This window comes from Schistosoma haematobium, chromosome 3 (genome assembly GCF_000699445.3).
Source record: "Schistosoma haematobium chromosome 3, whole genome shotgun sequence".
Classification (NCBI taxonomy): Eukaryota; Metazoa; Platyhelminthes; class Trematoda; order Strigeidida; family Schistosomatidae; genus Schistosoma; species Schistosoma haematobium.
In genome coordinates, this window is record NC_067198.1 from 21,522,848 (window position 1) to 21,667,026 (window position 144,179).

At 35.6% G+C, this 144,179-nt stretch overlaps 3 protein-coding genes across 3 annotated transcripts; 2 read left to right on the plus strand and 1 right to left on the minus strand.

Moving 5' to 3' along the window:
- Nucleotides 1-8,067: 8,067 nt before the first annotated feature.
- On the plus strand, nt 8,068-68,447 carry CDH2_4 (Chromodomain-helicase DNA-binding protein; the record flags this gene model as incomplete). The annotated part of the gene is made up of 5 exons (XM_012937283.3): nt 8,068-10,521; nt 48,601-49,924; nt 52,719-52,891; nt 61,796-61,934; nt 67,691-68,447. 5 exons carry the CDS (start codon nt 8,068-8,070, stop codon nt 68,395-68,397), a joined length of 4,797 nt encoding a protein of 1,598 aa, XP_012792737.2. The 3' UTR covers nt 68,398-68,447.
- A 3,721-nt stretch (nt 68,448-72,168) lies between these two features.
- MS3_00005243 (uncharacterized protein) lies at nt 72,169-74,964 on the minus strand (the record flags this gene model as incomplete). The annotated part of the gene is made up of 1 exon (XM_012937298.2): nt 72,169-74,964. Exon 1 carries the CDS (start codon nt 74,104-74,106, stop codon nt 72,169-72,171), a length of 1,938 nt encoding a protein of 645 aa, XP_012792752.1. The 5' UTR covers nt 74,107-74,964.
- Nucleotides 74,965-132,781: 57,817 nt separating this feature from the next.
- MS3_00005244 (uncharacterized protein) lies at nt 132,782-135,203 on the plus strand. Its single transcript, XM_051213269.1, has one exon. The coding sequence runs from the start codon at nt 133,769-133,771 to the stop codon at nt 134,828-134,830; it is 1,062 nt and encodes a 353-aa protein (XP_051069232.1). The 5' UTR covers nt 132,782-133,768; the 3' UTR covers nt 134,831-135,203.
- Nucleotides 135,204-144,179: the final 8,976 nt, after the last annotated feature.

The following is a 144,179-nucleotide window of genomic DNA, read 5'->3' on the forward strand; positions in this document are numbered from 1 at the left end:
CTTTCCAGTCTCTTGGTACTTGTTCCTCATCCCAAATCTTATTGAAGAGAATGTGGAGTATCTTTGCAGTTGCCTCTACGTCTGCTTTCAGTGCCTCTGCTGGAATGTTGTCTGGTCCTGCTGCTTTGCCACTCTTGATTTGTCTAATGGCCATGCTGATTTCTTCAAATGTTGGTGGGCCAACATTGATTGGGAAGTCCGTGTGTGCTGCTTCGATGTTGGGTGGATTCAGTGGGGCTGGTCGATTCAAGAGTTCTTCGAAGTGTTCTACCCACCTGTTTCGTTGTTCTTCAGTGTTGATGATTACATTGCCTTCCTTGCTTTTCACTGGTCGTTCTGGTTTACGGTGATTTCCAGACAGTTTCTTTGTTGTGTCATACAGTTCTCTCATGTTTCCTTCTCTTACAGCCTTTTGTGCCGTCATTGCTGAGTCTCCCACATATTTACGTTTGTCAGTTCTGATGCTCCTCTTCACTTGTTTGTTTACTGCTGTGTATTCAGCTTGTGCCTTGACTTTCTCTGCTCTTGTTCGGCTGGTATTGATTGCTGTCTGCTTCTTCCTCCTTTCTTGAATTTTATCCAGTGTATCAAGAGTGATCCATTCCTTGTGATGGTGCTTCTTGTGGTCCAGAACCTCATGGCATGTTGAAGTGATTGCTTCTTTGATCCATTTCCAGTTGCTCTCCATAGTAGTTTCTTCTCCATTGAGTAGATGATGAAAGGCCTTGAACTTATTGATGAGGACTATCTTGAATTTGTTGAGTTTGTCAGTATCCCGAAGAAAGGATGTATTGAACTTTTGTGATATTTTCCGCCCTGTTGTCCAGTGCTTCTTGAGTTTCAATTTCATCTTGTCGAGTAGCAAGTGATGATCTGATGTAAACGGCATAGATCCAGAAACCAACATACTGGGATTGATTTACAAATATTTCACAAATGTATTTTGTGTTATTACTGGTTACCTTAAGTTTTTTCTTGATTTTTGTTGTTGCAGTGGAGAGATTTTTGTAAAATTCAGCCTACTTTCTGTTCTATGACTAAGAAGATTCAGAAGAGAAAAAGAAAACTAGTATAAGGAGAAAAATTCTATCAACGCTAGGAGGTTAAATGATCTGATAAGTCAACTAAACAAACTCACGAAATCGATGTATACTTAAAAACTTATATTTCAACAACTGTTCATCTATGTAAGATTTATTTTAAAAGCTTAAATGTAAGAACTGGACTGATGACTTAACTCAAATTTTGTTAATTAAACAAGTCTTTTCTATTTCAAGAAGTTGATATCATCTTCTATATTTCTCCAAGGTAAATGAAATTCGTCTCAAGTTTTACTGAAACTAATGTTTTAAAATGTCTAAAGGAACTCTTTACAATGTTTAGGACTTGAGGTCAACAATGAGAGCTGAATAACTAACTGAATGTGTTTTTGTTTCTCTGAAGGAAAACTGTTGTAATTATAGTCATGCTTCTAATGCTTAAGAGTAGTAACCAATGAAATTTATACAGCCTAAGTCAAAAACAGAGAACACCAGTGAAGATAAAGATTTTATTAATCTTGTAAAACGTCGTCCTGAATTTAAAATACACTTCCATATACTGATTTTTACACACACTCAGCACCATCATATTTAAGAAAAATCCCAGGAGTTACTGCAAAGACGTATGAGGAATATAGTTCACACTATATTGATACAGTAAATGGAAATATGACACCGGAAGAATTTCACACTGAATTGATCTAAGAATACATATTGATCTGATATAATGTCATCTTTTTATCATGTCGTATTAAGAACAGTATACTGTTTATGGAAGTAAGTACTCAACTTCCCTTTTAATCAAAGCCGATGCATCACAAAGAGCTAGTTTCTCCTCTTTCCTTTTCTGCTTTTTCTCCTATGATCTGAGACTATAATTTATGGACGACCTTTGAGTGACGCTAAAGTAACCCTCAGAATGTCAACCTACTGACTAGGGCTAAATGAGAGTTTTAAACTTATGTGAAGGAGAAGGATTGTGACTTATAGTTGATGGTTAGGGATAGAGATTAAATTTAGAGTTTTCATCATGAACTGATATCAGCTAAAATGCCAAGACGCTATTTAGCCAAATGAATGAGTCTCGCGCCAAAATCCAAGACTTGTTATCGTAAATCTGACTGGTTTGTCCATAAATTGTAGTCTCGTCGAAAAAACATACTTATTAAGTATGAATATAATTTAGCTGCATGTATCCCACCACTCGTTTAATGATATTCTATTCTTAATGACCTTACACTTCATCCAGAATATCATACTGTTAACTTAGTTTCAAGTGAATGCGAATCAAACTATTATTAAAAAAACACTATCATCTTCAAAATAGTCCCTATTTTTGTATACAGATTTTATTTTTCCAGTTTCAGCCTATTTTATTTTGTTTATATGATATGACGAGATTCCATTTCATTTCAGATTACGTGTTAGCTATTGAATACATAGAATCCGTATTATAAAATCGATCAAGAATAGTTTTTAATTTATTGCGTAGATTCAATAAAAGTGTGGGTTGAAACACGCAAGAAATACATCAGATCAGATCTACTGGTTCGAATGTAGAGAACTAATATGTGTGTTAAGTAAATTTAGGAGAATTTAACTTTCCAGTCATTAAAAATTCTGTTCATTTTTTGAAGGTATCTCACGTCAAGCAACTAAACTACCAGAGACAATTAATCTTTTGTTCATTAAAGAAAGCGATCTAATTTAAGACAAAAACTATTCACAAATATTCACTATTTGATATTAACATTAATATATCAAACAAGGCTGCCTGCTTGAATATCTGGGCTAACTGTTCCTGCCATCTGGATGTTTCAACAAGTTATCTGTTTTCTTGTTTGTATTAACACATCATTAGGCTTATTAGTCTCATAACTTATTCAGGTGCGTTTGAGAAACGCTTATAACATTTCTCTATACAAGTCACAAAAGAGTCCAATCAGAGACCTCGTGGTCGCTGGTAATATGCATCGAAAAGAATATACATTAATCAGATGTCGAATCCTGACCTGTCAACATCTAACTGGAAGTCACTCAATATTTATTGCAAGGATCAATCAAGAAATAAGAAAAGGAAACTTGTTGAAATACTTTGTGCTGAGAATTCTATATTGTACCAAAAATATAATATTGAATAAAGTCAATAATAATAATAGTAATAAATATTCTTACACACTAAATACCTGTGTAGTGAACAAGAACAAGAGCGGAAACAATCGAGTGTATTTAACACAAAATTACAGGACTTGTTAATAAAATATAGCAATCATAAAGTAAATGCTTAATTTGCAAAATGTCCACCAATTGTATCAAAATGACTCAGACTTCATTGTTCTTGCATTTTCATACAAATTGCATCCTGTTTCCATTCTTTACTGTTTAATCCTCTTGTCTCTCTGCTGCCAGACCTACTGTTCACGACTAACATCATCTAGTACTTATGTCAATATAAGTAGCACACACCACACTTGTATTCAATTAAAGGTCTCTTATAGAAAACATGTCATTATTGTATGTCGTTCTTTCAATTCACGATTGATTTTGCATCCACTTATAAGTGAATGAATTTAAAATTTTGATTTTTTATCATGTATAGTAACAGTAATAGCTACATATCTCTTAAAGTACAAATTATCCAAGTAAATAGAATAACTGAAGCGTAGTTAGTAGCTCTTGGTATTATCACTAATACATCGATCACTGATATCTTAAAAGAAAAAAACTAATTCTGATAGGACAGAACTAACAGTAAATTTGATATACAAAATCAACAAATCCTACCACAACAAAACATAAACTTTGGTAAATATCGATAAAGATAAGATATATGTAGCAAACTTCATAAAATGTCAGATGTTTGCAAACTCTCTTTCAAGTAAATTAAAAATAAGAAAATAAAAAAGGGAATACAATTGAATTGATAGTGTTCATGTCAGTAAGATATTGTGATAAATGTCAACATGAAAATCACAATTTAGATTAAGGGGTCATCACCACTTCATTTTTACATCAGTGTGATACATTCGCATTCAACATTACATTTACAGTTTTAATGTATTCTGTAGATTCACATTCAGTATTACAAACAATGTAGCAGCATTTTCAAACAAATTTAATCTCTCCCCTTTATTCATAATATCTATCAAAATTATTCGGTTTGTTTTGTCACTTACACACATCCAGATTGTTGACCAATTATGAGACAAAAGAACAAAAGCAGAACAGATTACTAACTGTAAAGAATGGTGATGTGATGTGGTGAATCTTTCGAAATACAATGTGTATAACTAAATTTTGACAAACACAAAACTCTCAAAGTGAAGTATGATTTGTTTCAAGTACACTTTGACTAATATTCTACAATCATTTTCTTTATATACTTACTGTTAACATGTGAAGTGGTGTAGTTGATGTGATATTTGATGGAACTATCAAAGTGAATGTTTGTATGTTGTTAGAAAAATAATGTATACGTTATGAAGATGGGGTGGATGATTCCTTAGACCGTAGATTCCGTTAGTCAGATAAATTAGTCGTAAACTCTAGTTGTCGTTCAGGGTGATTTCAGCAGCAGCTTCTCGATAAATTTGTCCAGAAATATCATGAAAGATTCCCGAATAAGTCATATAAGTCAGAGCTCACTAAATCCACACAAGTCAGATGAACATTGATGAGTTATGAACCGAAAAATAGATTATCATTATTCATGAAGCATTCCTACATTTCCACACAGGTAGAGTCCAAACACAATATAACAAGTCCACATGTTATTAAGTATTCAGAATAGTTTCAAACATACTTTCTGCATTAGCAAATCTCACATCACGAACACTATCAATCTAGCATATCTACATTCAGACACATTTGGTTAAGAAGTGACAATGGTTTAATTGTGAAGCAGTCAGTTAGAGATATTTAAAAGTGCTTGTTGAAAAAACACTCTCGATTTACCATTCACCTAAAGGCAGACATCCGTTTTGATGTTTAGATAATATTTTTTTCTACTGGAAGTTACTCAACATCTTACAATTTTCTTCTCAGTATTTTCTGTTGTTCTTCAGAGTGTTGTTAATCATTGTGATATCTGTAATTTAGTGAGTTCGGCTATTATCACGTTTGTATACAGTGAGTATACCAAATGTGTTCTTCCTAATTTGATCATTAGTAACTTCGGCTACTAAAATTGGCGAAAATGAATAAACTTCAATAGAAGCGAATTAGAGAATAATCATTAATCTACAGTCGTTCACATCTACACACATATTGACGTTTAATAACTAGTAGCACGACATCATGTTAACTCATAAAACAAACAACACGGATGCACAATGATTCTCTCCTACACTAATATGTCATACTTAGCAAACTGTCCTAACATCAACTCTAAACCAACTCAATGTTATTTTAGTTATCTCGTTACAATAATTAGTATATGATTAGTAACATTGAGAATGGAGATAATAATCAACCTGTTTCTTTGTTTCATGTTAACATTTCATATTCACTTAGCAATCATCAATGACCTCAGTGTGTTCATCACAGTATGATGTGTTTTCAGGTCATACATACGCAACATCTTCACCATCATTATTTGTATATTTCTACTGACAACGAAGACTCCCATTTCGTTGTTTTGTTTGTGTGTATAATTAAATAATTAGATGTAGGAAAAAGAGAACGTGACGAAAGTAATAACAACAATGGAAACAATGAGGATAGACTGTTATTGTCTTTGTTATTTTCCAACTGAGAAAGTGAACTATTCAACAGGATGAGTTAGTTCAAATGAAATGATCTTAAAATGACCTGATCATCATATTGTATATTTTAATCATTTACAGTTGTCTAAATTGAACATCATGTTTTTTTTGTTGCAGTTGGACTGGTGCTTCGTGAACAAATCTCATCAATGAATGACTACAATTAACTTAAAGTGGTCTGTCAGTTATTATTATTATTCAGTAAACCAAAAAATCTTTAATTCATAGTTTAACTGGTTCTATGATTTGAATATCATGGTTGCCATTCAAAATAAAGATGATTTAGGTGTTCTTTTTGATACAAAAATTTACCTACGCGATCAAATTGATTATACGTCTTATACGTAACAACACTTTAACGATGTAAAATCCTTACAAGTTGAATTAATGAAGGTCAAAATGTTAATGTGAGTTTAAGTTACAGGCGAATTCGTTTAAGTAAGAAAATATCAATCCACATAATTTTGTACTAAATAAAGAACATACTAAGAACAAATTTAAAATATGTGATATTGCCACATTGCATAGATCACATTGTCTTGTTTTGAACACTCATTCTTTCTTTTACTTATTTTTGAACACATAAGGAATCGCTATGTTATTTAAGAGAGAAAGATCAACTTTTTTTCTTTGACGTGATACACATAATGACTTATGACTTAATCTCTAGTAAAAAAAATGATATTTTTCAGGACATAGTGTGGTGTGTGCTACTTATATTGACATAAGTACTAGATGATGTTAGTCGTGAACAGTAGGTCTGGCAGCAGAGAGACAAGAGGATTAAACAGTAAAGAATGGAAACAGGATGCAATTTGTATGAAAATGCAAGAACAATGAAGTCTGAGTCATTTTGATACAATTGGTGGACATTTTGCAAATTAAGCATTTACTTTATGATTGCTATATTTTATTAACAAGTCCTGTAATTTTGTGTTAAATACATTTGATTGTCCCCACTCGTGTTCTGTTCACTACAATAGCCTTTTAGATAACATTCATGATGTGATCAAGGATCAAATATTTTAATCCATTGACCGTTCTCTAATGATACTATTTTTTATGTAGATCTTATCTCATTTACTGTTCATGCTCCTAAATATTGATAGCTATTTAGCTTAACATTCTTCAACCAAGCTCTAGCTGACAAGCAAACTATATCCAGAATTTCAATAATACTTATATTACTAAAAACTTCAGTGTCCCAGTAGTTTTTCGTTTTTCATTTCTAGTTAATATTTTCATTCACTTTTATTGTATATCTTTTTAGAAATTCATACCAAAAAGGTAAGAAGATAGGAGTCTATTACATTTCAATAAATTTTATGAACTTGACACTATATCATAAATCAATTGTCTTTAGTGATCCATTCAACTTGATATAAAAATATTCTAAATACCGACATCATCAAATATTCTTTAATTATCATATTGAATGAATCTATCTATACAAATTATATGTTATAATAATTAAGTTTATTACTCAGTGATATTTAGGATAATTTTTCTCTCAACTACAACTAAAATTTCTTTCTTAATTCCTTATTCATTTATGTCCTACGCTACAATATTCGTAGAGTGTGTGACAGACAAACAGTTGAAATATGATTGGATAATCCATAGGATAATTAAAGTGTGCATTAACATAATCTATTCACTGTGTAGAACACATTTTATTCATCAATCGGATTAAATAACAGAAATACAAAATTAAACTCATTGAAACTAATCACTATTTCTAAACTTATTGAATGAATGAATAACCGATGGTTAATTGACGTATCTCATATTTGGGCTAGTACATATATATATATTGCTTCATTTTATCCTGATGTAATAAATTAATGATAATTATGAAAGAAAAACGAATATTGTGTTATGGACATAAACTTGTCAACACATTAACAATGATTGTCTATTGTCAAAATCATCATATTACATATATTGAATAGATAAGTATTTTTTGTTTAAATTTACAAACGTAATAATAAAAATAGTAATAACATACTCTTATCTCAAATAGTGTATTGAGAAATATATGCGAATTAATATAGTTTGAATAGTCAACTTACCCACAGACACGTAGAGTATTCATAATGAAATATGGATTATTTCAAATTAAGAATAATTATGAATTAACAGTGAAAGTTATATATCAACTACTCTAACCATTACTGTAAATATTATTCTTCTATTTGGCTTTTTTTCTTTCTTTGTATGATCATTATTGATATCAGTAAAACAAAAAGATCATAAGAAAAAAAATGGATTTTCATTGTTATATGTTATATACTACCATTGTCTTTCAATTTCTTACATTAAATCATTCTAACTATGTGAATGGACAATATACTATGGAATATTTTATTACTGAAGAATGTCCACCAAATACATTAGTTGGAAATTTAAATAATATACCATATAATTCAATGAGTCAATCATATTCATTTAGTACTTTTCAACTTTTATCAAATAATGTAAATTTTTATTTGAATGAATCTACTGGATTATTGTATACACGTGGTCGAATCGATCGTGAAACTATTTGTTCTGATAATAATATACACAATAGTAATACAATGAATAATCTTCTTCCACATTCATCAAATGACTTTAGAATTAAAGAAGTTGATCAACTTGTAATAAACGAACCGAATTCTCTAAATACAGGATATATTACTAAATCAAGTTGTGAAATATTACTACAAGCCTTACAATTTATTCATGGTTCTCATTCACGTGAAAATAATGAACAACAACATAGAGTGATATTAATAAAAATATATATATTTGATATAAACGATAATACACCATCATGGCAAGAGAATATTATACAAATCAGTGTACCAGAACATACTTCAATCGGTACTAGAATACCCTTACCAACAGCTAATGATCCAGATTGTGGACCTATTAATACAACTGTAAATTATTCACTACTTGATGAGAATGTAAAATTTCAGTCTTCCGTTATAAATTCAGAAAAAACATCTTCAATGCAAAATGTTTTCCATTTAGATGCAGAGCTTATATCAAATCCAGATATGAATTTAAACACTGTGTGGAATTATCAAGCAATTACTTGTAAACCACGGATTTTTCGTTTATGGCTTCGTATTACACAAGATTTAGATTGTGATGATGATGATAATACCGATGAAACTGATACTTTGACTTCATCAAAACTATATCACCCTGAAAGTGTGAAAGTAAAACAAGCAAAGTTGACTTTAATTGCAGTGGATGGTGGTCAACCGGTTAGTTTGACAGGCACTGTAACAATAAATATAACAGTTACAGATATTAATGATCATGCTCCCGAGTTTATCGACTCTGGTCGATATCACTCTAAAACTACAAGCGAATCATCTTTAGTTCACTTATCACCTGTTTACTCAGAAAATGGAGAATTATACATACAGCTTCCTGAAAATACTCCAGCTGGACGAGTTATATATAAAGCACAAGCGGTTGATCGTGATGAATCAGATAAGAAAAAGCTTAAATACACACTAGGAACATCAGCCGGTCTAGATGTTAGGGACACATTTAGAATAGACCCGAAATCAGGTGAAGTAATTCTTTTACGTTCACCGGATTATGAGCAACACAGAATACACATTTTACCAATCACAGTAACTGATGGTAAACACTTGATAACGCAAAAGTTGACTGTACGAATTCAAAACATAAATGATCACCCTCCTATGATTTCAGTTCGTCCAGTTATTAAACAGAAATCGAGTAATTTTTCTTCAAGTTCATCGATACGTCCCGGAGTTCGAAACTTTATTAGTGGTCGAACGATTCTACTATATGTAACTGAACATGAACCACCAGGCCAGTTAATAGGAACTGTAACAGTAACTGATTCTGATGAAATTTCTGACCCGATTCTTGCTAAATCAGACAATTTGATTGAGAATAATGCCCCAACTATGAATTATCAATATCAAACAATTGATTCAGATACATATCTAAGCATTAACTGTCAGTTAAATCATAATGGGTTAGTGTTGGAACCTTTGTTCAAAGGTGCTAAAAATCAATTTAAACTTCTTACTTATGCTAGTTTCGACAGAGAACAACAAACAGATCAGTTTGCTACACTAACATGCTATGATTATGGCCAACCACCATTATCTTCACAAGTTGGTTTACATCTTATTATTGAAGATATCAATGATCATGGTCCTCAGTTTAAACAAAGTAAAATGATTGCTCATATAAAAGAAAATAGTCCATCTGGAACAAAAATTTACAAAATTGATGCACATGATCCAGACATTGGTCCAAATGCTTTATTAGGTTATCGTTTAGATGGACAACACATGGATAATTTTATGATTGATGAAAAAACGGGTACAGTAACTAGTTTACGACCATTTGACAGAGAACAGATAGATCATTTTAATCTATCTGTAATTGTTTATGACCAGTCTGAATGGGTTACACTAAATAATTATAATAATGATAATATTACATCTCTAACAGATATAACTATAAAAACAAATACAATTGAACTGTTTAATCGTAAAGCACCAAAACAGCATATTGTACATGGAACTCTTCATGTTTTCATTGACGATGTAAATGACTGTGTACCAACATTTGATAATTCATTATATCAATTAACTGTATCCGAAGATGCTAAAATTAATCATTTAATTGGACAAATTGAAGCAAATGACAGTGATGCAACCGAAATTAATAATCAAGTAATTTAATCTTTCATAATAATGATGATAATAATAATAATAATAAGCGCCTACTTAAGTTCTTGTCAAGACAAAGTCGAATATCATTTCAGGGTAAAGTAGTTTATTAATATCTAGAGAAGATTACGTAATGCTATTATTTCCAACAGCAAAATGTCATGTATTTGTTTTATTCATTCACTCACATAAAACATACCAACTAGTAATTTAAAACTCTGGATGTATGTGACCAATAAGAGAAGAGAAGTTATGACATCAGTTGATAATATAAAATGATGAATATCCTTTGTGACTAGAATAGTATACTGTAAGGATGTTTTACTAAGAAAATTTTAGTATTCTAACTATTGAATGATGCATTACTCCATTATAATATTGATAAGTTGGGAATTACTTTACTTATGTAATCTATTGTTTTATATTCAAGAAGTTTATTCTATAGAAATTGTGTGCTGAAATTATTTTGTAACAGTCTAATTATATCAACTAGTTACTATGTTATTATTGGTAAAGCTGTACTATGCTTCCAAACCAATGATGACCATGTAACTGTAATAAATAGTTATGTTATGTTTAAAAGAAATGAAACTATTTGAATTATTATTTGACCCAAATAGTATAAAACAAATCGAAAACGTTTCTTATTTGATTCCATAAGAATTGGTTTCATGGAATTGTTTCATACTGTTAAACAAATATGTATTGATATTTTGTATACTTTTAGCTAATTATTCTATGGTATATACTGTAGGGAAGAAAGTGAACTGATAATTTTAATTTTCCATTGGTCAACATTATAAGTTAGAACCTCCAAACTCTCTATAGTTTTGAAAAACACAATATTCACCTTGATCTTGTTGTAAGAGGATCATTGAACAGGTTTATAACTGATATTCATGCTTATAGAACTGATTAATAAAAAAAATAACCTCAATATCAATCAATGTATAGTTTCTTTGAATATGTAATCTTAGCGTGCTAACGAAATATTTGGCGGGAAAACATTCAAATTTTTAATAAGGAGACCGGTTTCCCAAAACATTAAGTCTAACTATTCATTCCTACTTGTCTGAACTACTCAAAAATATAAACTAAAATAAACAGAACCCTCAGTTCAATGAATTACTAAATAATATGTCTAAAGAATAAGAGCTCAATCAAAGTTAATGATGAACATATGAGAGCATAACATCACTGTATACAGAAATTAGTTGATTGTGGAAGTGAGTAACAAAATGTTAATCATTTTTCTGTGGCTCTCAGTGTAGTAGGTATTAATAGTTAGAAACTATATACTAAATGATTAATTATAAAAATGTAAATAATTTTATTTGTTATATTTTAACTAATAAAAATTTAGGTAATTCTTGTTCATTTTTACTTTGAGACATTCGTACTACATCACTGATTCAATACCCCTCCATTTTCGTCAATCTTCTAATGCCGCAATTTAGCAAAATAAATAAATACGAGGGATTTGTGCAGACTAAATAATTTCTATAGTTTAAATCACGAACTAGTCGTAGCTAAACCACCTTTCAAAACCTGGGAGCACTGGACGGCCGTTTCGTTTTTATATGAGACTCCTCAAGATTGCGTGTTCGCGACGCCACAGGCTGACTTTGACCACCCTAAATTCTAATGAAAAGCCATGACCATCGAAGTTTAATCAGTGTCAGATGTGAGACAGTTATCCACCTGAGGCAATGAGTGAGGGTTGCACATTACCGCGCCACTGGATGTCTTTCCAGTTATCTGAAGGTTAAGGGTTCGCGGTCGAGTCCGGATGTCCTGATTTCAGTTCCTGTGGCGGGGTCATTCTATATCATAAATTCTGTTTGGTCTTTTATAAAACAGGTTGATTGTAGTAAGTCATGAAATCTAGAACTAGCGTTTCGTCCACTTTGGAAGTCATTGACATAACTTACTTGTATCCGAATGAAGTTGTTCACATTGAAATGCGAACACAGAACTTCTCGCTTAAAATTAACCATCATCTAGACTATTGAGTTCAGACATTCTCTAGACTTCTCAATGGGTATGTTGTTTATAGTGTTATCTCATTATTAGTAAATGACACTGACTGTAAATTGTATTTGTGCATCCTACTTAGAGTTCTTCGGTATATGGATAACTTAGTCCTTCTGTTTTTAAAGCAAACAATAATAATTTTAGTTTCGTATATATTATGTAGGATAAAAAAGAAATGCTGTTATCTGTTGTATTTCTAATCATTTTTGTCCAGTCATCATACAACACCTTTAAAAAGATAAATTAACAAATATGAGAACGATCCTCTGCATCATAAAATAAAGCATAAATAAATGAATTATGTGCAAGAAATTCTTCCACCTAAAATTTAATTTGCACACATTCGTTTCTCTAAACCAGTTGACAATATGCATATCAACAGGTGTTTTCTGAGATTCCTGTATGCTCAGTGAATATCAATAAAACTTTACAAAGTATTATGACTGATCGTCATTTGTTATAAATGCGTCGCCAATTGTTACGTCTGGTCGTCGCTACTTGTTATGTCGAAATCGCTCATTACTTATACTTGTAAGACGAGGAACCACTGCAGTTCCTACGACGTAAAAGTAAAAACACAAAGACTGTTACAATTGAGAGTTTATTAATCCCAAAAACACGACGAAGACCCTATTGAAAAATGCACTCACAACATATATATTGATTAGTACACCCATTTCGATTATTAAGTAGGATGAAATCGCATGCATGAAAAATACCCAGAGTTATAGCAAGCCATGCACTGCGTGTCATGCTGAGCATGGTTTATGTCAATTTGACACGAAATATCGTGCCTTTAACAAACACCACACTCAAATAAACTAATGGTATACCAAATAAAACACCACAATGGGAAACAAAACAAACGCTACACTGAGTAATTATTGTAATGAATGAAAACGAAAGTAATGTTGGACAGAAATCATAATGAGTAAAAGAATGTAATTTTACTTTTTAATCTCATCATATCACAAAGTTTAGATTTTTCTTTCCAGTCATTAAGTATCAAACAATACAGAACAAGCTATATTTCAATTGAGCAAGTCAACTGAAGTTATTTTTATAATTAAATTGTTACTGTTTACTTATCAGCTCATCTAAAACACTACAATATATTTGTTATATTGTCTTTTTATCAGTGAATGTTTCAATTATCCACTTTCTATCCTCCCTTTATTCTTCAACCTCTATTTAAGTATTTTAATAATTTCATTCTAATCCGAGTAATGAATTGGAAATAGGAAAAAAATGTTGGCAACTAAAAAATGAACAGCTTTTTATTCAGTAAATATTTAATTTACTTCACGTTTATACTTATGGTTAAAGTATAGTTAATCTATCAACTAAGTTATTTGATACTATATATATCAAAGTTATTTTGTTTTAATCTCCAACCCATTAATATTTATTGTCACATGTGTGGAAAACTGAATGTTCAATATATGTACAGAAAAACCATTTACAGATGTCAAATAGTTACTGACATAATTGAATACGTATGAGAATACAAGTTCGATAGTAGTGTTCTGTCGATAGAAACTAAATAGTAAAATATAGTCATTATTCCCTTTTAGTTAAAAAAAATCAATTATTAGCTTCATTCAATTAAAGTTTTTAAAGAATAACTACATTATGTTTATTCTATGATTTTCCCTTAGTTACTCACAATTTATGTGAATTCATTAAATTCTCGATAATTGTTAAATAATCCATCTTATAAATTTTCTAATTTTAAACCATTAATTCTTCAGGCTTATATGTTTCAGACATGCATTCTTTAGTGAATTTACTCGTGCTTACTCATAATTCAGCTAACTGTCTTCATTCCAGTTTTTTCATTCATCAATATCCACTATTTCAATATACTTGATTATAAAGAGCAGACGAGAATCCTTGAAGTTAAACAAATTAACACTATTCTACCTAGTGTTTTGGCTTTATTTAAATTCATAAAGTGACCTAATTGTGTGAAATTATGTTGTTGATTATCAGATGCAATCAGTTACGATAATTATTATATAAATAATCTATCCCAGATGGTGTGACATCACTAGTATGGATTTGCTTGGTAGAAGTTTACACTTTATATTACCTATCTTCATATTCGATAATGTCCAGTTCATTATGTACAGTCATAAAGTGACCGGTTCAATTTATGTGTATGTTTATTTACAGTTTTTATTTCAATCTGTGAATTTACTAAAGAATACTGAAAATACTACTAATTCATTTTGGGTTAAACCCCTCAAATTTTGATCAATAATACTCAATATTAAATGTTATACGAGATGATGTACAATTTCTATCATTAATATCTGGGTATTTTTCTGAGCTTAAAATAGAATCATTTATAATTTTTTCTTCACAGTTGTACAGGAAATAAGAAATCGGTAGAACATCATTTACTTTTCGTAGTTCTACACTATGATAATATTATAAATTACATTCATACATTATGTTATTGTATATTTTCATAGTATAGATCAATTGTTAGCTCACTGAATAACTTTCTCTTCAACTGATGAATATATATTAGAGAATCATAGGAATTTTAATTGAGTTAATATAATCTTTAAAATTAAATGTAGTATAGAGTACAGAAGCCAAAAAACTATTGAGTTTTACATGAATGTGTAACTTAATATTCTTTGAAATACTTGATAGAAATCAACATATGGTCATTAGTGACTGGCTTTAAGAGGTATTTCCTGGAGTTCTAGTGAGAAGCCATGACCAGTGCAGTTCATCCGGTTCAATTGTGAGATAGTAACTCACAGAAGGCAATGGTGGACGTATGACTCAATTTCCAGGATTAGTTGAAGTTAGACATTAACACTGTTGGATGACAGCCGACTCAGTGGTCTAGTGGTTATGCGCTCGCACGTGAGACTGGTAGGACCTAGGTTCGAATTTCGGGAGGTGGGATCGTGGATGCGCACCGCTGAGGAATCCCGTGGTGGGACGAAACGGCCGTTCAGTGCTTCTTGGTTTTTCATGATGGTTTAACTTCAATTGACTCATGATTTCAACCACTGAAATTACTATAATATCCATAAAAACCCTTCTGATAATAAAATTTTTTTAAATTTTGATCTTTTAATGGATAACTTCACTTTACATAGAGTAATAGTGAAGTTATTCAATGAATTTTACTTAAATTTCCTCCGAAATGTAAATACAATCGTCAATATTTGAAATGAATCACAATTTTTTGCAGTAACCATAACCATGAATGATCTAATTGTGTAGGAGTTATTTTAGATATGTTAAGTGTCAGCTTTTTCGGACGATCGAAGGCAATTGCAAAGAATACCTTGTCAAATGGTTCGACCGTTTTAATGTATACTAATGAGATTTATATGTAAAATTAAGAATGTTAGTTCTACGCCATTCGTTAATCTTAATATCTGTAAGTTAGTTTAAACTTCACTACATCAATCAGTAACCACTTCTATATTTCTTATCTATGTAGTAGATGCTTGGTGTTAATTTTACCAGCCTTGGCAATTGTACTTACATACTATAATGATAATCACAAATGATTGACTAGTCGATATAATTTGACAACTAATCAAACTGACAATAATTCAGTAAAACTAAGTGTTTTTAAGGTAATTCTACAAGTACTATGATGGCTCTATCTACAATATTCTTATTGATCCTAATAAATAAAACGAAACCACTAACTTAAATGTTCCATATATATCTCTACTATTAACTAAACTAACATAAAGTATATCACACTATACTACTAATGGTCTTTTGAATTGACCATAATAAACTTTCCTATACATCATTAGTTATTCTCTAATTATATTTTAAGAAATATAAATGAATTATTTAAAATAAACTTTGCTTATAATTAAATTCTAACTAGTCAATATGTAATTGCCCTGATAAGGAATTATTTAATATTCTATATGTAATGATCATTAATTCATTACATCAATAGTACGTAATTAATTCATTAATTCGGAATAATTATTTCATTAAAGCTAAGAAATATTCATAACTAAAATACCATTTTATATTTGTATAGACATAATATTTCGAAATATTAAAGAAATTAAATGAATTCAAATGAATTATTTATATATTTTTAATAGTAAAAATCATATTTACTATCTACTTATTAATCATAAAGTAAGTAGTATATTTAACTAATTTTAGTTTTTATTACTTTAAACATGATTATAATTTGTAATAGAGAATTTATAAATAATGCATTATAATAAATAAGTTGCCTATATTAAAAAACATGATGGAAAATAATAATAAAATAATTTCGTTTTTTTAAAAAAGAAAAAAATTCACAGTGACTATATGTTTCTAAAAAATTAACCTGGTAACTAGATATTAAAAAAAAATATTTTTTTCTCCTAAATTATTTGTTGCTGTTTCTCTTTAATAAAAAACTTAACGATAGTATTATTCCCTTGAGAATGAAATCCATTTTATTCAATCTGACTATGTTGTTCAAGTTTATCCTCCGTCATGTTTGTATAGGTACTTGTAGTAGTCTTCTGAGTCTAATAATTCTTCTTTATATAGGAAAAGAACTAATAATTACATATGTTATTTGTAAATAATTTAAATATTTATAACTTTAATTTATGGGAATTCATTTTATATTATTTTTGGGAGGTAGGGGAAATGGCTATCTAGTAAATCTAACTAAATTACTTACTGGACACCTTGAAGTGTTGTCGAAATGTTGTCATCTATAAAAAACATACGTGACTGTACAATTAGGTTGTCTCATCATCCTAGATACGCAATAATAATTTTAACTTACCATTAATTAGTTACCTAGTGTAAACAATCCCTGTTATTAGATTTAGACGTATTGATTAAACGGTTGCTATCATATAATATAGTTTCAGTACTTAATTATAACAGAGACTGTATGTTCTTGAAAAAAAAAGTTTCGCCAAATGAATTTTCATCTGTTCTTAGAAAGTTGTAGTTTATCAAATTTATTCTCTCACTCATTTATACTTATTGTAATTTATCTATTTTCAAACACTATTAATATTAAGTTTAAAGATCAATACTATCCAATCAAGATCGAGGTCGATAGGATAAGATGTGAGTCATATATAGAGAAATTTGAATACTTTACTTCTATCTGATGTTGATGTTATTGTTCAGAAGAACAATGAAAGCTTCACGACCAAACCATACAGCTCAGAGAACAAAACTTTACCAAAACCTTTAATGTACAGTTAAATGCTTCTCTATTTTGGGAATTATTCTGTCTCAGCTTGAATTATTATGAACATTAATACTACTATTAAAATAACAATTAGTCATCGAAAGGTAAACACTAGTGATGTTTACTGAGAATATAAGTGAGACAAATAAAGATAAAATACGTGATTAGTAGGGAAGTTATTTTTGGAATGTGCGGAACATTTTGAAAAACTCATCACTGAACTAATTGTCAATCGAATCGGTCCCAATTTTCGCTGATTATTTTTAAATATTTTTCATTAATTTGGTTTCCATGTATCATACTTTCACAGAAGTCAAATCATTAAAAAAAGACTGAAATACTAGATATTATTATGAAAGCGCTTGTAACAACCATTTGTAAAAAATTAAAATAGTTTGCTTATTATTATTGCTATAGAGGATTTAGGAAGGTTATTAAATCTCGCGGTTTATTAAAAGGACTGAGCGAGGGAGTACTGGAAAGCTGTGTTTTTCAAGAAGGGGAATACTCAGGAGTCCACACTCGTGACTTTACTGGGGTTCGTACCGATGACTTTAAGGTGAATAGGAAGTTCTAAACCTCTAGATCACTAAGCCGGCGTCCGTGGACGTGTGTGAACAATTTCAATCAACTAGTGATATTACACGACCACCTACTACTACCAATGAGATACAGCCTTCTTCATACTCGATTGGTCACGGTTCCTCACTAGAGCCCTAAGAATCGCATCGAAATTTCGAAATTTCGTCATTATTAAACATATGATTTTTAACTACCACTGTCTATTAAGATTCGGAAATGTTAGTTTCATGATGAATAATATTAAACTTAAAATCGAATAATGATAAAATTCACAGAAATCAATATAACATATAAAAACCTGTTTAGCCTGGTTTGTCAAAACCCTGATTCAATAATGATCAAACAATAACAGATATGAGATCTGTTTCATTTCAGGATAATCTTTGTAAAAGACTAATTGTATATTTGATAAACAAAATATATTTCCCTCGTAATAACTAGTCATAATTTTGTGACATCAAGACATCGATTAAAATAGCATAATTATTAAACTTTGAATCACAATGTCAAATAGATACAAACCAAAACAAAAATATATATATAAAAGTTTTCTTCCCATCGTGAACATTTTATTCAGTTGGCTATTTGAAATGAATGAATATTTTGATGGAGTTTTGTTCTATGAGCTAGATAGTTGGTTTGGTCATAGAACTTTCATCGTTCTTCTAAACGATATCATCAGCACAAACTTTAGATAGAAGCGAAGTGTTCAAATTTCTCCACATATGGTTCACAGCTTATCCTGTAGATCTCGATGTTGATTGGTTCTTGCTGGCTTTAAATCTGTCATTCAAACACATCATTTCTACCTGAAGTTTGTGCAGATGATGCCGTTCAGAAGAACAATGAAAGCTCCACGATCAAACCATCCATCCAGCTCAGGGAACAAAATTCCATCAAAATCATCCACCTGAGCTAAAAATCTTCTCCACCGTGTAAATTTTTCTCTTAAATGTTACTTTGATAACTCATAATAGTTCCTTTCATTTGTTTCGTTCTATTATTTTTTGTTTTGTTATCTTACTCATAAGAATATTTTTTCACTTGCTTACTCATTTACTTACGCTTGTTACTCCCAGTGGAGCATAGGCCACCGACCAGCATTCTCCAACTCATTCTGTCCTGGGCCTTCCTTTCTAGTTCTATCCAATTAATGTTCATTCTTCTCATGTCTGTCTCTATTGGTCGGTGTAATGTGTTCTTTGGTCTTCTTCATCGCAGAAGAGCCCCTCTGGGGCTACTGCAGGTCTCAAGCCCGGATAAAGGAGGGTGGGGCATGGGGTTAGAGACCTCATCCCTTAGGAAACTAACTCGTTTAAAAAAACGCTAACTTTTTTCTTCATTTCTCACTAAATCATTATTTATTGTGTATACTTTATACGTAATTCAATAGTTGTATGCATTCAATCAAATGAAAATAAACCTAATTATATTGATGACATAGAGATAACTATCATAAAACTATATATAAACTTAGATAATTTATTGTATAGAAATTGACATTTATTGTTATTTTATTTTATTAGAAATAAAATTTAATTATAAAGAAAATACATGTCTGAAATAGTATTTTTAATCGCTTTTCTGTAACTATGACTTAAGTTCTACAAAGATTAATTATATGAAGTGGATTATTCGACTTAAGATATCCAGTTTATTATATTTTTCATGTTATGAAAATCATATTGGTGATATTAAATAATTGATAATCAATATAACTTAATCCTTTAATGAAGTTAAACAAAGTATGAATAAGATTTATAGAATAGAATCATTTCATCTTATTTGATAAATAAATAATTGATAGATGTGGCAACTGTAGGTTATTGACTATGAGGGTTTATTCTTGTATCGTCATATTAATCGGATACTTGTTTCGCTCTAATGTAGGGGCTCACTGACAGATGCATTCGAAGTAAAGATCGGTGCCAGATAAGGTTATCTACTCTCCCCCATCCTCTTTCTTCTGATGGTTGACTAGATTATGAAGACCTCGACAAATAAGGGAAAGCACGGAATACAATGGATAGCTCAAAACCAATTAATCGATTTGGACTTCGCAGATGACCTTACCCTCCTATCTCATACACACGAACAAATGCAGATGAAGACAACTAGTGTAGCAGCAGCCTCTGTATCAGTAGGTCTCAATATGCACAAGAGAGAAATCAAGATCCTCAATTACAACACAAAGAACATCAAACTAGTCACACTTGATGGAGAAGCTCTGTAAGATGTGGGATCTTTCACGTACCTGAAAAACATCATCTATGAACAAGGAGGATCGGATGCAGACGTATGCAGAAGTATTTAAAAATAGTTGTCTACGCAAGATACCACTAGCAACAACCTACTGTGGAAGAGAACAAACCAGCTTTCAGCTGAAGAAAAAATTAGGAAAAGACGATGGAAATGGATAGGACATACATTACTCAAGACATCAAAGTGCATCGCGAGGCAAACCCCAATTTGGAATCCTGAAAGGAAGAAGAAAAGAGGAAGGCCAAAGAACACATTATGTCGGGAAATAGAAGCAGATATGGAAAGGATGAATAACAACTGGAAATGGTTATTCAGGACAGGATTGGATGGAGAACGCTGGGGGGTGGCTTATGCTCCTCCATGAGGAGTAAGAGGCGTAAGTAAAGTAAGTAAGGTGGGGCTTATCAATAACATAGACGAAAAGCCTTAGATTCAATCTTTTGGAGTATCATGTACTTTAAAGAAATCCTATGTTAGTTGGATTATTAATATTGTTCATTGTGATCAGAAATCAACCAAATGGTTCTAAATTAATATTATTAGAAGGAAGAAAATGAAATCATTAAGACAAATATAGTAAATAGGTGCTTTTAATCCAAAAATTAAAATAAAAGTCTTCTAATGTGGAAGATAATCAAAAATTCCACAAAAACCTATTGCAATAAAAATGAAAACGTATTAAAAAAATAGGAATAACTAGATATTTTAATTTTAAAATCATGCTAAAGGAAGGGATTCGACAAGACGTGTTTATATATATATATATATAATTCAGGTTTCAAAATGTGATTGTGCTAAAGCTTTTGTACTGTAAAGTTGACTAGAGTAAGGACCTCTAGAAATCTTTGACTAGATCTTGTAGTGGATGACATGAGATGCACCTGAAAATGAATGTCATAAATGTAATACATGCAATACGTATGTCAATTAATTTATGAACCGAACATATATCAGTGACTCATATTTCAAATAGTTCTCTATAAACAATTTCCATACATATGACCAAGAATGTCTTCTTTATTAAATCAGAATTCATGTATAAAATATTCTTTTGGATTGTATGTGTATTATGGTATTTTTGATTCATATTCTTGATATTTTGTAAGTTTTGGAGATTGATGGTAATTGTCAAACGATCTGAAAATATCTTGGATATCAGACATTCATTACATATTAGGAATGTGTTAAAGACAGACGCGAACTGTGAAAACAGTTTCCAATTTAAGTATTATAGAACCCGTTGTTTTAAGTTTATCAGATTGCTTAGTTTTTATTGTAGGGTCATTTTCTCATTATGTTTATCTCTGAACTGTCTTTCAATTATATCTGGGTTTTTTTACCATACTTTAAAAATTTACGAAATGTGAATTTAAAAAATTCCCCATTTTATCTATGCTGTCTGTCAGACTTGACAATACTATACCTTTTCTTCTATCTGAACGAATTAACAAAATGCTTTTTTGGGTTTTATTTGACAGATTTTGCATGACTTCAATCCTTGTAACCATTTTACTACATTTATTCTAATAAAAGTCAACTTGAATAGACCCTTATCTTCACTACTTATTTTTATTTGTAGTATATTAGTACAAACATATTGTCGTTTTTTGTTTACTAGAAAATGCCAAACACATTACACAACTTTATAATTAAAACGGAGATAAAATTAGGACCAGACGGTTGAGTTAAACTTTGAATTATGAGTTGGGCATATGACTTTACTTATAATGACTCAAAAAGATCTCAGATTTAAGTAAGATTTTATGGTAACACCTGCTCCATACATCTTACAATAGTTATCAGAAATTTGGAGGATATCTGATGCCTGAAGTAAAACCAGATACCTAATCTCTCCCAGTTTGAAACGTAATGATAACACTGAATCTTAAAAATGCATATATATGTATATTTCAAACGGAGACAGTCAGATGGAAGCTTGAATATTTGTCAACAAGGTACATTTTAAAATTATTATCCAACCTTTCCTCAAGGTATCTTAGAGATTGAATCTAATCAAGTAACTTCAAAAAGAATCTATCCTGAAATTAAATCACCTAAACCTGTGTTCATGTTACAATACTACCGGCATAATTTGATCACCACATACAGCAAGACTGCATGACACTGATTAATACTTACCGATCGATTACTTTATACGAATAATGCAATGATGGTTATGAAGACTGAAATTAAAACAGTTTAAAAATCTAGAAAAGAAATTAATTCCATTTTAAGAATATAAAATTACAAAACAAAAAAGATTTCAGGCAATTTCTTTCAATCACTTGGTACCATAATGTTTACACGTCTTACATTTTGGTCATTATTCCCTACATACATTAACGCATTCTGATCTGTATGTATAGTTCATGAATCCCTTCGTTTTTCTATTCCAGTTATTTTTCTCACTTCAGTAGAATCTATAGACACCAGATGTGTAAAATAAGAGTAGTCAGTAGTTACCCATATGTTAAATAATAACATAATATTCTATCTTGTATGCAACATACCCACACATATATCTTCAGTAACAAAAAGTGAAATAACGGTTCTCTACAAGATGAACAGTAGTTTTATGTGCCTATATATATATTTGTATGTATTACGGTGTATTCAAGATACTTTAACGTATACATGTCTTGTATAACAATTAAGCCATGGAATTACTTTAATATATCCTATTCTTATGTGTATAATTATTGTTTATAACCATAAAAATCAACAAATTTTTCACGCTGTTCCAATTTACACTTAAAACGTTTTCAATAAATCTAATAATGAATTAACTTGATTATAAAATATTCTATGATAACTTATTATTTCATTCATAAACTTATAATAGACATACATAATAATCTGTTATTATGATTATTACAATCAAATATACAAAAAGTTATTTCAGTATAAGTTGACTGTACTATTTTCCTCGTTTATCATTTTTCATACTTTATCAATTATGACATTGTTTTGTTTGTGTTTTTCTCTTTTTTTTGCATCTGGTTTTGTTTAACCGATAAACACTAATACTAATCAACACATTCCCCACCCCACACAACCATATATATATATATATATATATATATATATATATAGAGAGAGAGAGAGAGAGGTACAATCCAACATAAATATTTAACAGACGAATGAACAATCATAAAACATGGTTGTTTGCATTTTTGAAAAATTAGAAACTTGAAATTACACTTCTCGCTTCGGATTTAACTTTTGTCCTTGTTTTTTTCTGTTCAATGTTTCTTTTGTATCTCTATGGTGTATTGTTTGTTTGTTTTTGTATAAATAAATGTATATATTAATGTTATGCATCAATTAATTTTTAACAATTATATCAAGCTAATAAACTAGCCGTAAAATAACAGTAATAATTATGATAAAAGTATTATTCTTATTAATACTACTATTATTAGTAGTAATTATTTATAAAACTCCTGAGTTAATGTTTTATATGTGAGTAGAATAAGGTATTTTATTATTATTTGTATTATTGGATTGTTTAATTAAATATGTTGCATAAATATTTAGAAGAATGTCGGTTTATATTGTGCTTACTTGTATCAAAGTTATACCTACCTCTGATTAGTTGATTATGCTAATTATTATTATTAAATATATAATGAAATTATTTGTATTAATGAACCATCTAATCTGTAAAATATCAGTAAAGTTATTATTCACTGAATAATTGTTATGTTACCAGATGACTGTTCTGAACCATTGGTTTCTTTCAAGATTTTTCATACAGATATTACATGTTGTATTACTTGGAATTAGGTGGCGTAAATTTAAACATTATTAAATTTTCAAACTAATATTAAACATATCAAGTTAGTTGCTATTGTTTCATTTTTCCGAATGAGCAATTTCACTTGCTCGTATTTTATCTAATCTGAACTTATTACATTGTTTCCAAAGAGTAGGGACATATGTATTTTAGATAGGTAGTTAATTAGTGAAATAAATAATTCATTTTAATCATGGCTGAATATTTTATTATGTAGTTAGTATTGAAACATGTTCTAGTCCCTACTCATCAGCGAAACATACCTGTAATCTTTCAAGGGATTTGTACTCTGCATATTATTAGAACTAACGTCACTCAGCTTCACAATTTGAGACAAAACCATTGAGCTGTTTGATCAGAGACATAGTTAATAATGTCATGTTTGTCTCATCTTTTTAGCGCTTATAAAATTATATCGATTAAGTTTTAGTATGACCATTATTCTACTTTTAATTACCTAACACTACAACATGATGATTGCAGAGTGTCGAGCCAATTAGACTAGTGATTGCATTACAAGTTGACTGATACAGTTTGATCAGAGTTACATTAATAGACAAACGTAACATCACTAACAAGTAACCAATTAATTACAATACTCTATAAGTTGTGGAAATTAAATAATCTCCTCTTTTTTTAATGGATTAGTGACTCATTTCAATAAAACTTTATTAATTATTAAGAATTAGAAGATGAGAAAGTATTCATATGTACACTTGTAATAATAATGATCATTTACAAATAAGGAAATAATTATGAAAATATATATGGCACGGGTAAGCTAGTTTCTAATGTACTACTCAATATATATTATTGTTTACAAAGTTAGAAATAATGAATCCTGTCAAAACATTACCGAATTGTACTTCTTTATTCATAGCTAATTCTTTTTATATAAATATACTTTCTGTATAAAAATTTGTTTCATAGACCAGATTTTATAATAATTTTAATTTTACTTGGGATAACAAGTATCTGAACCCACTCTCTATCCAACCTCGTTATTTCACGTGCATTGCTATTCTGAATGAAAGTAATGTGAGTTATTTTAGCATTACAATCGTGTATTTCATAATTCTCATGTTGTATGCACCTTAATGATTCAGTAACAATTTTTTTAACATTCAACTTGAACTTTTATTTTTCCTTCATATAAAAACAAAATTTAACACCTAATTTCAACTATTAATAACTCAATCTTACACATACATACATACTCACACTATCCTATTTACTAAAATCAACGTTCAAAGATGACTGGATTAGCACAGTGTAGATTTGATCTGATTTGATTGTTTAACGCTATAAATTTTTATTTGATGATTTTGATCATTACCCTGAAGAAGTTTGTTGGACGAAATGTTGGAATTATTTTAAATTTCAATCGCTGAAATTATTTCAAATATAATTTTCACATATAATGACTTCTCTATACTCGGTGCCTAATTTTTGTCAAACTATTCGTTCTAATATTGATGAATATTCGTAAAAATTATTTGGGATATATTGTAAGCAATGATGGATAGTGGCTAGCAGTGGAATCCAGGACGCGCATTTCGTCCTATTTGGGACTCATCAGCTGGGTGTACCTGTATCTCACAGTTGATGTTCACTCTGAGACTCGCGCCCAGTACCATTCGCTTCAAACGCCATCTCGTTATCCACTTAGCTACTGAGTCAATTGCAATCTTAAACCTCAATGGGAAGATACAAGTCAAACAATACCAAGTGTATTCGGGATGTAGTTTGTAAAGAGAAAAAAAGAAACTTTTCGTATATACATTGAAAAGAAACTATACTGAAGATAAAAATAAATCAATAGCGTCTTTAAAACCAAAAAAAGAGAACAACGTATTCATAATGTTCAATCATTTATTTTGTAATTTCTTTAATACCATATGTTCATTTACTTATCAATGGAGATTCCTTATTGAATCATTACATAACAATTGAAAAAGTTTATCGTGAACTAAATAGATAATGAATTGTAATTTCTTTTTAATGACATATGTTTTCTATTTATATTATCTAAAAAGAATTAGATCTCATTTTCCATTCATAAAGCCTCTCATTCTAATAATATTAGAAGTAAACCCAATAATTAATCTTATAAATTTCCGTTACATTTTTTTCTAAAAAACGTAACTGAATAACTGCTATCTGTATACTTGTTAACGATTGTTCTTTTTATCGAATATATATTTCCGTATTTTCAGGTCAACTGTCATAATCAATAATAATGATAATACTAATAGTTTTAAAACAAATAATTAAAATCAAAGAGGGGTTTTGTGGATATTACAGTAAATTTATTGGTTGAGTTCATGAGTCAGTTGAAGCTAAACCATCATGGAAAACCTAGAAGCATTGGACCGCCGTCTTTTCCTAGTATAGGACTCTTCGGCAGTATGCATCCACGATTCCGCACGCAAGACTCGAACGTAGGGCCTACACAAATGATACCTATTAGTACGGTTAGCTTGTTAAATCTTTTGTAAATAAACGAGCAGACCTTTTTTTTAATGACACGTTTCATTGGCCATTTATTTTATCTTTAGATCTCTAATGATTAAGGCTGTAAACAATCATTACTCAGGAAGTTTAGCTGTACTATTATCTCTTCAGATGATATGTATTTTCCGGCTGTTGAGTGAGTAAAACTTCGCGTTATTTGAGGAAGCCTATGTATTCCGACATAGTCTTTACTATGATGCCTGGCACGTTTCTTTTATAATGAGGTTATATAAATAGTGTTTAGAAAGTCATAAAACTTCAAATGTTCAGCAATTTTTCTTTTCACAGACCGACAGCATTATGATACCCTTGAAAAACACTTTCATGAAATTAGTGATTTATATTGAAAATTCCATAGTTCTTAGATCAATTATATTAACATGGATTATACAAATTCAAGGAAGCCTTTAAGAAAGCAAAAAAAATTTTTTCATCAATTAATATGTAGTTTGCTTAAACAAAAAACGTAGATCAGATTTTGTATTTTTTGCAATAGAAAAGGAGATCAAAGAACCAGTGTGGATAGGAACATTTTAAAATAGACAAATAACTTCATGTTTATAAATATCTCTTCGATTTATGGTCACACTATTAAAGAAGTGTTGAACTTTGAGTATTTTTGATTCTATGCTTTAAAATGTTTCTTCATTTATCTTCGTAATATTGGAATGATATATAGTGAATAACAAAAGGTATTCTAGCTGTGGCAACCGTTTGGGTGATGTTATGTAAATCTTCAGTAGGACCTATCTTTAACTACTCAATCTGGACAGAATTCTTACTGCGTTATATGTTAAAACTTGTAGTGCGGACAACAAAATGTATTTGTACTCAAAATTACAGAACGTCTCACTAAAATCTGAGAACCATACAATAAATGCTTCATTTGCATAATATCAATCCATTGTCTCAAACTTGATTGTTTCATTTGCAAATATCAGTCCATCGTCTCAGATTTTATTGTCCATGCACTTTCATATTAATTGCGTTCCGTTTCCGTTCTTTCCTTCTCGATCTTCTACTGAAATGCATTCTATATCTGGTCATCGTTATATACTACTTATGTAGATATAAGTAGCTCACACCAGACTCTGAATTCTCTTATATTGTGTTATTGGTAACCTAATTAAAAACTAGATCATTATCTGATCAACAAAAACGTTACTAGGTCAACTTTAATGATTAAAGATCTCAAATGATGTATTCACACCTACATAAACTATAATATAATCAAACAAATACCTATTTCGACTATCAAGTTTTCCAACTAATTAATAGATATTTATCACATAAACCAGATTAGAAAAAATACAGTACAAATTTACTTTCAGTTAAGATAATATTTATCAGTAATAATCATAAAAAGAAAATAGAATTATTTCAACTTTTTTTGGTGAGTGCATGTGTATATGTGTGTGTGTATTTTGTATCATTTATTATTACTCAATAAGAATGCGATTATAATCTCTAAATGAACTTACACATGAGTAGGTTTTTGTTTGTTTTTCATTTTCTTATTTTTTTTGTTATTTCACCAATGTTAATCATTACAATGCTAATCACTATGATGATAATCACAAGAAAGGCTTTGAAAGAAAAAAAAGATTTAAAAGAAATCTTTAAAAAAAAGACGAAGAAATTAATTGAAATTTTATGAACTGGAAAACTTCTAGAAGAAAACATCAAATGAATGTAAGGTACATTAGTCAAGTAATAATGAATGAAACTTCAGAGGAATTAAATCAAATATTCATTAAAATGATCAAGAATGGACTAGATGCCACAATATTTTAATCTGAAATATATTTTTTTCTGATTTCCTTTTTGAAAATATTTCCTTTAAATGTGTTAAAATAAAGAAATATTCTATGAGAAGGGGTTTGTAGAGATTTTAGAAATTTTCACAGGTTGAAATCATGAGTCAGTTGAAGCCAGACCACCATTGAAAACCTGGAAGCCAGTAGGTCCTGGGTTCGAGTCCCGCGGGGTGCGGGATCGTGGACGCGCACTGCTGAGGAGTCCCATACTAGGACGAAACGGCCGTCCAGTGCTTCCAGGTTTTCCATGGTGGTCTAGCTTCAACCGATTCATGATTTCAATCTGTGAAAATATTCTGTGTTTGTGTGTCTTTGAATTGAATAGATGATATATCAGTTGTCTCGATATGAATAATATGGTAAAGTGATTATCATCGATAAAAAAAAGAAATAACAGTTAAACACAAAGATATGTGAATGAAGAATGTTTATTTTACTGAATTCATATCAGGTCCCATAATTATAAGTTAAAACAAATGATTAAAAGAAATAGCTAAGTCTTAGTAAAATTATATCTTTTAAGATTACAAAATAGAAGGTATCAATGTGAATCTCTTAATGTATGAATATCAAAAGGTAGAATCAGTGACTAATTGATTAATGATGTTATAGAAAATACCAATCATCTACGGCAAAAACTTTATTAGTTGCTAACTTTTCAATGATTTATTTTCATTTTAAAGATAATATTCTTGTAATATTCGTTTAATATGAAATGACTATTATTGGACACAAAACAACATCTCAGTTACAATGATGTCTGGATATTAGTTTTTATCCACAATTGATTGATCACTGGGTGGTGGTGGACCGAATCCATCAGGAAGCACCAGTTCCCTCAAGATTACAGGCACACCTTGATGACGAGTGCCGAGTAGCACAAAACCCTGGTCTAGGGTTTCCTGTCGACTACCTCCAACCACTATCTAACTAGTTTTTATTATTATTATTCATTATACTATTTAAAAAGTAACTAAACCATAAGTGTTCTCATGGGTTCATTTTTGTTAAATTTTTATAAGAGTTAACTCTTAAGTGAATAGCATCTTTGAAAACAATTTTTTAGATGTTTATTTCTAAAATGTTGACAAAAATAAAGTATAAATCTTCTTAATCTAATCTATTATAATCGTTGAAAAGTTCCCATTATATTAAAACACAACTATATGAACGAAGAATATTCTTTTCAATGAATTTCTCATCAGGTCCTACAATTATAAATCCAAATTAATAATCCATAAAATTGGCCAGATTTAAGGCAAAATACATCATTTGGAAATTGTAATATGTGAATCAAGAATTGTTTGTTATATAAATAAAATCGTTAATGTTGGGATGATCAATATGACGTGGTAACTAGAATAAGTTTATAAGTGAAATGAAATTGTGAGATAAATTATCAGAATAAATATGGTCAACATAGGGTAATAGAGAGGGATTAATGTAATTCTAAATCAGAAATTACGTAATATGTAGAATAATATGAATTAGGTCAGATATAAAAGATAGGGGTGAATGGTAAATAAATTTCTCAAAAATGTTAGCAAGTGTAATAATAATAATCACAATGGTAAGATGTATGAATAAGATAAGTTATGGATATAAAAATGAACACTAACCAAATTACATCATCATATTATAGAATTGACTATTAACTAGTTGACCCCGAAGTTGACCAGGGTAAAAGGAGAGGCTGAACATATTTCTTGTGGGTTTTTGATCCGAATAGTAATGCTTCAGCCGTCTACAGGATTCTCAGTCTGACGGAATTAGGTAGACTGCTGTTAACACGATAAATTATTGTGAAAGTTTGCTCCATTTTGGCTGTATGTCCTGTCTGATTTAATTGGACTAAAATGGAGCTGTTAACCGTTTTAACTACACCTTTGCTTAACCATACTGGGAGGTTCTATTATAAACAATTGATTACTCTGTAAAAGTATTATAGTTTCTTGATAATAAAATAACAATATTCCAATTATTACAAGCAAAGATATCGAGGCAATACGCACAGTATGCACATACGCCAGTAAGAGACTGATCAGTTACACTCCTAAATAATAATGGGAAGATTCAAGTAAACAATATTAAGTTAATATTTCAATTAGTTAACAGAAGTTGAACATTGAAAAAAGGTTACTTGAATTCTTTAATTTATTTAATCTGGTTGGCATTTTTTTAGTATGATTTTTTCTACGGGATGAGGTTGCCGACCCTATGCCCGATCCTCTTCCAGGCTTGGGACCGACAGTAACTCCAGAAGAACCCTAGGCGGACTTGAAAGTTGCTTTGTTTAAATTAAAGAACAGTAAACATATTATTACATACAGTGAGAATATAATTTATGGACAAACCAATCAAATGTATGGTAACATGTCTCGGATTTTGGTGCGAAATTCACTCATTCATTTAGCTAAATAAAGTTCTGGCATAATAGCTGATGTCAGTTTGTGATGAAAAAACCGTAAATCTAATTCATAACCTTAACCATCAACTGTAAATCATAATTCTAATTATTAGGTGAACACTCTCCAAGTCAGTCTAGCGTTGCTCAAAGGTTATTCATAAATTATAATCTCACCATTTTTCCCACTTTTATGATTTTGTTTTTTACAGATAATGCCTAAGAATCTATAATAATAATAAAAAGATTATTGTACTTAAAATTATATTATAAAATTAAACGTAATCAAGAAAATCTATCTATTCAATATAACACAATTATATTTATAATACAGATTTGTTTTCAGTAATGAAATACAAAATATATAATAATGTTTACACTAAACGATCTCTATTACATATCACCTGGTGTAGATTGGTGAAGATTAACATTTAAAAGAACAAAAACAAGAGCAAAGAATAGACATGAAGCTTACTGTCAATATGCCGCTATCATTTAACATTATATATATATATATATATATGTACTGTCGGTTCAATGTTGCATAGTTCTAATTATGTCAGTTTAATCAGTTAGATATAATTCTTTAGATAATAAAGCTTAAATAGAGAATGAACAATAATTTAACATTAAATTTTAAAGAACCAACTGCACAACAATTTTAAATTATTCTCAAATGTGAAAGTTTTTGAATATTTGTTTTTTTTTGCATTAAAATACAATTCAGTTATACTACTTATAGAAAGAGGATATTCTTTTAAATTATATTGAATTTAAGTAACTGTAATAAATATTCGTAAGAAAACATTCTCTAGTGTGTTCTATATTACTGATATGAATGAAAAGTATTATCAATGATCGATAATATAATCTAAAAGTAGTTGAGTTCAATTGATTAAATAATAAATGAATATTAGCATGTCAAATTATATTGTATTTCTAAACAATTGGTATATATTGTTGTCTTAAGCACTCCATTTAAAATTAATGCATACATACCAATCTAAATGTAGTTGAAGGAAGCAAATAGTTAAATAGATAATGTGATGAAGTTTGAAGTGAACGGTGCTGGGTTCGAGTCCTAGAGTGAATATCAATACTGAGATACAGTTGTATTCAACTGATGAGTCCCAAGTAGGATTCCACTGCTAGGTACTATCCATTTTTGCAAATAGAACACTGTTTGTGCACTTTAACAAACACAACGCATAATAGAAAGAAAAAAATCTCCAGACTAACTAAAAATTTCAAAGATCACTGTGTCTACATAGAATCAATGGGACGTTTAAAAGTTTAGAACACTTAAACCCTTTCATAAATTTTTATATTTCTGTGCTAAGACAAGATTTATTGGAATTATGTGATATATATTTGAATAAACTGAATAGGCACTAACGTTTTAAGATATTACTGTAGAAAATTAATTTGAAGCCAAATAAATCGGAACATAGATCAGTATCTCAACTGAGCATTTGTGAAGTATGAAAAGTTGTTTAGGATGAGTAGTTACGTTTATTGAAAATTTCGCTATATGAAAACTCATATTTTCCTTCATTATTCAAGAATCAACTTATGCTTATAATAAACCTAATATAGTAGTGTGGTTCATATTGTTTTTGTCTAGTATCCTTATTTTAGTTGGGTTTCTACTTGTTTAGCATGATTTTAATTTTAAGTATGTTAGAATCAATAACGTTGATATATCAAATAATAAATGAATTATATCAATTTATATATATAGGACGAATCGTCAAATATCTTTTTGAGTCACGTATAAACATCAACTTCCAGTCTTTCGTATTCATGATTTAATGAAGGCAATTCAATTTTGATCTTCCTTAATAACTAACTACATAAGTATAATAATTATTTTTAAAAAAAGCATTTTGCAGATAAAAGAACTTCCGAAATTCTAAAACTATCCCTTAATTATAGCAAATTTATTTACATACAACATATTAATTATCTTCCCAAACAGCTGGTCTTACATCATTTAGATAGGTTGATAAAGTAAAACTCTAGTTACTTTTAAATCCTATGGGCTTAAATTAAGCTGTAAAGTATCTCATAAACTCAAGTAAACTAAATATGTCGCGAAATGTTTTGTCGTAAATTTAAGATTTATAAAAAATGAATAACTTGAAAAAAGAAACGATGTAAGTTAAGGTTTAAGTAGGAATAGGTACGTTTTGATACAATTAGTCCCTTTGATAAATTTCGATAGTGTAATAATGAAAAGATTATCAGAAGTATGTGATATATTGGTGTTATACATTTCGAACATTCTGATGACAATAATGTACTTGTTAAGAACATTTATACATAAAAGTAAAAGATCAACTAGACTAGAAATGGAAGGTAAGAGGTGACAATGATAATAAAGAAATAATGTGTCCTGTTTCAGTCATGTGTTTGGCAATAGAGGATGATGGATGTCATAGGATTGATCTTAACTCGACTTTTGTGATGTTGTACGAAAAGTGTAAAAGAGAGTATACTAAGGTTTATTGTAGCCTTAGCCATACGAAAATTCCAACCCCCTTTGTGCATTCAAAAACAGTCTATTCCCACCTTAAACCTACCCTGGTAATATCAGCTTATTATCCAGTGATGAGGTTTCAAATTGTTTTCATATTACTTCTTTATCATACTAGTCTCTTCTTACCCTCCATTTCTAGTCTAGTTGACCTTTTATTTTTATAGATAAATGTTTTTAACAAGTATATGTGTGGTCAGATTGTTCAAAATGTATTACACTAATACATCGCATAGTTCTGATAATCTTCGTCATCTTATTACACTATCGAGATAACTTTCGGTTTATTTGTCCATTGAATCATAAAAATTGAAATATTTTCAAACTAATAGTTGATGCTTCATCTATTCAAAGAATATTGTTGAAATTCTCGAAAACTTTACAAATAAGACAAAGAAAAATTAATACAACGGCCTGTTTTATTTCGTATAAAATACAAGAACAAAAATAAAATTGACATGTTGACTGAAATGTGTAAATGTCTCTCAATGATTCTCTAATAGAAAATATTATTTACTAACGTAATAAAATTGTTTAATGGGTTTAAAAGAGGTTACATTGGTCACAATAATGTGTGTTCAGAATAACAATCAATTCTAATCGATTTATTGAAGTACAATAAACGATACGTAGATTATTTATATAAATAATTACAAATACAAGAATAATTAGAGAAGGAACAATTTTTTCTTTCTTCCGTACAAGAATTTCCACTATTAAACAAATTCTGTTTACATATTCATTATGATAATTTCATTGGAAATTACATCAACTCAACTACAGAATCATTCACCCCATCAGTACAATGTATGGATTATTCTTCTAATAATATACAAACACACTGATAGTTCCATCAAATATCACATCAGCTATACTACTTCACATGTTAACAGTAAGTATATAAAGAAAATGATTGTAGAATATTAGTCAAAGTGTACTTGAAACAATTCATACTTCACTTTGAGAGTTTTGTGTTTGTCAAAATTTAGTTATACACATTGTATTTCGAAAGATTCACCACATCACATCACCATTCTTTACAGTTAGTAATCTGTTCTGCTTTTGTTCTTTTGTCTCATAATTGGTCAACAATCTGGATGTGTGTAAGTGACAAAACAAACCGAATAATTTTGATAGATATTATGAATAAAGGGGAGAGATTAAATTTGTTTGAAAATGCTGCTACATTGTTTGTAATACTGAATGTGAATCTACAGAATACATTAAAACTGTAAATGTAATGTTGAGTGCGAATGTGTCACACTGATGTAAGTATGAATTGATATTGAGCATTATCTGAAATTTCCCTTCACATCTTAATGAAAGCATTTATGCTAATATATCATCATGATATCATGCCTGGACACATACTATCAATTTTTTTCGGTTACACCTATTCATCTATGTAAATGAATTGTATTTATTTATTTTTCATGCAAACGAGGTCAGTGTGAGTAAACAAAAGTATCATGATAGCATCATTTATCAAGTATCTTTTTTTATAAACGTTCTCACATAGTATGAACTACTTTTCTAAATTAAATAATCTGTCAATCTGACTCCATTTACAATTAAAAATATTATGTCTGATATGGTCAGAATAAATATGTTTTAAGGTCATTAGAGTAACTGTAAACATTAGGTGAAAAGTATCAGTTAAACGCTAAGGTCGAGTCAACGGAATATATATTTCCACTAAGCATAAAATTAATCATTACCGTGTTTAAAGTGTTCGGATATTATAAGAAGATTTAAAAATTATCTTACAGGTAATCACTGTTTATCAATCATACAAGAACTGTATATATTTATCCGAGTAATATTAGGATACTTAACAAACAAAACGTAACTTCTTGACTATCTCTTTATTAGTTATTTTATTGCTCTTTGATGCCTAGTATATAATTTAAAATAGGCAATTACTAGAGCAATAAAGTAATGGGATGCATCATTAAGTAATGATGATTAATAAATCTAAAAATGTAACACAAATCAATCAATCAAATCTGTGACAGAAGATTTACTCTTTGTACTGACAATCTAATTAAGTATAACACTTGCTTGTTGGTTCATTTACACTAAACAAAATTGTTTTCAATCTCCAGTAGTAATTAACATTCGTTAACTTTGCCGTAAAAACGACTCCTTTTCTAGATTTATAAATTTATCACAATTTTCGTTTGTTAATTTAATACTTTTCTCTGTTTGATATTTGATTAACACAATGTTACTTCATAATCCGTGTTGCTGAAGTAAAGTACCAATAAAATACTTGACTGTAGAAATAGGATGTACAAATGATTTTTAGACGTTTTATAAATTGGAATGTTAAGTAAACATCCACTTTATGATGTAAACAATATTTTGAAACAATCGAGAAGCAAGAGAAGTTTGTTTCATTCTTCTGCTGCTTGGCAAACTGGAGACTTCATTGTATATCTTCTAATTTCACTAGGCCACAAAAACATTAGACAGATTCATTGTCTTTATCATACAAATCATTTTACTTAGACTATTGTTTACATCATTAGAAATGATATCCAGTACACTAATCACCACGCTTTGGTTACACGACTGCTTTGCAAAATGTTCATGGGTACTAAACTATTCATTCAATAGTTTAATGGCATTCACTGTTTCTGAGGCTACTATCGTATCCCATGAACACAAAATCGCCATTTTAAGACCCCATACGATACAACTTAGGAATTTGACTTAAGAACCTTAGACCTTTTTACAGACATATGACAATGAAATTGTTAAGATGAAAGTCTACAAGTTATATAGTTTTAAATTTTAGAAAATCGATTATGAATTAGTTATTCCTAAGCAATATCGGCTATTGAGAATCTTTATTTTAGATGAACATTGTCATCTAAGATATTGATATGTTTGATATAATATAAATCATCGTCTTTTTATTGAAATGTAAACAAATACTTAATCAGGGCGTAATGATGCACTCGATAAGTAAATTTCTTGAGCTGTTCAGAGTTTTAAAGTTTTCATCCCATGCAGGTTAGTATATATGTAGTTGATTAACACTGAGAACTTTCATTTATTATGGTAATCACTGTGGTATTTTTGTATTAACTGAAGACCTTTCAAATCATTCTAATAACGGAAAATACTTTAGTTTTGATAGTGTAAAATATTTTTGAATTTGTAGATAAATATTTCTTATAACTGTTGATCATCACGAAATTTAGGTTGACACTTACTGTTAGAATTAGTTACAACAACCTAAAAATGAAGTTTTCGTGTCTATGGATGGTAAATGTAAAGTAATTTAAACTTCTTCACAAATTATAAATGAAGAGTAACTAATCATTTCGTTATAAGTAGGTAGAAATCGAGTAGATAAGGTATATAATATTAAATCTGCATTTGTTCTGACTTAAGAAAACTTGGACAAATAGCAACAAAGTGCTTTAATTTGTATATATTTTACATTTTGCACTATAACTGTGACTCATAACGCTATAATGCAACTGAGATTTCTATTCCTACCTAGTAATAACAATGACTCACTGGCAACGATAACAAAAACTATAGTCATTCATTGATGAGATTTGTTCACGAAGCACCAGTCCAACTGCAACAAAAAAAACATGATGTTCAATTTAGACAACTGTAAATGATTAAAATATACAATATGATGATCAGGTCATTTTAAGATCATTTCATTTGAACTAACTCATCCTGTTGAATAGTTCACTTTCTCAGTTGGAAAATAACAAAGACAATAACAGTCTATCCTCATTGTTTCCATTGTTGTTATTACTTTCGTCACGTTCTCTTTTTCCTACATCTAATTATTTAATTATACACACAAACAAAACAACGAAATGGGAGTCTTCGTTGTCAGTAGAAATATACAAATAATGATGGTGAAGATGTTGCGTATGTATGACCTGAAAACACATCATACTGTGATGAACACACTGAGGTCATTGATGATTGCTAAGTGAATATGAAATGTTAACATGAAACAAAGAAACAGGTTGATTATTATCTCCATTCTCAATATTACTAATCATATACTAATTATTGTAACGAGATAACTAAAATAACATTGAGTTGGTTTAGAGTTGATGTTAGGACAGTTTGCTAAGTATGACATATTAGTGTAGGAGAGAATCGTTGTGCATCCGTGTTGTTTGTTTTATGAGTTGAGTTAACATGATGTCGTGCTACTAGTTATTAAACGTCAATATGTGTGTAGATGTGAACGATTGAACGCTGATGTTTTTCCTTAGTTGGCTTCCATTGAATAGCTTGATTACTGCTTTGATAATCAAAGATGGGATATCGTACAATATCTGAATAACTATCACGTGACCAACTAATGTAGATTTGAGTAACTTTGACCAAAATACAATGAACTACAGAGACAGAGGGCAGAGTTAACTAGATTTTGTAGATTATATTTCATAATTTTTACTGAGTTATTTAAAAATTATAACTTATCATTAATTTATATTCAGGTTTCAGTTTATTTCAATGTAAATACTTTTTTTAACATTAGCTAGAATCAAAAATTTTGTATAAGGGACTTTCCGGTAATCAAAAATATTCGTAGATCAGGATGACGATATTGGAGGTGTTATGTTATGTGATCTGAATAATTTGTGTTTATCTTATTGAAAATAAGATTAGCTAACTGTATATACAGAACATACTGACTTGGACATTCAAAGAGAAAATATAATCGTTCTTCTGTGGAAGCTTGCTTCTTGATAAAATTCTCTCATTTGTGAACACTTTGAATTAAATCATCCAGGTCAGAAAACACAACACCTCTAAAATGACCGTTGCTTTTTATAATAACTTATTAAAATAAATGATTTATCAGTTAATAGTTGTGGATATTACTGAGCTTAGATTAGTATCATTAATGGGTCAATATTAACCAAAAATTAAGAACCTGGAAGCACTGGTCAGCTGTTCTGTCCTAGTATGGGATTCCCCAGCAGTGAGCATCTGCGACCCTTCACCAAAAGACTCGAACCCAGGACCCTCAGCCTCTCGCGTGAACGCCTAACCTCTAGAACACTGAGCCGGTATGAGATGGTGTTAATGTCTGACTTTAACCAATCCATGATATTGCGCGATCGTCATCCATCGTCGTTAGTGAATTCCACTGGTCACGGCTTCTTACCAGAACTCCAGGAAATCCATCTTTATGCCAATCACTAGTGAGCAAGATAATTATCAGTATACGGTTATGAAGATTGTTGAGTTTTGATTAAGATCATGAATGGACTAATGTTAGACTACCATTGAAAACCTCAAAATGTAACCTTTTTCAAAGTCCGGTCACCTCTTTTTCCACCTACAGTTATCATCATTAAAATGTCGTTTACTAGATATTTTATATCCATTTACAGTAGAGCTAACTTCTATCTTACAAACCCTGACCAACACAATCATAATATCTGATCCTCAAAAATACCTATATTCATGTTACTTTTGAGCATCATATTAACCATCAGAAGATTCAAAAGAAACTAAGTATTTGGAGGACTGACCAAAATGATAAAAAGTAACATGATTATCATAACTTAATGAACATAAAATTGAGTTTCTGACGTTTCAACAGTTGTAAGTCGCTTCTTCAGAAGAGGAAACATTTAAGAGCTCGACTAAATATCCAATTAATAAATATGAGTTCGATTACCAAGATAAGCCTCAATTCCTTATCATATCACTAAGTTCTTGAAATTTGATACACATAGAACAAGATCAGTCTATATACAGAGTAACACCTTTACGGTTGATTGAAAGCTTTTTTTAAGAATTGTATATAAAAGTGTCAGCTCAATATGGGAAATGAGACAGTTAAACAGTAAAAGAGCTAGTGCTGTATAATAGAACAAAGAATGGTAATACGTTTTAAATGTAAACCTAATATTAACTAATATTATTGCAGATAAATATATTTGTTCAAGCATAATGATTATCAAAGTGATCATTACATAGTAGGTTGTTTTAGTAGTACCTATTACATAATACAAAGTGATTTGATTCAGAAAAGACAGTTGAGATTTTTGTAATACTAAGTAGACAAAATGTTTCCCAGTTTTTTTTTAATATGAATATTTAAACACTATTTTCTACATTCTGTCTCATAACGGCTTTCATTTTGATATAATAGCTAATCAGTTGAAACATTCTGTAATATGTCGACAAACCTCTTAACTTGTTATTATTGAGAAGTACCAAATATCCTATATACCTTTGTCTTAATAAAGAAAGCATCACAAAGACTAACTAAAAGACTGCATTACCATACAATTAGACCATAGCCACAACTTGTATTCATTTACCAAGTGTTAAAATACGACTGAAGAGAAATATATAATTTTAATTCATCCTGAGAAAATACTCACATACTGTCACAATCTAATTTTATCAAAATCCCTAAACTAACCATCTTCAAAACAGAATATGAATATATATATATATATATATATATATATATATATATATATATATATATATATATAAACTTAAAAATATAGAGAGAGGACAAATTTTATGTACACGCCAAAAAGCCATAAAATTTGTCTGATTCTTTAATCATGATGACATTCGGAGTTCATTAATCTTCTTCGATAGAATCAATTTGTGCATATAGACCAAAAATTCAAACTGTCTTTATATATCCTCCTTTAAAAAATAAAAAAATAAAAAACATTTTTCACTGAACCCTAAAATATTCCCTTCCCTTCTTCTTCTTCTTCTTCTTCTTCTTCCACTTCTTCCCTTTATTCTGTTATATATTCTTTGTCCCTTATTGGTTTTCTCTTCAACTCTATATTTTTAATCTTTTCTCAATTCTGTCATCATTTAGTGTGATGTTGACTACAATTCGTAACGACCAAAACATCACACTATAAACTTGAACAAGAAAAAAATAAATAAATAAATTCATTTTCATAAAATTCAATGAAACAGAACAAAATTTTCGATAGACTTATGAGAAGTGAATTAAAAGAAACTTTTTTATTCTGATATGTTTATTATTACTATTCTTATTCTCATATCTTTTGGAACTTGTTATTCACATTAACTAAAATAATTCATCATAATCTAATGAGTAAAAATTTCCATTATTTTTGTATCTAAGCCAATACATTCGCGTTTTTTTTTCTTTGTGGATGTCTGAATATGTACTTAAGTAGATGAACACATGTGTGTCTATTGGTTTGGTTATGAAAATATATAAAAATAATAAATGTATAGACACGTAAATAAATCAACATACAAATGAATATAATAGAAATATATATGACAAATAAGAAAAATTCTATCATTTATCTTAACTACTGATAAATGTTTAAGTAGATGAAATACTAAAGATTATCTAGTATAATGATATCATCATTAACGAATTTTAAAACATTTATATAGGCTAAGTGGGATAAAAGTAACAACAGTGACTATGACTGAGATCAGAAACATTTTTACTACATTAAACTATGGACACAAAAAGTCAAATGAACTTTTGATTTGTTGAAGCTAGACATTAACACCTTTGGATACCAATTCAGTGATCTAAAGGGTAAACGTTCGCGTGTGAGACCAATGGGTCTTGGGTTTGAATCTCGCGACGCGAGATCGTAGATGCGCACTCCTAAGAAGTGGCATACCAGGAAGAAACAGCCGTCCAGTGCTTACAGGTTTTCTATGGTAGTCTAGCTTTAATTGACTCATGAATTCAACTATTAAACTTTGGAAATGTTTAAAAATCTCGATATTTCAATGGTAAATTAAAAGATTCTAATGAAATGAATGAAAATTTAAATTAACTCATCCACTGTATTAATGGCTAACTCACTTTAACGCTCATCTTATTGACTTTAAATATTAATAAAAACAGATTAAACTTAATGAATGATTCAAATGAATACTAACAGAATCACATCGTAATTTCTTTAACAGTGTTCATCTATAGACTGATTTCACAAGGTAGGTCTAGCGTTAAAACTACTAAAAATTTAAATTTGCTGAGAAGAATAGTGAAATAATCATTAAATATAATTGAATTTGTTAGTGAATTTGATTTCAATCATAATGTGTTATGAAGACTATGCTTTTACTAGGATGTTATCACAGAAAAGTAAAAAGATAATTTTGATCCATTTTCCTTCTTTATGACTTACACATTAATTGAATTTCTTCACTATACTCGTGAAGTAATAAACCTCATTATAAGTTCTATGGCTTGGACAATTAAAAACTGGCCATAACTACAATGAATACGTTTCGATATTTCATTGACTCTCAAGTCAATTAAATACATAATAATTTTTAATGTTAAAATAATACAGAATGTTTGGAATAACAAATTCTAAGCTAAATTGCATTTACAAATGATTGTATTATCTATCTTAATTTTTGAATTTTTGAATTTTTTGAGGTGAAGTAATGGTAATATTTTATTAAGTGGATCTATATTTTAACTTGAATATATAGTTAATAGTGAATAAGTTCTACATGAATAATCTTCATCTCATAGGACTAAATACGATTTAATTCACAAACAAAATAATAAAAGATAAAGAGAATACCTTGTTCCTAATTCATCTGTTAAATAAACTCAAATATGTTCTAATTAGTCAGTATTAAGATTGACTTTAGAAAATATTACAGAAGAGAATATTTATTTTATCCTAGCAATAACCTTAGGATTAGACAGCTGTCACTGAAAGTACTGTAGTGACTCATATGGGTAACCATTAATTTCCTCATAAGATAGTTCTTTAGAACACAGGTGAAAGGAAATAACAAGGAAGGTACACCGGTCAATTGCTTTTAACCACATAGTTTCAAACAAATCGTACAGCAATGTTTGGTAATATCGTCTAGCAATCAATTTAGAAATATCACGAAAGAATTTAATCACCATCAATAATTAGGTAATACATTATTTGCCACTAAGTTTTCAATCAGCGCAAATGATAATATCATTAATCAGCAGTGGAAATTAAGATCACAAGCCAATCAAAGATTTCTCACTCCTTCCTTATTAAGTTAAATATACACTAGTGAAGTGCTCCAATCACAACGATGTAATTTAAATACTGAATAAATGATCATTTATTTGATTCTTATATGATCAATAGCGGACGTTAACGTCTCTAACATGAAATCATAAATTACTTAAGGTGTTTGGATTTAGTCAACTGAAAGTTTAGTCGACTAAGAGATTATTACATTTGAACAGTGAATAATTGGTTAGATCTGTAATGATTGTAGAGTAATTCCTCACTTAGTAAGTAGTACCATTTCGGCATAACCTTAACATTCCATAGGTTTGTCTCCACTTTACCATCTTTCCATGAAAAATTCTTAATTGTTCATCAATCTTTAGCCCACATGATATAATCATTTCAAAAATCATGACATAAAATTCCACGTACTTGTATTTTAGTCCAATAAGTTAACGATTCTGAATGTGACTTATAAATCACCAATATTGGTGATCTATATGGATGGTCTCGGTCTACTCGAGTTGGACAAAAATTGTGTGACCTTTTAAATTACATAAAGGTCATACCTCTTGGTTAATACCGTACGTGGATTACCCTTTCGTGGTATTCAGATACTTTGACTACATTGATGACGATAGGACAAACATGACGTTATCAAAGAAATATATTGGTAAGAATAAGCTGAAGAAAGAGTGCGACCATCGGCCAGTCCATGGTGTGTAATTGATTAGTCGCCGCTAGTCATCTTTGATGATATTCGATAATCTGTCTAACGATCGTTGATCTTTCATTTAACACATAAGTGGTTCAACTTGATGGTTGATTTGTCTGGGGCTGAGAAACGTTTTATTGCCCCTGCAGACTCAACGCTGAAATTTTTTATCACTCAATCTTATGCGATCGTTTAACTTTGTGATTAGCCAAGACACAATTAAGATAAACCTCTGTTTTCTATGAATCTCACTGACAAACTAAGTTAAAACTTCTATGTACGCGGCTTATACTGAATAATCCAGTACAATTTTAGCTATCTAGACCTGTTTTGTTAAAGATAATTATTCATAAAAAATATGACTTAGGCGAGGAGGAACTTCATTTCATTTTACTCCGTATCTCGTCTCAGTATTATTATTGTACAATTTTGCATTCCGACCTCGTTTCATAGTATAAAAACTAGGTGACTGTTTGGCTCACAGAGTTAATGTTATCCCCTCAAAAAATCTGTCTCAGAGGAGCTTAGGATCATCTGTAAGCTACTAAGCAAAAAAGCGTTCCAAACAGACCATATGTCTAGAGCGGAAACCAAAACAAGGTTGCCAATAACACCAAAAAACGTATGGTCATTATATTGCAATTCAAAGATGACGTTCAATCAGTCTGTCACTTGTTGTGTAAGTAGATCCCTGAGTAGAGCTAGATTAATTTGTTTTTTATTGGACCAACTAATATTTATCTTCTGAAACAACAATAAACTTATATATACCTCCACCTTAATGTGTATTTATCAGTTTCGCTTCTCAAGTAAAGCCAGTTACACTGAGAGCACTATGAGACAAGTCCACCACCGTACTTCAGAATATTAGACTTCATGGCTGAACTAAGTACAAAGAAGAATAGTAAAAAGCTCTACCCTTGCAATTTCAGTCGATTCGACCCGTCAAGTCAATTCAAATGTACCATTCAAAATTACAATATAAAATAACATTCAGTTTACCTAATGCTTCCAGAAGTCACCTCTTACACATAGCCGAACCTATAGAAATTCGTTTAAATAAACCTGACCTCTGTAATCGGAAGAAATTATGTACAAACATTTCCTTTATCTTGACCATAAAATTTACTTCAAATGTACCCTCTTTTATATTTCTAACAATTACCACATTTTTGATTCCTTACTGACACTTAAACTCTTTTTTTTTAATCTTTACTCACAGACAATCAATTCGAGTATCTAATCAATTTGTCAATGTAATTTTACGTTTTTTATTTAGTCATTAAGAATAGTTAAATGATGGTATTTAAAATATTTAAAAAAACTTACACTAACGTTATCAATTAGTAAATAAATTTACATAAATTACAGACCATATGTATTTATTTATTTTAACACATAGATATCGGTACAAGGAGGCACCAAATACATAGGCGCCACACAAATCTCATTTGAAATGTGTGAGGGCTGTGATACTGCCCGGGTGCCCAAACCGAAGCATGTGGTTTTCTTAGGGGGCCACACTCGGAGTCTTCAACCTGAAGGTCTGGTCCACAAGACAGTGGAGCAACGTAAGGAGATGCAGTCACATGGTAGCCGGCGACCGACGATTGGTTCATACGCCATTTGTTCCTTCAAAATACTGGAGCCCATGTGCACTGTTGGTTTAGAATCAGGGTTTTCCAACTCCCCTATGTGGACTCTCCATGTCCACCAACCCGGTTAAAGTGCCAGACATTCGCTTTTCGTCCTCTCAATTTCGTAAACAACACCCCCTTCGCGAGACGGCAGTGAGTAGGACTTCCCTGGCAGAGGCTACATACGCGTGGCCATGTGAGAGCATTTGGAGAGGGAGAGCGGACTCTCCCCACCCTCGGCCGTACCAGGGCATTTTGGGGGCATATATTAATAAAGAATAGGCCTACGAATATTTAAATGATACACTTTTCTTATAACTTGAAAAGCAGAATGAACTTATCACGCACTAAAAATTACAACTTGTATAGTTTAAAGAACTGAATAAATGTTTTTTTTGTAGTTTGTTTAAATTACTCTGAATTCATTCATTTTTATTGCATTATTTATCTCTATTTTTTTAAACATCCGAATGTTCTCATTGATAACACTCAGTCTATACTCGCTAGCAAATACACTAGAGCAGTCAAGAATGTTCAGTTCTCTTTTAAAATAAAATTAAAAAATAAAAAGTGATATCCAATATGTTACCCTATTTTCAATAATCGTTCAATAACTATTGATTGGAATCGCTTCTAAAAAACTTTTCGTTTGTATATCATAAATGAATTATTTAGATACACACTCACATCAATTGAAAAAGAAATTTTTAGTTGTTATGGAAAATTTCTAATTCACATTATTAGTTTTATCGCAAAATGAAAACTCGTAAACTTTCAGTATATGAACAAGGGATTTTGTGGATATAATGTGGTGTAAGTTACTTATATGGACATAAGTAGTATATGATGAGTGTCAGGAATATAATGTCTAGTCGGAGAACATTGAGATCAAGAAGGGAAGAACTAGAACGGAAAGCAATTGATATGTAAATGCAAGAACAATAAAATCTGAGACGATGGACCGATATTTGCAAAAGAAAAAGTCAAGTGTAAGATAATGGATTGATATTATGTAAATTAAGTATTTACTGTATGGTTCTCAGATTTTAGTGAGATATTCTGTAATTTCGTGTTTAAATACATTCGGTTGTCCCCACTCATGTTCTTATTCACTACAATTATAGTAATTCAGTAGTTAAGAGTCAATTGAAATTCATTTGGAAACAATGGACGATCGTGGATGCACACTGTTGAAGAATCTCACAATAGAACGAAATGGCTGTCTAATGCTTCTAGGCTTTTCGTGGTAATCTAACTTCAATTGACTCATGATCTTAACTATTAAATAAAATTTCAGCATATATTTTTCTTTATTTTACTAAGAAATATGTAATTTCACTGATTGAAATCATGAGTCAATTGAAGCTAGAGCACCATGGAAAACCTGGGAGCACTGGACGACCGTTTCGCCCCAGTATATGACTCCTCAGCAGCGCGCATCCACGATCGCGCACACCGCGGAACTCGAACCTAGGACCTCCCAGTTTCGCGCCAGGCGCTTAACCAACTAGACCACCGAGCCGGCATCCAATGGTGTTAAAGTCTAACTTCAACCAATCCAGGAAGTTGCGCCACCGTACACCATTGTCTTCAGTGAGTCGATATTTCACAACAGACCTGGTTGAACTCCACTGGTAACGGCTTCTCACTAGAACTCCAGGAGTATCTCTTGAAGTCAATCAGTGAAATTTCGAAAATCTCCACAAAACCCCTCCTGAAAATATATAATTTGAAGAAATTCATATCTTCATTATCACATACAAAAAAAGTTCCAAAAAAAAGATAAAAAAGGATTTATCTTTCACATTCTTGATTCGAATGATTTTATTTGTTTAATCAACTATTTAATTAGACAGTTTTATCCTATAAAAAACCATTGAAAAACTGATATTTTGTTCATTTGTTTATCTAGTTAGATACATACATTAATGATTGATTTACCACACAAAAAAGAATAACGAAGTCTAGTTTTATAGATTTTTTTTCGATTGAATTATTTTTCAGTTATGAATAATAAAATTTATAAAAGGGAGAAACGATAATTTATGTTTTCACAAATTGTTTCACTGTGAATTTTATACTATCAATGCTTAAACCAGTAATGATGTTTTAATTGAAGCCTTTTACAGAATGTCTAAGAAAAAAGAGAACAGAAAACATTCTTAGAAAATGAAACAATTAAGCAATTACAAGTAGAAATATACGAAAAGTTAATTTTTATTAGTTAATGACAAAAATTGTTCGATTATACCAAAATAGTAATTGATATCATTGTTAGAAACACGAAGCTCGACGGAGGGATCACTTTTCAACGAATTTATTATCAAACTATACAATCGTATATATATATATATATATATATATATATATATATATATATATGAAAATTTTTGTTAAAGTACTAATTCCGTGAAGAAATGTAAACACGAATAACCAAGATGACGCAATAGAAAGATTATATTACTAGATTACGTAATACGAAGAAATTTATTTATTTATATATATACGATTGTGCAGCTTGGTAATAAATTCGTTGAAAAGAGATCCATTCGCTGAACTTCATGTTTTATAACTTTTAATTATGAATCAGTGTTACTTACTGCATGACATGCGTTTAAAATGAATAATCCAGTAGACATCTTTATGTAATATTATTTAAATGTTTAATTCTTTTTCCTAATACTGCATTCAAAATGATATTTCTATCAAAATATAGAAACATTTAGCTAAAACACAGATTGTTTAATTCAGTTTTTACTTTATCCATTCTTTGGTACATACTTAAATACTTGGACAATGATTCAAATTAAGCTATAATATGAATTTTGATTAAGAAACACAACAAAACTGTTTATATCTGACAATTAATAGAGTTCGACACAATATACCCCCCCTATCATTTTTTATAAAATGCATTGGTTACAAAGTGAATTTTTAACATGTTTTAAACAACTATAGTGACTTGAAATTTTCAGTTTAATCTATCTTGTTCTCATCATAGCATGAATGCAGCTTAAGTAAAACTGATAGCACTGGAAACATATAGTTACTTAATAATTTTTTCTCTTTTAATTTTATTTAATAAATAATCTCATTTTCGAATATACCTTAAGCTATCGTACATTATGGACTAGTCTTTTGTAAGAAAATGAATTAGTAATTATTAGGCAGGTATAACGGTCTTGACTTGACGATATTTAGTATTGAGAAAATAGAAGTTCGTTTATTCTTTACATTAACCAGGTTGTTTGTAGTATTTGATTAGACCTCTTGATTTTAGGCATAGAATTAGTACACTGAAGAAATTTGATATGTATAAAAATAGATTTCTGTACAAACCTGTAATAACATTAAAATGTACAGCTTATAGTTACCTCTATATTGAACCTAGAATCTTGATGGGTTATAGTATGGTAGAGACAAAAGTCTTAATTTTTAATACTTCTTAAGCTAATATCCACTTTCTGTTAAAACAATCCTTAAAAAACAATTTAGTATCATTTAACTTCGTTTACATTCAAATACTCAATAAATATATGGAATAATTTTTATTTCTTCTTCACCTTTCCCACAGATACATTACGTCATTAAACCACAAATAGAAGGTCAAGTAATTCATGAATTTCGTGTATCAACTAAGGGTTATATTTATGTGGCACGTGGTAATTTGGATAGAGAAAAAATACCAGCTTATAATTTCTACTTAGTTGCTATGGATTCTGGACTCCCTACATTATCATCTTCGACACAGGTTCATATACATTTGATCGATGTTAATGATAATTCACCACAATGGATATTTCCAGCGCATAATCATCAGATTATAAATTTAACCATTAATGAACCAGTCGGTTATCGTGTAGCTCAATTAATTGCTGAGGATCTAGATGAAAATGAGAATGGTGAAGTTATTTATCGACTTGTTCAAACTAGTTTTATGTCCAATATGCCTAATATAGTAGATAGGACAATAATGACCAGCCCATCAACACGTCTAGATAATACTATTAATAGTAATGTACAAATTGTCCCAAAAACAGACATGAGATATGTCCCATCACATAATGTTGGTAACTTGTTTGAACTGGATTCCATAAGTGGTGCAATTTATGTTGGTCGATCAATGAACATAGATGATGTTGGATCGATTAAATTAGTATTAGAAGCAAGTGATCGTGGTCATCCAGCTAAAGTTAATCATAGGGTTTTACAAATTGATATTTTTCGTTATTTATCACAAGCAAGCGCCTATTTATTGAGTGAAAATGACGGTGACAATGTTGGAGTTAGTGAACATGATAGACAGAAGAACACAGTTGTTGGACATGGAACTTATTTAGAAAATGATCTAATTGTAATTGTAATTATGGTCGCTGTAACACTGGTAATATCGTTAATACTCATATTAGCTATTTTATTTCTACGCTGTGGTGCATGTACTCAACGAAATACAACACAATGTGAACAAAATAATCCAAGATTTTATAGACAGAGCCTCAATCATACACATCATCTTGAAGAAGTCTTTAGAGATTCTGGAATGCTTGAAGTTGATGGTTTGCTTTCACCAGGAGCTGAACATTTATTGGGTGAAGGCGGTTTAAATACTTTTCCTTCACCAAATCATCTTCATCACCCACCTCAATCTACAGATTCGGATAAAATGATAAGAAGCTTTTTATCAAATGCAGAGAAAAATCAGTGGATGATGGCTGCAGTGGATCCGAAAAAACCTGATACATTACGATCCCATAAACTGTTCAACTCAACACATCCATTTCATCCTTCACCTACAAAATTAAATGACTTATCTACTTTGAAACGAGCCAGTCAGACGGGAACAATCTGTCGTTTAAAACCTGTTGAAGAACGCTTTCTTGATACTGGATCGACTAAAAGTAAGTTATTATCACCAGTTTTATTAGGGAATTTTATTGATATTTAATTACCGTAAAATATTCATATACTTCTTGAAGGTACTTCTTCAAATGAAATTTTTGATATCATTCGTTGAAATAATTATGATTTTCATAATGTTCAATCGTTACACTGACAATCTAAAACAGAACTCTTTTGTGATATTAATGTTTTTTTTTCTTTCTAGTCTATCATCACTCATATCTTATCAACTATATATCCAATAATCATAAGAATAAGTCTATTTTACATTAATTTGATTCTTACTAAAATAATTACTAAAACTCATTAACATAAATGGAAATAATATACATTTTTAAAACAAACCATTAAATAATAGACCATTCATTTGCAATAGTATCGTAATAATCCGTGTTTTATGATAGCTATTAAATAATTTAAAAGTTAAAGGAATAGTGACGCCAATTTCATCAATGTCCCTTTCAAAACAAAACAAAAAAGGTAGTGAGAATACTCTCTAGTCTATGTGATTGAATTGGTATACTTTCATTTTTTACTGTTAGGTTAGTTTTCAATCGGTAAAATTATTATTATTTATCACTTTTTATTATTTCAGTAAGTTCGTAACTATCCTAAAGGTTGATATTAAAAAGATGTTGTTTATTTATGTATATAAAGATAGCTGGTTAGTTGATTGATTGTTTAGATTTAGCTAACTAGTGGATGGTATGTGTAAAGAACAACTTAACACGATAATTTTGATGGTAATAATAACAACAATAGTAGATTTTTAATCTTATTAATGAGACGACTAGTTTTTGTCCAGATTCACCATTAAAATTTATTTTTAAAAGAAATCTTGAAGTTTACACAAATTTCAAAGTAAATAAGTAAACAATATGAATCAAGATCTGTAAGAAGATGCTTTGGTTAGTAGATGAATGAAGGTTAACTTTGCCTCTGAAAGCTTAGACTGATCAATTTAACATGCTGCTTAGATTTTTTAACTCTTTTAGTTTACTACTACTCAAGACAACTTACATTTATTATACTACTAATTATAATAATATTAATACCATTAGTTTTAATAATATCAGTTGAAGCAGTTGTAACGCAGTGAACACTACTTATGTTTGCAGATATAAGTGGTATGTAATACCAGTCGGAAGTAAAATGTCTAGAAGTAGAAGATTAAGAAGATTGAAAAGAAGAGAAGAGAGAAGAAAACTGAAAGCAATCAAGAAAGCAACAGGAATGAAGGAACAACGAAGCATTTAAGAGACAACCTTAAGGAAGATGTGCAAATGATGTATTTAATGTAGAATTTTCAACTTTTACTAAACCATTGTTTAATTGGGCATTCAACAATAAATTGGTCTTTCTCACCTGATTTTCCCCTGATTTTAGTTTCAACCTCACTTACTTGAACTGCTGCATACACCTAGTACCTTTACCTATAAACATATTGAATTTTTCTATAACTTCTCTGGCATGACATTAATCACTAAGATTATTTTAACATCAACAATCCTAGTAAGCAGTTTTAAGATGATATTTGCTTGAATAACAACTATAAATGAACATATGTTTGTCAGATTTTACAGATTAATTAATTAAGTCTCATAACTTATAGGCATATTTGTAACAATTTACTTTTCAAACTTATAAATACGATGTGATTTGTATTACGCAAAAGGAAGTTAATCGACAAAAGGCGAAAAGGCATTATGATACATACATAAATGTCTCATTTATTTATGTATTCATACTTCTTCGTATGAGCGAGAGAAAAGAATAGGATTATATAATACGAATCATATACCCTATCCTTCATTCCATCAGAGAGTGAGACTAATATTTATATAGAAGATGCATAAAGTAGAGAAAACGTCGTGGTCATACTATATACTGATATTGATTATCTATATTTTTCAAACTTTTCTAAGATATATATATATCAGAAGAGACTATCAATCAATCTTTAAGCATACATTATTACACCTAATTATAAGGTTATTAACGAAATCAAGTAACTGTATATACAAACAAACGTTATGTAATAGTAGTCGTTATTGTTGATTATGCTTTGTCACTGTATCATTTATATTTTAACAAAATTATCGCATATATGTATTAGTAATTACAAGTAAATTATATGGATATATAACGTCTGTCATCAACCACATATTTCTTATGTGAAGGAAAATTCTGTCAATACAGTTTATAAACCCCATCGAAAAGGTGTGAAAAAATCATTATTTTATTTAACCTATTCGTATTAAAACAATTAGTCCCTTTGATAAATTTCGATAGATATTGAAGAGAGGTTAATCAGTTCAGTCTCCGCCGTGCCGCTTGAGTTAGTTCATGGAGAAAAAGATCACCCACTATTCAGGGTGCACTGCACGAAAAAAAGTCTGTCTTTGCCTCCAGAAAAGGACTGGTGGTTTTAAACAGTTCTTATGACAGTTCGTAGGTTCGTAAATTAATCACAATGCTTTAACCATCAGTTGTTTTAGTGTGTACATATATTTAACCAAGAATTCGACAGTAATTAATACAGTATTTTGTTAATTACCAATATAAGGGACCTGTTTTATATTGGTTTAAAAATAACAGTTTATTTATATGAAAACAATCTGTTGCATTTTGGGCTTTGAGAAAATCTAACAATATAATGAGATGAATTTACAGTCCTTTTAATTTCTAGATTTTCACTACTAAATTTTTATTATGTAACGGAAACTATGATTATACATATTAGACACTTTTTTATGCAATAATAAGCAAGTTTTTATTTAATTTTTACTGAAGATTCTCCTGATCATGAATTGAAATTATTGATGGGAGCATGTCCAACACTCAGGCAACAAAATCAGACTTGTTCAACTTTTAAAGCAGGTTCTTCACAAATTTCAGATCTACGTATTAATTCACCATCGTATAGAGATCCTGGTTCTATAAGAAATTTAACTTCACCCAATGAAGTAAGTTAAAAGAGTAGGATGGTTAGTTTTATCTATTTGTTAGAATACTTCTATTACATTAATATTTTTAATTTTGCAACTGAAAGATCTTTACTAGTAAATTGTTGTTGGCAGTGGTCAAGGAAAATAAAATTTAAAAAACATTTAAAGTGTCAAGTTAATTGCTTTTCTTGGAATAACAAAAAAGTGAACTTACCCATGAATGGATTTACTGGGGAAATTTGAAAGACAAGTAATTGGGATTCAGCGCAGTGATGTAAGTAGACCATAAACTTATGCAATAAAAGCCATAAAATAAAGGAATCAAACAGATGTTATTTACTGAGATGAAACATGTATTATGCATAAATAAGAAGTTAAGACATAGGATCAACGCATTAAGAGTAACTATTTCTTATGACGAATGAGTAACATAGATTACCTGGATTTTTTAAGCATCCTGGTTTAATTTATTGAATTTATAAGTTTTAGTAAGCCTGGTTTAGTATTTTATCGAAATAACCATTTATTGAGATATAATTATCCAGTATGCATCTATACTAGAATGAAGGGCGTCCGAAGGCTACTGAAGAGTTTTCAGTGAAATGATACCCGTAATCAGAATTCGCTAATAACATTTATTCCTGTCAGTTTATTTTCATAGATCCAGAGTGGGTAAATTACATTTTGCAAGTGAAGTAAACAAAATAGCATATCAATCCGATGTTCACATGTGAAAATGCCAAAAAATGGCAACAATTTTAGTATAATACCTACTTACTTACACCTATTACCCGTCGTGGAGGGGCATAGGCTGCCCACCAGCATTCTGCATACAACTATGTCTTGAGCAGTCTTTTCCAGTTGCTATTCATCTTTTCATATCTGCTTCCGATCCCCCACGTAGTGTGTTCTTTGGTCTTCCATTTTTTCGTTAGAGCTTGTCTCCTGATACAGTTTGGTGATTTCCATAATGAATGTCCTAACCACTTCCAACGTCTTTTCCTAATTTCCTCTTCAACCGGAGGCTGGTTTTCTCTCTTCCACAGTAGGCTGTTACAAATGGTATCCAGTCAACGGACATTAAGTATCTTGCATACACAATTGTTTATAAATATTTATACCTTTTTGATGATGGTTGTAGTAGTTCTCTAAGTTTCAGCTTCATACAGTAGGACCGTCTTGACGTTCGTATTGAAGGTTCTGACTTTGATATTGGCTGACAGTTATTTTAACTTCCGTATTTTCTCCAACTCTAAGGATGCTGCCCTTGCTTTGGCAAGTTTTGCTTTTACGTCTGCATCAGATCCTCCTTGTTCAATGGTAATGATGTCCAGGTACGTGAAAATTTCCACCTCTTCTAGAGTTTCTCCATCAAGTGTGACTAAGTTGATGTTCTCGTGTTGTATTTGAAGATTTTGCTTTCTCCTCTGTATATTTTGAGCCTTAATGATGCAGAGATTGCTGCCACACTGGCTGTCTTTATCTGCATTTGCTGGTGTGTGCGGGATAGAAAAGCTAAGCTATCTATGAAGTCCAAATAGTCTAGGTGTATCCAAGCTGTCCATTGTATTCCGTGTTTCCCCTCGTATGTCGAGGTTTTCATAATCCAGTCAATCACCAGAGAAAAGAAAAACGACGATAGTAAGAAACCTTGTCTGACACGGGTCCTCACTTGGAATGCATCTGTCAGCTGTCCTCTATTCACGATTTTGTATGAATTCCGGGTGATGTTGATGATCTTCTCAGGTACACTATAGTGTAAAATAACGTTTCACAAGACTCTCTTATCAATATTGTCAAGCACTTTCTCATAACCAAGGGAATTGATGTGTAGTGACGAGTTCCGTTCAATTGATTGTTTAACGATTTTCCGTAGTGTCGCGGTTTGTTTTGTGCATGATCGATCCTTACGAAATTTGACCCGTTGATCTCAAAGCTGGGTGTCTGTCGAATCTCTCATCCAGTTCGGCGACAGGCTGTTGAAAATATTTCCTTGTACAAACAGTATTGTGGTGCCTCTGTAGTTCTCGCATTTGCACAGATCTCCTTTCTTTGGTATTTTGATGAGGTGTCCTTCTTTCCAGTCAGTCAGCACATGTTCCTCCTCCCGAATCTCCCTATATAGAACGGGGAGCACTTTTGCATTTGCTTCTACGTCTGACTTCAGAGTTTCAGCTTTTATATTTTCAGGTTCTGCTGCTTTCTCACACTTGATTTGCCTGATGGCCATCCTGATTTCTTCCGTTCACTGGTGGAGTGACATCTATAGGAAGGTCTGTGTGTGCTGCTTCGATGTCCGGTGGATTCAATGAAGCTGACCTATTCAAGAGTTCCTCATAGCGTTCTATCCATCTGTTCCTCTGTCCTTGAACCTCAGTGATTGTCCTGCCTTCTCTATCCTTGACTGGTCTCTGGTGTACAATATTTCACTGTCAGTTTCTTCTTCGTGTCATATAGTTGACTGATATTTTATTCCCAAGCAGCTCTTTCCGCTGTCATTGCTAGGTCCTACACGTATTTCTGCCTTTCGGTTCTAATGTTCCTCTTCAATTGCTTGTTTGCTTCTATGTATTCAGCTCGTGCCTTAACGTTCTCTGTTCTTGTTTGGCTGTTGTTAGTTGCTGTCTTCTTGTTATTCCTTTCTTGAATCTTGTTCAGGGTTTCGATAGAGATCCATTTTTTATGATGATGGTTCTTGCAACCAAGCGCCTCCTGGCACGTTAAAGTGAGTGCTTCTTTGATCCTTTTTCAGTTTTCCTCCATAGTAGTTTGTTCTTCTTTTAGTGGATCCTGTAAGGCTTGGAACCTGTTGTTGAGAGCTGTCTTGAATTCGTTGAGTTTGTCAGTATCTCGGACGAAGACTTTATTGAACCTTTGTAACGCTGTTTCACCAGTTATCCAGTGTTACTTTATCTTCAGATTCATCTTGGAAGCCACTAGTTGGTGGTGATCTGATGCCATATCAGCTTTTCTCTTGGTTTACACGTTTTTCATCGACCTTTTGAATTTTTTACCCATGCAAATACGATCTATCCGGTTCGTTGTAGTGTGGTCTAGTGAGACCCATGTAGCTCTGTGTATGCGTTTGTGTGGGAATATTGTCCCACCTATGACAATTTTGTTGGATGCACATAAATTTGTAAATCTCTTACCATTCCCGCTCGTTTCTCCTAGTCAGCCTATGTCATCCCATCAAACTTTGATACTCGGTGTTGTCTATTTCGACTTTGACGTTTAGGTCTCTCATCAGGATGGTCAGGTTGTTGCTTGGGCGCTTTTGTACGATTGACTGCAGCTTTTGATAAAATTGATCTTCATCTTCGTCGTCGCTATCATTGGTGAGTGCACAACACTGGATCACATTCATTGTGATTCCCTCCTTCTTTGTTTTGAAGATTGCTTTGATGATCCTGGATTCATGAGATTCCCATTCCATAAATGCTTTCCGTGCTTCGTTGGACAGCACCAGAGCAATTCTCCGAGTGTGTGAGACATTTTCTTCTTCGTGACTAGAGTACAACAGAGAGTTATTTCTTTCACGATTACAGACAAATATTGATGAAAAGCGTTAACCATTACGAATCCTATGTCTAAGACTTCCTACCAATCTCATTTAACAACCTAACATAAAAACACAATGTCAATTAAACTAATGGCTACATTATAACTTGTTTCATACTATTTGATCAGTTCTAAGGACTAGACAAACATAATATTTATGATCAGTGAAAACAGTTTATTGGTAAACGATACCGTTAAACATCATGATCAATCTCGTTCTTTTATGTGAACTGTGCTATATGAAGTAAAGTAATATTTACCAAATATACAATGCCAGAAAGTAAAAAAAGATATAAGTGAAATACCAAATCTGCATATGCTGATTTTGATTCATTTACACTTAGTAAATTAGCTCTATTATTGAAGATACCGCTAAAAATCAGTTCTAACAATCACAACACTGGTTCTGGCTGTTGAATAATAATGAAGTTATTCATAAACTATATGAAACATTTTGTTCATTAATCATTTTCTAAACCACAATGTATAGGGTTTCATTTTTCACTAATTCACAGTTTGGTATTTTAAAAAATAATGATTACGTGTAATTTGATTAGATTAATCGACTTTAATGCCTAATTCCTTACATGAGAAAATAGAATTCGTAGTAACAAATAAGGTTGACATCAACACAATATATCGGTTTTTTTAGCTACAAAAATCAAAACAAAAATTAATAGATAGCTCAATATTTTTTTTGACTAACATTAATTAATGATATAACTTGACATTCATCAATATCAAGTGTTAAAAATGCTACAAAGAAATAGTTAAACAAATTGAAATTGTCACACTCATTTGTTAACTATCAAAATGAAAAAAAAAGATATTTAATATAAACAAATATGAAGATAAAACTCTTTCCCCCACTTTTTCTTCCCCTTCTTCCTCTTCTTCTTCTTCAAATAAACACATATGAATGATTAGCTTGAATCATTTAAAATTATGAAATATTGTTTGTTGTTGTTTTTCTTTAACAGAGAAAAACTTTGGGAAAAAAAGTGAAAAGAAAAAACCGTATATAAATATACATATATGTATAAATAAATCATAAAATTTCTCTTTTTTCACTATAGAAACTCACTGATTTGTAAAATAGAAAATTAGTTTCAAAAATAAAAAAAAATTTTAAGTAGCTGATAAATTTCTCATTATCAGTTATTAAACACACGAACACACTAATGAAAAATTAAATTTAACGAGAAAAAAAGGAAAAAAAGAAAGAAAAAAAGTGAAAAACTGAAATTTATCTCTTTTTAAATTTTCTCACATTATGATTATTTTTGTTTACGAATAAAAAAAGAAAAATATACTGAATAAAAATATTTTTCATAAATCAAACTAAATAAAAATAATCAATAATTGGTTTATTTATCATGATCTGGAGTTTTTTTTCTTTTTTACAAAAAAAAGAAAAAGATAAAGAAAAGTAATAAAAGGTTCTTTTAAAAAAAAAGAAAAATTAACTTCGTTAATAATTTTTATTTGGATACTATATAGAAATAAAATTGTATCATATGGATCATTGTTTATATGTACATTCTTCTATTTTTTATTGACAAACTGACTTTTGGATATATTTACTATATGTAGGGAAGGTTTATATCTAATAATAGAAGTATATAGATATATATTAATGTTAGAGTTCAATTTAAGTTTTTACTAAGTGACTATTTTTATGTTTATTATCCAGTAAATGATAAATAAATATCTTGCTAGTATTTAATGTTCATCTTGAGAAAAAGAATATAGGGATTACTGTGAAAGTAAAGACTCTTTTCACATTGATGTCAAAATAAGTATTTATGGAAAAATAATTTTATGAGAACTAACTTTACAAAATCATATTATATGTAATTTGTTTAATTGTTTAGAGTATCTGAATTAATTCATGACTGTTTGATCATGTTTGAGGTCGTAAACATGCTGTCGATATACTTGTACATTATCACTTGAGTATTCAGAATTCTTCCGTTTATAATCACTCGATGTTATATACAATGAATGGTAACTGTAGATATCTATTTCTCGATTAATACTTTATGTATATTTTTATCATATAATTGTTAAATAACTAAACTATTCATATTCGTTTTCCTTTTATCATAAGCTTTATTTTGATCTATGAATTATTATTATACGATTTGTCGTTCTTGAGTTATGTTCAGTCTATTAATTACTATCTCCCATATTCACAGCCACATTTGGCTAAATCTTGTACAAATGTTGTTTCCTATTTTATAATATGATGTGGTCTGTCTGGTTGGTATATAAACTCAGTATGTTTGACATAAATGATTCATATCACGGAAGCTGAGATTGTTGTTCTGGACTTAACAGACAAGGTTAGGTAGGGAGAAGGACTAATAAGGACTCTAGACTGCTCGTACAGGTTTGATGCGTCACTGAACTGGTTGATAAGTCACTGTTTTCTAATTGGCGGTGTCACTAAGTTATACATTGATAGGGGTACAAACCCACAAGTTATAACGCTCTAAATAGTAATTTCTTGGCGCAAACATCCATGGAACTTCAAATTTCGTAATTACTTCCTATTTCTGCAACGACATTTGGTGGTAGTTCCGTTGACTTAATAATATAATTGATTTGATGATGAGTTATCTACCTGAACAGACCTTTTATATATTGTCTGATATGAATTGAACACTATTTTTTATCAAAAACTCAAATATTCTCAAACTATAGCTCACTTCAATGGCCAGATTTATTATACTGTAGCCCGTTCTGATGCCATCCAAAGAAAAAAACAATCTTTTTAATTAGGTAATCTTTGAAAACGTATTTCAACATTCAGGCTTTTTACTCATAGTTCTTTACTGAAAACAGTGCACCGAACTCATATGAGATGAAAATTTTCGGATTTTCAGTAGTTATATATTTAATTTCAAAATAAGCTTGATTCATTCCTTCAAATATAATTTTTACAATCTTAGTGATTAGGAACTTTGTGCTACAGAAACTAGCCAATAAGATAGAATGATTATTTCGACCATTTTGCAATCTATATGTTTATTGCATTTGAAATGACTAAATTACTAATTAACTGTCTATATTTGGCATGTACTTTCACGCAGGAATTCCAAGATTTCAAGTATTGAAAAACTAACAGGTATAATTAGAATATCCTCAAACAAAATAATCTTTATTACATACTAGAAATCATAGCTTTTACGTGAAATAAAATCTGACTACTTAGTAGTAGTATTCATGTTTTCCTAGTAAATTGTCCAACCAATAGGTTATACCTGAACTTCTTATATTATTTGTTGCATCATTTTAGCGCATTTAATCTAAGTAATATTTTTAATAGGTGATAAGAAACTATCAAGAGTGAAACTATTTATTTAGTGTAACAATTGTTCAGTGAGACCTTCAATTATATTATGGAAATCTCTGTTATACATTTGTCCAGAATAACACTTACTCAATATGCTATTCGTTTTAGTTATAAATTGTTAAATTTGCTTAACAATCACTGTGATGAAAATCAGTTTGTAAGAAAATTGTTTGTTTTCTAAAGTAGGTTCAATAAAGTTAAATGTCAAGATATGAATTCTGACATAGGTAGCAGTTTTATTTATTGTCAATTCGTCTACTATCAATTTAAATCCGTTTCCTATTACCGTATAAATCTTCTTGTTCACATTAATTGGAAAACTTGAGTACAGGGGTTTTAATATCATTCTGTAATTATCTGACTAGGTGGTTCAGATTCTGTTTGCCTTTTAAACAGCATAAAATTGTTTCTATTAAGGAATATCTAAATAACGTTCATAAAGTACCATAGAAGTAAACCAAAGAAAACATTAAACTTTTAACACGTAATTATGGTAAATTAATCAATAACATACGTTTCATTACTGTGTTATTACACCAATAAAGTCAAATGATTATAATTTAATAAATATATTTCCAAACGAGTAAAGAAATGAAGTAAAAATCAATACCAGAAAACATAAAGCTTACTGACCCTTCTGCATAGCATTCAGTTGTTTTTTGAATATAAAAATGAATATATACACCATAATCAATTAAATTCGAACTGTGGCAAGACTCAGTTGCTTTCCTTCGAAGCATTCCAATCCTCCATTTTTTTTAAAAACAAATTTTCAGCTCAACAGATGCAAGCTCTTTAAGTTGATCTGGATCATTGAAGCATTTATCTTTTAATAAAAATATTAATTTCTATCAAGACAACTAAGCCATACCTTCAGTTCTTTGAATATTTTACCTGGCTTTAGATTTTTATTCTAATATCATGGCAATAAACTAAATAGAATCAATCAAGAAAGAAAAAAATCACCAATTCAATCTATGTGATAAGAGTAATCATGTAGTGTCGGTTATTATGTTAAGCCCATATACTTTATTCTAGCTTTCGGACAGGTCAATCTATTCATTCTACTCGAGTCACATTTTGACCTTGTTAATTATTCGCCTATTAATCTTAGCTGTTTTTATATAAGCACATATACGTGTGCCCTTCTTATCCCATTCATCATATGTTTGTAGCTTCATTTTGTGTAACAACAAATATTGATTAACGCTTGGTTAAAAAGGAAGTTGGCTCACATACCTTTTCCATCGCGCATCATTTCGCTTCACTCTCTTCTCTTCACTTCATTCTTTGATTACCTGTTCAAATTAATGAGTGTATGAAATATACCTATTCAAAATCCATTCTCACATTTGACTTATTCAATTCCATTATTCACTAATGCGATCTAAGTTGATAATTATATACAAGGAATGATGATATGTATATCTCAATAGCAATCAAAAAACGATCAAACTGGAACCAGATCCTGGGCCACTAAAATCACACAATATTTAAAATGTTATAAACTATACAAAATATAATAAGTTTTTTTAAAAAAAACAAGCTTACAGGTTATCTACTGATTGATAAGTGGTAAAATAATTTGATTTTTCAAATCTAATTTTGCATTAATAAATCAGTCCAATAGTACTGTGGCTTACTTGTCACTCAATGATAATAATAATAATATAAAAATGCAGTAGGTTTTAATTAATTATTCTACTTTAATGTTTTATTCCATTTTATTCTTATTCAATCTTCAATAAAATGTCAATCATGCATTAGTTATGAATATCTAAATAGGTAACATATGATTTAGCATTGAAGGACTAATTATTATTATAACAAATTTTGTATAAGAAAAGTAATATCAAGTTGGTGTTGTTTGTTTGTTTGTTTGTTTCTAATTATTTCCATTTTAAGTGATGTAAAATGTGAATATACAATGAATAGCTCTTGGTAACTATATTCATTATAAAACATTATGTCTTTTTGATAATAAACTTTATTTTGTTTTTTAGATAACAGAAGATATAGAAAGCATGGATAGTGGTCATGGATGTAGTACCGATACAGGAATGATAGAAAATCATTTCCCTAATTCAAGACCTCAAAGTTCACTCAATACTTTTCGTGTGAATAATGCAACATTTCGTCAAAGTAAGTTAAAAAAAGGAAGAATGTAATTCATTCATAATACCAAGAGTTTCGAGTGTTATTTCATTTCATATAAGTGATCCAATAGTAATTTAATCAGGAAACTTTAATAAGAACACAATACTAAAGAACATGACTTTGAGTACTCTTTACTGACCGATAACTATGAATATCTTAATGGTGCAAATGTTCAGACATAAACAGAATAGTTCAACTGTTATTTTTTACACTTTGACATAAAGTGATAAAGGTTTTTGTCTTATGAAAAGAATAAAGGTATATCACGATAACCATTGTCAAATAGCGAAGAATTCAGGTATTTGGTTTTATATAGATTATTTCAGACAACTGAATGTCAATGAGATTAACGTAACTATTTAACAAATTTAACGAAATAAATCATTTTTAATGTTGAATTTGTGAAAATACTGTACCTTTCACTAGTCAAATTTAGGTGCTATTCATATGGTTTTATCGAAATTATCAAAAGGAAAGATATTCTTCCGTTTAACGGAAAACTAATGAAACCATTCTTATTTAGCTCAAGAGATAACCAAATCTTTATTATGTCATAATTTGATATTTAAAACAGATTTGACGTCAGAGTGATTTACAAACAATATTACCATATACATACATTAAAATAAAACACAAAATTTGCATACTACATTGTAAGAAGATGTTTATCGGTGAATATCACAGAAGTTATACTATATCTATTGTTATATATAGTGTGAACATACTAGAATCCACCACAAATATGTAATAACTGACAGATTATATTAATACAACAACAACTGCTATTACTACTACTACCACATTGTCAACACAAAATGGTAAAATAAAGTCTTTATGTTAAATTAACACCCACCAGTCGTTTTACTGGTAATATTGAGTTTTTAAATCTATTTAACGTGTAGATCCATGTTAATAATCAACTAGTCCATATGGGTAATTTCTAAAGATGACATTAGTAAAAATGGCCTTTTTAAAATTATTGAACAGTGATTTTGTTCTAATTAACACTAGAAGCTTAAAAATAACTAATTCTAAATAATTGTGTAGAGAGTGGCTAATGTAAATCGGTGAAAACATTTTACCCGTGTACTTTCTGTTTGTTACTTTATAAATAGGCATCTACTGAATCAACGTTAGAACGTTTTGTTCAAAAGTAATACGTGACCACATTTCAAAAACAACACATTCATATGCGGTTGGAAACAATACTTTTATCACTCGATAATATACCTAACTGAAATGAATAATTCATTTTTTGAGGACTTAGTACTTTGTTGCATTATTTCAAGTAACTTATAAGGATACCTTGCTTTACTCTTAATGTAAGTTGAACCATATAAGTATATGAATTAAGATAGAATGATGTCTTTCTTCCTTCCGAAACTCTTCTAATGCCATGTTTAAATAGGTTCCTACGAAAATAATCAGGATCCCACTAGGCTTTTCTTGATTTTCTGGTACATCTCGCCAATAAACCTTAATAACCACATAAGTTAAATTATTAGTTGATTGAAAAGTGTTTAGCATCAACAAAAATTGACTGATGATTGCACAACATAGCAAATTTCATCAAAATTGAAATGTCAGATAGTAATGATATGTTGTGCTCTTAGATATAACTCCTATATGACCTAGTCGTTTTTGTTTACACAGCCTACAACATAGTTAGACTGTTCTAAAGTCTAATCAATAAAATATTTTATGCCTTCGTCCTTATTGTTGTAATCAAGTAAATGTGAACTGGAAACTAGGTACACTGTAAGCATAAGAGACATAAATGCAAAACTGATATGAAGATATGAATGATGATCAGATCCTATTTGTCAATAGAAACACTTTACATACTATTTCACAACCTCCTGGTAGTACACACTCATCATGTATACTACAGAAAAATAAATGAAATGATCCATTCTTACCAAATAGCTTACCATCAAGCCAAGTATATATTGTATCAGTTTTGAAACTGAGATTATGCAATTTAATATTGTTGTGACTCAACTGCCTTGTAAGTTGTTCATACTAGGGTGATTAGTATTTCACAATAACCTTTCCTGAAGTTGATAAATTATTCGATCTTTTAATAAAAGCTATTAAAAATGATTCTGTTAGAAAAATTTTACCTGTCTTTAAAGATCCCGCTATGCTCATCTACATTTTAAATGAACACATAATTTCTGTTTAATTGGTGCTATTCGGCGTTTGTTGACCATGATTTACATCGTGCCGGCTAGTAAGATTCATTTCAGATTTCAAAGTTGTTAGTTTATTATCATGAAGGTAGTCATAATTCAGTACTGATTTTGAGTGTACATCACCTATGTATTTATCCATAGATTATATCTATTGCTCAAATCAATATTGATATTTGGAACCTCATTCTAAAATAACGTGCTATGAGACTAGTTATATCTCAACAGTTATTGAATATGAATAGAATGGCTGTGTAACAATTTTGATGGTGTCTGTTTCAACCTTGAAGCACTGGATGGCCGTTTCTTCCTATCTTGGAACTCCTCAGCGGTGCGCATCCATGATCCCGCCTCGCGAGATTCGAACCCAGGACCTATCGGTCTTGAAATGACGAAACGGCTGTCTAGTACTTCCAGGCTTTCCATGGTGGTCTTGCTTCAAGTGATTCATGATCTCAACTATTAAAAAAGAAAAAGAAGACAAATTAAACGCTAAAAATTGAAGTAGTCGAGTAGAAGATCCATTTACAGTAAACTTATGCAGTTTGTAATATAAAATGTTTAATCTATCAATGATATAAGATTTTAGCATGAAATAAGACAGTAATTCATTGTTTATATAAAGTTAATATGTATTTATTTAGTTAATTAATGGATGAGTGGGTATGTTGGCAAAAAGAGTGAAAGAGACAAAGAGGAAGAATACTTTTATCCTAATTTCGAAAAGGGAAGAAACCTAAAAGAAAATATACAATTATTCTTTATATATTCAGTAATGTTTAGAATTCGTAAATATCGTATTTCTTAATACTTCAATATGTTGTCAATTTGTCAATTGCCACTTGTTTTATTGACTATAATAGTTGTTCAGTAGCTAGTTTATTTCAACAGTTATGGGAAGGAAAAAAATTCCTAGTTATCCCACGCATATAAATGTAGGTAAATGAAGTCAGTTTGAAAAGAAAACCTGATTCTTATACTTGCGCTTCAAAGGAGATGAAATCATCGGAATGATTAATCACAGGATAAATTCTACGTTGAAAGTGGCTTGTTCGTCAGCAGAACTGCTGACGTTATGGGAAATGAACCACTCGCTTGAACAAACTAGAATTGACAGGTCCTCTTTTCTCAGTAGCTTCAACTGCACTTGCTAATTTATTTTGTGCGTACCAAAGTACATACATTGGAAGAACTGATAGAAGATTACATGTTCGCATTTCCGAGCATGTTCCAAAGAAATTGAGATTGCGAGGGACAAAGACTTTTAACAGTACAATAGCTCGACATTTACTTGACACCGGGCATATCATTGACATTCCTCAAACTCTCAGAATTATTATCAGACAAAGAAATACTGCTTCTCTTTGGTTTACTGGAGCAATTGAGTTAAACAATACTCAAACCCGATCTATGTATCCAAGATGAGACAGTAATAAACCTATCACTACCATTGTAATTCATTTTATTTTGTTTTATTTTGTTAATGTTTATTTTGCTATATTGCTCTTCCATTACTGAATTCTTATTTTATGTACATTAAGACTACCCTTTCACTCATACATCTTCATTCACTCGATTCTCTTAAATTATGTAAACTATTCAAATCCTCTTCAGTTGTTATGCAACCCATCTTACCAGTTTTTAATTCCAAGAATCTTGTGTAAACCCTTCATTATTTCTAAAATTATCACATAATTTATTTTATCCGTCTCTGAGCTTCACTCAATTAATACATCACCCATCGCTCATGTTTTTTGATTCTAACACCAAATGACCTCCGACCTGTCCTTGAATATATATAGTTATTATTGATAACCTTTGTCATTCCAATTCAATTTCCATTGTTTCAAACTATATCTTACCTCAAAGTAAAATTTCAATGTATATTTGGTTGTAAGCAGCTGTTGAGAAACCACGAAATATAATGAACTCACATTATTCTGCATCCATGTTTGTTTTTGCTTTATTTTATACATATGCGTTTATCCTGCAGGTCTTTTTGTCTTGATTAGTTGTTAATTTAGAAAGTATTACGTTCTAATGTGTATTTTTTTCACTTTAAGTAATAATTTTAAGGCAATACAAGCCCATATAAATTATTTCTTCATCTAGATCTTTTAATAATCTTAAACTTGGATAAAAAATAATATGATTTACAGAATAAGTCAAATTTATTTTATTTTACTGTACCCCAGTGATTACACTCAACCTTCAGTTGAAATGAATATTACGATTGAAAACAAATGGTCGACATATTTTGACCGTTGAAATGAAAACGGCGAATAAATAAATCCTTGAAATTAGTGTGTTTTTCCTTCGAAAAAATGTAGTGAAGGGTGATGTAGCAAAAAATATTAATGACAAGTAAGTATCAATGCAAATGAAATGATTAAAAAGAACTTACTTTACTGAAAGTTGGTTGGTCGAAAGATATTTGAGTTTCTTTAGTTTTCGTTGTACATACGAAATTCAGATCATAAAATTTACAAACTAATGGTTTCTTTGATATACAATTTTCAATATGCTGAACATCTTAAAAGTATTCCCTAGGTCCTCATAGTTCATTATCTTTTTTAACTGGTGTCGCCCTGTGCTTCAAACCTAACTTTTAAAGAACAAGAACGAAATCCTTTCGAAAGCTCTTACTTCAGTCTTCTTACTGTATATTTATCCTGATAAGTACATTTGGATTAAAAAAATATGAAGATAAGGAAATATGAATTGAGTACTGATCCTCATATATTATCTGTCTTAGAAGTAAATTAAATGAAAACATTATATTCGACGTCGCTAACTACAAATATATTTTATTTTTAATGAATATTGGTGTTTTTCATCTAAGTAATTCATAAAATTTAACATTACGGCGACATCGTACTAAATTACAAAAATATGTATTGGTGTGCTATTGATGTCGATAGATATAAGTAGTATGTGTCATCAATCGAAAGTGAAATTTTTTTGAATTTAGTTTAAAAAAATGTAGCCTACTGATTGAGTTATCAAATTGTATACAGTTCGATTCATCACTTTCCTCGAAATTCCAATAGGTGTGAAATTATGTCTCAAAGCCATAATACAATTATTCATAGTCTTCAGTGCTACTGTACAAAGTATGGAAGCTGATGTATGTTTAATACCATCTGAATGAATTTCCTAGGTCTATAAGATTATAATAAATTTAATTTCATTGAAAATATAATAAAATGGAACTTAGAAAACAAGAGCCTTATTCATTACTATATATTAAACAATACATAATATTGATCGAAAATATTACTGTCTTATCTATTCATGTACTGTCTAATTGAAATATGAAAATACTGTAAATTATAAAGTGAAAAATTATTCCTAATGAGAAAGGCTCTTGGTTAATAAGTAATTCAGTTAATGTTCACAAACCATTCAACCCCATCTAAATTACTATCAAATAGTAGATTTTCATATTACACTTGATCTTATGGAGTAGTGATAAACTTTGACTTTACATCACAGTATTTTTCCATCATATAAATAAAGAATATTTCTTCTTTTTTTGCTTTTGAATAGCTCCAGCCTGTTATTGTTCTCTTAATGTTGAACAATTAAAAAGTGCTCTATCATCAAGAAACCCAGAATTATTACCCACTGAACAGGATGATCTTACGTTGAAAGTCATGGCATATCGTAGACGAAGTGGAACATTACCACTATGTTCTATCCCAGTAAATAATGATAACATTGAAGATGAAGATAGTATACTACCTACACATTTCTCAACTAAATTAAATTCTGCAAAATCATCTAATGATCTATTAAAAACAGTTGATGCAAAATGTTGTCTTAAATATAATGTCGAACAACAACAACAACCTAAGAATCGTTTATCTGTTTCATGGTTAGATACACATTCAACCTGTAATACTGGACAAAATCACATTTCTAAAACTGTCACTTCTGCATGTGCTCCTGCGTCAAGTCCAGAATGTTTTACTACTACTGTCAATATGAATAATAATACAAATGAAAAATCTAAATTTTTAAGTTCATCTTTAGAAAATAATACTACTACTATTACTAATACTACTACTAATCATATTGATGATAATTCTAAAGAAGAATCTCAAAATGATATATCTCAATCTACTGAAGGTACAATGATATTATTTAGTCCAGTAGATCCACTTGGTTATGCTCAATTAATTCATACTCAATCAGATGAACAATTTATATCACCACAAAATATTTATACAAAATTTCCAACAAGTTTTGTATAATTAAAAATATGTAAAATAATTTTTTTTCCCAGAAAAAAAAAGATAAAAATCATAACAGTTTAACTTATAGAAAAAAAATGTTATTTTAAAATTTGACATTTTGTTTTCATTTTATGATGAATATATATATATATATATATATATATATATTTGAAATGGATTACAATACAATACAAACAGAGAATATACATTATCTCTCACCAAATAGGCCTTCATTACTTGGTTATTCTTTAATTTTGTTCGTTCGTTTGTTTGTTTTAAATTGGTCTCATCTGTTACACTTCATATTGTTATCCTTCACTCTTACTTCTATTTATTCTTTCTTTCTCTTTTTTTTGTTGCTTCTTCCCTGATGATGATGATGTGATGATGATGGTGAGATCCATTATCGTGATAAATAATTATAAAGTCAATTCATATATGCACATTTTTATGGATCTGTATTTATTTATATAAATAATTTTATGTTCTTATTTCTATAATTTCAAGATGTTTTTTTTTCTTTTTTCTTTTGGTTTTCTCCTGAAGTAATTGAGTCTATAAGTATTTTTAATGGAATGGTACATAAATATGTGGAATGTAGGTAACCATATATACATATATGATATAATGACTGTGTCGAAGTGATTTGTACAGAATATTCCAATGTCGACTACGAATGATTAAAGTTCAGTCAAAATATTAGAAATGGAATAAATAAAATTATTATAACTTATAATTAATATTGTGATTTATTACAAGATTAACATAATAGAATATGAAACTAGCTTAAGAAAATAGATGACGATTCCTAATGAGTATTATATAACAAAAATAACGATAAATTAAGTAATGAAGTAATTGCATAGAAACGATTATTTGATATAATCATAATGATGATTTGTGAAGGAGGTTTAAGAAGTACTTCAAGGAATAATGAGAGACAGAAAATACTCAAAGACCGTTTCTTTGTACAATTTTTATTATTATTCTTGATTCTCTAAATTAATGGACTCAATATCCTTATTTTTATGGTGATAATGTAACGTTACGATTAGTAAATTCAAATTGATAAACATATTTAGCTCTAAAATTCAGCCACATTTCAGTTTGATGGAATGGTGGCATTTGATTGCATTAGGCCTAAAGGTAGATCTTATTAGAATTCATTATAAAGTCCTCATATTTTCTTTTATTATGAACTGTAGGAAAAATGAACATGCAATGCAGACAGTCACCAATTTGTTGGGACTAAAATCTTCAATTGATCAATTTCTATTGCGTTGTGCGTTTCATGAGTGAACATTTCGGTGCCGTTTTTTAATTGCAGGTTTTCAATAAGTGTGCGGTGTAGATAACAGTGAAATACAGAGTGTTAGGTTCGTTAATCCTGAATGCTACTACTGATTCGGCTTATTCGGAACGGAACGAAGGATCAACGATTCAGATACTCGATAGTCTATTCTGGTTCGTTGTCCCCGACTCAGCTAACTCGATCAAGAAGTCTTGGTAAGACGTAGAAGTGTATTCTACAGGCAACCAACAGATACCAGGTCAATCAGGCACACAAATCGAGCGTATTTATACAAATATTTATAATCGATATGGTCATGGAAATTTTTTAGCATTAATCAGTAAGTTCGTCAGTCGACTGCCATTCAAATATTTAAACATTTAATCGATAAGTTCGTCAATTGACTGTTATTTAAACATTTAATCGATAAGTTCATCAACTGACTGCCATTCAACTATTTAGACATTTAATCGATAAGTTCATCAATTGACTACCATTCAAATATTTAAACATTTATTCGATAAGTTAATCGATAAGATAAAATTACAAAATATGAGTTTTGGGGATCTATCGTCCCCAACACCCCTCCTCTTTATAACAGCGTGCTTTCCTGGGGTCGACCTGCATCTTGACTATTGCTCCCCGCTGTCGGAGAGGCCACCGTCCTGAATAGGAAGAAACATTGTCCCTGGATTCCATTCCAGGTAACAATCCAAATATACTGAGACCTTGTAATTAAAAGATAGTAATAAGGCATCCACTCAGGAAGCACATATATCAACAGAGACCAAACAATTAAGGTCCCAAATATCATTAACTGGAAAATAAAAACTTAGATATCAGAGATCGATTTTGTGATAATTACCTTAGAAACCAACAGTAAGCAAGTAAGGGAATGGTGAACATTTAAAGTTTGTCAGTTTCACTTTGTCTATCAACTAAGGGCATTCTACTTAATTACAATTGAACTACAGACTGAATAGCATAGTTCCTAATTTACTCAATATTATGTAACGCATTTTACAAATACGGATCAGGGTATATACATTCATTATACTCCCATTATATAAAAGTGTTTCCATTTTACAATCCTGTCACCTTTTTGAGTTTATTGATATACACGAAAAAGAACAAATCTGACAAATCACCTTTTGTCGTTTCGGGGAAATGGACTATAACAGTAAAACTAAGAGTGACTGGAAGGTTTCAAGTTTTTATCGTAATTAGGTAAATCTAAGCACTCGGTATATGATTCCAAGTTATTTTTTGAAAAATTTTCTAATGATTTTGTGAACTCATTTGCTACGTTTACAGATCTTATCGAAAATTCTTATCAAATTTATTTTTAAATTATGATAAAGATCAACAACAAAAATAATTCTGGGTTCCTTAGATCTTCAAAACAGACTTGGTTCAAGAACTATTGGAATTAGATCATCCAATATTACCTACAACCTAAATTTAAAAAAAGTTCAACATCAGTTCACTTTCCAACATATTAACAATTAACTTGACCTTTGTACTATCTTATATATGTAATGACAAATGTAGGCTTAAGTTTAACACGAAATGTAAAGAAATTTTTAAATCATGTAACTATAGAATTACCGTGGATTATGATACTCATTACAAACATTATTCTACAGATGCATTGAAGTTAGTCACGTATGGATATTAACCACACAAAGAAATCTATTACAGTTTAATTATTAAAGTTCAATTTATCAAGCCATATTGATAACGTCGTTGTTTTCTTACATAACAGTAGTCTTATTATTCATTCTAGCAGCTAACGCATATTTATCAGTTAAGTATCTCTTCTTGCTCCGTACTAATTTACTTCTATATTTCTTTAAAGAAAGAAAATATGAATTAGGTTTCATCATCAGTTGACTTGTTAACAACCTTTTTTAACATTAACAAAAATATGTCAACCTGTGTTATAGTTAAACGTTTGAAGTATTAGGTCTTATTCAATAGATTTAGTGTTATATTGATAAAAGAAATATATTTCCTATACTTGATTATCTTAGCCTCCTATAGACTGGAATTTTTAAAACATAAGTTATTGATGTAAACCGGTTCAAGTTATTTGATCATATCTACATGATGTCTCATGTTTGAGCAACTGGTGTTTCAGTATAATTTCATACTTTACAAATTTATCTATAGTTGTTACTAACTGAGGTACAGAATGTCATCTACTATGATCTACCACAGTCATCCTATAAGAAAATTTCATTGTGTTTTTTTTTAAGTTCAATCACCAAACAGAAAATAACAAAACGGATTATCTTCTCGTTTTACAAGTTTATTCATTAAAAGGACAAAACTAGATATTCAAGAATGTATTTGCAGTTATTTATATGTTTCTTAATATTCTGTATTTCCATTTATACTACTAATCACATTATACAATTATGAAAGTGAATAATATAGAGATGAGTAAAAGTATAAGCTGAAATACAAATATGTCTAATAAATAAATAAAAAATCACTCAGATTCTTGTCATTTCCACTGCTTCCGATATTGGAAATACTGAATCGTTGATATTGTTTACATTTTCCATATTTGGTTGCAATTTTTCTACTATCATATCAGGTAAATTCTCACCACTTGTATCTGGTATAACATATAATAAAATTAATTGCATAAAAATTACAACTGAATAAATTATTAACGGTACACCATGTCCAATGGATATATCTAATTGATTAATAAACGTACAGATTATACTACCAGTTCGACCTAATCCAGCCACAGTTCCAAATCCTTGAGATCGTATAACAGATGGATATAATTCAGGTATATATATATAAAGCATAAATAAACCAGCAGCAAGAAATATAAGTGATAAATTTGATCCGATAGCAAGGATTAAATCACCTTCTGGATTAAATATATAAGTGTATAAACCACATGATAATAAAATGATAGACGCTACAATATAAACAAAAAATAATGGAGGTTTACGATGACGTATAACACGATATAATATTGTTGATAAAAACAAAGCCGGTATACTAGTGCATGCATTGATAAAGCTAACTAAATAAACACTTCCACGTACAGCACGAGCATAAAGTAGTAAACCAAAGAATGTCATTACTTCACCACTGAATAAAATTACTCCAAGAATAGTAGTTTTAGCCAATTGTCTAGTAGAAAATGGTAGAAAAAGTGACTTTAAAAATTTCATAAAAAATCTTTCATTGTTATTCGGATAAATTTGATTATTTTGATTTATTTTTTGAATATTGGTTATAACTGAATGGCTTTGTGGAGTACATTCATATTCTTGTTTATTTTTTTGTAGTTCTTCTTCTTGTTGAATCATTCCATCAAGTATATATGTGGATTTCATGCTTTTTCTCATATGAAAATGATTAGCTCTATAGGCAAACTTTAATGATTTTAGTGCATCAATACGTCGACCTTTAGATAATAACCATCTTGGTGATTCAACTAAACACCAAAAATATAAAATACACAATAAATTAGGTGCCATTACAGACAAATTTAACCATCTCCAATTCGGTATGAAATATGCTTCTAATGATATTAATGCTCTCAATAGAAAATTGTATCCCAATGCCATTACAGCACCAATATATGAACGATATTTAGCTATAGTCATCTCCATTACTAACACATTTAAAACTGTAACTTTGCCTATATTTGCTATAGCAACAATTGCTCTAGACAATATATAAACAATGTAATTAGGTGACAATGATGTACAAATACTAAATATAAACTCAATTATTGCTAAAATTATTGATGAATTTTTTCGACCAAATTGATCACCAGCCCAACCACCAAATATAAATCCAATCATCATTCCAACAAAATAAATTGATGAACCTAATGGTACAAGCCAATTATGTTGACAAACTGTATCAAATTCAATTACAACACTTCCAGGATATTGTAATTCATTTAATTCATATACATATCCATTTTCACATGGAATTATTTGATAATGAATAAACTTTGATTGAAATGATCCTTTATCATAAGTATGAATTACTTCTTCAAATAAATTTTCTGTCCAATTTAATTTATATTGATAACATCCATTCATTTGTGTATAATTTGTATCAGTTTTATTTTTCCATGGACCAATTATAATACCAACTTGTTCTAATGATAAATTCTTTAAATGTATTATATTTTCTATATTATTAGATAAACGACAACGTTGTTGTGGTATTGAATTAGCAAATACAGGAAATGTTGGAGTAGATGGATTACTAAACATTACTAATATTGCTGTAAACCATTGCCAAATACTACATGCACCTACAATATTTACATATAATTGATCTACATTAATTGATTGACTATTAGATTGTTGATATTGAATTGTTTGTTCAATATAATCATCATTATGATGTAATTGAAGTATATTTGAATTCTTTTCTTTAGAAGTCATTCTTCAATTGTTTCTATTTTCGTGTTTTAAACGTTTTATATTTATAATTGAATATTCAATAGTTTAATTATGATTATTTCATTAATATTGAGTTGATATGTGTATTATTTGAGAATTTAATTCAATTCAAATGTATATAATCAACTATTTAGCACAATGTGATAAATATACATGACATAAATAATTATGCAATTTATTAAATGAATCTCATTAAAAATTGTTATACAATAATATAATATCAGTTATTCACTTTCTTAGACAAAATTATATATATATATATATATATATATACTTTATTGAGCCGAATTACGTAACAGCAATATAAACGTCATTTAGATTATAAACAGAGAAACACTTTTTTAGCAAACACTAATTCCAACAACAGCAACACGAAAAACATGATAGTTCTAAATAAATTTAATTGAAATTCATTGTAAACATCAAAAAACAAAAAAGAGGTTTTTTGGAAAAATTTTTTTAGGAATATTAATGAGTTAAACATTTAAATTTTTTTTAAATGAGATCATGAACCGATTGATGTCGGACCACTAATGAAAACTCGGAAGCACTGTACGGCCATTTCGTCCTATTGTGGGACTCCTCAGCAGTGCGCATCTACGATCCTGCTTGCGGGATTCGGACCCAAGGCCTTCAGTTTCGCGCGCGAACGCTTAACCTACTGGACAACTGAGCCGGCATCCAATGGTGTTAATGTCTAATCTTAACCAATCCACGAAGTTGTGCGACCATCTTCCACTGTACTGTGGTAGACACTTGTTTCTACCCGACACGGATTAGCTCCACTGGTCAAGGCTTCTCATCAGAACTCCGGAAATTTTCTCACGAAGCTAGCCACTAGTGAGCACATGGTAATTATCAGTTTAGGGGTTGTGGAGATCGTTAAGTTTTTTTATTGAGATCATGAACCGATTGATGTTAGACATTCGTTGATAGTCCACTCGATTTCATAACCAACACCCCCACCACGAGAAGGTAGTGAGTAGGACTTCCCTGTTAGGGACCCAGTAGGTTAGGCGTTCGCTCGCGAGACTGAAGGCTTCAGGTTCGAATCCCGCGAGCGGGGTCGTGGATGCGCACTGCTGAGGAGTCCCACAATAGGACGAAACAGCCATCCAGTACTTCCGGGTTTTCAATGGTGGTCTAACATCAATCGGTTCATGATCTCAATAAAAAAAACTTAACAATCTCCACAACCCCTGAAATGACTTTAACTTTTTTTGTTTGGATAAGATTTTTCATAAATCAATTATATCATGGTAACATTCGTGATAAAATAAGTATGGAAAAAGAAAATGAATAAAATGTTCAATGATCAAGAGCAATACATTGAATGATTTTCGGATTTGAAAATTATTTAATAAGATATACAGATAATCTCCTTAATAATAAGTTTCTATATATTTATTCAATTTATCAAACAATGGTTAAATCGATTGAAATGATTTATTTATTTATTTGAACACATTAATATTCGTACAAAAGAACACTGAATACATATACACCACACAAGTCACTTGATTTCTGTGCGGACTGTGATACTGCCTGTGTGCTGAAACCGTAGCAGGTGGTTTTTTTAGGGAACCGTACCCAGAACCTTCAACCTAAAGGTCTGATCCAGAAGGTAGTGGAGCAACGTCAGGAGATACAGTCCCATGGTAGCCGGTGACCAATGAGCTGGTTCATACGCCATTTTTTCCTTCAGGATACTGGATCCTATGTGCACCATTGGTTTGGAATCAGGGTTTTTCAACTCATCTAGGTGAATCTTTCATAACCACTAACACGATTAAAGCGCCGGACATTTGCTGATAGTCCAATCAATCTCGTAAACAACACCCCCACCACGAGAAGGTAGCGAATAGAACTTCCTTGGTAGTGGTTGTATGCATGCGTCTATGTGAGAGCACTTGAAAGGGAAGAGTTGGTTCTTCCCATCTTCGGCCTTGCCAGGGCACTTGGAGGCAACTGAAATGAAGAATTTATTTGAAAAAATAATTCTAAATTATTTTCAAAGTGATCATATATAAATAACATCAGAGTTCTGTAATATTGAACATTTAAAGTATTTTAAAATATGTAAAAGTTAACATTAAAAAGTTAGAGCGAAAGTTAATAAATAAGAAATTAGAAATAAGAAGTCATTCAAACAAATTATAAGCTTAATGAAAAATAATATTCACAAAAGCGAATGAGGAACTTCATTTTCCGGATGTCCGGTTTGAAAGGATCTTAAATGATTCTTTACAAAAATCTATATATATATTACGAGTCTCCGTGGTTGGCTTCCATTGAGTAAAAAGAGAAACTTAATTCGCTCTTTATCCTTGAGGACTAAACGATTATGTCCTAATGACACAACAGATGACGAACTACTTCAGCTTCGACAGATACTCATAGGAAATTGCTATCCACCAAGACTTGTCGATAGGGACTTAACACCAGGACAACATCATGAATAAGCGTCTACAATTCGAAAGAAAACACTTTATTAAAATAATATTTAAATGAGATACGTTCGCCGAAATCTTAAATAAGAAAAATTTAAAATACCTAAATCAAACCTAGTAAGCTAAGCTTAGTATTGTCAAACAGGTCTACCATTCACGGATGTACGTCTACAAAAGCACTTGATCATATGTGACTCCATAAACTGGCAGCATAAGTTATTCCTTTCCAAAAGCATATTAGAAAATAAAGTGAGATAACATTTAACGTAATATGAAAGTATCACCAGTTACAAAAGAGGAGCAACTAATCCATCTTGAAAATGACGCAAGAAAAAGGTGTTCATATAAACAAAACTAAAAAACAAAACAACAACATAGAGTAGAAAAAAATGAAACAAATTAAGCAAAGCCCTGGACACGACAACAAAAGAATTAAAAACGGAAATATAACAAAAGAAATAGGAATGAACTGCCGTAAAAACATTTTTCAAAATTCACTTCATGATTCAATAATCAACAAAAATATATCGAAAATATAAACAACATAACCAAGATCAAGGAACCAATATATTATTAACTCAATAACTATCTAACTAACCATACAGAGATTGAAATAAATAGAGAGTCTTCACTCGACCTTTATGTCACTGATGAATGTGCACAGAAAGAGTAGAGAATGAAGGAAGTGGCAGTGCTTAACCGGTTTGTTATATCGATTCAAACGGTCGACTGTCAACACTGAAAATGCAATATATGTGTGCATGTTCTTGTGCGTGTGCTTGTGCGTGTGCGTGTTCATCTGCAACACACATAGGAATGTCGGAACAAGTCTGGAGAATTTGGAGATCATATGGGAAACCAATGGAGGAGCAGTGTGTGAATGGTATAGAAAGGCGATATTTCATCGTCTTCTCCACATTGTCCACCTCATCACTGTCTTACTTCCACACCTTCTCCCATAATGTTCGCACTCATGATTGGCGTGTTCTGGGACGAGTCACCTGTTCATGTCGAAGGTAGTAGAGGAATGAAGGAGAGAGTGGAATGGACACGAACTGTTAGCGTGAATCATCTACGCTTCGTATATGGATGTGTGAGGGTGTTGACGTGTGTATCAGAGGGCGATGATGTCGATGAAAATGACGGGACGGCGAAGGAGGTCCTTGCGGCCCACTGGTTAGGTAGGCCACCCACCGAAGCAGGCTTAATTCTCCGTAACGAAGTAACCACCTCCATTGCCCGACGAACAACTACTGTGAATTCTCAGTCATCAACTTCGCATCATACAAGTGTGAACCAATCAACACACAATATGCACATCATTGGTCATTCAATATTGCAATGATCATGTGTGCGACAATCCATACGTTGTTCAGTCAGTCAGTCAGTCAGTCAGTCAGTCAGTCAGTCAGTCAGTCAGTCAGTCAATCATTGATATAGTTGTTGAAATGCAAACCGACCCTCTCTACCACTTACCCTGTGTATAGTCAGCAGTGTGTGACACATCATAACGACACTGGCATTTCACTGGAATATGGGTGTTAACTATCAATAAGACGAAGGTGAGAAGATATGACAACAAATTGAAAATTTGACCATCCGATTTGTCCTACTCATCAGTAGTATGGTGTGACATGTGAAAGAAAAACCACCACCAAACTGACCGACTGCCTGACCTAACAGTTCACATGGCAGCTGACATTGAGTAACCCGGTTATAACAACAATTACACTTCTCAACATCACAACATCTCACCCATTCCCACTCTCTTATCACCAGAACAACAGAACATCAATATCGATCCAGTCCGTAGACTCCAAATCCATCATCTACAGTTAATCGAACTGATATTTCAAAGATATTTGACAATGTTTATTGAGCTATACCACTAACGAAACCAAGATGTGCGTGTCCTGTGCTCAGTCAATACCATCTCGATTTCGATGGAGTAAACGGGGTATCACTGCTCTCCAATGTTTCACTCCATTGTGTAATCTTAGAGGTATATTCACACCAATTTGTGTATTCCCACTACAATCGATCGACTGTGTGTCACGGAGTATGACAATTGGGCGACTGTGTTCTTTTTCATTCTTTCGTCTCACACATCATCTTCAACACAGATCCAATGCTAGTCGACTGTTTTGCACCCATCACCAACACTGAACTGTTCGTCAATTAATCAGACAAAACCGCACACACACACACACACACACACAGAGGGAGCATGATTCTGCGTATTGTGTCTCTCATGTGACTACAACTCACGCACTCATTTGTAGATTACCAATGTTGGTGGTGAGTCTACTCGAGCTGAAAAGGATTGGTGTAGCCTCGTAGCTTACATCGAAGTCACACCTCACGATAAGTACATAACTTGGCTTAGACTATCGTGATAACCAGGCAATGCGGCTCCCTTAATGACTGTCTAGAAAGAATGGAATCTTGCCGAAAAGCATAGTTTATCGGAGAGAACAGACTACAGAGGTACAGAGTAATGACGCTGCCACATGAACTAGTCTGTGATATCCAACTGATTCATCCGCATCAGTCATACTCGACCTTGATGATGTTGAGCGAATTGTTCAACGTTCAGTGATCTGCCGTTGAACGTAAAACACGGTTCGACTCGATGGAGGATTTGTCTAGAACTCAACGGCACTCCACTGGCCCTACACATTGAAGCATATAATGGATTCGTGTCTCTCCACATTTCCATCCACAAAGCCAATGGACTGAACACTCTTCAGTAACTGTTCCCCAAGTGTTTCCGTGTTAACCGTAACATTCTGTCAATTGTCGGTTAAAGAAATTCTTTCAGATTCCATATGCAACCATTAATTTGATCTGTTTTACTTCTGTGTTGAGAATACCACAAAGAATTCCCACTGGACACCAATCACTGGGATAAAGAAATCATTAGATTACTAACTGACTAACTATCTAACTAACCATACAGAGATTGAAATAAATAGAGAGTCTTCACTCGACCTTTATGTCACTGATGAATGTGCACAGAAAGAGTAGAGAATGAAGGAAGTGGCAGTGCTTAACCGGTTTGTTATATCGATTCAAACGGTCGACTGTCAACACTGAAAATGCAATATATGTGTGCATGTTCTTGTGCGTGTGCTTGTGCGTGTGCGTGTGCGTGTTCATCTGCAACACACATAGGAATGTCGGAACAAGTCTGGAGAATTTGGAGATCATATGGGAAACCAATGGAGGAGCAGTGTGTGAATGGTATAGAAAGGCGATATTTCATCGTCTTCTCCACATTGTCCACCTCATCACTGTCTTACTTCCACACCTTCTCCCATAATGTTCGCACTCATGATTGGCGTGTTCTGGGACGAGTCACCTGTTCATGTCGAAGGTAGTAGAGGAATGAAGGAGAGAGTGGAATGGACACGAACTGTTAGCGTGAATCATCTACGCTTCGTATATGGATGTGTGAGGGTGTTGACGTGTGTATCAGAGGGCGATGATGTCGATGAAAATGACGGGACGGCGAAGGAGGTCCTTGCGGCCCACTGGTTAGGTAGGCCACCCACCGAAGCAGGCTTAATTCTCCGTAACGAAGTAACCACCTCCATTGCCCGACGAACAACTACTGTGAATTCTCAGTCATCAACTTCGCATCATACAAGTGTGAACCAATCAACACACAATATGCACATCATTGGTCATTCAATATTGCAATGATCATGTGTGCGACAATCCATACGTTGTTCAGTCAGTCAGTCAGTCAGTCAGTCAGTCAGTCAATCATTGATATAGTTGTTGAAATGCAAACCGACCCTCTCTACCACTTACCCTGTGTATAGTCAGCAGTGTGTGACACATCATAACGACACTGGCATTTCACTGGAATATGGGTGTTAACTATCAATAAGACGAAGGTGAGAAGATATGACAACAAATTGAAAATTTGACCATCCGATTTGTCCTACTCATCAGTAGTATGGTGTGACATGTGAAAGAAAAACCACCACCAAACTGACCGACTGCCTGACCTAACAGTTCACATGGCAGCTGACATTGAGTAACCCGGTTATAACAACAATTACACTTCTCAACATCACAACATCTCACCCATTCCCACTCTCTTATCACCAGAACAACAGAACATCAATATCGATCCAGTCCGTAGACTCCAAATCCATCATCTACAGTTAATCGAACTGATATTTCAAAGATATTTGACAATGTTTATTGAGCTATACCACTAACGAAACCAAGATGTGCGTGTCCTGTGCTCAGTCAATACCATCTCGATTTCGATGGAGTAAACGGGGTATCACTGCTCTCCAATGTTTCACTCCATTGTGTAATCTTAGAGGTATATTCACACCAATTTGTGTATTCCCACTACAATCGATCGACTGTGTGTCACGGAGTATGACAATTGGGCGACTGTGTTCTTTTTCATTCTTTCGTCTCACACATCATCTTCAACACAGATCCAATGCTAGTCGACTGTTTTGCACCCATCACCAACACTGAACTGTTCGTCAATTAATCAGACAAAACCGCACACACACACACACACACAGAGGGAGCATGATTCTGCGTATTGTGTCTCTCATGTGACTACAACTCACGCACTCATTTGTAGATTACCAATGTTGGTGGTGAGTCTACTCGAGCTGAAAAGGATTGGTGTAGCCTCGTAGCTTACATCGAAGTCACACCTCACGATAAGTACATAACTTGGCTTAGACTATCGTGATAACCAGGCAATGCGGCTCCCTTAATGACTGTCTAGAAAGAATGGAATCTTGCCGAAAAGCATAGTTTATCGGAGAGAACAGACTACAGAGGTACAGAGTAATGACGCTGCCACATGAACTAGTCTGTGATATCCAACTGATTCATCCGCATCAGTCATACTCGACCTTGATGATGTTGAGCGAATTGTTCAACGTTCAGTGATCTGCCGTTGAACGTAAAACACGGTTCGACTCGATGGAGGATTTGTCTAGAACTCAACGGCACTCCACTGGCCCTACACATTGAAGCATATAATGGATTCGTGTCTCTCCACATTTCCATCCACAAAGCCAATGGACTGAACACTCTTCAGTAACTGTTCCCCAAGTGTTTCCGTGTTAACCGTAACATTCTGTCAATTGTCGGTTAAAGAAATTCTTTCAGATTCCATATGCAACCATTAATTTGATCTGTTTTACTTCTGTGTTGAGAATACCACAAAGAATTCCCACTGGACACCAATCACTGGGATAAAGAAATCATTAGATTACTAACTGACTAACTATCTAACTAACCATACAGAGATTGAAATAAATAGAGAGTCTTCACTCGACCTTTATGTCACTGATGAATGTGCACAGAAAGAGTAGAGAATGAAGGAAGTGGCAGTGCTTAACCGGTTTGTTATATCGATTCAAACGGTCGACTGTCAACACTGAAAATGCAATATATGTGTGCATGTTCTTGTGCGTGTGCTTGTGCGTGTGCGTGTGCGTGTTCATCTGCAACACACATAGGAATGTCGGAACAAGTCTGGAGAATTTGGAGATCATATGGGAAACCAATGGAGGAGCAGTGTGTGAATGGTATAGAAAGGCGATATTTCATCGTCTTCTCCACATTGTCCACCTCATCACTGTCTTACTTCCACACCTTCTCCCATAATGTTCGCACTCATGATTGGCGTGTTCTGGGACGAGTCACCTGTTCATGTCGAAGGTAGTAGAGGAATGAAGGAGAGAGTGGAATGGACACGAACTGTTAGCGTGAATCATCTACGCTTCGTATATGGATGTGTGAGGGTGTTGACGTGTGTATCAGAGGGCGATGATGTCGATGAAAATGACGGGACGGCGAAGGAGGTCCTTGCGGCCCACTGGTTAGGTAGGCCACCCACCGAAGCAGGCTTAATTCTCCGTAACGAAGTAACCACCTCCATTGCCCGACGAACAACTACTGTGAATTCTCAGTCATCAACTTCGCATCATACAAGTGTGAACCAATCAACACACAATATGCACATCATTGGTCATTCAATATTGCAATGATCATGTGTGCGACAATCCATACGTTGTTCAGTCAGTCAGTCAGTCAGTCAGTCAGTCAGTCAATCATTGATATAGTTGTTGAAATGCAAACCGACCCTCTCTACCACTTACCCTGTGTATAGTCAGCAGTGTGTGACACATCATAACGACACTGGCATTTCACTGGAATATGGGTGTTAACTATCAATAAGACGAAGGTGAGAAGATATGACAACAAATTGAAAATTTGACCATCCGATTTGTCCTACTCATCAGTAGTATGGTGTGACATGTGAAAGAAAAACCACCACCAAACTGACCGACTGCCTGACCTAACAGTTCACATGGCAGCTGACATTGAGTAACCCGGTTATAACAACAATTACACTTCTCAACATCACAACATCTCACCCATTCCCACTCTCTTATCACCAGAACAACAGAACATCAATATCGATCCAGTCCGTAGACTCCAAATCCATCATCTACAGTTAATCGAACTGATATTTCAAAGATATTTGACAATGTTTATTGAGCTATACCACTAACGAAACCAAGATGTGCGTGTCCTGTGCTCAGTCAATACCATCTCGATTTCGATGGAGTAAACGGGGTATCACTGCTCTCCAATGTTTCACTCCATTGTGTAATCTTAGAGGTATATTCACACCAATTTGTGTATTCCCACTACAATCGATCGACTGTGTGTCACGGAGTATGACAATTGGGCGACTGTGTTCTTTTTCATTCTTTCGTCTCACACATCATCTTCAACACAGATCCAATGCTAGTCGACTGTTTTGCACCCATCACCAACACTGAACTGTTCGTCAATTAATCAGACAAAACCGCACACAAACACACACACACACAGAGGGAGCATGATTCTGCGTATTGTGTCTCTCATGTGACTACAACTCACGCACTCATTTGTAGATTACCAATGTTGGTGGTGAGTCTACTCGAGCTGAAAAGGATTGGTGTAGCCTCGTAGCTTACATCGAAGTCACACCTCACGATAAGTACATAACTTGGCTTAGACTATCGTGATAACCAGGCAATGCGGCTCCCTTAATGACTGTCTAGAAAGAATGGAATCTTGCCGAAAAGCATAGTTTATCGGAGAGAACAGACTACAGAGGTACAGAGTAATGACGCTGCCACATGAACTAGTCTGTGATATCCAACTGATTCATCCGCATCAGTCATACTCGACCTTGATGATGTTGAGCGAATTGTTCAACGTTCAGTGATCTGCCGTTGAACGTAAAACACGGTTCGACTCGATGGAGGATTTGTCTAGAACTCAACGGCACTCCACTGGCCCTACACATTGAAGCATATAATGGATTCGTGTCTCTCCACATTTCCATCCACAAAGCCAATGGACTGAACACTCTTCAGTAACTGTTCCCCAAGTGTTTCCGTGTTAACCGTAACATTCTGTCAATTGTCGGTTAAAGAAATTCTTTCAGATTCCATATGCAACCATTAATTTGATCTGTTTTACTTCTGTGTTGAGAATACCACAAAGAATTCCCACTGGACACCAATCACTGGGATAAAGAAATCATTAGATTACTAACTGACTAACTATCTAACTAACCATACAGAGATTGAAATAAATAGAGAGTCTTCACTCGACCTTTATGTCACTGATGAATGTGCACAGAAAGAGTAGAGAATGAAGGAAGTGGCAGTGCTTAACCGGTTTGTTATATCGATTCAAACGGTCGACTGTCAACACTGAAAATGCAATATATGTGTGCATGTTCTTGTGCGTGTGCTTGTGCGTGTGCGTGTGCGTGTTCATCTGCAACACACATAGGAATGTCGGAACAAGTCTGGAGAATTTGGAGATCATATGGGAAACCAATGGAGGAGCAGTGTGTGAATGGTATAGAAAGGCGATATTTCATCGTCTTCTCCACATTGTCCACCTCATCACTGTCTTACTTCCACACCTTCTCCCATAATGTTCGCACTCATGATTGGCGTGTTCTGGGACGAGTCACCTGTTCATGTCGAAGGTAGTAGAGGAATGAAGGAGAGAGTGGAATGGACACGAACTGTTAGCGTGAATCATCTACGCTTCGTATATGGATGTGTGAGGGTGTTGACGTGTGTATCAGAGGGCGATGATGTCGATGAAAATGACGGGACGGCGAAGGAGGTCCTTGCGGCCCACTGGTTAGGTAGGCCACCCACCGAAGCAGGCTTAATTCTCCGTAACGAAGTAACCACCTCCATTGCCCGACGAACAACTACTGTGAATTCTCAGTCATCAACTTCGCATCATACAAGTGTGAACCAATCAACACACAATATGCACATCATTGGTCATTCAATATTGCAATGATCATGTGTGCGACAATCCATACGTTGTTCAGTCAGTCAGTCAGTCAGTCAGTCAGTCAGTCAATCATTGATATAGTTGTTGAAATGCAAACCGACCCTCTCTACCACTTACCCTGTGTATAGTCAGCAGTGTGTGACACATCATAACGACACTGGCATTTCACTGGAATATGGGTGTTAACTATCAATAAGACGAAGGTGAGAAGATATGACAACAAATTGAAAATTTGACCATCCGATTTGTCCTACTCATCAGTAGTATGGTGTGACATGTGAAAGAAAAACCACCACCAAACTGACCGACTGCCTGACCTAACAGTTCACATGGCAGCTGACATTGAGTAACCCGGTTATAACAACAATTACACTTCTCAACATCACAACATCTCACCCATTCCCACTCTCTTATCACCAGAACAACAGAACATCAATATCGATCCAGTCCGTAGACTCCAAATCCATCATCTACAGTTAATCGAACTGATATTTCAAAGATATTTGACAATGTTTATTGAGCTATACCACTAACGAAACCAAGATGTGCGTGTCCTGTGCTCAGTCAATACCATCTCGATTTCGATGGAGTAAACGGGGTATCACTGCTCTCCAATGTTTCACTCCATTGTGTAATCTTAGAGGTATATTCACACCAATTTGTGTATTCCCACTACAATCGATCGACTGTGTGTCACGGAGTATGACAATTGGGCGACTGTGTTCTTTTTCATTCTTTCGTCTCACACATCATCTTCAACACAGATCCAATGCTAGTCGACTGTTTTGCACCCATCACCAACACTGAACTGTTCGTCAATTAATCAGACAAAACCGCACACACACACACACACAGAGGGAGCATGATCCTGCGTATTGTGTCTCTCATGTGACTACAACTCACGCACTCATTTGTAGATTACCAATGTTGGTGGTGAGTCTACTCGAGCTGAAAAGGATTGGTGTAGCCTCGTAGCTTACATCGAAGTCACACCTCACGATAAGTACATAACTTGGCTTAGACTATCGTGATAACCAGGCAATGCGGCTCCCTTAATGACTGTCTAGAAAGAATGGAATCTTGCCGAAAAGCATAGTTTATCGGAGAGAACAGACTACAGAGGTACAGAGTAATGACGCTGCCACATGAACTAGTCTGTGATATCCAACTGATTCATCCGCATCAGTCATACTCGACCTTGATGATGTTGAGCGAATTGTTCAACGTTCAGTGATCTGCCGTTGAACGTAAAACACGGTTCGACTCGATGGAGGATTTGTCTAGAACTCAACGGCACTCCACTGGCCCTACACATTGAAGCATATAATGGATTCGTGTCTCTCCACATTTCCATCCACAAAGCCAATGGACTGAACACTCTTCAGTAACTGTTCCCCAAGTGTTTCCGTGTTAACCGTAACATTCTGTCAATTGTCGGTTAAAGAAATTCTTTCAGATTCCATATGCAACCATTAATTTGATCTGTTTTACTTCTGTGTTGAGAATACCACAAAGAATTCCCACTGGACACCAATCACTGGGATAAAGAAATCATTAGATTACTAACTGACTAACTATCTAACTAACCATACAGAGATTGAAATAAATAGAGAGTCTTCACTCGACCTTTATGTCACTGATGAATGTGCACAGAAAGAGTAGAGAATGAAGGAAGTGGCAGTGCTTAACCGGTTTGTTATATCGATTCAAACGGTCGACTGTCAACACTGAAAATGCAATATATGTGTGCATGTTCTTGTGCGTGTGCTTGTGCGTGTGCTTGTGCGTGTGCGTGTTCATCTGCAACACACATAGGAATGTCGGAACAAGTCTGGAGAATTTGGAGATCATATGGGAAACCAATGGAGGAGCAGTGTGTGAATGGTATAGAAAGGCGATATTTCATCGTCTTCTCCACATTGTCCACCTCATCACTGTCTTACTTCCACACCTTCTCCCATAATGTTCGCACTCATGATTGGCGTGTTCTGGGACGAGTCACCTGTTCATGTCGAAGGTAGTAGAGGAATGAAGGAGAGAGTGGAATGGACACGAACTGTTAGCGTGAATCATCTACGCTTCGTATATGGATGTGTGAGGGTGTTGACGTGTGTATCAGAGAGCGATGATGTCGATGAAAATGACGGGACGGCGAAGGAGGTCCTTGCGGCCCACTGGTTAGGTAGGCCACCCACCGAAGCAGGCTTAATTCTCCGTAACGAAGTAACCACCTCCATTGCCCGACGAACAACTACTGTGAATTCTCAGTCATCAACTTCGCATCATACAAGTGTGAACCAATCAACACACAATATGCACATCATTGGTCATTCAATATTGCAATGATCATGTGTGCGACAATCCATACGTTGTTCAGTCAGTCAGTCAGTCAGTCAATCATTGATATAGTTGTTGAAATGCAAACCGACCCTCTCTACCACTTACCCTGTGTATAGTCAGCAGTGTGTGACACATCATAACGACACTGGCATTTCACTGGAATATGGGTGTTAACTATCAATAAGACGAAGGTGAGAAGATATGACAACAAATTGAAAATTTGACCATCCGATTTGTCCTACTCATCAGTAGTATGGTGTGACATGTGAAAGAAAAACCACCACCAAACTGACCGACTGCCTGACCTAACAGTTCACATGGCAGCTGACATTGAGTAACCCGGTTATAACAACAATTACACTTCTCAACATCACAACATCTCACCCATTCCCACTCTCTTATCACCAGAACAACAGAACATCAATATCGATCCAGTCCGTAGACTCCAAATCCATCATCTACAGTTAATCGAACTGATATTTCAAAGATATTTGACAATGTTTATTGAGCTATACCACTAACGAAACCAAGATGTGCGTGTCCTGTGCTCAGTCAATACCATCTCGATTTCGATGGAGTAAACGGGGTATCACTGCTCTCCAATGTTTCACTCCATTGTGTAATCTTAGAGGTATATTCACACCAATTTGTGTATTCCCACTACAATCGATCGACTGTGTGTCACGGAGTATGACAATTGGGCGACTGTGTTCTTTTTCATTCTTTCGTCTCACACATCATCTTCAACACAGATCCAATGCTAGTCGACTGTTTTGCACCCATCACCAACACTGAACTGTTCGTCAATTAATCAGACAAAACCGCACACACACACACACACACAGAGGGAGCATGATCCTGCGTATTGTGTCTCTCATGTGACTACAACTCACGCACTCATTTGTAGATTACCAATGTTGGTGGTGAGTCTACTCGAGCTGAAAAGGATTGGTGTAGCCTCGTAGCTTACATCGAAGTCACACCTCACGATAAGTACATAACTTGGCTTAGACTATCGTGATAACCAGGCAATGCGGCTCCCTTAATGACTGTCTAGAAAGAATGGAATCTTGCCGAAAAGCATAGTTTATCGGAGAGAACAGACTACAGAGGTACAGAGTAATGACGCTGCCACATGAACTAGTCTGTGATATCCAACTGATTCATCCGCATCAGTCATACTCGACCTTGATGATGTTGAGCGAATTGTTCAACGTTCAGTGATCTGCCGTTGAACGTAAAACACGGTTCGACTCGATGGAGGATTTGTCTAGAACTCAACGGCACTCCACTGGCCCTACACATTGAAGCATATAATGGATTCGTGTCTCTCCACATTTCCATCCACAAAGCCAATGGACTGAACACTCTTCAGTAACTGTTCCCCAAGTGTTTCCGTGTTAACCGTAACATTCTGTCAATTGTCGGTTAAAGAAATTCTTTCAGATTCCATATGCAACCATTAATTTGATCTGTTTTACTTCTGTGTTGAGAATACCACAAAGAATTCCCACTGGACACCAATCACTGGGATAAAGAAATCATTAGATTACTAACTGACTAACTATCTAACTAACCATACAGAGATTGAAATAAATAGAGAGTCTTCACTCGACCTTTATGTCACTGATGAATGTGCACAGAAAGAGTAGAGAATGAAGGAAGTGGCAGTGCTTAACCGGTTTGTTATATCGATTCAAACGGTCGACTGTCAACACTGAAAATGCAATATATGTGTGCATGTTCTTGTGCGTGTGCTTGTGCGTGTGCTTGTGCGTGTGCGTGTTCATCTGCAACACACATAGGAATGTCGGAACAAGTCTGGAGAATTTGGAGATCATATGGGAAACCAATGGAGGAGCAGTGTGTGAATGGTATAGAAAGGCGATATTTCATCGTCTTCTCCACATTGTCCACCTCATCACTGTCTTACTTCCACACCTTCTCCCATAATGTTCGCACTCATGATTGGCGTGTTCTGGGACGAGTCACCTGTTCATGTCGAAGGTAGTAGAGGAATGAAGGAGAGAGTGGAATGGACACGAACTGTTAGCGTGAATCATCTACGCTTCGTATATGGATGTGTGAGGGTGTTGACGTGTGTATCAGAGGGCGATGATGTCGATGAAAATGACGGGACGGCGAAGGAGGTCCTTGCGGCCCACTGGTTAGGTAGGCCACCCACCGAAGCAGGCTTAATTCTCCGTAACGAAGTAACCACCTCCATTGCCCGACGAACAACTACTGTGAATTCTCAGTCATCAACTTCGCATCATACAAGTGTGAACCAATCAACACACAATATGCACATCATTGGTCATTCAATATTGCAATGATCATGTGTGCGACAATCCATACGTTGTTCAGTCAGTCAGTCAGTCAGTCAGTCAGTCAATCATTGATATAGTTGTTGAAATGCAAACCGACCCTCTCTACCACTTACCCTGTGTATAGTCAGCAGTGTGTGACACATCATAACGACACTGGCATTTCACTGGAATATGGGTGTTAACTATCAATAAGACGAAGGTGAGAAGATATGACAACAAATTGAAAATTTGACCATCCGATTTGTCCTACTCATCAGTAGTATGGTGTGACATGTGAAAGAAAAACCACCACCAAACTGACCGACTGCCTGACCTAACAGTTCACATGGCAGCTGACATTGAGTAACCCGGTTATAACAACAATTACACTTCTCAACATCACAACATCTCACCCATTCCCACTCTCTTATCACCAGAACAACAGAACATCAATATCGATCCAGTCCGTAGACTCCAAATCCATCATCTACAGTTAATCGAACTGATATTTCAAAGATATTTGACAATGTTTATTGAGCTATACCACTAACGAAACCAAGATGTGCGTGTCCTGTGCTCAGTCAATACCATCTCGATTTCGATGGAGTAAACGGGGTATCACTGCTCTCCAATGTTTCACTCCATTGTGTAATCTTAGAGGTATATTCACACCAATTTGTGTATTCCCACTACAATCGATCGACTGTGTGTCACGGAGTATGACAATTGGGCGACTGTGTTCTTTTTCATTCTTTCGTCTCACACATCATCTTCAACACAGATCCAATGCTAGTCGACTGTTTTGCACCCATCACCAACACTGAACTGTTCGTCAATTAATCAGACAAAACCGCACACACACACACACACACACACACACACACAGAGAGGGAGCATGATTCTGCGTATTGTGTCTCTCATGTGACTACAACTCACGCACTCATTTGTAGATTACCAATGTTGGTGGTGAGTCTACTCGAGCTGAAAAGGATTGGTGTAGCCTCGTAGCTTACATCGAAGTCACACCTCACGATAAGTACATAACTTGGCTTAGACTATCGTGATAACCAGGCAATGCGGCTCCCTTAATGACTGTCTAGAAAGAATGGAATCTTGCCGAAAAGCATAGTTTATCGGAGAGAACAGACTACAGAGGTACAGAGTAATGACGCTGCCACATGAACTAGTCTGTGATATCCAACTGATTCATCCGCATCAGTCATACTCGACCTTGATGATGTTGAGCGAATTGTTCAAAGTTCAGTGATCTGCCGTTGAACGTAAAACACGGTTCGACTCGATGGAGGATTTGTCTAGAACTCAACGGCACTCCACTGGCCCTACACATTGAAGCATATAATGGATTCGTGTCTCTCCACATTTCCATCCACAAAGCCAATGGACTGAACACTCTTCAGTAACTGTTCCCCAAGTGTTTCCGTGTTAACCGTAACATTCTGTCAATTGTCGGTTAAAGAAATTCTTTCAGATTCCATATGCAACCATTAATTTGATCTGTTTTACTTCTGTGTTGAGAATACCACAAAGAATTCCCACTGGACACCAATCACTGGGATAAAGAAATCATTAGATTACTAACTGACTAACTATCTAACTAACCATACAGAGATTGAAATAAATAGAGAGTCTTCACTCGACCTTTATGTCACTGATGAATGTGCACAGAAAGAGTAGAGAATGAAGGAAGTGGCAGTGCTTAACCGGTTTGTTATATCGATTCAAACGGTCGACTGTCAACACTGAAAATGCAATATATGTGTGCATGTTCTTGTGCGTGTGCTTGTGCGTGTGCTTGTGCGTGTGCGTGTTCATCTGCAACACACATAGGAATGTCGGAACAAGTCTGGAGAATTTGGAGATCATATGGGAAACCAATGGAGGAGCAGTGTGTGAATGGTATAGAAAGGCGATATTTCATCGTCTTCTCCACATTGTCCACCTCATCACTGTCTTACTTCCACACCTTCTCCCATAATGTTCGCACTCATGATTGGCGTGTTCTGGGACGAGTCACCTGTTCATGTCGAAGGTAGTAGAGGAATGAAGGAGAGAGTGGAATGGACACGAACTGTTAGCGTGAATCATCTACGCTTCGTATATGGATGTGTGAGGGTGTTGACGTGTGTATCAGAGGGCGATGATGTCGATGAAAATGACGGGACGGCGAAGGAGGTCCTTGCGGCCCACTGGTTAGGTAGGCCACCCACCGAAGCAGGCTTAATTCTCCGTAACGAAGTAACCACCTCCATTGCCCGACGAACAACTACTGTGAATTCTCAGTCATCAACTTCGCATCATACAAGTGTGAACCAATCAACACACAATATGCACATCATTGGTCATTCAATATTGCAATGATCATGTGTGCGACAATCCATACGTTGTTCAGTCAGTCAGTCAGTCAGTCAATCATTGATATAGTTGTTGAAATGCAAACCGACCCTCTCTACCACTTACCCTGTGTATAGTCAGCAGTGTGTGACACATCATAACGACACTGGCATTTCACTGGAATATGGGTGTTAACTATCAATAAGACGAAGGTGAGAAGATATGACAACAAATTGAAAATTTGACCATCCGATTTGTCCTACTCATCAGTAGTATGGTGTGACATGTGAAAGAAAAACCACCACCAAACTGACCGACTGCCTGACCTAACAGTTCACATGGCAGCTGACATTGAGTAACCCGGTTATAACAACAATTACACTTCTCAACATCACAACATCTCACCCATTCCCACTCTCTTATCACCAGAACAACAGAACATCAATATCGATCCAGTCCGTAGACTCCAAATCCATCATCTACAGTTAATCGAACTGATATTTCAAAGATATTTGACAATGTTTATTGAGCTATACCACTAACGAAACCAAGATGTGCGTGTCCTGTGCTCAGTCAATACCATCTCGATTTCGATGGAGTAAACGGGGTATCACTGCTCTCCAATGTTTCACTCCATTGTGTAATCTTAGAGGTATATTCACACCAATTTGTGTATTCCCACTACAATCGATCGACTGTGTGTCACGGAGTATGACAATTGGGCGACTGTGTTCTTTTTCATTCTTTCGTCTCACACATCATCTTCAACACAGATCCAATGCTAGTCGACTGTTTTGCACCCATCACCAACACTGAACTGTTCGTCAATTAATCAGACAAAACCGCACACACACACACACACACACACACACAGAGGGAGCATGATCCTGCGTATTGTGTCTCTCATGTGACTACAACTCACGCACTCATTTGTAGATTACCAATGTTGGTGGTGAGTCTACTCGAGCTGAAAAGGATTGGTGTAGCCTCGTAGCTTACATCGAAGTCACACCTCACGATAAGTACATAACTTGGCTTAGACTATCGTGATAACCAGGCAATGCGGCTCCCTTAATGACTGTCTAGAAAGAATGGAATCTTGCCGAAAAGCATAGTTTATCGGAGAGAACAGACTACAGAGGTACAGAGTAATGACGCTGCCACATGAACTAGTCTGTGATATCCAACTGATTCATCCGCATCAGTCATACTCGACCTTGATGATGTTGAGCGAATTGTTCAAAGTTCAGTGATCTGCCGTTGAACGTAAAACACGGTTCGACTCGATGGAGGATTTGTCTAGAACTCAACGGCACTCCACTGGCCCTACACATTGAAGCATATAATGGATTCGTGTCTCTCCACATTTCCATCCACAAAGCCAATGGACTGAACACTCTTCAGTAACTGTTCCCCAAGTGTTTCCGTGTTAACCGTAACATTCTGTCAATTGTCGGTTAAAGAAATTCTTTCAGATTCCATATGCAACCATTAATTTGATCTGTTTTACTTCTGTGTTGAGAATACCACAAAGAATTCCCACTGGACACCAATCACTGGGATAAAGAAATCATTAGATTACTAACTGACTAACTATCTAACTAACCATACAGAGATTGAAATAAATAGAGAGTCTTCACTCGACCTTTATGTCACTGATGAATGTGCACAGAAAGAGTAGAGAATGAAGGAAGTGGCAGTGCTTAACCGGTTTGTTATATCGATTCAAACGGTCGACTGTCAACACTGAAAATGCAATATATGTGTGCATGTTCTTGTGCGTGTGCTTGTGCGTGTGCGTGTGCGTGTTCATCTGCAACACACATAGGAATGTCGGAACAAGTCTGGAGAATTTGGAGATCATATGGGAAACCAATGGAGGAGCAGTGTGTGAATGGTATAGAAAGGCGATATTTCATCGTCTTCTCCACATTGTCCACCTCATCACTGTCTTACTTCCACACCTTCTCCCATAATGTTCGCACTCATGATTGGCGTGTTCTGGGACGAGTCACCTGTTCATGTCGAAGGTAGTAGAGGAATGAAGGAGAGAGTGGAATGGACACGAACTGTTAGCGTGAATCATCTACGCTTCGTATATGGATGTGTGAGGGTGTTGACGTGTGTATCAGAGGGCGATGATGTCGATGAAAATGACGGGACGGCGAAGGAGGTCCTTGCGGCCCACTGGTTAGGTAGGCCACCCACCGAAGCAGGCTTAATTCTCCGTAACGAAGTAACCACCTCCATTGCCCGACGAACAACTACTGTGAATTCTCAGTCATCAACTTCGCATCATACAAGTGTGAACCAATCAACACACAATATGCACATCATTGGTCATTCAATATTGCAATGATCATGTGTGCGACAATCCATACGTTGTTCAGTCAGTCAGTCAGTCAGTCAGTCAGTCAGTCAGTCAGTCAATCATTGATATAGTTGTTGAAATGCAAACCGACCCTCTCTACCACTTACCCTGTGTATAGTCAGCAGTGTGTGACACATCATAACGACACTGGCATTTCACTGGAATATGGGTGTTAACTATCAATAAGACGAAGGTGAGAAGATATGACAACAAATTGAAAATTTGACCATCCGATTTGTCCTACTCATCAGTAGTATGGTGTGACATGTGAAAGAAAAACCACCACCAAACTGACCGACTGCCTGACCTAACAGTTCACATGGCAGCTGACATTGAGTAACCCGGTTATAACAACAATTACACTTCTCAACATCACAACATCTCACCCATTCCCACTCTCTTATCACCAGAACAACAGAACATCAATATCGATCCAGTCCGTAGACTCCAAATCCATCATCTACAGTTAATCGAACTGATATTTCAAAGATATTTGACAATGTTTATTGAGCTATACCACTAACGAAACCAAGATGTGCGTGTCCTGTGCTCAGTCAATACCATCTCGATTTCGATGGAGTAAACGGGGTATCACTGCTCTCCAATGTTTCACTCCATTGTGTAATCTTAGAGGTATATTCACACCAATTTGTGTATTCCCACTACAATCGATCGACTGTGTGTCACGGAGTATGACAATTGGGCGACTGTGTTCTTTTTCATTCTTTCGTCTCACACATCATCTTCAACACAGATCCAATGCTAGTCGACTGTTTTGCACCCATCACCAACACTGAACTGTTCGTCAATTAATCAGACAAAACCGCACACACACACACACACACACACAGAGGGAGCATGATTCTGCGTATTGTGTCTCTCATGTGACTACAACTCACGCACTCATTTGTAGATTACCAATGTTGGTGGTGAGTCTACTCGAGCTGAAAAGGATTGGTGTAGCCTCGTAGCTTACATCGAAGTCACACCTCACGATAAGTACATAACTTGGCTTAGACTATCGTGATAACCAGGCAATGCGGCTCCCTTAATGACTGTCTAGAAAGAATGGAATCTTGCCGAAAAGCATAGTTTATCGGAGAGAACAGACTACAGAGGTACAGAGTAATGACGCTGCCACATGAACTAGTCTGTGATATCCAACTGATTCATCCGCATCAGTCATACTCGACCTTGATGATGTTGAGCGAATTGTTCAACGTTCAGTGATCTGCCGTTGAACGTAAAACACGGTTCGACTCGATGGAGGATTTGTCTAGAACTCAACGGCACTCCACTGGCCCTACACATTGAAGCATATAATGGATTCGTGTCTCTCCACATTTCCATCCACAAAGCCAATGGACTGAACACTCTTCAGTAACTGTTCCCCAAGTGTTTCCGTGTTAACCGTAACATTCTGTCAATTGTCGGTTAAAGAAATTCTTTCAGATTCCATATGCAACCATTAATTTGATCTGTTTTACTTCTGTGTTGAGAATACCACAAAGAATTCCCACTGGACACCAATCACTGGGATAAAGAAATCATTAGATTACTAACTGACTAACTATCTAACTAACCATACAGAGATTGAAATAAATAGAGAGTCTTCACTCGACCTTTATGTCACTGATGAATGTGCACAGAAAGAGTAGAGAATGAAGGAAGTGGCAGTGCTTAACCGGTTTGTTATATCGATTCAAACGGTCGACTGTCAACACTGAAAATGCAATATATGTGTGCATGTTCTTGTGCGTGTGCTTGTGCGTGTGCGTGTGCGTGTTCATCTGCAACACACATAGGAATGTCGGAACAAGTCTGGAGAATTTGGAGATCATATGGGAAACCAATGGAGGAGCAGTGTGTGAATGGTATAGAAAGGCGATATTTCATCGTCTTCTCCACATTGTCCACCTCATCACTGTCTTACTTCCACACCTTCTCCCATAATGTTCGCACTCATGATTGGCGTGTTCTGGGACGAGTCACCTGTTCATGTCGAAGGTAGTAGAGGAATGAAGGAGAGAGTGGAATGGACACGAACTGTTAGCGTGAATCATCTACGCTTCGTATATGGATGTGTGAGGGTGTTGACGTGTGTATCAGAGGGCGATGATGTCGATGAAAATGACGGGACGGCGAAGGAGGTCCTTGCGGCCCACTGGTTAGGTAGGCCACCCACCGAAGCAGGCTTAATTCTCCGTAACGAAGTAACCACCTCCATTGCCCGACGAACAACTACTGTGAATTCTCAGTCATCAACTTCGCATCATACAAGTGTGAACCAATCAACACACAATATGCACATCATTGGTCATTCAATATTGCAATGATCATGTGTGCGACAATCCATACGTTGTTCAGTCAGTCAGTCAGTCAGTCAGTCAGTCAGTCAGTCAGTCAATCATTGATATAGTTGTTGAAATGCAAACCGACCCTCTCTACCACTTACCCTGTGTATAGTCAGCAGTGTGTGACACATCATAACGACACTGGCATTTCACTGGAATATGGGTGTTAACTATCAATAAGACGAAGGTGAGAAGATATGACAACAAATTGAAAATTTGACCATCCGATTTGTCCTACTCATCAGTAGTATGGTGTGACATGTGAAAGAAAAACCACCACCAAACTGACCGACTGCCTGACCTAACAGTTCACATGGCAGCTGACATTGAGTAACCCGGTTATAACAACAATTACACTTCTCAACATCACAACATCTCACCCATTCCCACTCTCTTATCACCAGAACAACAGAACATCAATATCGATCCAGTCCGTAGACTCCAAATCCATCATCTACAGTTAATCGAACTGATATTTCAAAGATATTTGACAATGTTTATTGAGCTATACCACTAACGAAACCAAGATGTGCGTGTCCTGTGCTCAGTCAATACCATCTCGATTTCGATGGAGTAAACGGGGTATCACTGCTCTCCAATGTTTCACTCCATTGTGTAATCTTAGAGGTATATTCACACCAATTTGTGTATTCCCACTACAATCGATCGACTGTGTGTCACGGAGTATGACAATTGGGCGACTGTGTTCTTTTTCATTCTTTCGTCTCACACATCATCTTCAACACAGATCCAATGCTAGTCGACTGTTTTGCACCCATCACCAACACTGAACTGTTCGTCAATTAATCAGACAAAACCGCACACACACACACACACACACAGAGGGAGCATGATCCTGCGTATTGTGTCTCTCATGTGACTACAACTCACGCACTCATTTGTAGATTACCAATGTTGGTGGTGAGTCTACTCGAGCTGAAAAGGATTGGTGTAGCCTCGTAGCTTACATCGAAGTCACACCTCACGATAAGTACATAACTTGGCTTAGACTATCGTGATAACCAGGCAATGCGGCTCCCTTAATGACTGTCTAGAAAGAATGGAATCTTGCCGAAAAGCATAGTTTATCGGAGAGAACAGACTACAGAGGTACAGAGTAATGACGCTGCCACATGAACTAGTCTGTGATATCCAACTGATTCATCCGCATCAGTCATACTCGACCTTGATGATGTTGAGCGAATTGTTCAACGTTCAGTGATCTGCCGTTGAACGTAAAACACGGTTCGACTCGATGGAGGATTTGTCTAGAACTCAACGGCACTCCACTGGCCCTACACATTGAAGCATATAATGGATTCGTGTCTCTCCACATTTCCATCCACAAAGCCAATGGACTGAACACTCTTCAGTAACTGTTCCCCAAGTGTTTCCGTGTTAACCGTAACATTCTGTCAATTGTCGGTTAAAGAAATTCTTTCAGATTCCATATGCAACCATTAATTTGATCTGTTTTACTTCTGTGTTGAGAATACCACAAAGAATTCCCACTGGACACCAATCACTGGGATAAAGAAATCATTAGATTACTAACTGACTAACTATCTAACTAACCATACAGAGATTGAAATAAATAGAGAGTCTTCACTCGACCTTTATGTCACTGATGAATGTGCACAGAAAGAGTAGAGAATGAAGGAAGTGGCAGTGCTTAACCGGTTTGTTATATCGATTCAAACGGTCGACTGTCAACACTGAAAATGCAATATATGTGTGCATGTTCTTGTGCGTGTGCTTGTGCGTGTGCGTGTGCGTGTTCATCTGCAACACACATAGGAATGTCGGAACAAGTCTGGAGAATTTGGAGATCATATGGGAAACCAATGGAGGAGCAGTGTGTGAATGGTATAGAAAGGCGATATTTCATCGTCTTCTCCACATTGTCCACCTCATCACTGTCTTACTTCCACACCTTCTCCCATAATGTTCGCACTCATGATTGGCGTGTTCTGGGACGAGTCACCTGTTCATGTCGAAGGTAGTAGAGGAATGAAGGAGAGAGTGGAATGGACACGAACTGTTAGCGTGAATCATCTACGCTTCGTATATGGATGTGTGAGGGTGTTGACGTGTGTATCAGAGGGCGATGATGTCGATGAAAATGACGGGACGGCGAAGGAGGTCCTTGCGGCCCACTGGTTAGGTAGGCCACCCACCGAAGCAGGCTTAATTCTCCGTAACGAAGTAACCACCTCCATTGCCCGACGAACAACTACTGTGAATTCTCAGTCATCAACTTCGCATCATACAAGTGTGAACCAATCAACACACAATATGCACATCATTGGTCATTCAATATTGCAATGATCATGTGTGCGACAATCCATACGTTGTTCAGTCAGTCAGTCAGTCAGTCAGTCAGTCAGTCAATCATTGATATAGTTGTTGAAATGCAAACCGACCCTCTCTACCACTTACCCTGTGTATAGTCAGCAGTGTGTGACACATCATAACGACACTGGCATTTCACTGGAATATGGGTGTTAACTATCAATAAGACGAAGGTGAGAAGATATGACAACAAATTGAAAATTTGACCATCCGATTTGTCCTACTCATCAGTAGTATGGTGTGACATGTGAAAGAAAAACCACCACCAAACTGACCGACTGCCTGACCTAACAGTTCACATGGCAGCTGACATTGAGTAACCCGGTTATAACAACAATTACACTTCTCAACATCACAACATCTCACCCATTCCCACTCTCTTATCACCAGAACAACAGAACATCAATATCGATCCAGTCCGTAGACTCCAAATCCATCATCTACAGTTAATCGAACTGATATTTCAAAGATATTTGACAATGTTTATTGAGCTATACCACTAACGAAACCAAGATGTGCGTGTCCTGTGCTCAGTCAATACCATCTCGATTTCGATGGAGTAAACGGGGTATCACTGCTCTCCAATGTTTCACTCCATTGTGTAATCTTAGAGGTATATTCACACCAATTTGTGTATTCCCACTACAATCGATCGACTGTGTGTCACGGAGTATGACAATTGGGCGACTGTGTTCTTTTTCATTCTTTCGTCTCACACATCATCTTCAACACAGATCCAATGCTAGTCGACTGTTTTGCACCCATCACCAACACTGAACTGTTCGTCAATTAATCAGACAAAACCGCACACACACACACACACACACACAGAGGGAGCATGATTCTGCGTATTGTGTCTCTCATGTGACTACAACTCACGCACTCATTTGTAGATTACCAATGTTGGTGGTGAGTCTACTCGAGCTGAAAAGGATTGGTGTAGCCTCGTAGCTTACATCGAAGTCACACCTCACGATAAGTACATAACTTGGCTTAGACTATCGTGATAACCAGGCAATGCGGCTCCCTTAATGACTGTCTAGAAAGAATGGAATCTTGCCGAAAAGCATAGTTTATCGGAGAGAACAGACTACAGAGGTACAGAGTAATGACGCTGCCACATGAACTAGTCTGTGATATCCAACTGATTCATCCGCATCAGTCATACTCGACCTTGATGATGTTGAGCGAATTGTTCAAAGTTCAGTGATCTGCCGTTGAACGTAAAACACGGTTCGACTCGATGGAGGATTTGTCTAGAACTCAACGGCACTCCACTGGCCCTACACATTGAAGCATATAATGGATTCGTGTCTCTCCACATTTCCATCCACAAAGCCAATGGACTGAACACTCTTCAGTAACTGTTCCCCAAGTGTTTCCGTGTTAACCGTAACATTCTGTCAATTGTCGGTTAAAGAAATTCTTTCAGATTCCATATGCAACCATTAATTTGATCTGTTTTACTTCTGTGTTGAGAATACCACAAAGAATTCCCACTGGACACCAATCACTGGGATAAAGAAATCATTAGATTACTAACTGACTAACTATCTAACTAACCATACAGAGATTGAAATAAATAGAGAGTCTTCACTCGACCTTTATGTCACTGATGAATGTGCACAGAAAGAGTAGAGAATGAAGGAAGTGGCAGTGCTTAACCGGTTTGTTATATCGATTCAAACGGTCGACTGTCAACACTGAAAATGCAATATATGTGTGCATGTTCTTGTGCGTGTGCTTGTGCGTGTGCGTGTGCGTGTTCATCTGCAACACACATAGGAATGTCGGAACAAGTCTGGAGAATTTGGAGATCATATGGGAAACCAATGGAGGAGCAGTGTGTGAATGGTATAGAAAGGCGATATTTCATCGTCTTCTCCACATTGTCCACCTCATCACTGTCTTACTTCCACACCTTCTCCCATAATGTTCGCACTCATGATTGGCGTGTTCTGGGACGAGTCACCTGTTCATGTCGAAGGTAGTAGAGGAATGAAGGAGAGAGTGGAATGGACACGAACTGTTAGCGTGAATCATCTACGCTTCGTATATGGATGTGTGAGGGTGTTGACGTGTGTATCAGAGGGCGATGATGTCGATGAAAATGACGGGACGGCGAAGGAGGTCCTTGCGGCCCACTGGTTAGGTAGGCCACCCACCGAAGCAGGCTTAATTCTCCGTAACGAAGTAACCACCTCCATTGCCCGACGAACAACTACTGTGAATTCTCAGTCATCAACTTCGCATCATACAAGTGTGAACCAATCAACACACAATATGCACATCATTGGTCATTCAATATTGCAATGATCATGTGTGCGACAATCCATACGTTGTTCAGTCAGTCAGTCAGTCAGTCAGTCAGTCAGTCAGTCAGTCAATCATTGATATAGTTGTTGAAATGCAAACCGACCCTCTCTACCACTTACCCTGTGTATAGTCAGCAGTGTGTGACACATCATAACGACACTGGCATTTCACTGGAATATGGGTGTTAACTATCAATAAGACGAAGGTGAGAAGATATGACAACAAATTGAAAATTTGACCATCCGATTTGTCCTACTCATCAGTAGTATGGTGTGACATGTGAAAGAAAAACCACCACCAAACTGACCGACTGCCTGACCTAACAGTTCACATGGCAGCTGACATTGAGTAACCCGGTTATAACAACAATTACACTTCTCAACATCACAACATCTCACCCATTCCCACTCTCTTATCACCAGAACAACAGAACATCAATATCGATCCAGTCCGTAGACTCCAAATCCATCATCTACAGTTAATCGAACTGATATTTCAAAGATATTTGACAATGTTTATTGAGCTATACCACTAACGAAACCAAGATGTGCGTGTCCTGTGCTCAGTCAATACCATCTCGATTTCGATGGAGTAAACGGGGTATCACTGCTCTCCAATGTTTCACTCCATTGTGTAATCTTAGAGGTATATTCACACCAATTTGTGTATTCCCACTACAATCGATCGACTGTGTGTCACGGAGTATGACAATTGGGCGACTGTGTTCTTTTTCATTCTTTCGTCTCACACATCATCTTCAACACAGATCCAATGCTAGTCGACTGTTTTGCACCCATCACCAACACTGAACTGTTCGTCAATTAATCAGACAAAACCGCACACACACACACACACACAGAGAGGGAGCATGATTCTGCGTATTGTGTCTCTCATGTGACTACAACTCACGCACTCATTTGTAGATTACCAATGTTGGTGGTGAGTCTACTCGAGCTGAAAAGGATTGGTGTAGCCTCGTAGCTTACATCGAAGTCACACCTCACGATAAGTACATAACTTGGCTTAGACTATCGTGATAACCAGGCAATGCGGCTCCCTTAATGACTGTCTAGAAAGAATGGAATCTTGCCGAAAAGCATAGTTTATCGGAGAGAACAGACTACAGAGGTACAGAGTAATGACGCTGCCACATGAACTAGTCTGTGATATCCAACTGATTCATCCGCATCAGTCATACTCGACCTTGATGATGTTGAGCGAATTGTTCAACGTTCAGTGATCTGCCGTTGAACGTAAAACACGGTTCGACTCGATGGAGGATTTGTCTAGAACTCAACGGCACTCCACTGGCCCTACACATTGAAGCATATAATGGATTCGTGTCTCTCCACATTTCCATCCACAAAGCCAATGGACTGAACACTCTTCAGTAACTGTTCCCCAAGTGTTTCCGTGTTAACCGTAACATTCTGTCAATTGTCGGTTAAAGAAATTCTTTCAGATTCCATATGCAACCATTAATTTGATCTGTTTTACTTCTGTGTTGAGAATACCACAAAGAATTCCCACTGGACACCAATCACTGGGATAAAGAAATCATTAGATTACTAACTGACTAACTATCTAACTAACCATACAGAGATTGAAATAAATAGAGAGTCTTCACTCGACCTTTATGTCACTGATGAATGTGCACAGAAAGAGTAGAGAATGAAGGAAGTGGCAGTGCTTAACCGGTTTGTTATATCGATTCAAACGGTCGACTGTCAACACTGAAAATGCAATATATGTGTGCATGTTCTTGTGCGTGTGCTTGTGCGTGTGCGTGTGCGTGTTCATCTGCAACACACATAGGAATGTCGGAACAAGTCTGGAGAATTTGGAGATCATATGGGAAACCAATGGAGGAGCAGTGTGTGAATGGTATAGAAAGGCGATATTTCATCGTCTTCTCCACATTGTCCACCTCATCACTGTCTTACTTCCACACCTTCTCCCATAATGTTCGCACTCATGATTGGCGTGTTCTGGGACGAGTCACCTGTTCATGTCGAAGGTAGTAGAGGAATGAAGGAGAGAGTGGAATGGACACGAACTGTTAGCGTGAATCATCTACGCTTCGTATATGGATGTGTGAGGGTGTTGACGTGTGTATCAGAGAGCGATGATGTCGATGAAAATGACGGGACGGCGAAGGAGGTCCTTGCGGCCCACTGGTTAGGTAGGCCACCCACCGAAGCAGGCTTAATTCTCCGTAACGAAGTAACCACCTCCATTGCCCGACGAACAACTACTGTGAATTCTCAGTCATCAACTTCGCATCATACAAGTGTGAACCAATCAACACACAATATGCACATCATTGGTCATTCAATATTGCAATGATCATGTGTGCGACAATCCATACGTTGTTCAGTCAGTCAGTCAGTCAGTCAGTCAGTCAGTCAGTCAGTCAATCATTGATATAGTTGTTGAAATGCAAACCGACCCTCTCTACCACTTACCCTGTGTATAGTCAGCAGTGTGTGACACATCATAACGACACTGGCATTTCACTGGAATATGGGTGTTAACTATCAATAAGACGAAGGTGAGAAGATATGACAACAAATTGAAAATTTGACCATCCGATTTGTCCTACTCATCAGTAGTATGGTGTGACATGTGAAAGAAAAACCACCACCAAACTGACCGACTGCCTGACCTAACAGTTCACATGGCAGCTGACATTGAGTAACCCGGTTATAACAACAATTACACTTCTCAACATCACAACATCTCACCCATTCCCACTCTCTTATCACCAGAACAACAGAACATCAATATCGATCCAGTCCGTAGACTCCAAATCCATCATCTACAGTTAATCGAACTGATATTTCAAAGATATTTGACAATGTTTATTGAGCTATACCACTAACGAAACCAAGATGTGCGTGTCCTGTGCTCAGTCAATACCATCTCGATTTCGATGGAGTAAACGGGGTATCACTGCTCTCCAATGTTTCACTCCATTGTGTAATCTTAGAGGTATATTCACACCAATTTGTGTATTCCCACTACAATCGATCGACTGTGTGTCACGGAGTATGACAATTGGGCGACTGTGTTCTTTTTCATTCTTTCGTCTCACACATCATCTTCAACACAGATCCAATGCTAGTCGACTGTTTTGCACCCATCACCAACACTGAACTGTTCGTCAATTAATCAGACAAAACCGCACACACACACACACACACACACACAGAGGGAGCATGATTCTGCGTATTGTGTCTCTCATGTGACTACAACTCACGCACTCATTTGTAGATTACCAATGTTGGTGGTGAGTCTACTCGAGCTGAAAAGGATTGGTGTAGCCTCGTAGCTTACATCGAAGTCACACCTCACGATAAGTACATAACTTGGCTTAGACTATCGTGATAACCAGGCAATGCGGCTCCCTTAATGACTGTCTAGAAAGAATGGAATCTTGCCGAAAAGCATAGTTTATCGGAGAGAACAGACTACAGAGGTACAGAGTAATGACGCTGCCACATGAACTAGTCTGTGATATCCAACTGATTCATCCGCATCAGTCATACTCGACCTTGATGATGTTGAGCGAATTGTTCAACGTTCAGTGATCTGCCGTTGAACGTAAAACACGGTTCGACTCGATGGAGGATTTGTCTAGAACTCAACGGCACTCCACTGGCCCTACACATTGAAGCATATAATGGATTCGTGTCTCTCCACATTTCCATCCACAAAGCCAATGGACTGAACACTCTTCAGTAACTGTTCCCCAAGTGTTTCCGTGTTAACCGTAACATTCTGTCAATTGTCGGTTAAAGAAATTCTTTCAGATTCCATATGCAACCATTAATTTGATCTGTTTTACTTCTGTGTTGAGAATACCACAAAGAATTCCCACTGGACACCAATCACTGGGATAAAGAAATCATTAGATTACTAACTGACTAACTATCTAACTAACCATACAGAGATTGAAATAAATAGAGAGTCTTCACTCGACCTTTATGTCACTGATGAATGTGCACAGAAAGAGTAGAGAATGAAGGAAGTGGCAGTGCTTAACCGGTTTGTTATATCGATTCAAACGGTCGACTGTCAACACTGAAAATGCAATATATGTGTGCATGTTCTTGTGCGTGTGCTTGTGCGTGTGCGTGTGCGTGTTCATCTGCAACACACATAGGAATGTCGGAACAAGTCTGGAGAATTTGGAGATCATATGGGAAACCAATGGAGGAGCAGTGTGTGAATGGTATAGAAAGGCGATATTTCATCGTCTTCTCCACATTGTCCACCTCATCACTGTCTTACTTCCACACCTTCTCCCATAATGTTCGCACTCATGATTGGCGTGTTCTGGGACGAGTCACCTGTTCATGTCGAAGGTAGTAGAGGAATGAAGGAGAGAGTGGAATGGACACGAACTGTTAGCGTGAATCATCTACGCTTCGTATATGGATGTGTGAGGGTGTTGACGTGTGTATCAGAGGGCGATGATGTCGATGAAAATGACGGGACGGCGAAGGAGGTCCTTGCGGCCCACTGGTTAGGTAGGCCACCCACCGAAGCAGGCTTAATTCTCCGTAACGAAGTAACCACCTCCATTGCCCGACGAACAACTACTGTGAATTCTCAGTCATCAACTTCGCATCATACAAGTGTGAACCAATCAACACACAATATGCACATCATTGGTCATTCAATATTGCAATGATCATGTGTGCGACAATCCATACGTTGTCAGTCAGTCAGTCAGTCAGTCAGTCAATCATTGATATAGTTGTTGAAATGCAAACCGACCCTCTCTACCACTTACCCTGTGTATAGTCAGCAGTGTGTGACACATCATAACGACACTGGCATTTCACTGGAATATGGGTGTTAACTATCAATAAGACGAAGGTGAGAAGATATGACAACAAATTGAAAATTTGACCATCCGATTTGTCCTACTCATCAGTAGTATGGTGTGACATGTGAAAGAAAAACCACCACCAAACTGACCGACTGCCTGACCTAACAGTTCACATGGCAGCTGACATTGAGTAACCCGGTTATAACAACAATTACACTTCTCAACATCACAACATCTCACCCATTCCCACTCTCTTATCACCAGAACAACAGAACATCAATATCGATCCAGTCCGTAGACTCCAAATCCATCATCTACAGTTAATCGAACTGATATTTCAAAGATATTTGACAATGTTTATTGAGCTATACCACTAACGAAACCAAGATGTGCGTGTCCTGTGCTCAGTCAATACCATCTCGATTTCGATGGAGTAAACGGGGTATCACTGCTCTCCAATGTTTCACTCCATTGTGTAATCTTAGAGGTATATTCACACCAATTTGTGTATTCCCACTACAATCGATCGACTGTGTGTCACGGAGTATGACAATTGGGCGACTGTGTTCTTTTTCATTCTTTCGTCTCACACATCATCTTCAACACAGATCCAATGCTAGTCGACTGTTTTGCACCCATCACCAACACTGAACTGTTCGTCAATTAATCAGACAAAACCGCACACACACACACACACACACACAGAGGGAGCATGATTCTGCGTATTGTGTCTCTCATGTGACTACAACTCACGCACTCATTTGTAGATTACCAATGTTGGTGGTGAGTCTACTCGAGCTGAAAAGGATTGGTGTAGCCTCGTAGCTTACATCGAAGTCACACCTCACGATAAGTACATAACTTGGCTTAGACTATCGTGATAACCAGGCAATGCGGCTCCCTTAATGACTGTCTAGAAAGAATGGAATCTTGCCGAAAAGCATAGTTTATCGGAGAGAACAGACTACAGAGGTACAGAGTAATGACGCTGCCACATGAACTAGTCTGTGATATCCAACTGATTCATCCGCATCAGTCATACTCGACCTTGATGATGTTGAGCGAATTGTTCAACGTTCAGTGATCTGCCGTTGAACGTAAAACACGGTTCGACTCGATGGAGGATTTGTCTAGAACTCAACGGCACTCCACTGGCCCTACACATTGAAGCATATAATGGATTCGTGTCTCTCCACATTTCCATCCACAAAGCCAATGGACTGAACACTCTTCAGTAACTGTTCCCCAAGTGTTTCCGTGTTAACCGTAACATTCTGTCAATTGTCGGTTAAAGAAATTCTTTCAGATTCCATATGCAACCATTAATTTGATCTGTTTTACTTCTGTGTTGAGAATACCACAAAGAATTCCCACTGGACACCAATCACTGGGATAAAGAAATCATTAGATTACTAACTGACTAACTATCTAACTAACCATACAGAGATTGAAATAAATAGAGAGTCTTCACTCGACCTTTATGTCACTGATGAATGTGCACAGAAAGAGTAGAGAATGAAGGAAGTGGCAGTGCTTAACCGGTTTGTTATATCGATTCAAACGGTCGACTGTCAACACTGAAAATGCAATATATGTGTGCATGTTCTTGTGCGTGTGCTTGTGCGTGTGCGTGTGCGTGTTCATCTGCAACACACATAGGAATGTCGGAACAAGTCTGGAGAATTTGGAGATCATATGGGAAACCAATGGAGGAGCAGTGTGTGAATGGTATAGAAAGGCGATATTTCATCGTCTTCTCCACATTGTCCACCTCATCACTGTCTTACTTCCACACCTTCTCCCATAATGTTCGCACTCATGATTGGCGTGTTCTGGGACGAGTCACCTGTTCATGTCGAAGGTAGTAGAGGAATGAAGGAGAGAGTGGAATGGACACGAACTGTTAGCGTGAATCATCTACGCTTCGTATATGGATGTGTGAGGGTGTTGACGTGTGTATCAGAGAGCGATGATGTCGATGAAAATGACGGGACGGCGAAGGAGGTCCTTGCGGCCCACTGGTTAGGTAGGCCACCCACCGAAGCAGGCTTAATTCTCCGTAACGAAGTAACCACCTCCATTGCCCGACGAACAACTACTGTGAATTCTCAGTCATCAACTTCGCATCATACAAGTGTGAACCAATCAACACACAATATGCACATCATTGGTCATTCAATATTGCAATGATCATGTGTGCGACAATCCATACGTTGTTCAGTCAGTCAGTCAGTCAGTCAGTCAGTCAGTCAGTCAGTCAGTCAATCATTGATATAGTTGTTGAAATGCAAACCGACCCTCTCTACCACTTACCCTGTGTATAGTCAGCAGTGTGTGACACATCATAACGACACTGGCATTTCACTGGAATATGGGTGTTAACTATCAATAAGACGAAGGTGAGAAGATATGACAACAAATTGAAAATTTGACCATCCGATTTGTCCTACTCATCAGTAGTATGGTGTGACATGTGAAAGAAAAACCACCACCAAACTGACCGACTGCCTGACCTAACAGTTCACATGGCAGCTGACATTGAGTAACCCGGTTATAACAACAATTACACTTCTCAACATCACAACATCTCACCCATTCCCACTCTCTTATCACCAGAACAACAGAACATCAATATCGATCCAGTCCGTAGACTCCAAATCCATCATCTACAGTTAATCGAACTGATATTTCAAAGATATTTGACAATGTTTATTGAGCTATACCACTAACGAAACCAAGATGTGCGTGTCCTGTGCTCAGTCAATACCATCTCGATTTCGATGGAGTAAACGGGGTATCACTGCTCTCCAATGTTTCACTCCATTGTGTAATCTTAGAGGTATATTCACACCAATTTGTGTATTCCCACTACAATCGATCGACTGTGTGTCACGGAGTATGACAATTGGGCGACTGTGTTCTTTTTCATTCTTTCGTCTCACACATCATCTTCAACACAGATCCAATGCTAGTCGACTGTTTTGCACCCATCACCAACACTGAACTGTTCGTCAATTAATCAGACAAAACCGCACACACACACACACACACACACAGAGGGAGCATGATCCTGCGTATTGTGTCTCTCATGTGACTACAACTCACGCACTCATTTGTAGATTACCAATGTTGGTGGTGAGTCTACTCGAGCTGAAAAGGATTGGTGTAGCCTCGTAGCTTACATCGAAGTCACACCTCACGATAAGTACATAACTTGGCTTAGACTATCGTGATAACCAGGCAATGCGGCTCCCTTAATGACTGTCTAGAAAGAATGGAATCTTGCCGAAAAGCATAGTTTATCGGAGAGAACAGACTACAGAGGTACAGAGTAATGACGCTGCCACATGAACTAGTCTGTGATATCCAACTGATTCATCCGCATCAGTCATACTCGACCTTGATGATGTTGAGCGAATTGTTCAACGTTCAGTGATCTGCCGTTGAACGTAAAACACGGTTCGACTCGATGGAGGATTTGTCTAGAACTCAACGGCACTCCACTGGCCCTACACATTGAAGCATATAATGGATTCGTGTCTCTCCATATTTCCATCCACAAAGCCAATGGACTGAACACTCTTCAGTAACTGTTCCCCAAGTGTTTCCGTGTTAACCGTAACATTCTGTCAATTGTCGGTTAAAGAAATTCTTTCAGATTCCATATGCAACCATTAATTTGATCTGTTTTACTTCTGTGTTGAGAATACCACAAAGAATTCCCACTGGACACCAATCACTGGGATAAAGAAATCATTAGATTACTAACTGACTAACTATCTAACTAACCATACAGAGATTGAAATAAATAGAGAGTCTTCACTCGACCTTTATGTCACTGATGAATGTGCACAGAAAGAGTAGAGAATGAAGGAAGTGGCAGTGCTTAACCGGTTTGTTATATCGATTCAAACGGTCGACTGTCAACACTGAAAATGCAATATATGTGTGCATGTTCTTGTGCGTGTGCTTGTGCGTGTGCGTGTTCATCTGCAACACACATAGGAATGTCGGAACAAGTCTGGAGAATTTGGAGATCATATGGGAAACCAATGGAGGAGCAGTGTGTGAATGGTATAGAAAGGCGATATTTCATCGTCTTCTCCACATTGTCCACCTCATCACTGTCTTACTTCCACACCTTCTCCCATAATGTTCGCACTCATGATTGGCGTGTTCTGGGACGAGTCACCTGTTCATGTCGAAGGTAGTAGAGGAATGAAGGAGAGAGTGGAATGGACACGAACTGTTAGCGTGAATCATCTACGCTTCGTATATGGATGTGTGAGGGTGTTGACGTGTGTATCAGAGAGCGATGATGTCGATGAAAATGACGGGACGGCGAAGGAGGTCCTTGCGGCCCACTGGTTAGGTAGGCCACCCACCGAAGCAGGCTTAATTCTCCGTAACGAAGTAACCACCTCCATTGCCCGACGAACAACTACTGTGAATTCTCAGTCATCAACTTCGCATCATACAAGTGTGAACCAATCAACACACAATATGCACATCATTGGTCATTCAATATTGCAATGATCATGTGTGCGACAATCCATACGTTGTTCAGTCAGTCAGTCAGTCAGTCAGTCAGTCAGTCAGTCAGTCAATCATTGATATAGTTGTTGAAATGCAAACCGACCCTCTCTACCACTTACCCTGTGTATAGTCAGCAGTGTGTGACACATCATAACGACACTGGCATTTCACTGGAATATGGGTGTTAACTATCAATAAGACGAAGGTGAGAAGATATGACAACAAATTGAAAATTTGACCATCCGATTTGTCCTACTCATCAGTAGTATGGTGTGACATGTGAAAGAAAAACCACCACCAAACTGACCGACTGCCTGACCTAACAGTTCACATGGCAGCTGACATTGAGTAACCCGGTTATAACAACAATTACACTTCTCAACATCACAACATCTCACCCATTCCCACTCTCTTATCACCAGAACAACAGAACATCAATATCGATCCAGTCCGTAGACTCCAAATCCATCATCTACAGTTAATCGAACTGATATTTCAAAGATATTTGACAATGTTTATTGAGCTATACCACTAACGAAACCAAGATGTGCGTGTCCTGTGCTCAGTCAATACCATCTCGATTTCGATGGAGTAAACGGGGTATCACTGCTCTCCAATGTTTCACTCCATTGTGTAATCTTAGAGGTATATTCACACCAATTTGTGTATTCCCACTACAATCGATCGACTGTGTGTCACGGAGTATGACAATTGGGCGACTGTGTTCTTTTTCATTCTTTCGTCTCACACATCATCTTCAACACAGATCCAATGCTAGTCGACTGTTTTGCACCCATCACCAACACTGAACTGTTCGTCAATTAATCAGACAAAACCGCACACACACACACACACACACACAGAGGGAGCATGATTCTGCGTATTGTGTCTCTCATGTGACTACAACTCACGCACTCATTTGTAGATTACCAATGTTGGTGGTGAGTCTACTCGAGCTGAAAAGGATTGGTGTAGCCTCGTAGCTTACATCGAAGTCACACCTCACGATAAGTACATAACTTGGCTTAGACTATCGTGATAACCAGGCAATGCGGCTCCCTTAATGACTGTCTAGAAAGAATGGAATCTTGCCGAAAAGCATAGTTTATCGGAGAGAACAGACTACAGAGGTACAGAGTAATGACGCTGCCACATGAACTAGTCTGTGATATCCAACTGATTCATCCGCATCAGTCATACTCGACCTTGATGATGTTGAGCGAATTGTTCAACGTTCAGTGATCTGCCGTTGAACGTAAAACACGGTTCGACTCGATGGAGGATTTGTCTAGAACTCAACGGCACTCCACTGGCCCTACACATTGAAGCATATAATGGATTCGTGTCTCTCCATATTTCCATCCACAAAGCCAATGGACTGAACACTCTTCAGTAACTGTTCCCCAAGTGTTTCCGTGTTAACCGTAACATTCTGTCAATTGTCGGTTAAAGAAATTCTTTCAGATTCCATATGCAACCATTAATTTGATCTGTTTTACTTCTGTGTTGAGAATACCACAAAGAATTCCCACTGGACACCAATCACTGGGATAAAGAAATCATTAGATTACTAACTGACTAACTATCTAACTAACCATACAGAGATTGAAATAAATAGAGAGTCTTCACTCGACCTTTATGTCACTGATGAATGTGCACAGAAAGAGTAGAGAATGAAGGAAGTGGCAGTGCTTAACCGGTTTGTTATATCGATTCAAACGGTCGACTGTCAACACTGAAAATGCAATATATGTGTGCATGTTCTTGTGCGTGTGCTTGTGCGTGTGCGTGTTCATCTGCAACACACATAGGAATGTCGGAACAAGTCTGGAGAATTTGGAGATCATATGGGAAACCAATGGAGGAGCAGTGTGTGAATGGTATAGAAAGGCGATATTTCATCGTCTTCTCCACATTGTCCACCTCATCACTGTCTTACTTCCACACCTTCTCCCATAATGTTCGCACTCATGATTGGCGTGTTCTGGGACGAGTCACCTGTTCATGTCGAAGGTAGTAGAGGAATGAAGGAGAGAGTGGAATGGACACGAACTGTTAGCGTGAATCATCTACGCTTCGTATATGGATGTGTGAGGGTGTTGACGTGTGTATCAGAGGGCGATGATGTCGATGAAAATGACGGGACGGCGAAGGAGGTCCTTGCGGCCCACTGGTTAGGTAGGCCACCCACCGAAGCAGGCTTAATTCTCCGTAACGAAGTAACCACCTCCATTGCCCGACGAACAACTACTGTGAATTCTCAGTCATCAACTTCGCATCATACAAGTGTGAACCAATCAACACACAATATGCACATCATTGGTCATTCAATATTGCAATGATCATGTGTGCGACAATCCATACGTTGTTCAGTCAGTCAGTCAGTCAGTCAGTCAGTCAGTCAGTCAGTCAGTCAGTCAATCATTGATATAGTTGTTGAAATGCAAACCGACCCTCTCTACCACTTACCCTGTGTATAGTCAGCAGTGTGTGACACATCATAACGACACTGGCATTTCACTGGAATATGGGTGTTAACTATCAATAAGACGAAGGTGAGAAGATATGACAACAAATTGAAAATTTGACCATCCGATTTGTCCTACTCATCAGTAGTATGGTGTGACATGTGAAAGAAAAACCACCACCAAACTGACCGACTGCCTGACCTAACAGTTCACATGGCAGCTGACATTGAGTAACCCGGTTATAACAACAATTACACTTCTCAACATCACAACATCTCACCCATTCCCACTCTCTTATCACCAGAACAACAGAACATCAATATCGATCCAGTCCGTAGACTCCAAATCCATCATCTACAGTTAATCGAACTGATATTTCAAAGATATTTGACAATGTTTATTGAGCTATACCACTAACGAAACCAAGATGTGCGTGTCCTGTGCTCAGTCAATACCATCTCGATTTCGATGGAGTAAACGGGGTATCACTGCTCTCCAATGTTTCACTCCATTGTGTAATCTTAGAGGTATATTCACACCAATTTGTGTATTCCCACTACAATCGATCGACTGTGTGTCACGGAGTATGACAATTGGGCGACTGTGTTCTTTTTCATTCTTTCGTCTCACACATCATCTTCAACACAGATCCAATGCTAGTCGACTGTTTTGCACCCATCACCAACACTGAACTGTTCGTCAATTAATCAGACAAAACCGCACACACACACACACACACACACAGAGGGAGCATGATTCTGCGTATTGTGTCTCTCATGTGACTACAACTCACGCACTCATTTGTAGATTACCAATGTTGGTGGTGAGTCTACTCGAGCTGAAAAGGATTGGTGTAGCCTCGTAGCTTACATCGAAGTCACACCTCACGATAAGTACATAACTTGGCTTAGACTATCGTGATAACCAGGCAATGCGGCTCCCTTAATGACTGTCTAGAAAGAATGGAATCTTGCCGAAAAGCATAGTTTATCGGAGAGAACAGACTACAGAGGTACAGAGTAATGACGCTGCCACATGAACTAGTCTGTGATATCCAACTGATTCATCCGCATCAGTCATACTCGACCTTGATGATGTTGAGCGAATTGTTCAACGTTCAGTGATCTGCCGTTGAACGTAAAACACGGTTCGACTCGATGGAGGATTTGTCTAGAACTCAACGGCACTCCACTGGCCCTACACATTGAAGCATATAATGGATTCGTGTCTCTCCACATTTCCATCCACAAAGCCAATGGACTGAACACTCTTCAGTAACTGTTCCCCAAGTGTTTCCGTGTTAACCGTAACATTCTGTCAATTGTCGGTTAAAGAAATTCTTTCAGATTCCATATGCAACCATTAATTTGATCTGTTTTACTTCTGTGTTGAGAATACCACAAAGAATTCCCACTGGACACCAATCACTGGGATAAAGAAATCATTAGATTACTAACTGACTAACTATCTAACTAACCATACAGAGATTGAAATAAATAGAGAGTCTTCACTCGACCTTTATGTCACTGATGAATGTGCACAGAAAGAGTAGAGAATGAAGGAAGTGGCAGTGCTTAACCGGTTTGTTATATCGATTCAAACGGTCGACTGTCAACACTGAAAATGCAATATATGTGTGCATGTTCTTGTGCGTGTGCTTGTGCGTGTGCGTGTTCATCTGCAACACACATAGGAATGTCGGAACAAGTCTGGAGAATTTGGAGATCATATGGGAAACCAATGGAGGAGCAGTGTGTGAATGGTATAGAAAGGCGATATTTCATCGTCTTCTCCACATTGTCCACCTCATCACTGTCTTACTTCCACACCTTCTCCCATAATGTTCGCACTCATGATTGGCGTGTTCTGGGACGAGTCACCTGTTCATGTCGAAGGTAGTAGAGGAATGAAGGAGAGAGTGGAATGGACACGAACTGTTAGCGTGAATCATCTACGCTTCGTATATGGATGTGTGAGGGTGTTGACGTGTGTATCAGAGGGCGATGATGTCGATGAAAATGACGGGACGGCGAAGGAGGTCCTTGCGGCCCACTGGTTAGGTAGGCCACCCACCGAAGCAGGCTTAATTCTCCGTAACGAAGTAACCACCTCCATTGCCCGACGAACAACTACTGTGAATTCTCAGTCATCAACTTCGCATCATACAAGTGTGAACCAATCAACACACAATATGCACATCATTGGTCATTCAATATTGCAATGATCATGTGTGCGACAATCCATACGTTGTTCAGTCAGTCAGTCAGTCAGTCAGTCAGTCAGTCAGTCAGTCAGTCAGTCAATCATTGATATAGTTGTTGAAATGCAAACCGACCCTCTCTACCACTTACCCTGTGTATAGTCAGCAGTGTGTGACACATCATAACGACACTGGCATTTCACTGGAATATGGGTGTTAACTATCAATAAGACGAAGGTGAGAAGATATGACAACAAATTGAAAATTTGACCATCCGATTTGTCCTACTCATCAGTAGTATGGTGTGACATGTGAAAGAAAAACCACCACCAAACTGACCGACTGCCTGACCTAACAGTTCACATGGCAGCTGACATTGAGTAACCCGGTTATAACAACAATTACACTTCTCAACATCACAACATCTCACCCATTCCCACTCTCTTATCACCAGAACAACAGAACATCAATATCGATCCAGTCCGTAGACTCCAAATCCATCATCTACAGTTAATCGAACTGATATTTCAAAGATATTTGACAATGTTTATTGAGCTATACCACTAACGAAACCAAGATGTGCGTGTCCTGTGCTCAGTCAATACCATCTCGATTTCGATGGAGTAAACGGGGTATCACTGCTCTCCAATGTTTCACTCCATTGTGTAATCTTAGAGGTATATTCACACCAATTTGTGTATTCCCACTACAATCGATCGACTGTGTGTCACGGAGTATGACAATTGGGCGACTGTGTTCTTTTTCATTCTTTCGTCTCACACATCATCTTCAACACAGATCCAATGCTAGTCGACTGTTTTGCACCCATCACCAACACTGAACTGTTCGTCAATTAATCAGACAAAACCGCACACACACACACACACACACAGAGAGAGGGAGCATGATTCTGCGTATTGTGTCTCTCATGTGACTACAACTCACGCACTCATTTGTAGATTACCAATGTTGGTGGTGAGTCTACTCGAGCTGAAAAGGATTGGTGTAGCCTCGTAGCTTACATCGAAGTCACACCTCACGATAAGTACATAACTTGGCTTAGACTATCGTGATAACCAGGCAATGCGGCTCCCTTAATGACTGTCTAGAAAGAATGGAATCTTGCCGAAAAGCATAGTTTATCGGAGAGAACAGACTACAGAGGTACAGAGTAATGACGCTGCCACATGAACTAGTCTGTGATATCCAACTGATTCATCCGCATCAGTCATACTCGACCTTGATGATGTTGAGCGAATTGTTCAACGTTCAGTGATCTGCCGTTGAACGTAAAACACGGTTCGACTCGATGGAGGATTTGTCTAGAACTCAACGGCACTCCACTGGCCCTACACATTGAAGCATATAATGGATTCGTGTCTCTCCACATTTCCATCCACAAAGCCAATGGACTGAACACTCTTCAGTAACTGTTCCCCAAGTGTTTCCGTGTTAACCGTAACATTCTGTCAATTGTCGGTTAAAGAAATTCTTTCAGATTCCATATGCAACCATTAATTTGATCTGTTTTACTTCTGTGTTGAGAATACCACAAAGAATTCCCACTGGACACCAATCACTGGGATAAAGAAATCATTAGATTACTAACTGACTAACTATCTAACTAACCATACAGAGATTGAAATAAATAGAGAGTCTTCACTCGACCTTTATGTCACTGATGAATGTGCACAGAAAGAGTAGAGAATGAAGGAAGTGGCAGTGCTTAACCGGTTTGTTATATCGATTCAAACGGTCGACTGTCAACACTGAAAATGCAATATATGTGTGCATGTTCTTGTGCGTGTGCTTGTGCGTGTGCGTGTGCGTGTTCATCTGCAACACACATAGGAATGTCGGAACAAGTCTGGAGAATTTGGAGATCATATGGGAAACCAATGGAGGAGCAGTGTGTGAATGGTATAGAAAGGCGATATTTCATCGTCTTCTCCACATTGTCCACCTCATCACTGTCTTACTTCCACACCTTCTCCCATAATGTTCGCACTCATGATTGGCGTGTTCTGGGACGAGTCACCTGTTCATGTCGAAGGTAGTAGAGGAATGAAGGAGAGAGTGGAATGGACACGAACTGTTAGCGTGAATCATCTACGCTTCGTATATGGATGTGTGAGGGTGTTGACGTGTGTATCAGAGGGCGATGATGTCGATGAAAATGACGGGACGGCGAAGGAGGTCCTTGCGGCCCACTGGTTAGGTAGGCCACCCACCGAAGCAGGCTTAATTCTCCGTAACGAAGTAACCACCTCCATTGCCCGACGAACAACTACTGTGAATTCTCAGTCATCAACTTCGCATCATACAAGTGTGAACCAATCAACACACAATATGCACATCATTGGTCATTCAATATTGCAATGATCATGTGTGCGACAATCCATACGTTGTTCAGTCAGTCAGTCAGTCAGTCAGTCAGTCAGTCAGTCAGTCAATCATTGATATAGTTGTTGAAATGCAAACCGACCCTCTCTACCACTTACCCTGTGTATAGTCAGCAGTGTGTGACACATCATAACGACACTGGCATTTCACTGGAATATGGGTGTTAACTATCAATAAGACGAAGGTGAGAAGATATGACAACAAATTGAAAATTTGACCATCCGATTTGTCCTACTCATCAGTAGTATGGTGTGACATGTGAAAGAAAAACCACCACCAAACTGACCGACTGCCTGACCTAACAGTTCACATGGCAGCTGACATTGAGTAACCCGGTTATAACAACAATTACACTTCTCAACATCACAACATCTCACCCATTCCCACTCTCTTATCACCAGAACAACAGAACATCAATATCGATCCAGTCCGTAGACTCCAAATCCATCATCTACAGTTAATCGAACTGATATTTCAAAGATATTTGACAATGTTTATTGAGCTATACCACTAACGAAACCAAGATGTGCGTGTCCTGTGCTCAGTCAATACCATCTCGATTTCGATGGAGTAAACGGGGTATCACTGCTCTCCAATGTTTCACTCCATTGTGTAATCTTAGAGGTATATTCACACCAATTTGTGTATTCCCACTACAATCGATCGACTGTGTGTCACGGAGTATGACAATTGGGCGACTGTGTTCTTTTTCATTCTTTCGTCTCACACATCATCTTCAACACAGATCCAATGCTAGTCGACTGTTTTGCACCCATCACCAACACTGAACTGTTCGTCAATTAATCAGACAAAACCGCACACACACACACACACACACACAGAGGGAGCATGATTCTGCGTATTGTGTCTCTCATGTGACTACAACTCACGCACTCATTTGTAGATTACCAATGTTGGTGGTGAGTCTACTCGAGCTGAAAAGGATTGGTGTAGCCTCGTAGCTTACATCGAAGTCACACCTCACGATAAGTACATAACTTGGCTTAGACTATCGTGATAACCAGGCAATGCGGCTCCCTTAATGACTGTCTAGAAAGAATGGAATCTTGCCGAAAAGCATAGTTTATCGGAGAGAACAGACTACAGAGGTACAGAGTAATGACGCTGCCACATGAACTAGTCTGTGATATCCAACTGATTCATCCGCATCAGTCATACTCGACCTTGATGATGTTGAGCGAATTGTTCAACGTTCAGTGATCTGCCGTTGAACGTAAAACACGGTTCGACTCGATGGAGGATTTGTCTAGAACTCAACGGCACTCCACTGGCCCTACACATTGAAGCATATAATGGATTCGTGTCTCTCCACATTTCCATCCACAAAGCCAATGGACTGAACACTCTTCAGTAACTGTTCCCCAAGTGTTTCCGTGTTAACCGTAACATTCTGTCAATTGTCGGTTAAAGAAATTCTTTCAGATTCCATATGCAACCATTAATTTGATCTGTTTTACTTCTGTGTTGAGAATACCACAAAGAATTCCCACTGGACACCAATCACTGGGATAAAGAAATCATTAGATTACTAACTGACTAACTATCTAACTAACCATACAGAGATTGAAATAAATAGAGAGTCTTCACTCGACCTTTATGTCACTGATGAATGTGCACAGAAAGAGTAGAGAATGAAGGAAGTGGCAGTGCTTAACCGGTTTGTTATATCGATTCAAACGGTCGACTGTCAACACTGAAAATGCAATATATGTGTGCATGTTCTTGTGCGTGTGCTTGTGCGTGTGCGTGTTCATCTGCAACACACATAGGAATGTCGGAACAAGTCTGGAGAATTTGGAGATCATATGGGAAACCAATGGAGGAGCAGTGTGTGAATGGTATAGAAAGGCGATATTTCATCGTCTTCTCCACATTGTCCACCTCATCACTGTCTTACTTCCACACCTTCTCCCATAATGTTCGCACTCATGATTGGCGTGTTCTGGGACGAGTCACCTGTTCATGTCGAAGGTAGTAGAGGAATGAAGGAGAGAGTGGAATGGACACGAACTGTTAGCGTGAATCATCTACGCTTCGTATATGGATGTGTGAGGGTGTTGACGTGTGTATCAGAGAGCGATGATGTCGATGAAAATGACGGGACGGCGAAGGAGGTCCTTGCGGCCCACTGGTTAGGTAGGCCACCCACCGAAGCAGGCTTAATTCTCCGTAACGAAGTAACCACCTCCATTGCCCGACGAACAACTACTGTGAATTCTCAGTCATCAACTTCGCATCATACAAGTGTGAACCAATCAACACACAATATGCACATCATTGGTCATTCAATATTGCAATGATCATGTGTGCGACAATCCATACGTTGTTCAGTCAGTCAGTCAGTCAGTCAGTCAGTCAGTCAGTCAGTCAGTCAATCATTGATATAGTTGTTGAAATGCAAACCGACCCTCTCTACCACTTACCCTGTGTATAGTCAGCAGTGTGTGACACATCATAACGACACTGGCATTTCACTGGAATATGGGTGTTAACTATCAATAAGACGAAGGTGAGAAGATATGACAACAAATTGAAAATTTGACCATCCGATTTGTCCTACTCATCAGTAGTATGGTGTGACATGTGAAAGAAAAACCACCACCAAACTGACCGACTGCCTGACCTAACAGTTCACATGGCAGCTGACATTGAGTAACCCGGTTATAACAACAATTACACTTCTCAACATCACAACATCTCACCCATTCCCACTCTCTTATCACCAGAACAACAGAACATCAATATCGATCCAGTCCGTAGACTCCAAATCCATCATCTACAGTTAATCGAACTGATATTTCAAAGATATTTGACAATGTTTATTGAGCTATACCACTAACGAAACCAAGATGTGCGTGTCCTGTGCTCAGTCAATACCATCTCGATTTCGATGGAGTAAACGGGGTATCACTGCTCTCCAATGTTTCACTCCATTGTGTAATCTTAGAGGTATATTCACACCAATTTGTGTATTCCCACTACAATCGATCGACTGTGTGTCACGGAGTATGACAATTGGGCGACTGTGTTCTTTTTCATTCTTTCGTCTCACACATCATCTTCAACACAGATCCAATGCTAGTCGACTGTTTTGCACCCATCACCAACACTGAACTGTTCGTCAATTAATCAGACAAAACCGCACACACACACACACACACACAAACACACAGAGAGAGAGAGGGAGCATGATTCTGCGTATTGTGTCTCTCATGTGACTACAACTCACGCACTCATTTGTAGATTACCAATGTTGGTGGTGAGTCTACTCGAGCTGAAAAGGATTGGTGTAGCCTCGTAGCTTACATCGAAGTCACACCTCACGATAAGTACATAACTTGGCTTAGACTATCGTGATAACCAGGCAATGCGGCTCCCTTAATGACTGTCTAGAAAGAATGGAATCTTGCCGAAAAGCATAGTTTATCGGAGAGAACAGACTACAGAGGTACAGAGTAATGACGCTGCCACATGAACTAGTCTGTGATATCCAACTGATTCATCCGCATCAGTCATACTCGACCTTGATGATGTTGAGCGAATTGTTCAACGTTCAGTGATCTGCCGTTGAACGTAAAACACGGTTCGACTCGATGGAGGATTTGTCTAGAACTCAACGGCACTCCACTGGCCCTACACATTGAAGCATATAATGGATTCGTGTCTCTCCATATTTCCATCCACAAAGCCAATGGACTGAACACTCTTCAGTAACTGTTCCCCAAGTGTTTCCGTGTTAACCGTAACATTCTGTCAATTGTCGGTTAAAGAAATTCTTTCAGATTCCATATGCAACCATTAATTTGATCTGTTTTACTTCTGTGTTGAGAATACCACAAAGAATTCCCACTGGACACCAATCACTGGGATAAAGAAATCATTAGATTACTAACTGACTAACTATCTAACTAACCATACAGAGATTGAAATAAATAGAGAGTCTTCACTCGACCTTTATGTCACTGATGAATGTGCACAGAAAGAGTAGAGAATGAAGGAAGTGGCAGTGCTTAACCGGTTTGTTATATCGATTCAAACGGTCGACTGTCAACACTGAAAATGCAATATATGTGTGCATGTTCTTGTGCGTGTGCTTGTGCGTGTGCGTGTTCATCTGCAACACACATAGGAATGTCGGAACAAGTCTGGAGAATTTGGAGATCATATGGGAAACCAATGGAGGAGCAGTGTGTGAATGGTATAGAAAGGCGATATTTCATCGTCTTCTCCACATTGTCCACCTCATCACTGTCTTACTTCCACACCTTCTCCCATAATGTTCGCACTCATGATTGGCGTGTTCTGGGACGAGTCACCTGTTCATGTCGAAGGTAGTAGAGGAATGAAGGAGAGAGTGGAATGGACACGAACTGTTAGCGTGAATCATCTACGCTTCGTATATGGATGTGTGAGGGTGTTGACGTGTGTATCAGAGGGCGATGATGTCGATGAAAATGACGGGACGGCGAAGGAGGTCCTTGCGGCCCACTGGTTAGGTAGGCCACCCACCGAAGCAGGCTTAATTCTCCGTAACGAAGTAACCACCTCCATTGCCCGACGAACAACTACTGTGAATTCTCAGTCATCAACTTCGCATCATACAAGTGTGAACCAATCAACACACAATATGCACATCATTGGTCATTCAATATTGCAATGATCATGTGTGCGACAATCCATACGTTGTTCAGTCAGTCAGTCAGTCAGTCAGTCAGTCAGTCAGTCAGTCAGTCATCAATCATTGATATAGTTGTTGAAATGCAAACCGACCCTCTCTACCACTTACCCTGTGTATAGTCAGCAGTGTGTGACACATCATAACGACACTGGCATTTCACTGGAATATGGGTGTTAACTATCAATAAGACGAAGGTGAGAAGATATGACAACAAATTGAAAATTTGACCATCCGATTTGTCCTACTCATCAGTAGTATGGTGTGACATGTGAAAGAAAAACCACCACCAAACTGACCGACTGCCTGACCTAACAGTTCACATGGCAGCTGACATTGAGTAACCCGGTTATAACAACAATTACACTTCTCAACATCACAACATCTCACCCATTCCCACTCTCTTATCACCAGAACAACAGAACATCAATATCGATCCAGTCCGTAGACTCCAAATCCATCATCTACAGTTAATCGAACTGATATTTCAAAGATATTTGACAATGTTTATTGAGCTATACCACTAACGAAACCAAGATGTGCGTGTCCTGTGCTCAGTCAATACCATCTCGATTTCGATGGAGTAAACGGGGTATCACTGCTCTCCAATGTTTCACTCCATTGTGTAATCTTAGAGGTATATTCACACCAATTTGTGTATTCCCACTACAATCGATCGACTGTGTGTCACGGAGTATGACAATTGGGCGACTGTGTTCTTTTTCATTCTTTCGTCTCACACATCATCTTCAACACAGATCCAATGCTAGTCGACTGTTTTGCACCCATCACCAACACTGAACTGTTCGTCAATTAATCAGACAAAACCGCACACACACACACACACACAGAGGGAGCATGATCCTGCGTATTGTGTCTCTCATGTGACTACAACTCACGCACTCATTTGTAGATTACCAATGTTGGTGGTGAGTCTACTCGAGCTGAAAAGGATTGGTGTAGCCTCGTAGCTTACATCGAAGTCACACCTCACGATAAGTACATAACTTGGCTTAGACTATCGTGATAACCAGGCAATGCGGCTCCCTTAATGACTGTCTAGAAAGAATGGAATCTTGCCGAAAAGCATAGTTTATCGGAGAGAACAGACTACAGAGGTACAGAGTAATGACGCTGCCACATGAACTAGTCTGTGATATCCAACTGATTCATCCGCATCAGTCATACTCGACCTTGATGATGTTGAGCGAATTGTTCAACGTTCAGTGATCTGCCGTTGAACGTAAAACACGGTTCGACTCGATGGAGGATTTGTCTAGAACTCAACGGCACTCCACTGGCCCTACACATTGAAGCATATAATGGATTCGTGTCTCTCCATATTTCCATCCACAAAGCCAATGGACTGAACACTCTTCAGTAACTGTTCCCCAAGTGTTTCCGTGTTAACCGTAACATTCTGTCAATTGTCGGTTAAAGAAATTCTTTCAGATTCCATATGCAACCATTAATTTGATCTGTTTTACTTCTGTGTTGAGAATACCACAAAGAATTCCCACTGGACACCAATCACTGGGATAAAGAAATCATTAGATTACTAACTGACTAACTATCTAACTAACCATACAGAGATTGAAATAAATAGAGAGTCTTCACTCGACCTTTATGTCACTGATGAATGTGCACAGAAAGAGTAGAGAATGAAGGAAGTGGCAGTGCTTAACCGGTTTGTTATATCGATTCAAACGGTCGACTGTCAACACTGAAAATGCAATATATGTGTGCATGTTCTTGTGCGTGTGCTTGTGCGTGTGCGTGTTCATCTGCAACACACATAGGAATGTCGGAACAAGTCTGGAGAATTTGGAGATCATATGGGAAACCAATGGAGGAGCAGTGTGTGAATGGTATAGAAAGGCGATATTTCATCGTCTTCTCCACATTGTCCACCTCATCACTGTCTTACTTCCACACCTTCTCCCATAATGTTCGCACTCATGATTGGCGTGTTCTGGGACGAGTCACCTGTTCATGTCGAAGGTAGTAGAGGAATGAAGGAGAGAGTGGAATGGACACGAACTGTTAGCGTGAATCATCTACGCTTCGTATATGGATGTGTGAGGGTGTTGACGTGTGTATCAGAGAGCGATGATGTCGATGAAAATGACGGGACGGCGAAGGAGGTCCTTGCGGCCCACTGGTTAGGTAGGCCACCCACCGAAGCAGGCTTAATTCTCCGTAACGAAGTAACCACCTCCATTGCCCGACGAACAACTACTGTGAATTCTCAGTCATCAACTTCGCATCATACAAGTGTGAACCAATCAACACACAATATGCACATCATTGGTCATTCAATATTGCAATGATCATGTGTGCGACAATCCATACGTTGTTCAGTCAGTCAGTCAGTCAGTCAGTCAGTCAGTCAGTCAGTCAGTCAGTCAGTCAATCATTGATATAGTTGTTGAAATGCAAACCGACCCTCTCTACCACTTACCCTGTGTATAGTCAGCAGTGTGTGACACATCATAACGACACTGGCATTTCACTGGAATATGGGTGTTAACTATCAATAAGACGAAGGTGAGAAGATATGACAACAAATTGAAAATTTGACCATCCGATTTGTCCTACTCATCAGTAGTATGGTGTGACATGTGAAAGAAAAACCACCACCAAACTGACCGACTGCCTGACCTAACAGTTCACATGGCAGCTGACATTGAGTAACCCGGTTATAACAACAATTACACTTCTCAACATCACAACATCTCACCCATTCCCACTCTCTTATCACCAGAACAACAGAACATCAATATCGATCCAGTCCGTAGACTCCAAATCCATCATCTACAGTTAATCGAACTGATATTTCAAAGATATTTGACAATGTTTATTGAGCTATACCACTAACGAAACCAAGATGTGCGTGTCCTGTGCTCAGTCAATACCATCTCGATTTCGATGGAGTAAACGGGGTATCACTGCTCTCCAATGTTTCACTCCATTGTGTAATCTTAGAGGTATATTCACACCAATTTGTGTATTCCCACTACAATCGATCGACTGTGTGTCACGGAGTATGACAATTGGGCGACTGTGTTCTTTTTCATTCTTTCGTCTCACACATCATCTTCAACACAGATCCAATGCTAGTCGACTGTTTTTCACCCATCACCAACACTGAACTGTTCGTCAATTAATCAGACAAAACCGCACACACACACACACACACAGATTATGATTCTGCGTATTGTGTCTCTCATGTGACTACAACTCACGCACTCATTTGTAGATTACCAATGTTGGTGGTGAGTCTACTCGAGCTGAAAAGGATTGGTGTAGCCTCGTAGCTTACATCGAAGTCACACCTCACGATAAGTACATAACTTGGCTTAGACTATCGTGATAACCAGGCAATGCGGCTCCCTTAATGACTGTCTAGAAAGAATGGAATCTTGCCGAAAAGCATAGTTTATCGGAGAGAACAGACTACAGAGGTACAGAGTAATGACGCTGCCACATGAACTAGTCTGTGATATCCAACTGATTCATCCGCATCAGTCATACTCGACCTTGATGATGTTGAGCGAATTGTTCAACGTTCAGTGATCTGCCGTTGAACGTAAAACACGGTTCGACTCGATGGAGGATTTGTCTAGAACTCAACGGCACTCCACTGGCCCTACACATTGAAGCATATAATGGATTCGTGTCTCTCCATATTTCCATCCACAAAGCCAATGGACTGAACACTCTTCAGTAACTGTTCCCCAAGTGTTTCCGTGTTAACCGTAACATTCTGTCAATTGTCGGTTAAAGAAATTCTTTCAGATTCCATATGCAACCATTAATTTGATCTGTTTTACTTCTGTGTTGAGAATACCACAAAGAATTCCCACTGGACACCAATCACTGGGATAAAGAAATCATTAGATTACTAACTGACTAACTATCTAACTAACCATACAGAGATTGAAATAAATAGAGAGTCTTCACTCGACCTTTATGTCACTGATGAATGTGCACAGAAAGAGTAGAGAATGAAGGAAGTGGCAGTGCTTAACCGGTTTGTTATATCGATTCAAACGGTCGACTGTCAACACTGAAAATGCAATATATGTGTGCATGTTCTTGTGCGTGTGCTTGTGCGTGTGCGTGTTCATCTGCAACACACATAGGAATGTCGGAACAAGTCTGGAGAATTTGGAGATCATATGGGAAACCAATGGAGGAGCAGTGTGTGAATGGTATAGAAAGGCGATATTTCATCGTCTTCTCCACATTGTCCACCTCATCACTGTCTTACTTCCACACCTTCTCCCATAATGTTCGCACTCATGATTGGCGTGTTCTGGGACGAGTCACCTGTTCATGTCGAAGGTAGTAGAGGAATGAAGGAGAGAGTGGAATGGACACGAACTGTTAGCGTGAATCATCTACGCTTCGTATATGGATGTGTGAGGGTGTTGACGTGTGTATCAGAGGGCGATGATGTCGATGAAAATGACGGGACGGCGAAGGAGGTCCTTGCGGCCCACTGGTTAGGTAGGCCACCCACCGAAGCAGGCTTAATTCTCCGTAACGAAGTAACCACCTCCATTGCCCGACGAACAACTACTGTGAATTCTCAGTCATCAACTTCGCATCATACAAGTGTGAACCAATCAACACACAATATGCACATCATTGGTCATTCAATATTGCAATGATCATGTGTGCGACAATCCATACGTTGTTCAGTCAGTCAGTCAGTCAGTCAGTCAGTCAGTCAGTCAGTCAGTCAATCATTGATATAGTTGTTGAAATGCAAACCGACCCTCTCTACCACTTACCCTGTGTATAGTCAGCAGTGTGTGACACATCATAACGACACTGGCATTTCACTGGAATATGGGTGTTAACTATCAATAAGACGAAGGTGAGAAGATATGACAACAAATTGAAAATTTGACCATCCGATTTGTCCTACTCATCAGTAGTATGGTGTGACATGTGAAAGAAAAACCACCACCAAACTGACCGACTGCCTGACCTAACAGTTCACATGGCAGCTGACATTGAGTAACCCGGTTATAACAACAATTACACTTCTCAACATCACAACATCTCACCCATTCCCACTCTCTTATCACCAGAACAACAGAACATCAATATCGATCCAGTCCGTAGACTCCAAATCCATCATCTACAGTTAATCGAACTGATATTTCAAAGATATTTGACAATGTTTATTGAGCTATACCACTAACGAAACCAAGATGTGCGTGTCCTGTGCTCAGTCAATACCATCTCGATTTCGATGGAGTAAACGGGGTATCACTGCTCTCCAATGTTTCACTCCATTGTGTAATCTTAGAGGTATATTCACACCAATTTGTGTATTCCCACTACAATCGATCGACTGTGTGTCACGGAGTATGACAATTGGGCGACTGTGTTCTTTTTCATTCTTTCGTCTCACACATCATCTTCAACACAGATCCAATGCTAGTCGACTGTTTTGCACCCATCACCAACACTGAACTGTTCGTCAATTAATCAGACAAAACCGCACACACACACACACACACAGATTATGATTCTGCGTATTGTGTCTCTCATGTGACTACAACTCACGCACTCATTTGTAGATTACCAATGTTGGTGGTGAGTCTACTCGAGCTGAAAAGGATTGGTGTAGCCTCGTAGCTTACATCGAAGTCACACCTCACGATAAGTACATAACTTGGCTTAGACTATCGTGATAACCAGGCAATGCGGCTCCCTTAATGACTGTCTAGAAAGAATGGAATCTTGCCGAAAAGCATAGTTTATCGGAGAGAACAGACTACAGAGGTACAGAGTAATGACGCTGCCACATGAACTAGTCTGTGATATCCAACTGATTCATCCGCATCAGTCATACTCGACCTTGATGATGTTGAGCGAATTGTTCAACGTTCAGTGATCTGCCGTTGAACGTAAAACACGGTTCGACTCGATGGAGGATTTGTCTAGAACTCAACGGCACTCCACTGGCCCTACACATTGAAGCATATAATGGATTCGTGTCTCTCCATATTTCCATCCACAAAGCCAATGGACTGAACACTCTTCAGTAACTGTTCCCCAAGTGTTTCCGTGTTAACCGTAACATTCTGTCAATTGTCGGTTAAAGAAATTCTTTCAGATTCCATATGCAACCATTAATTTGATCTGTTTTACTTCTGTGTTGAGAATACCACAAAGAATTCCCACTGGACACCAATCACTGGGATAAAGAAATCATTAGATTACTAACTGACTAACTATCTAACTAACCATACAGAGATTGAAATAAATAGAGAGTCTTCACTCGACCTTTATGTCACTGATGAATGTGCACAGAAAGAGTAGAGAATGAAGGAAGTGGCAGTGCTTAACCGGTTTGTTATATCGATTCAAACGGTCGACTGTCAACACTGAAAATGCAATATATGTGTGCATGTTCTTGTGCGTGTGCTTGTGCGTGTGCGTGTTCATCTGCAACACACATAGGAATGTCGGAACAAGTCTGGAGAATTTGGAGATCATATGGGAAACCAATGGAGGAGCAGTGTGTGAATGGTATAGAAAGGCGATATTTCATCGTCTTCTCCACATTGTCCACCTCATCACTGTCTTACTTCCACACCTTCTCCCATAATGTTCGCACTCATGATTGGCGTGTTCTGGGACGAGTCACCTGTTCATGTCGAAGGTAGTAGAGGAATGAAGGAGAGAGTGGAATGGACACGAACTGTTAGCGTGAATCATCTACGCTTCGTATATGGATGTGTGAGGGTGTTGACGTGTGTATCAGAGGGCGATGATGTCGATGAAAATGACGGGACGGCGAAGGAGGTCCTTGCGGCCCACTGGTTAGGTAGGCCACCCACCGAAGCAGGCTTAATTCTCCGTAACGAAGTAACCACCTCCATTGCCCGACGAACAACTACTGTGAATTCTCAGTCATCAACTTCGCATCATACAAGTGTGAACCAATCAACACACAATATGCACATCATTGGTCATTCAATATTGCAATGATCATGTGTGCGACAATCCATACGTTGTTCAGTCAGTCAGTCAGTCAGTCAGTCAGTCAGTCAGTCAGTCAGTCAGTCAGTCAATCATTGATATAGTTGTTGAAATGCAAACCGACCCTCTCTACCACTTACCCTGTGTATAGTCAGCAGTGTGTGACACATCATAACGACACTGGCATTTCACTGGAATATGGGTGTTAACTATCAATAAGACGAAGGTGAGAAGATATGACAACAAATTGAAAATTTGACCATCCGATTTGTCCTACTCATCAGTAGTATGGTGTGACATGTGAAAGAAAAACCACCACCAAACTGACCGACTGCCTGACCTAACAGTTCACATGGCAGCTGACATTGAGTAACCCGGTTATAACAACAATTACACTTCTCAACATCACAACATCTCACCCATTCCCACTCTCTTATCACCAGAACAACAGAACATCAATATCGATCCAGTCCGTAGACTCCAAATCCATCATCTACAGTTAATCGAACTGATATTTCAAAGATATTTGACAATGTTTATTGAGCTATACCACTAACGAAACCAAGATGTGCGTGTCCTGTGCTCAGTCAATACCATCTCGATTTCGATGGAGTAAACGGGGTATCACTGCTCTCCAATGTTTCACTCCATTGTGTAATCTTAGAGGTATATTCACACCAATTTGTGTATTCCCACTACAATCGATCGACTGTGTGTCACGGAGTATGACAATTGGGCGACTGTGTTCTTTTTCATTCTTTCGTCTCACACATCATCTTCAACACAGATCCAATGCTAGTCGACTGTTTTTCACCCATCACCAACACTGAACTGTTCGTCAATTAATCAGACAAAACCGCACACACACACACACACACAGATTATGATCCTGCGTATTGTGTCTCTCATGTGACTACAACTCACGCACTCATTTGTAGATTACCAATGTTGGTGGTGAGTCTACTCGAGCTGAAAAGGATTGGTGTAGCCTCGTAGCTTACATCGAAGTCACACCTCACGATAAGTACATAACTTGGCTTAGACTATCGTGATAACCAGGCAATGCGGCTCCCTTAATGACTGTCTAGAAAGAATGGAATCTTGCCGAAAAGCATAGTTTATCGGAGAGAACAGACTACAGAGGTACAGAGTAATGACGCTGCCACATGAACTAGTCTGTGATATCCAACTGATTCATCCGCATCAGTCATACTCGACCTTGATGATGTTGAGCGAATTGTTCAACGTTCAGTGATCTGCCGTTGAACGTAAAACACGGTTCGACTCGATGGAGGATTTGTCTAGAACTCAACGGCACTCCACTGGCCCTACACATTGAAGCATATAATGGATTCGTGTCTCTCCATATTTCCATCCACAAAGCCAATGGACTGAACACTCTTCAGTAACTGTTCCCCAAGTGTTTCCGTGTTAACCGTAACATTCTGTCAATTGTCGGTTAAAGAAATTCTTTCAGATTCCATATGCAACCATTAATTTGATCTGTTTTACTTCTGTGTTGAGAATACCACAAAGAATTCCCACTGGACACCAATCACTGGGATAAAGAAATCATTAGATTACTAACTGACTAACTATCTAACTAACCATACAGAGATTGAAATAAATAGAGAGTCTTCACTCGACCTTTATGTCACTGATGAATGTGCACAGAAAGAGTAGAGAATGAAGGAAGTGGCAGTGCTTAACCGGTTTGTTATATCGATTCAAACGGTCGACTGTCAACACTGAAAATGCAATATATGTGTGCATGTTCTTGTGCGTGTGCTTGTGCGTGTGCGTGTTCATCTGCAACACACATAGGAATGTCGGAACAAGTCTGGAGAATTTGGAGATCATATGGGAAACCAATGGAGGAGCAGTGTGTGAATGGTATAGAAAGGCGATATTTCATCGTCTTCTCCACATTGTCCACCTCATCACTGTCTTACTTCCACACCTTCTCCCATAATGTTCGCACTCATGATTGGCGTGTTCTGGGACGAGTCACCTGTTCATGTCGAAGGTAGTAGAGGAATGAAGGAGAGAGTGGAATGGACACGAACTGTTAGCGTGAATCATCTACGCTTCTTATATGGATGTGTTATGGTTTGGTTTTGTTCATCATTGCGTGATTTTCTCCTCGTATTTTGATTCTTTTCTTTTTGTTTCCTATTGCTCTTTGTTTTCCTGTAGATATGTATTCCCTTTATTTTTTATCATTTCGTTTTCTTTCTTGTACTTTCTTGGTAATTTATGATTGCTTTATTCGTCAATTAATCATCTTTTGCGTTGTTATTGATTGTCTCATATTTGTGATAATACCTTTTTTGTTGATACTTCCAATGGAATACTTAATTTGATTGAGCTTGTATGTTTTCTGTCCGTCTCAACTTGCTAACACTTTTCACTTCATTATCCATTCCATAAACTTGTTTTTTCCAAAGAAGATTAAATTAGGAATAACTGGCCCAAAATATTGTATAACTGTTAAGTAACTAGAATAAATTTGTTTATATTTCTTTCATTATAAGCTTTACATTGACCTATTGGCTATTATTGTATGATTTTTTATTCTTAACTTATCCCAAATCTTTTGGTTACAGTCTCTCACACTCACAGTCACTCTTGGCTTGATCTTGTATAATGGCAGTTTTTATTTTACGGCATGATGCGGTCTGGTTTGCTTGTATATATACTACGCATGTCTGGAACATATTATTTCTACAGTGGAGGCTGAGACTGCGTTCTCGACTCAATAGACAGGACAAAGAGCGAAGGACCAATAAGGATTTAGAGCTGATATAGGGCTACTAGTGTTGTTTAACGTTTCACTGATCTAGCACAAGAACAAGGTCATATAAGTCGGTATTCTGACTGGTGATTTTGTCACGTGATAATTGACGGTGGAAAAAGTCATAACAAAACCACTTAACAAGATAAACGAGTCTTCAAAACTCAATCAGTTAAAATTCGTGGCATAAACCAGTTCGGTTCTTTACTGTCCAACACTTTTGATATTCATGCATACATTTAATTGTGTTTAGTGTTCTGAAATATCAGCAAACAATGAATGTTGTTATGATCAGTTTGGAATTGAAATATTTAAGTTTTCATTTACTGGTAAATCATGTGCAAGCTTCTCTCAATGACCAATCAGACATACGTCTTACCAACCCAGCTTATTTTGACCTTAATCTAAACTAATCGCGTTAATGAATGTAAGACAATTATCATTAACCAATCATATTAATGTCTGCGGTCGTGGTCAGAATGAAATTTTTCAATGTCATTTTACATCCGAATTATGTATACATAACAACTACCGCGACGTCAGACACTTGTGGGCGATTTCAAAGACTAAGAAACAAGTATTGAGGCTTCTGTTCATATTCTCGATTGGTGTTCGTTAGACTTTATTGATGGAAAATGGCTCAATGTGTACCTCCTACAAACAGTGCACAAGAATGTGAATTGAGGACATCAGAAATACCGACTCAACAATTCATCACCACCAAACTTAGCGTAGATGAAATATTGAATAAGTATGTTGGAGAATATGGAGTTTGGCAATGGAGTATCGTGTTGCTAATAGTTATAAGTTCTCCTCTAATGGTGACGTTACCTGTATTTGTTAATGCAGTACCTGACTATCGTTGTCGGATGGAAGATCCTATAGAAGAAATATTCAAAGAATACAATTTAAGTTTTGAGGAAGCCGCTGCATTTGTGGGTCCATGGGAAGGTGAAATCCCTGTAACAATGATGGGTTGTCTGAAATTCGCATTGGACTGGAGCAATACAACCTAATCGAAAACCTACTTTTGAATAAGTCGGTTGTTTCATTTATCGATCGTGAATCGCTGAAAACTAAAGCGTGTGTCAACGGTTATGTATATAGAAGTAAAGAGTTCCAATATCCCAGTACTGTGGTAGCGGAATTTAACTTGGTTTGTGATAAGAGTATGCTTTCGCCTCTTGGAACCTCTCTTTTTATGGTTGGAATGTTGTTTGGATTCATTTTCGGTGGTTATTTTGGTGACAAATTCGGCAGACGAAACGGTGCAATTCTATTCTCTATCATTGAATTACTTGCAGCGGTTGGTGTTTCCTTAGCCCCTAATCATCATATCTATCACCTGATGAGAACAATTGTTGGGTTTTCTAGTACAGGAAAAGCCGTCCCCTACGCCTATTACCAATTGAGCTAACTAATGCCAAATATCGATCATATTTCACATCGTTCATTGTTTTGGGAATTGTATTTGGACATCGTGCTATAATGACTGGAATAGCTTATTTGGTACGAGAATGGCGTCTTCTCAACGCCCTGTCAACGCTACCATGTCTCACATGTTTCATATACTTTTGTCTTTTACCGGAATCACCACGATGGCTGTTATCTCAGTATCGTGTTGAAGAAGCCATCACAATACTGAGAAGAGGGTGTCGTATCAACCACATTTTGAAGAAAGACAAATCAAAATTATCACAACTCGACAATTACCTGAAAGATTTAAATAAAAACCAATCTCATATGGGAAAATTATATGTCCATGGTGAACCTATAAGTGTTTCTGAACGATTTATTAATTTACTTAAATCAACCAAGAAAATTACTTGTTGTAGACAAATGAATAAAGCACTCATAATATGTGTTCTAATATTTACGATGCATTCGCTTGCCTTTCTGGGTATCACACTATTTAGTAAGTACATTAATTATAATGTTTATATAGTAACTCTTATCAATGCATTAACTGGCATTCCAGGACCAATTGCTGCAAGTGTGGTTTATAGATGTTATAAGTATAGACGATTTCCATTAATGTGCACATATATAATTTCTGCTATATTATTATGTATTGGTGGTGTTTATACAGTATTATGGGAACCACTGACTGATAATGTATTGAATATATTCTGTAATGGTGCTCTTATTATGTATTCTGCTTCAACGATTATGCTATCGATTTACTGTGCTGAATTATTTCCATCATATATGCGTTCAAGCGCTGTAGGCATATCAAATGGTCTAGGTAGAATCGGTGGGATCATTTCAACACTTGTAAATTATACTGATTTTGCTTTTAAACATGGTACGCCTGTACTGATTTATTCCGGTTCCTCAATGCTTCAAGCTTTCCTATTATACTGTTTACGTGATACAAGCGGTGAAGATCTTTCTGATGTTGACAAAGGCTTAGAATCTACAACTGATGATCATATTCATCAAAATGGATCTAATAAAAGTATTGATGCAGGAAGAGAAGAGTTTGTAATCAATTTGAAAACATTAGAAGACCGAATAAAATCGTCACCAACATCTGTAACCAATCTCTAGTATTTTCACATTTCTAAATGATACAATTTTAATGTAAACTAACTGATTCCAATAAAATTTCTTTAATTATGTCGTCATTAAATTTCATTATCTTTGTTAGTTATGTCCATAAATAACCAATCAAATCGTTGCCTTAGCTCCCACCACATTGATCTGGTCTGATGTGTCTGTAAACTTCCCTGATGCATGTGACCTACCAATTGAAAGACATTATTATCCTATTATATTAGTGTGATTCATAATTTATATCCATTTTGATTGGACACGCAATACTGGTGGGCATGTATGTGCCGTTTCAATTGATGACTGTAATTCCTTTAATTATTGTACTGGTCTAATTGTTTGAAGTTTAGAAACAGATAAATTTTGAGGCGAAGTTGTCGTTCTTCTAACTATGGAGTTTACATAGAATCTGGGATCGCCAGTATCGCGTTTGCAATTCTAGTAGTATATTTGTAGGACAAATTAAGTCCTACAAAGTTTCTACCAGTATCTCACCAGAACTTCTTACGTTGAGTGCTGTTAAATGTTTACGAAGAAGAATCGAAAGACTGTTCAGACTCCTGAATTGCCCCCCCCACTATGCGGAAACTCATAGTGATGACGAATTTAAAGGAAACGGCTACTGAATAGATCTCTTGTTAGACCTGGAATTAGCTAAAGTACTTTTAGCTCAGATAGAAAGAGATATTGAGCTAGAAAGGTTAGGTCAAGATGGAAGAGAACATTATAATCAAGTTGTGGCTGACAGGGTGATGTTGTACGAGTCTACATCTGCTTCACGTGTAGTTGATGTTCCTCCTGAAAGGAACTGCATCATAATGATATGTAAAGTTTAGACCTACCAAAGAGAGATATCATAAGGTTTGATGGTAAGCCAATGACCTATTGGAGTTTTATAAGGAGTTTCGAAGACTTTTAATGAAAGGGTTGGATCCCGATCTAGGTTAAACTATTTGATTCCGTATTGTGATGGTGAAGCTAAGTCTACTACTGTTCATTGCTCGAGCCAAAAGAAGGTAATCGTAAAGCGTTAGAGCTTCACGAGGACGCCACAATTAGTCTTATTCACTACCACTATTGGTGCAGCCCATTCCGAGAAGTTCTCTGGTTCAATGACACCCAATTTACGAAGTCGATCTAGCTCTTGTTCAACCACTAGGAGGGCAGCATACGGCACATACCTCTTAGGTAGAAACACTGGCTTCGATCTCTGTCGAGAGGTAAGAGCAGCTCCAAATTTAGTACATTCTGCAAGACCCTCACTAAATACCAATTTACCTCGTTTTATTAATGCTTCCACTGAGTTTTCTCCTCAACTTTCGACATACTGGTGTTGTTGCGGATCGATTTTATGGGACGGTCTGTTAACTTCAGCCTATCTATCCAGTCAAGCCCAAATAAGTTGAGTGATAGACGATCCATCAAAAATATTACTCCCTTCTCCGTAAATTCCTTGACTGTGACTTCACAATGAATCTCACCAACACTGTTTAGCATTCCCCAGGATGCACTGTGTCCTGATTGACGGGTTGAACATATTCACAGTCTTTTAAGTGTTATATCGAAAGCTGTATCTAAGTGTAAGCGGGCGTCAAACCCATTATTCTTGAGAGAACTATACTTTCTACAGTTATGGGAGCCGGTTCTGTTAAGAACTGCCGTTACTTTGGCTTCTCGCGGTATTCAGTAGATACTTCCTGTAGGGTCATGCTAGGACAATGTTCGAGCTTGCTTAGAATTCTAGTTCGGATGTCAGCATCCTCGAGTGAACACAGGCTACAGTCAAATGCTAGGTATTTAAACTGGTCTTCTGTCACGGAAGACAACTTGAACCTCTCACATTCTCGGTTCACAATTGCTGCATGTTTCACCCAGTCATCTTCTGGTTCTTGCGTTATCTTCAAGCATTGGTAAGGGATGTTAAATAAAGGTGACTGTTCTCCAAAGAGTTGAGACAGGGTTTTAATTGTTTCGTCAAAACTAAAGTCTCGTGGGTTCTTTGAAAGAATAAAGTTACTATGGCGTTCATGTTTCGTCGTGCTAAGTTTTCTTAGAAGTATTCTGACTTTTGAGGCGTCATCCAGTATGCAGAGATCAATATAGAACAAATGTTCATATTTCTTAAACCAAGAGTCATGAGTAACACTTGCTACACCATCAAAATTAAATCAATGGATTGCTTTAATCACTGAATCAGTATGGGGTGCTTGTAATTCACCAGAAGCAGGGTTTTTCTGGGACAGGCACAATTTCTGCATAAGGGCTTTCATGATTCTGACTTGAGACTGATCGAACCGCTTCTCTTGACGCTCCATATAATCTTCTAGTTCCTCGAAACGAATATTCATTATAGTTTTCCCCATCGCCACTGATGAGTCTGCTTATTGAACGCTCGATTAGGCTCCTAAGCTTTTCCAGTAAACCCCAGACTACTTCTACACAGAAAATGGAACTCGAGAGAAAATGCGCGTAATATGGAAGAGACGCTCCACTCCAAAGGTTTGTTTATGTACAGAAAATCTAGGGTTTTCATAATATTTTAGATAGCCTGTGGTTTCCGGAAAATTCAGGAACGCTAATAAACATATTAGCAGTATAGATAATCATTTGATCAGAAACTCGACATGTGAATTCTGGCAAAATTTCTAGTGAATGCTGATTGGATAAGATGCTTCTCAGAGGTTTCACAGAAACTTTGTCTATTTTTCGATCATATTAATTTGTTGAAAAATATGGTCGTTATAAACACGATCTATATGATCTATAATATTGAAACCTAACAAAAGGTTAGTTTTAGAAGTATTGCTTTACTCGTGATCCTGTTTTCTTGATAGCACTATTACTTTTGTGGCATGTGCTACTGATGTCGACAGATATAAGTAGTATGTATCATCAATCGAAAGTGAAATGCCTGGTGGCAGAAGGTTAAGAAGATCGAAGGAAAGAGAACGAGAACACAGAATGATCGGTGTGAGAACGAAAGAGCAATGAAGTCTGATAAATATTTTGTAAATGAAGTATTTAACGTATGGTACTCAAATTTTACTAAGATACTCTGTAATTTTGTATTCAAATACATTTGATTGTCCCCACTTGTGCTCTCGTTCACTACAGTATTACCACATGACTTGAAATAGATACGCACATCATCGACATCTAATAAATATTAACCACAGATTTCTGTGCAAACTAATCAACAATTTACGATTCACTTACATGTACTGACTAGTAGTGACTGAATTACTGATTCTTAAATAGTTATTGTACAAATGGAGTATTGCACTTATCCCCAAGTGAACAAATAAATCTGACAAGTTGTAGCTTTTCCTCCTAAGCATTTCCTAACAAAAATTCATATCATGTAAGAGCCAATCATGTGTAATTTCAATGTCTTAAGTAGAAAGAATTTTTCATATCACTTGGAAACATTTCAAAACAACCAGAATCACTTTGATTTTGTTGAATTTACATGCTGATCAATAAGTAAATGAAGTTCCATTCCAAGTAGATTAAGTTACTTACACCAGTCTCAGGTTATTCAATTATGGAATTAATTTAAACAAAGTCTCTCGATAATAAACATTAGGAAAATCACAAATGCTTTGTTGGAAGTGTTAGTGCTTATGTTTTTAAATGAAACTAACTTCTTATTGTTTATAGGACTCCTTCTCTTTATTACACTGGTTAAAGTAATTTGAATCGACTCTGCAACAACTATCAAAATCAGTCTTCAAACACTGACTATTAACAACCGATGAGCTTTGAAATGTGATACTATTAAAATATGGAGCTCTTCCAAATTTCAGCCTTTAATCAGTGATAATGCTCTGGCTAATATTAATTGTATGTATGTAACATTTGTATCACTCTGATGGAGGAAACGATCACACAGATGTAAGATAAAATAAACATAAATAAGACTGGTACATCTATAACGTTTCATATCAAACAAGTAGCAATCATAACTACTTATTTGTAAACCAAAATGTTGGCTTCTTTTACTATGAACCGATCACTAAACTAGACAGAAATTATTACAGATAAAAATGAATAGATACACGCTACACATACTGTAAGTTTTATTTTCTCATGGATTCAGATTTTTTAGTAAAATATGACATGATTTGTGTACTACACGTGATCTATCGATTTTTAAGTAAGACATCAACACAAACTTTTGAAAGAGATCAATGCCGTGTACACATACTGATGATAGGAGTTCAAGGAAATATTTGAACTGAAGAGTGATGAACAAATCAACCAGATTATTTGGCGCATAATGCACAAATCACACATCTATATAATGATAAAGTTTTCAGTTGGTTAAATCAGGTGAGTAAATATACTGTTACCACAAGACTCTAATTGTCAACTTGATAGAGACATACTTTAACACTTGCTTGACAGACATGGATCCATGTGAAGTGTTCTGAGGGATAAAATTCTCATGAACATGACCACAGTCAAACAATTAATCCTATAAACATCAAATACGAAACAATCAGTGGTTCATTATACAGAAGCACCTCATCAACTCTAGTCAATTTTTCTTTTACAGAGAAATCGTCTTTTAAAATAATTTACACAGTGAGAAGAATGCGATCAAATGGAGGTCGAATCCAAAGACTTATACACTACTGAGGTGTTAGCAATTCACCCATTTAAGTCTGAACTTTCAGTGCGAGAATATTAAATAAACGAATACTCTGAATAATCTGGTGTTAGCTGGATAGACCTGATCAACAGGAGGTCCTGTACCTGTCTTAGCTACAAAGAAAATTTCATATCATCTACTTTTTCTGTTAGATAATAAATTTGTTAAAAGGAGTTTCCTCTTAACTATCAATGTCAATCTCATGCATACAACATATAACAGATACCAAACTAGAATTTTCACCGAGATAAATTCCTCTTGTGACCTTTTATTTTCAAAGTTACATAATCTTATTAAGATGGGTTAGGGAATGTGATGAAAACAAATTTGTCAGTTAGTTTCTTCGTGTGTTTAATTAAAGGAAAAAGTAATACGTGGAATTCATGAAGTGTATTTTATTTGAGTAAATAAATTAAATCAATAAATCATCAGATCAGGTAAAAACAAACAAACAAGCTTAACCAAATGGTGAATGATTAAGTTAATTATATTTTTACAATGTACATTAATGACGATTATTGTGAATGAGAAAATATCTGAATTAGACAGAAGTAAAAAATAAATGAAAGTTATAAATATTTATTTTTGGATGAAAATGTTATTCAACAAAGGTTTAACCAATAATATAAGAATCTATAGAGTTTTAAGATAAAAAACAATTTAGATGTGTATAGAAAGAGTAGCAGTTAAGAAATGATGCATATTGGAGTACGGTGCGATTTGAACTTTATATATAAATCTGGTATTAATTTATGTATAGTTAGTGAAGCCTAACGTCCCATCTACTCCAGATAAGCGAAAGTGTGTTCATACTGACCAGTAATTTCTTGGTCCTTAAATAAAACAGGAATATTCTAATATTTAAACATTTCAAGGCTTTAAAAAGTTTCCAGAGTAGACCATATATTATGTTTCTCAAATCTGATAAAGGTTCTGGTGTAGCTGTTATGAATAAATGTGACTATAAAGAAGGAACGTTATGCATTTTTTGTGTTGATGGCAAGTTTTTGGCAGGCTTCCCGTCAAATGATGTTCGAAATCAGAGAAAGTTCAAATCCGATTAAATACCTTGACATAAATGTTATAAACAAGCCAAATTCAATATACTAAAGCGTATTGGCTCTGAACTCCTGAATTTAAATGGATTATCGAAATTCCATAGACCTAATAACCGAATACAACCAATGGTATCTATGTTGAGTTCATCTACGCATGAACTAGCAGGTGGCTAGCTAAATTCCTAAACCCAATACGTAGCAAATTATGTAATTTTTTCCTTAAAAGATACATTTGAATTAATTTATCTTCTTAATGACATTAATATTAAGGAAGGTACTATGTGTCCTTTGATGTAAGCTCTAATCAAGACTGTTGGCATTCGACTAATTTCCAGCTTTTTTCTATTCGACCAACATAGTTGAAAGAACTACTTTTATTTTGTACAAAATAAATTCATTTCACGTTTGAAAGTAAACATTTTCGACAAGATTATGGTGTTGTTATGGATTGTCCTTTGGGATCCCTCTCAGCTGATTGAAATATCTCATATATTGAAAACATGATGAGTGAGTTAATCATTGATGTAATTCTGTATAGTAGAAACACGGATGATACACTAGTAATATGCGACAAATGTTCAGTGCCGCTCAGTTATTAGATAGAGTCAATGGCACACAAAATGATATCGCACTTATTCATATCTTTCACTGAATTTAGTGGTAAATTTTATCAATTATTTCCAGTTTCTATTATTTCCACAAAATATTCACCATAGTTAACCGCTCTTAAGTTTCTTTGGATAATGGGTCACAAAATGTACGTTCAAATAGTATGCGTAAACTATTAAGTAAATCATACGTGTTCATCACATGATTTCAGTGTTAAAAGTTCAATTATTGATCGATATAAATAAATATAAGTTATCGGAATCTTAATGAAGAAGGTGAAATACACCAAATTTATTAAAATGATGTTGTGAGCGAGAACACAAGTGAGGACAGTGGTATGTATTTGAATACAAATTTACAAAATATCTGAGGACCATACAGTGAGTATTTCTTTTATAAAATGTCAATCATTCGTCTCAGACGTCATTGTTCCTGCATTTCCATACCAATTGATTCCTGTTCCCGTTCTATCCTCGATCTTCTCAACCATCTGCTGCCAGACATTCTATTCCCGACTAGCGTTACATACCACTTAAGTCGACATATGTGGCCCACACCACACTCGTCCCACCTTTAAAGCAGTCGTACTTTCGGTGATTCTACCCGCCATGCCATTTTCTTCTTTTCTGCAGTCTGTGCCACGCACTCGGTCAAAATGTCGAGTCTGCGATGCGTTTACCTCCATAGCTCTGTTGACCCGACGTAACCTACACAGAATTCACATTCGGCTACTACAATGATTGAAATCTAGTCGAGAATACAGCCAGCGAGATAGCTCGAACCCTTTCAAAGTAAACTTTTTACTTTGTTTATTCAAATTACAAAATGTTTTAGGTGCCCTACAAATCTACTTGGATAATAACAGCCATCCATATCAATGAAGTGCCTGATTTAGTCTATAGAAATAAGTTCCTACACCAGGTATTGGCGAGCGGGCGTCACACCACGGGCAAGTATAATATACATGCATACTGTTAATGCACAAGTTTTGTTTGACGCATCCCTTAGCGTGCATATAGACATATTCACCCACCTAGGATGGTAGATGGTCATTGCTTCCTTTGAACGTATTTGCTACAGCCGACTGTCACGGATTACATGCATATCACTGACACAAAAGCGTTCACCCATACACTTTTTGACATACACATAGGAATAAGCACTCTTTCAGGGGAGGTTGATTGTCACCTCTCCCTAGTACTCGCTTCTGTATTTTTTACTGTCTTCTATCCGAAAGACTGGATTATATCGGATATAAGGTAGACATTTTTCAGCTAACATTCCATGTGCTAACCCACGCGCGTACCCATTGCATATATTTACATACATAAATCTCAGGCACAGACTCATGCAATTTATATACATAGGCATACACATTGAGCAGCCTGCAGAATTTTTAGAGAGCCCAGAGAATGGAACCTGGTTAATCCGGTTTACAGCAGCGTGGTGAATTAATTTGATCTTTGCCGAAAGCCCAAGCCAGCTAGCAAGTTTACTCCTACTATCCAGGAGTGCTGTGGGGAAGCCTTACTTTGGATGTGGCTGCTGGTGTTGGTATCATACCTTATTCTTTTGACTTATCAGTCATTTTTCAAATTCCCATCTCAACTTTATAAAATCAAGTTTTTCAAACCTTTATTTCCGACTACATTATACATTATTCATGTTAGTGTAGAGCCATGATGCTAAACTAATTGAAAAGGAATTTTCGCGCTCGATCGGTTCCTATTTTTACCTAATGTCAAAATGGGGATTTTCACCATGTAGGCTTTTTGTTGATTAATATGGTTCTCTGCTTACTACATTTATCGAAGAATTCGACACATACAGATTCTGAAGCCATCTAGATGTATGTTCCTTCCATTTGATCTCTTTGTTCGAATATTATGTCTATGTATGTAAGTTGGTACATGCAATCGGATGTGATATGGTCATTTGTACAATGGCTAGAACTTTGTGGAATGGTAGGCCTAGTTTTTTCAGTCACAGTCACTTTAGCAGCATAGTGTATTTTCTCGATGGTTCCCTTTTGTCTCTGCTTCAAAATTCTGCTGTTTGACTCTATTCTAAATGGTAAAGATGTATAAACCATTTTCTTCTCAAGAGAATCAATAAGGAGTTTTCATATTAGTTGATGTTTACATTGGTTTTTAGACTTTAACAGGCAGCCGTTTAATATCAGTGCTTCAAATGCATCTGCAGTGCATATTCCTTCAGTTTTGTTGAACAGACGCCTTATCAAGACTAATTTGTTCTGAAGTGGACAGAAATTGTGAAGGTTTAGCTACTTCCCAGTTTGGGCTGGCTTCCTATAAACTGACCGCTTTATTGTTCCATCTTCCTCTCAGCTAAAAATTGTCTCAAAAGGGCAATGGGTTATTATCCTCATTGTTATGAATAAGTGCGATATCATTTTGTGTGCCATTGACTCTATCTAATAACTGAGCGGCACTGAACATTTGTCGCATATTACTAGTGTATCATCCGTGTTTCTACTATACAGAATTACATCAATGATTAACTCACTCATAAAAACGGACCAAGAGCATTTAAGATTCTCCCAAGTGAGAAATGCAATATAAAGGTGAAATAGTACCATTGGCGCGGAAATAAGAAGTTCAAATTTTCTAAATAAAATAATAAAATTAGGTCCTATTCAAAGTGACTTCTGGGATCTAACATCCCCAACACATCTTCCCTTTTTAATAGCGTACTTTCCTGGGGTCTAACATCCCCAGCCTTGGGCTTAGCTAATAAAAGAGAACAATGCACTAGTTGAGGGACATCTTCAAATCTAACATACGCCACAACACCATATGCGAATTCTGAGGCATTGGCAAAGTAATGCATCTGAGTAGCCAGTGGTTTGTACGGTTCTGGTACGAGACATCTGGAAAGTAAAAGTTCGCTTAGGATCTTCATACCTCCAAGCCAACAGTACCATATCATAAAGCACTCCGTAATAAGCTCTGTGTCCCACGCCAGATTTTGCCGACATGTATCTTGTAAAATTAGTTTAGCTGGT

Excerpts from the sequence above, each read along its gene's own strand:
- MS3_00005244 (XM_051213269.1), top strand. The coding sequence starts at position 133,769 with ATGACTGGAATAGCTTATTTGGTACGAGAATGGCGTCTTCTCAACGCC.